The following is a 128,656-nucleotide window of genomic DNA, read 5'->3' as shown; positions in this document are numbered from 1 at the left end:
TAGGAGAGTTGAAGCTGAGATCTATGAGAAACACAAGTCACTGTGGCAGTTGGAAGGACAAGTATGGAGCATGGATTAAATGTCTGAGTTAAGAAATAGATTTACGAGGTGATGTGATGAAAATGGTATTTGAAGTCTTGAGCATGGAGGAGTCTCACAGGGAGTGACAATTAAGGAGGAGAAAGGAGCAGGACTGGACTCTGGACCCCTCAGTATGAGCAACCTGAGCAGACACCCCAGAGCCATCTGCACAGTCTGACCCCATGTGGAGAAGACATGGAGCCCAGGGAGCCCCACTTCAGTGAGCACAGGAGTCACCTGGACGCTCATGAAGACTCAGAAGGTCTAGAACAGAGCCTGAGAGTCTTACTTGGCCCCTCCCCTCACCTTTGGAATGGAGAATTTGGGGCTGATGCGCAGGAAGAGGCACTTTCATCCCTGGAAGCAGGAACAAATAACTCCATCTCTGGAGTTCAAGGTTTCATCTAAAGACACTGAGGGAACCTGTATATTTTAGGGACCCACCTAGCTCCCAGCTGTTATGATCTGGACAACTGGCTCTGCCCGGAGGCCTGAATCCATATTCACTCACTAGGGAGGAAATTTGAGGTGCCTAGCCTCTTATTGGACCTGGGCACCCCCTTGTGTGCAGATCTCTGTCCTGCCGCTGGGGGCTCAAGAAGCCTGGGGAGGGCCTGGCTGAGCAGGAGAAAGGGCAGCTCTGGGCTCCTGTGCTCAGCCCTGTGGCCACACGGGGGCGCTGCCGCGCTGCTCCGGATTCTGGTGGCGCCGCCAGGACGGGGCGGGGGCTGAGGTGGGCAGAGTTGGGGGTCCTGGAGGGCGGCGTCCTGGGGCTGAGATGCTCTGTGAGGAGTCAGAGCAGCAGGGCTCAGAGGAGAGGAGACTCCGGAGCCTGCCCTGGGTGTGAGGTTTCCAGCTTTTCTCCCCAGAATCCCTCTCTCCAGTCCCTTGACAACATGGGGAACCCTGGAAAGATCACTTTTCCTTCAACAACCCATTAGTTTGTTGTAGGCTGTTTTTAAAATAACAAAAATAAATACTGTTAGATTTATAGGAAAGTTGCAAAGGTAGTGCAGAGTTTCTGTATGTGGTTTCCATATTTTTAACATCTTACACAACTACAGTGCATTTGTCCAGCTATTATAATATCATGTAGCCTATTTTCACTGCCTTAAATGTCTTCTGTGCTCCAAGGAAACAAAAGCAAATTAAACCAACGGAAGCACATCAAACAAAAAAGCTTCTACAGGGGCGGAGCGGAGGGGCCGCCGGCCGGGGCTGCCCGGAGGCAACTTGTGGATGGGTTTTCCCGCCGGTCCCCGGGCCCCCGAGTCCTGGGGCCGCCCCGTCCCGCCCGGAGGCCCCAGACGGCGGCTTCCTCCCGCCCGCAGGGCGCGCCCGCCCAGTCCGCGTCCAAGAAGGAACCCGAATTGCCGGACCCGAAAGAGGAAAGTGAGGACGAGGAGGAGGAAGAAAAAGAAAAGAGTCTCATTGTGGAAGGCAAGAGGGAAAAGAAGAAAGTAGAAAGGCTGACAGTGCAAGTCTCTTCTTCACAAAGAGAGCCATTTACAGTTGCACAAGGAAAGGGGCAAAATCTTTGTGAAATGGAAAGGATACATTTCTTTCTCAGTAAAAAGAAAACAGATGAATTTAGAAATCTGCATAAACTGCTTTACAGCAGACCAGGCACAGTGTCCTCGTTAAAGAAGAATGTGGGTCGGGTCAGTGGCTTTCCATTTGAAAAAGGAAGTATCCAATGTAAAAAGAAGGAAGAGATGTTGAAAAAAATTAGAAATTCCGTGTTAAAGAGCATCTGCGAAGTCCTTGATTTGGAGCGATCAGGTGTAAACAGTGAATTGGTGAAGAGGATCTTGAATTTCTGAATGCGTCCAAAGCCTTCTGGCAAACCATTACCAACATCTGAAAAAACTTCTAGCAAAAGCAACAAAAAGGAACGGAAGAGTTCTGGAATGGCAAGGAAAAGTAAACGAACCAAATGTCCTGAAATTCTGTCGGATGAATCTAGCAGTGATGAAGATGAAAAGAAAACCAAGACAGAGTCTTCAGATGATGAAGATAAAGAAAGTGAAGAGGAGCCACCAAAAAAAGACATCTAAAAAGGAGAAACCTAAACAGAAAGCCACTCCGAAAAGTAAAAAATCTGTAAAAAGTGCTAATGTAAAGAAGGCGGATAGCAGCACCACCAAGAAGAATCAAAACTGTTCCAAAAAAGAAAGTGAATCTGAGGATAGTTCAGATGATGAACCTTTAATTAAAAAATTGAAGAAACCTCCTACAGATGAAGAGTTGAAAGAAACGGTAAAGAAATTACTGGCCAACACTAACTGGGAGGAAGTCACAATGAAGCAGGTTTGCGAAGAGGTTTATGAAAATTATCCCGCTTATGATTTAACTGAAAGAAAAGATTTCATAAAAACAACTGTTAAAGAGCTAATTTCTTGAGAGACAGGACAGATGACTTGTTCCATGGATTTAAGGATCTGATTTATCCCATTATACCAGCAGAGAATGTATTTCCTTTTTTTAAATCCTTGCAAGCATTGTATTGGTTGAGCTCACTGCGGACCTTTTTATCTTGAGTGTTATGTAATTTGGGTTTGCCTTCTAAAATTGCATTTCTATGCAGTTTTTAGTTTAAAATTTTGCATGGCAGTACTTGTTCCTTACTTTTTTTTTTTTTTTTTGATAGGAAAGAACTTTAATACAATTAGGATGCAATGGAGCAGAGGAGGGAAAGAATATACTTAAAATAGTTTCCAATTAAACACCCAATGTTACCCATCTCCCCCAGGGTAAGTGCCCAGACAAACAAGGTTGGCCCAAAACGGGGCCACTGAGGCCCAAAAGCTGCAACAAGTCTAAGGCACCTTCTGGTGGGGAACTGCAGGATGGGGGCAGAAGGGGTCAGGCAAGTCTGAGTACACATCTTAAGAACATGTTTCCCAAATTCTTCCAGGAAGGCGACTTTCACGAAAATGATTTTTGAAGACTGACAATTCCCAGTTCTGGTCTGAAGGTCGGCATGCTTGAAACCTAGGAAGAGTTGATGTTTCAGTTTGATTCAGAGACAGAGCAGGGAACAGAACAGGCAGACTGTCCGAAATACACTGCTGAGGGGAGCAGCGGGTGAGACAAAAGAGGTCTGCTGTGCCATGTGGGTAGCTCCCTGGCCGGCCGCCGAAGATCGAACTCATGCTGCAGAGACTGAGGATTGCTTCAAAGCGCGGTGCTTAACAAACCCTTTAGCCACCAGGGACAGGGAGGCCCCTAAAAAATGTATTTTTACTAGCTATTCCCACAGTCTTCATGTGACCTTTCTTCTTTTGCTTGAGTCTCCTCTTCACCCTCCCCTCAACTCAGTAGGTATCCTCTTCTCTGCCTTGAAGATGTTCCATATAAGAGTCTGCATCCTTACATGTCCTTTGTGTATATTCTCCAGGAAATTTTCCTTGGAATTGTAGGACAGGCTTCTAAAAAATCGAATAATTTTTTTTCCCCCCAAGATGTCTACAGCAGGATTTTTCCAATATGTGTCACCTTTGCATGTGGAGCTAAGGTCAGTGGAAATTCTATGGGCTTCAGGAGAAACTGGTGCCATAACCTGAGAGTGCCTCTGGCTGCAGCGGTGCTGCAGGCCGACACGTGGAGTCGGCCACGCTAAGCAGCTGCAGGTGGCGTGGGCCGAGCTCAGTGATGTCACCTTGAGAGGGCCCTGGCGGGGCGGCAGGTGCAACATGAGTGGGCGGGGCTCCAGCAGTGCTTGTGAGGTAGGAGCATGTGGTGGGGAATGGTGAGCGTGATGTGCATGGGTAGGACGTATTGGGCGTGGTGTGTGCACTGTGCGTGGTGTGCATGCGTGGGGTGTAGTGTACGTGGGTCGGGCGTGGTGGGTGTGGTGTGTAGTGTGCGTGAGTGGAGCGTGGCGTACATGGGTGGGGCATATTGGACTTGGTGTGCGTGGGTGTTACGTGCTGGGCGTGATGTGCGTGTGTGGGGTGTGGCGTGCGTGTGATGTGTGGTGTAGGTGAGTGGAGTGTGGCGTGCGTGGGTGGCAATTGTTCCTTTTATAGTCATATTTTGTACATTTCGGATTTCTTTATATAAGGTCGTAGATTATTGAACGGTTGTAGTTTTTAGTGCACTTAATATTAGGTAAAGACATACTTTTAATCAAGTAGTACACTAACTATTATAACTGGTATTTATACATGCAGAGATTATCACAGTGTTTAGTATATGAAATATTTTGAATACACATCTCTGTCAGTGTAAAACTCAATGGCAGGGTGTTCATCATGTTTGAAATAGCCAGGCTTCAGCTGCCCAGATGACTAAATCAGAACTTTTCTCCTGCATGTGTATATTTGTCAAATTGTCAGCATGTCAAAGGTGACAGATGTTATTTTTGTATTTTTAAAAACAAATTTATTGTATATAAAGTTTTTTAATTTCTTTTGTGCAGATCAATTTTTAAACTCACAGCTAGGATACCTTTACAGTTATAAACCATGACATATCAGTGTTCAGCCAGAAGGTGTAACAGAGCAGCGAAAGTCAGGATTCAGTGAAGGAAACACTGACAGAACAGTTCTCTGCTTGCTTCGAAAGTGTCAATCTATAGTTTTAATGATAACTCTGCAACAGTGTCTGTAGATATCATTTTATATTTAAGGTAGACCACAATCAACACATCAAAACGTATATGTTTTTGGAGTGGGGTTAAATACAAGCACATTTGGCTTATGAGAAGTGAATTGATTTTTATTAACTGCTTTTGCCCGTGTAAAATGCTGATGTTTATAGAAGACTTGGCCACCTTTGTAATTATAAAAGTAGCCAGTGTATTTGCAGAAGATATGTGGGCAATAATGGGTATCTCTGACAAAATACTTCTCAAAAATGATAATATACTTGTAACATTAAAGAAATTTAATGTGTTTCTGGAATTGGGGCTGTTAGGGTTTAAATTACGGCCAATCAGGACTCTAGGTGATCAACATATGGCCCACTCATTCTGTCTTTTACATTGTCTTAATCAGTTTATTAAATAATCTGAATTTTAAAATAAAACATGCAGTTTATGAGAAAATTAGGCCTTTCATTAACCAGTTGGGTGCTTAAAATAAAATATCTTTGCATCATAAAACAGATATACAAAAATGAGATATAAATGTTGACTGTTAGTAGATATTTTCACAGGCTTGACTTGTTTACATATTACAGATAAGTGGATTAAGCAACCAAGTAAGAACTAGGAATTGGCCTATGATTTTATTTTTTTTAATAATTTTTAAAAATTTATTTGTTTATACAAACACTGGGTATGGTCAGAAGCGTGGGAAGGTGAGAGAATTCACCAGAGCCAGAGCGGGGAACAGAACATGCAGACAGACGAAACACACTGCTGAGGGGAGCAGCGGGCGCAGCAGGAGAGGTCTGCGCGCCATGTGGGACCCTCACCAGCGGCCAGGGATCGAACCAGTGCTGCGGAGGCTGCGGGCAGCTTCGTAGCCCAGTGCTCAACTGCTGCGCCACCATGGGAGGCCCAGCCTATTATTTTATTATTTTTTAAAGATTTATTTATTTATTTGTTTGTTTGTTTGTTTATACAAGCACAGGGTACAGTCAGAAGCGCAGGAGGGCGAGAGAATTCACCAGAGCCAGAGTGGGGAGCAGAGCAGGCAGAAGGACCGAAGTACACTGCTGAGGGGAGCAGCGGGCCGCAGGAGAGGTCTGCGCGCCATGTGGGACCCTCCTCCAGTGGCCGGGGAGCAGCCGGGGATGGAACCGGTGCTGCAGAGGCTGTAGGCAGCTTCGCAACCCAGCGCTCAACCACTGCGCCACCGGGGAGGCCCGAGCCTATTATTTTAAATACATAATTTGTTCCTATAAACCTTGTCAATAAAAGTAATAAATCAATATAAAAAACAACTTCTACACAGTGAAGTATCAGTAAAAAAAAAAATCATTAAAATGAAAAGACATTCCATCAAGTGAGAGAAAGTATTTGCATTGCAACTGACAAGGCATTAACACTCAGGATCTACAAAGAACTCATACCACTGAACAATATGGGTAGAGGAGCTAAATAGTATCTTGTCCAAAGAAGACATACAGATGGCCAACAGGCACACGGAAAAATTCTCATCCTCAGACATCATCAGGGAAATGTAAATTAAAACCACAATGAGATGACACCTTACACTAGTGAGACTGGCTCATATCAAGAAGACAAGAAACACGTGTTGGCAAGTGTTGCCAAACACACTGTTGGTGGGAATGGTGACTTGTCTAGCCCCTTTGGAAACAGTAGAGAGGTTCCTCAAAATTTTTAAAATATATCTGCCAGATTACCCAGCATTCCACTCCATATTTATCCAAAGATTGCAAAAACTAACTGTAGGGTAAATGGTTTTCAGGTTTTTCTGCCCTCCCACCATTAGGATTGCCCTCCCTGATGGGGCACCTGCAGTCGTTACCTTGTGTTGTTTGCTTCTGTGGGCCATGGGAGGAGTACTGAGATCAGTCAACGGAGAGAAGCAGCAGCAGAAGAAGAGGCAGGAGAGAGAAGGGGAGAAAGAAGCCAGAGAAACCCAGAGTGAAGACTTGCTGGGGGACTTGGAGGCCTGCTGGTGTCGTCCCCGCCCCTCTTCGTGTACCTGGTTGCCACACTACATGTAAAACTCAATGAAAGCTTGAAAAAGCCACCGAGGGCTCCAGGACTCTCCTTTACCCAGTCTGCTTGGATCCTGAAGAACCTGTCCTGTGCCCATTCCTGCCACTACACTGATTCAAAGGATTGTGTGCACTCTGATGTTCATTGCAGCACTGTTTACAATCGCCAGCTGATGGAAACAACCTAAGTACTAACAACAGATGAGTAGATCAAGAAGATGTGGTATAAATACCACCCAGGGAATGCTATACCATTGTGGAAAAAAGATGAAATCTTGAATTTATAACATGAATGGAAATGCAGGAGATTAGGTCAAGCCCAGCAAATCAGAAAGAGAAAGACAACATCCTATTGATTTCATTCATATGTATGAAAACCAAACACTTGGGGTCTGACTGCAGAACTGAGGCTACCAGAGGGGACCAAGGGTCTGAGCAGAGGGGCAAGAGAGCCCAGGGACGGTGGTGTCAGATTATAAGCTCCTCAGCTGTGGATGTGGGGTAAACTAATACCTCTGAATCATGTATAGTGTGTAAGGCAATCTTACATATAAAAAATTATAAAAAAGAAACTATCATAAAGAAAAGAAAAACATTGTCTCCTCCATCCATCACTGTCCTCAGGACTTCACCTCCGCCTCCTCACTGTCATGCAGGCTGAGGGGCTGGTTTCCCACAAGGGCAGAGGCAGGAGGTGCAGGGACTCCTGGGGCTGCTCAGACACTGCTGAGTAGAGACACTGCAGAGAGGGCGGCTCTGAGGGGACCAGAGACAGAGGGTCCCCCAGTGTGTGTAACAGGAGAGACAGGGCACATAGACAGTGGGGGACAATTACACATCAAGGCCCCAGAATAAAAAAATTCAAATCTCATTAAAAAAAGTCAGTACAACACTTCGGTAAGAAACACTCCATGAAGAAGCAGTTTTTGAGCAGGACTTGAAGCTAAGGAATTGGAGAGAAGGAGGAGGTGTAGCATTATTCTCATGGTTGAACTGAGCTTAAGGAGCTGGCTAGGACCCCCTCCAAGCTCCAACATGCACTTCAAGCTCTTCTCCTTTGGGGTCACTGTAGAAAACCCACTGGCCTCAGAGTCAGGGAGCTCCAGCCTGGCAGCCCCTCTGTTTCCCAGGGGTCACTGCCTCCGTGGGCTGCAGCTTCTCTCTCTCTAGACCAGAGCTGGAGGGAGTCCCACAGGGGGAGGGAGGAGTGTGTGTCCTGCTGGCCTGGCCCAGGGGCAGGATTAGCCCAGGTCACCCCAGTTGCTGAGCTGAGCCTTTGCCCACAGTCCAGGAAGGGAGGGGGAGATGGAGCAGGGTCTGCCTCCATCTGGAGGCAGGGAAAATTCTAGAGTGGGTGAAATGATTGTTTTTTTGTTTCTGGGGTTCTCCCATCTCCCCAGGGTCACCCTCCATGTGCAGCAGGGAGAGGATCAGATAAACCCAGGCTGGTTCCCCCACCTCCCTCCCTCCCTTCCTCACTGCTGTGCTCAGGATGACTGTCCTGGTCCACTCTGGAAGAGGAGGAAGAAAAAGAGTGTTGTTACCACATCAGCCACCAGGATTGGAGGTGTTTTCTTTTTTACTGTAAAAGTTCTATAATTTTTGTTGTGATTATAATGGCTTGAAATAGAAAACTGTGGGAGAGGGAGAAATATTAACCCAAGCAAACCATAAAAGCAGGATAAAAAGGCAAAAATGAAACAAAATAAACATTTGCCTCAGGACCCCCCTGCTGTGACAGCTGCTGTGAGGAAGGGTCTGGGAGCTGAGGGGGCTGAGGCCTCAGTGTGGTCACACCCACTGGAAACATCCAGAGTGAGGGTTGGGTCCTCTTAGTGACGGGCACCCACTACCTGCCCAGGCAGCCATACATGATTAAGTTGAAGTTAAAAATTCTCCTGATGTTGCTCTTGTGATGGAGGGAGACAAGGGGAGAGAGGAGGTGATGACAGAGGCTGGGCCCTGAGACTGCTGCAGACATGACCAGGTTCTGACTTCTGTGATCAAACAGAATAAATATAAATCTTCACATAATAGACCTTGAAATATCTGAAATCTTTGTGTGTTAAGGAGGGTAAATGCCACCGGTAGACATTGTTTTCAGTATGTGTTTAATGGAAAAGTCCCAACCAGTCATTTCCAGAAACAAGAATCCTCCTGAGCTGCTTTTTGTGTGACTGTGTTAATTTCTTAACTCAAATGATCTGTATTTGGGGTGCCACCCGCAAGGCACTGGGGCACAGAGTGAGCAGTCCCAGCACTGTGTGTCTGTAACTCAGGGTCCAGCTGGAGACGGGCCCGGGGAGCACAGAGCGAGGGGTCCCTGACCTGGGAGCCGCTGGGCCTCCTCCCTGAGGAGGTGACAGGTGACCTGAGCCCCTGGGGGAGCAGGAGGTGATAGGGAGGTGAGTCACCCCGAGGAGACAGGGTGAGGGCCCTGGGTATTGGACGGGGGCAGGTCCAGGGCAGGGCACAGGCAGGAGCTGGAGCCACAGCAGTGGGTGCTGAGGGGTGTGGGCCTCGTCTCAGGCCCGGACTCCAGCCTGTACCCCCAGCACGCGGGTGGGACCCGCACAGAGACTCCCCTCCCCCAGAGCCTCAGTTTCCTCACCTGTGTGTGGTGAGGTTAGGGACATGGTGAGGGTGGGGAGCTGATGCCGGTGAGTCTCAGCACAGGGCCTGGCACATCGTGGCGCTCAGACCTGTCTGCTCTCCTGGCTGCAGGGAAAGGGGGTGGGGGAGAAACTGGAGGTGATGCCAGGCCCTGTGAGCCCTCCCTGCATGGTGTGGGGCACAGAGAAGACAGGTGAGGGTCCCTGTTGAGAAAGGCCTGGGGCGCTGTGGGGAGCAGAGACGAGAGGGTGAGAGTGTGCGGGGCAAGGAGGAGGCTCCTGTGGCCTGACCAGGGCAGGTGTAGTCACCTCCTCCCTGAGCGTCTCCTCTGCCCTCCCTTTGTTCCCCTTCCTCACCCACCTTGCGGGACAGTCATGACCTCGGGGCCACAACTGGACCCTCCTGGCAGAGGGGACCTGCAGCATCTGCCTGGAGATAGGGGCCGGGGGAGCATCTCCTGTGGCCACAGCTTCTGCCAGGCCTGTCACAGCCCAGTCACTCTCAGACCCACCAAGGGCCTTGTGCTGTCCACACTGCCAGGAGCCATCCAGGAGCCAACAGCAGCCCCTCTGGGTCCTGGTCAATTTGTGCTCTGGCCCCAGCCCAGAGCCCAGGGGAGAGAAATGGGGTTCTGTGAGCAGCACAGGAAAAGGGTAGTTTTGTATTTCCAGGAGAACCAGCAATTCCTGGGTGTGTTTTGCAAAGATCTCAAGCACAAACGTCCCCTTATGCTAAAGTTGAAGACTTAGACCTTATGAGTTAGGTGAACACTTCTGCAGTTTTGAAAATATAGGACAAAACTCAGATGACTTGCTCTATTATAGACTAATAAGCACTATGCTAGAAAGAGAAAGTAATCTCTTTAAAACTCAATACTGCATGCAACAATAGCATCTGTCAGTCTTGGATTATGTGAGTAAAAATGACTTGTGAATGCAGAGTTGCTGCAGGAGGCCTTGTAGCCCCAGCCAGATTAACTACTGGCAAGCAGCGAAGCTCAAAGGGCCTCACACCGTGGGGCCAAAGTGAAAGGGCCTCACACCGTGAGGCCGAAGATTCCTTGTGCCTTACACCGTGGGGCTGAAGATCTAACATCCCTTCACTTTTTGTTCTTGGTCATAAAAGGAGAAAAATTTCCCAAAAAGTACATTAGGCGCTACATTATATGCATCAATATACAGTAAATAAACGGCACAGAAAATTATCTCTTAAAAACTAATTATTAAACAATTTGGCCCACTTGACAATGGGAGACAAGTTATTGAACATGCCTGACAAGCATTACAATACAACTATTATTCTAAGTCCTTCTTTTGCCTTCCCTTGAAGTTTCTTGGGAAAGTTCTTAAATGAAGCTATTTAAGTTAAGGAGTTTCTAGGTAGAGGAAGTTCTGATAGCTGAGTAGCAGCCGGTCCCCTGGTGTGAAGGCCATGAGAATAAGAAAAGTCTTTTCTTTGCTTAGGCTTTGGCTGACAGGGATGTACTGGCAGCTATCAATTGTCTTAGGTTATTGTTTAGCTGAAACAATGAATTTTAGTGTAAGACTTAGTTTTTTATTAACCTTGAAGTTTGCCTTCTTGCTGAGAGCATGGAAAAGGAGATGCACTAATTGTTTCTGCTTTGTTTCTATGCACTTGATAATGTAATCTCAATGCTTGCAAAAATTGTATAAATAAAGAAACTGCTGAGCCTTTCGGCAGAAGATACTAACACCTCACCAAGTGTCGGTGTCTTCTCATTCCCTTCCCCTCAGTCCCTAAGTTTCAGATCATTCGTATTCGCTGAGGCCATCTCATCCTTTCAGGAACCCTGACACGACATTTTGCCGGAGGCTGGTCCCAGGCACAGAGTGACTTCCCTGCTGAAGCCCTCAGCATGAGAAGGCATCACAATTGCTCCACCTGCAGGACAGAGGAGCTTCAGTTTTGCTCTAAGACGTCACACACACCCCAAGATTCTCTTGAGATATCTGGGTATAAAGGAAGCATCATTGGACAGGTAAGGAAATGGACAAAATAGTGCTGAGGATACAGGGCTTTACATGAGGTGGGCTATGTGGGTAAATAAAAACACTGTCATTTCCAGAAAAAGCATATCTCGATATATTCATCAGGTATTCTGGGGCAAAATGATAAAATATAACTCAATATTGTCCAAATGGGGATTCATCTGCCTACTGAAGAAACTAAAGGCAAAGCCAGGGTGCAGACGCCCCTGCACAGAGCCCGAGCCCCCTGCTGCTCCTGCTGGAAACCAGGACCAGCCTGTCCAGTGAGGACTGTCCTGGGCCAGTGCAGCCCTGATGGGGGCTGGTTCTGGGTCAATATCAAGAAGCCACTTGGCTCTGCTCTCAGCCCTGCCCTCAGTGTCCAGCTGTCGGTTCTAGAAATGATCCCAAGTCTCCTGTCTCCCTCATCCTATTTCCTCAGCCTGTCAGGGAGGAGGTTCTCTTCATCAAAGGCTCCTCCCAGATGACAGGAGAAGGGTCCCTCAGGCTTGGGGACCCTCTGACTCTGGGAGGGGGTGCATAGAGGTCACCTATTACTGATCTTTCTTTCCCTCAGGTGGAAGAGGGTGCAGTTTCTAGTCCCATAGCTGTGTCCTCAATATGTTCTCATGACTTATTGCCCCTGATGGTACCTGTGATAAAACTGAGCCTGGAGAAATTATATGATTTATTCAAGGTTGCACAATTAGGAGTAGAGTCAGGATTCAAACCAGTTTTCCTCCTAAAAGGAGTTGAAGTTTTTATGATCCTTGTTCTTTGTTGCATCATACTCTATAGCTTTTTAAATCCTATCAGAACTCTTGCATTATTTATATTCTTATGGATTCAAATTCATATGATCCTTATTCAAAAAGATTAAAATATACATCCTTAACTTTTAAAAGTTCACTTCCAATTACTGATATTTTAGTTTTCACAAATATAGAAATGATGCGACCATTTGACATTTATGCCATGTCCATCTTTTGTGTTATTGGATATATCAATATACATCTATATATTCCACGAGGAATGCTTCAATTTCCATTTTAAACCATGGTGTGTCTACTAAGGAATGAGAAAAGCACCCAAAGAGAAGAAAGGAGATGGCATTTTGCATTTAGTGAAATATTTGCATTTCTGATATTCTTCCTCTTTTCTGAGATTCTGAGTTTCCAAGTTATATCATTTCCCTCAGCCTGAAGAATGTCCTTTACCATTTCTTGTAATATGGATGTTGGTGGTAAATCCTGTTTATTTCCTTTTATCTGAAAACCTACCTTGCCTCCATTCTTGAAGGACATTTTTGATAAATATAGAATAATGGGTGAACATTGAGTTTTTCAGGAGAGGTGTTATTCCATTTTCTTCTGGCCCCCTGTTTCCTGATGAGAAGGCATCAGACAGGAAAGGAGGAGCAGAAGATATCATTCATGATGGAGAAAATATCCTATCAACAACTACTATAAACCTCATGATCACGCCAATGAAAAGGCAAAGGGGGCCGAGCATTGGCAGTTGCAGTGTTAGGAAGAAGGCAGGGCAAGAAGAAAGGAAGAGGATCCCTTTGGTTCCAGGAAACCTCCTGAAAAAGAGGGAGGCTTGTAAGGACGTAGTGGTCCTCAAGGCCCCCAGGCAAAGCAAGTGCTTTTGTAAAAGAAGGAGCAGAGAAAAGGAGCAGAGCTCAGGCTTGTAAATTACAGTCAACAGTTGAAAGGGCATCCTCTCCGTGGTCTCAACTAAGGGACACAAGCTAAGAGGCAAGGCACAGCTGGACCCGCCTTGCTAAGAAGCTGTGTTGGCAACAATAAAAGTTTCCTAGCAAATCAGTAACTTCAAAGACAGACAGACTTCAAAGTTTGTGGCATTGCTGAACTCCCAGGTGCCAGCAGATAAGGCTCTAAATAGATATGGCTGATTTTAAGGCATATTAACTGGACACCTACCCAGACTTTCCCAGTAAATATCCTTGAAAATGTGAAATGTTTTCCTTGCAGACTGTATAAAATTCTCATTGTGAGGTTCAGAATTGAGACAGCTTCCCAGTGCTATCTGGAGCTGTACCAGGTTCGAGTCCTGGTCTTGATTCTTTACTAAATTCAATTTTCTTGCCTCCATTTATTTAAACCCACAGGTTTAAATGATGAAAAAGGTTCCTACATGGTTCCTGGAGGCAACAATGTGACTGAGTGTGTCTCAGACGACTGGACATGAGACGGCAACACTCGGGAGGGCCAGATAAGGACTCCTTGTTCTTGTTGGCATCCAAGGGTTCATGATGTTTACTGGTGCAGGTGACCAGGGCAAGACTTCACTGAATAAGTCATCCGTGGTGTCTTTGTCACAATATCCCTCAATCCCTAAAAATGCTTCCTCCATGGAAGCTCATGTGATCTGGGGATTTCCAAACCTGACGTCTGCCTGGGAATCATGTTGAAAAGTGGACAAGCAAGGTCAGGAACAAGCCCCTGCCCTGACAGGTAGCACCGTGACTGGGGAGCTCATGGGAGGTCTGGGGTCATTTTCTTGGAAGATCTCATTCCTGAATTTGTCTTCCTGGTCATGTTTATCCAGATGATCTCAGGGTTCTTGAATCGCTCAGGGCACCTCTTGCACTGCGGACTCCCAGAAGGAAATGGGCTGCAGGCTATCAAGGTGGCTGCTTCCATCAGCTCATCCAGCAGCTCAGCTAAACCCAGACTATCTGAGCACACTGAATTGAAAACATGTGTTTTGGGGTTTGGGGGGGAGCTATTTTCTTCTTATTTGGACAGGGATTATTTTTTGTTGCTATCTTCAGAAAATGGAGGGAACGTGTCAGAGGAAGGTGGTGGTGTCCATGCAGGCCCTTCCCTCACAGCCCGACCCAAGGAGAGTCCCCGAGTGTCTCCTCAGGGGCCTGCTGCCTCCTCTAGTGAGCAGAGGATTTACGTCAGGAGGAGGGAGACCTGCCCTGTCATGTCTTCCCTCCTGGGGATGAATGTGGGGAGTGAGCCCCGGAGCACGGGTGCAGACAGCACGGGACCCAGCACAGGGCATGCTTGACCCTGAGGGCTCCTAGGGCCTTTTCTGGGAAAGAACTTGAAATACTATTAGTGGGGCCTCCCTGGTGACGAAGGGGTTAAGCACAGCACTGTGAAGCTATCCACAGCCTCTGCAGCATGAGTTCTATTCCCTATCTCCAGCCCCACAGGTGGTGGACCATGCTACTCTTGTCTGACAAAGGTCCAGGGCATGGGGCAGATTCCTGAAAAGTCAGGAATCTCCTTGGCTGACTCCTGCTAGATTCTTCTCATTTGTTTATGGCTGGCTTCTACTGAATGTGGCAATTGTTAAAATATGCTTTTAGAAGTAAAACTGCAAATGCTTATGACCAATTACTAAATAACTAATTGGACAACAATGGCACTGCATGATAGGAACAGTACATTCTTAAACCATTAATAAACTTCTGCCTGAGGACAGTGATTCAGAATTTGGTTTCAATGTAACAAGTGATATGCCACACGTAAAATCTTCTGGGAACTAAAGGCTGAAAACATTTTCCACCAAGTCCTTGATACAGATTTGTGGTCTTTAAAGACAGAGACCATCTGGAGAGGAGTTTTGAAGGTAGAGGTAGCAGTTAAAGTTAGAAATGTTAGGGGGAAAAGGATGTCCCAAAGCAAATTCCATATAGGCTTTGTGGACTCCACCCCCACCCCAGGTCAAAGCCAAAGACACTGGGAACTCCAAATCCCATCACCACCAAAGGGAAGGTGGCTGGGACCTGAGGGTGGGGTTAAGCAGCCAGGTGGATACAAAAGGCAGACACGTGGGCTTTGGGGGGCTCGCTCTCCATTTTGGGCTCTCGGCCAGCTTGCAGCGTCCGGTCAGCTCTGAGAGTGACTTTGGGTTTCCAGGTCGTCGGATCGGGTAGGACGCATTAAAGACTTTATTTCCCTATTTTCTCCCTGAGTTGTACATTTTCCTTATTTCCTTTTCTCTTGTAAATAAACCTTTTATTAACCCTTTTGCGTGTGTCTGTAGTAGAGTATTCATAAGTCCCTTTAAAGCGCACGGGTGAGGACCCACAGCCAGGAACCCGTTTAATATCGGGGCTGCTCTATAACAATATGACTTGTAGACAGAACCACAGGCAAAGCCCAATCTATCTCTGCAGCTGCAGCTGTGGAGATTTCATACACCGCCCCCCCTCACACTCACACCAGAGATTATAACCCTCCCACCTTTCCCTTTCTGGGAGCTCCAAGGTTCCCGACCAAAACCAAATGAGACCCTCGAGGTCTCCCTGAGAGGTGATCAGCCTCTCCTTCCACCACCCTGGGTGGCCACATGGGAACCAGGATCCCGGGACCTTACCTGATCCGACATCAGCACCAAGTCCTGCCTCACTCAGCCCTTTGGAAGTCCGGCCATGAAGGTGTCGTGGGGGCTGGGCAGGAGCAACCAAGTCAGAGACCCTGAAAGTCCTCAGCTGAGTGGCTTCCCCTTCCTTGGCGCTCCTTCCTCTCCTGCATTCCTTGTCCTCCTAAGCCAATGGCTTAAAGGGTCAATGAGCTTGTTGTTCCCAGCCAATGCACCAAAATGTTGTAGAAATAAATTCTAGCCTTTACCCAGGCAGAGGAAGAATAAGCGGTGCTTCAGAAATGGTGAGGTAGTAGTGTCTGGTGTTAGAGACTGATTTCCAGACTCATTAGTTTTTGGCCTCATTTCAGGACTGTTTTCTGGATTATTTCCATCTTTTCCTCATCTTTTTTCTTAAAGATTTATTTATGCATACAAGAACTGGGGTGTAGGCCAGCAGTGCAGGGGAGTGAGAGGATTCACCAGAGAGAGCAGGGAGCGGAACAGGTAGATCTACTGAAATACTGAGGGGAGCAGCAGGCGAGGCAGGAGAGGTCTGCTGCACCATGTGGGTCACCTCCCTGGCCACCCAGGATCAAACTCGTGCTTGCAGTGGTTGGTGATAGCTTGATAATGCTGTCTTTAACCCCTGCTCCATTAGGGAGGCTCTCTTTTCCACATCTTTTTAAAAGACCAAATTCTGATTAGTGGAGGAGAGGATTCGATAATTTCTCATCTTAGACAAGCTTCTGTTGGATTTCTGTTTTTTTCTGTAGCTTCTCCCTCTAACCCTTCCTGTAAGTGTAGCAACCCCACTGCTGCTTTGATCCAAACCCAGGGGTTGATAAAGTAGCATCACAGAAACATTCACAGTTGGCTGAAAAATGGCACCCATAAACTTAGGACCCTCTTTTCTGAAGTGATAAATATGCTCATGTACTGGGGTGTGCAGGAGGTTTGGTGGGGAGGGAAAAGCACTTGGGAGAGCAGAGGGGGCACTGATGGCACTGTGAGTGGAGGTGTATGTGGCATGTGGCCTGAGGTCACATTAGTAAAGCTACTGTCTCTCGAACAGGGAGGTGCTACACTGATCACTCATGAACTGATAATTATTGTGTGTGACAGGCTATTTTCGCATGTAGAGATACTCAATGAACTAAAAACAGGCCCAACTTGCTGGCCTGTGGAGTGTGTGGGAAGGGAGACTGGAGACTGTGACAGTAAATAAGGGACATGTTTGGCTAGAAGTGGGTAAGAGTTGAAGGAAGGTGACAAAGAGTCAATATGTGGGGACAGGATGGCTTCCCAGCATGGTCAGTGTGGGCCTCACTAAGGTGACATTTGAGAAAAAGTCTGATGGACATGTTGCCCCACAAGGATGTGCAGGGAAGTTCAGTCCAGGCAGGACAAACTCCAGTGCAGATGCCCGAGGCAGGAATGTGTCTGTGTGACTGACATGAGCAAGGAGGCCAAGGGCTAGAGCAGAGCGCAACTGAGAGGAGTTCTGTGTGCACCCGGATCATTCAGGCCTTCAGGATGTTGGGAGGGTTTGACTCTCTGAGTAAGATGTGGGTTGACAAGACCTTTCTGAAGAGATCGACCTGTGGGACTTCTCTCTAGTAGCCTCAGTCTGGCTGCTCTGCAGAATCAAAGGATGAAAGATGGAAAGATAAATGCCAGAAACCAGTGCAGGTTCCAGGACAGAGGAGTTGGTGGCTTTGTTGGGAAAGGGGAAGGTGAGCAGGAAAACAATAGGAAGTGCTTGGATCTCTGTATATTTAGAGATGGACTTTGTATGTTTCCTACTGCTGGGTTGTGAGAAAGTGGTCAAGGATGACACTCAGTATTTCAGACTGTGCAGGCAGAGAGGTGGAGCCTGCAGTGACGTGGGGAAGACCCCAAAAGAGCCATATCTGAGGAAATGACATCCTATTCAATTTAGGAAAGTTGAAGCTGAGATTTACCAGAAATGCAGTGATGGTGACAATTGGACAAGCAAGTTTAGATCGCAGGTGAAATGTCTGAGCTGGAAATAGATCTGGGAGGTGATGTGATGTAAATAATATTTTAAGTCTTGATTATGGAGTGATCCCCTAGAGAGTGATGACTGAGGAGGAGAAAGGAGCAGGGATAAACTCCAGCCCCCCATGTTGGGCCATATGAGCAGACCACCCCAGAGCCAATTGTCTGATACCATGTGAAGGCATGGAGATCAGGGAGTCCCCACTTCAGTGAACATGGGAGTCACCTGGGCCCATAAAGAGTCAAAGTCAAGACTAGAACCTGAGATTCTATTATTTGGCCCCTCCCCTCACCCTAGGGATGGAGAATTTAGAGTTGATGCTCAGGAAGAGGCACTTTCATCCCTGGAGGCAGGAACAAGTAACAGCAACTCTGGAGTCCAATGTTCTATCCAAAGAGATTGGGGAAAACTGGGGACCCACCCAGAATCTGGGAGGCAGCTGTTATAACCTGGACACCTGGCTCTTCCATGAGGAAGAGTCACTCACTAGGGGGTCAATTTGAGCACCCCTAACGTGACAGTGGGCCCTGTCCTCCCGCTGCCAACCAGGGAGCCTTGGGAGGGCCTGGCTGAGCAGGCGAAAGGGCAGCTCTGGACTCCTGTGCTCAGCCCTGTGGCCACACGGGAGCGCTGCCGCGCTGTTCCGGACTCTGGTGGCGCCGCCAGGACGGGGCGGGGGCTGAGGTGGGCAGAGTTGGGGGTCCTGGAGGGCGGCGTCCTGAGAATGAGATGCTCTGTGAGGAGTCAGAGAAACAGGGCTCAGAGGAGAGGAGACTCTGCAGCCTGCCTGAAGCCTCAATCATTTTTTCTTTTTTGAGGGCTATTTTTTAGAAGTAACATTTTTATAAATACTGTTAGATTTATAGAAGAGTTGCAAAGGTAGTAGTAGAGTTTCTATATAGCCCACATGTAGGGTAAATGGTTTTCAGGCTTTTCCACGCTCCCACCCTTAGGATTGCCCTGCCTGATGGGGCACCTGCAGTTGTTGCATTATTGTAAACTGTCTTGTTCACTTCTGTGGGCCATGGGAGGAGTACTGAGATGGTCACCAAGAGAAGCGGAAGCAGGAGAGAGGCAGGAGAGAGAGAGAAGGGGAGAAAGAAGCCAGAGAAGCCCAGAATGAAGACTTGCTGGGGGCTTGGAGGCCTGCGGGACTACTGTGTTAATAGTGAACTCTATATAACCCTTTTACTTCTGTGTTATGGTAACTTCTCTTCCATTTCTAATTCTGTTAATATTTTTTCTCTTTTCTTTGTTATCCTAGCTAGAGAATTTTCTATTTTTTTAATCCTCAGGAGAAAAAACTCTTAGTTTTATTGATTTTTGTAGATTCCTTTTGATGTCCATTTATTTTATTTTTGTTCTTATTTTTATGATTTCCTTAACTTTGGGTCTCATTTATTCCTTTTTCAAGTTGCTTTAGAGTTTGTATTAAAGCTTGAATTTGGGATTTTTCTGCTTATTAATGTGATTTTTCAGCTTATTAATGTACTGCAATTATCTTCCCTGCTCAAGTGGATTTTGCTGCATCCTTTAGATTCTGATAGCTCATATCCTCATTTTCCTTAGCATCAAGTTATTTTTAAATTCTTATTTTAAGTTCCTTTTCATCCAATAGCTATTAAGCAACATATTATTTAGTCTCTTTTTGATAGTGATTTCTAGCTTTATGGCATTATGGTCAGAAAGAGTACTTGGTGTGATTTCCATCTTGTCTTCTATTTTGTTGACCATTTTGTGTCCCAATATATGGTCTGCTATTGAAAATGTCCCAGTGCATTTGGGGGGAAAAAAAAAAGAGTACACACCTGTGTTTGGGTGGAGTATTCTGTAGATGTCCTTTTTAGCCTATTTGGTTGAGCTCCTCATTTAGGGCTATTGTTTCCTTATGTCTCGATCTCTTCATAGTTCCTGACTTTTCTTGATTATCATTTGCTTGTAGGTTTGTATAGGGCTAGCACTGGAAGCTTGTCAGGTTTACGATGCTAGCAGACGGGAGAAGATGTGTGGAACTGCTACAGGGCAACCCCGATATGAAACAGGTTGCATGACTGGGTCCTCAACCATGTGCTTAAAAGGGACTTACTAATGTTCAACTGCAGGCACACACAAAAGGTTAATAAAAGGTTTCTTTGCAAAGGAAGGGGAATGAAGAAATGAATAACTCAGGAAGAAAAAGAGGGAGAAATTCGTGAATGCACCATACCCATTCCACTGACCTACAATCCCAATGGCATGCTGAGAACTGGCGAAAAGCCAAAATCATGAGGCCAAGAGAGTGACCCAAGCCCACGTGGGTGGTTTTATACAACACAGGACTGCTTAACTCCACCCTCAGGTTCCAGGAACCCTCCCTTTGGGGATCCTGGGATTCGTAGTTCCCAGTGTCTTGATGGCTTTGGTCTGGAATGGGGGTGGGGTTCACAAAACCTGTATGGAGTTTGCTCAGGACATCCTTTCCCGCTAACAGAACCTCTGGCAGCGCCAACAAGTCTTTATTGCAGCAGCAGCAGGGGACAAGATATACATGCAGCAGTATCATGGGCAGCAGCCAGGGCCCCAGGTGGGCAGGGGGTGTAGTACTCAGGGGCAGCATCACAGGTCCTGAGTGGTCAGGCGGCCCCCAGAAGGGCCCTCCCTGGGACACCTGTTACCTGTTATATGATTTATAAACAGCGTATGCTTCTGCATGTGTGTTAACTATGCATCAAGGTTGCATGTTATTTACTGCTCTCCACGCATGCACACAATATCCCAAGGCTTCGTGTTAGCTACTGGACCACCTGTGCTGGAAGGTCACCTTGAAAAACAGCCTGAGAAAACTCTGTAAGTTTTTTCACTTGCCCTACAACTTTTCCTGACTTTAAGTCTGTTCTTCATGTTTTATGTATGTGTGTGTGTATATATATATAACATATATAACCACATATGTAAAATATATATATTATATATTTATATACATACTTTGTTGCACTCTCTTGATTTTGTTTAAGATCCTACTGAGGTTATTTTATATATATATATATATATATATATATATATATATATATATATGGTAAATGGTTTTCTCAGGCTTTTCTACCCTCCCACCATTAGGATTGCCCCTGCCTGATGGGGCACCTGCAGTTGTTACATTGTTGCAAACTGTCTTGTTTACTTCTGTGGGCCATGGGAGGAGTGTTGAGATAGTCACCAGGAAGAGAAGAAGAAGGATAAGAGGCAGGAGAGAAAAGAGGAGAGAAGAAGCCAGAGAAGTCCAGAGTGAAGACTTGCTGGGGGTTTGGAGGCCTGCTGGCCTCCTGACCCCCTGGGATCTCTGCCTGCCATGTACCTGGTTGCTGTGATGCATGTAAATCTTAATAAAAGCCTGAGAAAGCCACTGAGGGTTCCAGGACTCCTCTTTTACCCATCTGCCAGATTATAGATAACCTGCTCAGTGCCTATCCTGCCCCTACTATATATATATATATATATATATATATATATATATATATATATATACATATATATATATATTTTACATCATTGCTCATTTTTAAACAATATTTGCTTCCCCCCCACCAGGTGTAGTCCCCATAGAATTTCCTTCACCAATGCACCTGTGCACCATCACCTCAGTCCCCTGTGCTCCTCCCTCTCTCCCTCTGATCCTTCTCCCTCCTCTTCCCTTCATGTTGTTGGTAAAATGAGTTTCCTGTAGGCAGCAGCAGGTTGTACTTTGTTGTAAAATCCATTCACCCCACCTGTACCTTTTAAATGAATTCCAGCCATTTACATCAAGGTGATTATTAAGTGCTTATTGCCAGTTTGTTGTTTTTGTTTGTGTTTTTAGTTTGTGCTGTCTTTTTTATTTGTTGACATCTTCCTTTAATATTTTGTTAACTTCGTCTATGGTGTTAATCTCTTGATTTTGTTTAAAGTCCTACTGAGGTAAGTTTATGATGGATATTTCTGTGGCCCATTGTTGTTTCTGGCCTCAGTGTGTTCTGAGAGTCCACACTGTCTCCGTCTCCTCCTGTTATATGCCTTAGGGACCTGGAACTTTTACATTCCTTGCCCTGTTTCTTTAAAATACCCCCTTTTGCACTTCTATCATGTGCAGTTGGTATTAATAAATTGAGCTTTTTCCTCCCAATGAAGTTCCCCACTTGTCTGTCTTGAAGGTTAATCTTGCAGGGTAGAGGATCTGGGTGGGACATCTTTATGTTTGAGTACTTCAAACATCTCCTGATACTCTTTTCTTGCTGTAATATTTCTGCTGAAGGCCTCTGACAGTCTGATTGGTTGCTCTGTTTTACTCTCAATGTTTGTACTAGCTTTCGTCACTGGCTTTCAACAGATTGGTCGTGTTTCTTGGTGTGTGTTGGGTCTTGTATTATTTTGTTTGATGAGCACATCTGTTTTCCAAATTGAGAATGTTCTCTGCAATTAATTTCTTTAAATAAATTTTCTATAACTTTTCTTTCTCTTTTTCTCCTGGGACCCACATAATAAGGATTTTATTTCTCTTTAGGGTCTCCCAAGGGCTTTTACACTATTTTCATTTTTGTTTTATTTTTGTATTCTCTGATACTTTGCTTTTGAACTCACTGATCCTCTCCATTACTTGTGTTTGTCTGTTACTGAAGGCCTGCATTGTATTTTAATTTGGTGGTAATATTTTGATTCACTGGTTCTAACAGTAATAGTCTCATATTCCTCAGTCTTTATTCTGTTCCTGTTTCACATCACCCATTTTATTATTTATTTATTTATTTATTTATTTATTTATTTATTTATTTATTTATTTAAGTTGAGTATCTTTGTGATAACTGTTCCCTTGAACTCCTCGGGGCAGGTGCCACGCCTCTGCTGGGCTGAGGCTTCTCTCAGGGTTGTTTGCTCCATTTGTAATTTGTTCTTCTGTAGTGTTTATAGCAGGAACAGGGTTAAAATACCCCTTTGTACCTGTTCGGGTGACTGGACACCTATTACTGACAAGGAGTAATGGGGGAAAGGACCTGAAAGTGGGGAGGCGGGCACTGAAGAATCAGCTCCAGTGAGTGTCAGGGACTCAAGCTTCCTCCTGTGCTGTAGGTACCAGAGTTGTAGGGAGGGGTCCAGTGACCTACTCCTCCAGGTCAACTCCTCACCTTAAATATCTTGAATAACTTTATGCTAACCTCAGCCTCTACGCTGTTTGAGAATGTTACTCAGTACTGGATATACACTGTAGTTGAGTCAGGGCTTTCCAGTGCACAGCGTTCTCCTGGGTTGCTTTCTCCTGGCGTTAAAATGCAGTTGATATTAAATACCAGTTAGCAGATGTATTTAGCTGTGTTTTGACCCTGTCTGGGAAAGGTGAGGGCAGTTATAGAAGACGGGGGTATGCGAGGGTGGGGAGTGGGTGGGTAGGGGGAGTAAGGAGATTGTGTGATGGCTGATGTTTAGAAGATCACAACCTCTCAGTACAATAACAGCCTCTTATAGGAGAGACAGGTGATCCCATCTGGCTCTTCCCCCCCCCCAGTTTGGGCTCCAGCTGTTCTATATTGGGAGCATCAGTGTCATCAGTCATCACTCTGCACCCTGCTACTGTGGTTCTCCAATAGTGCAGCCCCTGTCCTGGAGGCCAGCTCTGTGTATCCCCTCCAAAGTCCCCAGTGCTGGATCTCCAGAGTCCCTAGGGTGATAAAGCCCATGTGGAGGGTCTCTGTACAGCAGCCGCCCTGCCTCCATGAGTTGTATCCCCTGTATCACTGCACACACAGTTCAGTTAAAGATTTCCCCACCCCGTTCTGCTGGACTTTTGCTACTGTCGCATGCTGCAGATGTCGGTTTATCTTTCAGGGGATATGAATTTGTTCTGCTATAATTTAGAGCGAACATATGAAGGAGGTGAGCCCAGTATCTTCACTCTGCTGCCAACTTGCCAGGCTCTTCTTGTCAAATCCTTTACAACACATTCTGAGATAAGCTTGAGGTTTTCGTTTTTTATTATATTGGTTTGGTGTATTGCAGCAATTAAGTTGGATGTTAACACAAGCATGATTTACTGGAATAAATTCTACTTAGTTATTCTGCACAATTCTTTTTATATGCTGCTGGTTTGGATTTGCCATGTTTTGTATTTCTTGAGCTCATATCCAAAGAAATATTGGCCTGAGTTTTCTTTTACTGAGATAACTTGGTCTATTCTGGTATCTGAATAATATTGGCTTCACATAATGAATTGGGTAGTGTTACCTCCTCTACTTTTTGGAGGTGTTTGTAAAGAATTACTATTTCTTCTTCTTTTTTTTTGAGTTGTGTAGCCCTTTATTAGCAACTAAAATAGAAGGTATCTGTTGTATAACACGGGTAGTATTGACTATAACTGGAGATTTATTATATTCTAATACAGATCATTTATAAATGCAATTTCTTTATTAAAAAGCTTTCACCCTTTTTTTGTTTGTGTACAATTTGCAAAACTATTCTGAAAGCAGAATATATATGCACAAGTCTGCAAACCGTGCAGATTTAGGATATGGTAAATGCTTTACAAGTTACTTTCAAATATCTGTCTGCCACAACTGGCCCTTTACATTGTCATCTTTTTTGATCAAAATATTTTTATGCAACCTTTTTCTACTGCCCTAAACTATAAAGCATTTTTAATGAGTTGAAATTAAGGAAGGACTACACCTACTAGAAAAAAAGAGATAAAAGTCTTTCTTGATGTGCACTTTCCAGTGTGGATATATATAGAACACCTCTCTATGACCTTCGTATTCACCAAAAGATTGATGGAAAACTATGGAAAACAGGAATGTTTGAACACATGTCTCTGCAGACAGATGAAGATGAACACAATATTGAAATGCATTTGCCTTATACAGCTAAAGCCATGGAAAGCCATAAGGATGAGTTTACCATTCTTCCTGTACTGGTTGGAGCTCTGAGTGAGTCGAAAGAACAGGAATTCGGAGAACTCTTCAATAAATATCTAGCGGACCCTAGCAATCTCTTTGTGGTTTCTTCTGATTTCTGCCATTGGGATCAAAGGTTCTGTTACAGTTACTATGATGAATCCCAGGGGGAGATATATATAGATCAATTGAACATCTAGATAAAATGGGTGTGAGTATTCTAGAACAATTAGATCCTGTATCTTTTAGCAATTACTTGAAGAAATACCATAATACTATATGTGGAAGACATCCCATTGGGGTGTTATTAAATGCTATCACAGAGCTCCAGAAGAATGGGATGAATATGAGCTTTTCCTTTTTGAATTATTTATTCTGTAAACATTTGGTCCAGTTGGACATTTGGGCCAGCGCTTTATATATGGGTAGTTTTTATTTTATTTATTTTTTTAAAGATTCATTTATTCATGCATACAAGAGCCAGGGCACAGGCCAGAGACAAGGCGGGGGGTGTGGGGGTGGTGTGGGTGTGAGAGGACTCACCAGAGCCAGCGCAGGGAACAGAGCAAGCAGACCGACTGAAACACTGCCTAGGGGAGCAGCCGGCGAGACAGGAGAGGTCTGCCTTGCCATGTGGTCTCTCCCTGGCCGGCAGGGGACCAAATGCGCACTGCAGAGGCTGCAGACCACCCCACAGTGTGGTGCTCAACCCCCTGCACCACCAGGGAGGCCATGGGTACTTATTAATAACTGATTCAATATTTTAATTGATTATAGCTATGTTCAGATTGCCTGTTTCATCTTGACCTACTTTAGTAGTTGGTATATTTTCTAGGAATCTGCCTTTTATCTAAATTTTCCAATTCTTGGCATATCCTATTTCATAGAGTTCTTTTAATTCTCTTTATTGGTTCCTCTTTCACTACAGACACGAGAAATTTGATTCTTTTTTTAGTATGTCTGCTTGAAAATTCGTCAGTTTCATTGAACTTTCAAAGGAATGCATTTGACTTAGTTATTTTAACGTATTGTTTCTTGCTGGAGACCAGCCCCAGCTAGAAGTTGTGTCAGGGGTCTCGGAGAGGAGAGGACGGCGTCGGCCAAGTTTTCTCTCGGAGGACTGAGGGGAAGTGGAGCGAGGTAGTGGTGAGGTAGACACAGACACCTTATTTCGTGCAAGTATCTCCCTACTGAGGGTCTCAGCGGGTCTTTATTTATACCTTAAGGCGAGCGGTGAGATGACATCAGCGTAAGCATTGAAGCAGAGCAAAGACAATCAATACATATTTTCTCATGATCATGTGAACACCCCCTTTGCTTTACACCTGTAGGCCATTTCTTTGGTAACCTAAGTACAATTAGTTTCCTAGGTATAGCTCATTTACTGGCATGATCAATCATACAAGACAGCTGTAGAGGCAGGACAGGCCACAGTGCAGGTTTTCTGATCCCATGCAGACTAGGTAAAGGAGCAGTCAGAGTCCTCAGTGGTTTTGCAGGTTTTTATTGGGGTTCAGCAGGTACATGGCAGGCAGGGGTGCTGGGGGGCTGGGAGGCTGACAGTCCTCCCAGCCCCCAGCAAATCTTTACTCTAGCTGGGCTCTCTGGCGTTCTCTGCTTCTGCTTCGGGCTTCTTCTCTTTCGGCTTCTACTGCCGTCCCCGTGACACCACCCTTAAAAGCACAGTCTTAGCACAGGTGTACCCACTTCAGGTGCCCGCCATCAGGCATGCATTCAGGATCACAGGGTTCCCTCATCTATCCTGATGGTGGGAGGGCAGAAAAGCCTGATACCTTTTACCTTACCCTACAACAGCACAACATTTGGCAACATTTAAACTTTCCCGATTACCAACGTGGGTGTAAAATTCCTATTCTATATTTGTAGTGTTGGGTAAAAGGTATCAGGCTTTTCTGCCCTCCCGCCATCAGGATAGATGAGGGAACCCTGTGATCCTGGGTGCATGCCTGGTGGCAGGCGCCTGAAGTGGGTACACCTGTGCTAAGACTGTGCTTTTTAAGGGCGGCGTTACGGGGATGCCAGAAGCCGAGAAAGCAGCAGCAGAAGCCAAAGAGAAGCTGAGATCACCGGAGAGCCCAGATAGAGTGGGGATTTGCAGGGGTGCCGGCCCCCCAATACCCCTGCCTGCCATATGCCTGGTGAACCCCAATAAAAGACCTGCAAAAAAATCACTGAGGACTCTGACTCCTCCTTTACCTGGTCTGCTGGATCAGAAAACCTGCACTGTGGCCTGTTCCTGCCCTTACAATTGGCGTAAGTCGGCAAGATGATCCATGCAGACGGGTATTGGAGCCCTCCGAAGACTTGGAGGGACTAAGGAGTAACATTGTTTGCCTGTGATGACACTGGAGGCGCCATGGCAGCACAGGAGAGGGACAAGGTCCAGGAGCTACAGGACAAGACCTGGCATGAAGGAGACGCCCAAGAGAACCAGCCAATGACACCCGGAAGGACCAGCCAACGACACCTGAGGCAGCAGAATAGCTGGGGAGGAGAGGACCTCGATTCGGAGCTCGCCAGTGCCGATTCAGGGAGAGGCCAAAAGACTTAGACTGATGGACTGACAATTGAACTTGGACTGACAATCCCGCCAGAAGGCGGAGGCCCTTGCAGGTTGATATGTTTTGGGACCCTGGGGGTGGAACAGTTTTGTTTGTAAACCCCAGGAGATGGGAATCTAGGGGTGGCCAGTGGGCCTAGATGGCCAAAAGCAGCCTGTGTATGCCCAGCAGCCAGGTGGAGGAGAAAAGTCAACTGAGAAGGCAAAAGCTGGTGCTGATGCTAAATTGAGAAGCCCTGAGTGGCTGTTAAGCAGCCTGAGTATGCTGAAGACCTGTGAGTCTCGTAAAATCACCTGTGGGTGATGCCCTGTTCATTCTTGAGTGAGGGTGAGTGAAACTGAGGAACCCGTCCTTAGGGGGCAGGTGGGGAATGTGGCTTGGGGTGGAGCCCAAGCCAAATGCAGAGTTTTGATCCCCGACCCAGGTGCTTGTGCAGTGGGTTGGCTTGAGTGCAGGGGTCTGCGAGTCGCATGGGTGGCTATGAAATCCGAGTGTTGGAGCGACTGCAGACAGAAACCCTGAGGGTTGGCGATTACCCCCAACAGAATAGAATTGCCAATCCCAGAGCTAGTGCATCCTGGGGGTGGATGCTGTGTGTGCCTTGTAGCCGGGACTACAGCCAGAGAAGGCCAGGAAGCCTGACGGCCCCCGGTGTGTTACAGTAGATGCCGTGAGTGATTCCCCTCCCTCGTATGAGCAGTGCCTTCGGCAGCAGATTTGGTGGCTCATCTGCTGGTACCAATAATTGTCTTTTGCACTAGGTTGGTGCCCTGCCTGGACTTATTTGTGTTCCATTATATTTTGTTATATGTGATGTATTTGCTTTTGTGGGCCATGGCTGCATTGTTTGTTTGCTTAGAAAATTGTATATATATGTAGACTATATGGCAGAAAACCCTGAGGGGGTGGACTGTAGGGTGGGGTAAAAGGTATCAGGCTTTTCTGCCCTCCCGCCATCAGGATAGATGAGGGAACCCTGTGATCCTGGGTGCATGCCTGGTGGCGGGTGCCTGAAGTGGGTACACCTGGGCTAAGACTGTGCTTTTAAGGGCGGCGTCATGGGGATGCCAGAAGCCGAAGAGAAGCTGAGATCACCGGAGAGCCCAGATAGAGTGGGGATTTGCTGGGGATTTGCAGGGGTGCCGGCCCCCCAGCACCCCTGCCTGCCATATGCCTGGTGAACCCCAATAAAAGACCTGCAAAAAACCACTGAGGACTCTGACTCCTCCTTTACCTGGTCTGCTGGATCAGAAAACCTGCACTGTGGCCTGTTCGACCCTTACAATATTCAATTACTAAAATCAATATATATCCTAGAACTCAATTAACTTGGTTAATATATTAATTACTTCAAGGTGGTCTAAAACAGTTCATCAAATCTACATAAGTTCTACTGAAGTCTAACTCTTAACTAGAAATTCCTAACCTCCACACGGCTTGCGAACTATTGACCTCATACACCAGGAAATGTATTGTTGCAGCAAACAGGTACGCCCCAGGTTAGGCTATGTTTTCCAAGGACAGCTGGTTCAGGGCAGCTTGTTCTCCATAGTTCTCAGGGCGGAAACATTTCTTTCCTAACTATACCTTTAACAATTTTTACTTCTTTAGTGATAGTTCATGCGTAAGAACAATAAGCCAATTGTCACCTGGGTTGGAATTACGTTTTCACATGCCAATTAATAACTAACTTCAGCATTAACCAAGAACAAAGAGGAGAGCTTTAGCAGGCGTTGCCATGGAGACTCCCTAGTTCAGATCTTCTTTGGGAAGTGCAAGAACTCCCCTCCTCTGGGAAGTATAATTTTCCCTCTTCAGGGGAGCACAGGAACTCCCCTCTTCTCGGGAGTCTCTGCCAATGCCTGGACCTTGTCAAGAGACAGCATGGGAGGCGTGGCCCGCTGCAGTTTCTCTTTTCTTTATTTCATTAAATTGCAACCTATTCAATTTTTCCTTCCTTTACTTCCTTTACTTTTAGCTTGCTCCTCTTTTTCCTTTGATTTAAAGAGGATCTTCTGGTAATTGATTAGAGAATTTCCTTTATTAATGTACTCATTTATAGCTATAAACTTCCTTCTAAGCCCTATTTTAGTGACATCCAGTTTGACATGCTATTTCTTCATTTTCATTATTCTCAAAGTATTTTCTAATTTCCCTTTTGATATCTTTCTGATCTTTTGGTTATGAAGAAGTGCATTTTCTAAATATTTGTGAGTTTCCCACATTTCTTTTAGTTACTGAATTTCCTGTCCTGTGAATGAACATATTTTTGTCCTTTTAAATTTATTAGTTTTGGGAGAATGATGTCACCAACATGGTAATATAGAGAGGCTGGGATCAACCTCTCTCCTAAAAATAACTAAAAAAGGACTGATAATGGATCTTTAGCAAACCCAGATGCGTTGAACCAGCCATATGACACCAGCAATTCTCCAGGACACCCAAGAACAAAATGGGGGAAAATAATAGGCATCCATTCTCCACAGGCATAGGTCGAACAGGGAAGCCCAGCCCACCATGCCAGACATCATCTTAAAGCCCAAACTGGGTTCCAGCCTGGAATCCACAGTAACCTACCCTACTACAGCTGGAACCCTCAGATAGCCACAGGTGAGCAAGCCAGGTCTCAGGAACGGTTGCCAGATCCATAGGAGTGGTCAGAACTTAATTTTAACCATCTTTATTTTTCTTTTCCTTGAGACTCAACTAAGGAGTAGTGGCCTTCTGGGAGGTGCATCCCACTCAACCCTCTGGTACCATGTAGTATATGAGGCCAAAACACCAGCCACCAGCACCTGTTGAGCACTGAGCCGCAATCTTGAAAGACCAAGCATCAGCCACACCACTCAACCAGCCCACGCTTCCAAGTGGAACAGGCTAAACCCAGAACCTTGCAATTGCTTGGCCCTGCAGTTGTCCCTAGCTACACCAGGAAATGCATACACCAGCAGACAGGGCCCCAGCTGAGACTTGCAGTGCTGGGCCCTACATCAGGTGCCTTTGGATACCCCAAGGGTCTAGTCTCAGGAAGCCACAGGATCCTCCTGCCCAGGCTGCCACAGAGGCCCAGACAGATGCAGATCCACCCACACCAAGGTGAGAGCCCTGGGACATCCCACCCTCCAGCAGCAACAGTGTGGTCAACAGATACCATGGGAAACCCACACCGAACCCACCCAGCTGCAACAGCAGGCCAGGGAGCATGTAGACCCTCCCACTGTCCATCAGAAGAGGCCCAGTAGGTGGGAGCTGAAAGCAGAGCAGCAGGAGCATCAGCACCCACCTGCCACCCAGGGTGGCCCAAGTTCCAGGCAGGTCCATACTCGCCCTTGTAAAAGCAAAGGGAAGTCATGTCAGTGGGCACCAGAGGTCACATGGCCCTACCCCAAGAACAAGCATGAAAGAAAACAATGAGGAAAAAGAAATATACAAGTGATGAAGCAAGTCCTCTTGGGAACAATACACCACAGAAAGAAAATCAGCTTCCAGAACCCAACACACTGATATGGAAGAATTCCTCAAGTTCAATGAAACCAAGAGTTGGTTTTTTGGAAAAATTGACAAGCCTGTAGCTATTCTGATGAACGAGAGAAAACCCAAATCAATACATTCAGAAATGAAAAGGCACAACTACAGCATTTAGAGCAGAAATAAGAACCTATTACAAAAGTCTCTATGCAAATAAACTGGACAACCTAGGAGAAATAGACAAATTTTTAGACTCATACAACCTCTCAAGTAAAACTAGGATGAAATAGACAATTTAAACAGTTCATTCACAAGGGTTCTCCCTGGTGGTGTAGGGATTAAGTATCAGCACTATCAAGCTATCACCACTGCTGCCTGAGTTGGCTCCCTGGCCAGGAAACTAACCCACATGGCACAGCAGACCTCTCCTGTCTCACCTGCTGCTCCCCTCAGCAGTGTATTTCAGTGGATCTGCCTGTTCTGCAACCCACTCTGTCTCTGGTGAATCCTCTCATCCTTCCGCACCTCTAATCTACACTCCATTTCTTCTATGCATAAATAAATCTTTTTTAAAAAAATAAGCTCAATCACAAGAGTTAAAATTTAAAGAGCAATAAAAAGCTTCCCCAGTAACAAAAGCCTAAGACCAGATAGCTTCTCCAGTGAATTCTATCAAGCCTTCAAATATCTAATACCTATCTTACTCAAACTCTTTAAAAAAAAAAACTTGAAGAAGGAGGAAAACTCTGTGAAAGGATTGGCGTGGTAAAGAAAACGAAAGCCAGGCTAAGTTTCTCACAGGCAGAAAATTTATTGCACTCCCGGGCGAGGTTTGCTGACCCCCACGGGGGTCGAAGAAGTAGCACCTGTTGGGGATAAGGGTGAGCTTTTATGGGGCAGGGACTGGCCTTGGTGGGAGTTGGAGAATGGGAGTTGGAATTGCTTTTTTTCTCTCGGAACTGGTAGTTCTTTCATCGCAGCTTATCAGGCCTGTGCAAATGGGGCAGAGCCAGCTCCCAGGATGCAAGTAGCAACAGTTTCGAGTTTACCTTTTCTTTTCTTTTCTTTTCTTTTCTTTTCTTTTCTTTTCTTTTCTTTTCTTTTCTTTTCTTTTCTTTTCTTTTCTTTTCTTTTCTTTTCTTTTCTTTTCTTTTCTTTTTTCTTTTCTTTTCTTTTCTTTATTTTTACATCATTTTTCATTTTTGTACAATGCATGCATTTTCATCTTTGTTATAGTCCCCATACAATTCCCACCCCCCTTATTTTTACCCTAATCCCTCCTCCCCCCATATCCCCTATAGTGTGTCTCTGGTTTATAGTTGCTTCTTGATTTTGATTTTTACTTTATTATAATTAGCCTTTTCCCTGGTCCCTTATTTAGGTTTTCTAAATTCCTGCTATGAGTGAAACCATCCAGTATTTTTCTTTTTCTTTCTGGCTTATTTCGCTGAGCATGATCCCGTCCAGCTCCATCCATGTTACTGCAAATTGCATGAGTTTATCTTTTTGAATTGCTGAATAATATTCCATTGTGTATATATACCACATCTTCTTGATCCAGTCATCTATTTTTGGGCATTTGGGTTGTTTCCAAACTTTGCTATTGTAAATAGTGCTGCTATAAACATAGGGGTACAGGTGCCTTTTTGAATTAATGTTTCTGTGTCCTTTGGGTCCCTTTTCTACTCCTTCTCTGCCCCCGCCTTGACCTTACACTCTGCAATGCATTCTATGAGGCATTCTACATTACTCTACTACATTCTACATTACCCTGATCCCAAAACTGAACAAAAATAGTAAAAAAAATTACGGACCAATATCTCTGATAAATATAGATGCAAAAATCCTCAACAAAATCCTAGCATACTGAATACAGAACATATCATGGGAATCATCCATCACAATCAAGCAGACTTCATTCCAATGATGCAAGGCTTGTTCAACAAATGCAAATCAATCAATGTTATTCACCAGAGCAGCAAAAAGGAAAATAAACACAATATGAACATCTCAATAGATAACAAGCAGTTGAGAAGATCCGACATTCACTATTGATAAAAACATTTTAAAATGGGAATAAATGGAACGTATCTAAACATTATAAAAGCCATATATAACAAACCCACAGCCCATATCATACTCATTCTGAAAGCATTCCCTCTAGGTTTAAGAACAAGACAGGGATGTTCACTATCACCACTATGAGTCAACATAGTATTGGTAGTCTTAGTTGAAGCAATTAGGCAAGAAAAGGCCATAAAAGGGATGCAAAGTGGAAAAGAAGTGAAACTGTCACTATTTGCAGATGACACGCTAATATAATTAAAAAAAAACAAAAACCATCTAGAAATAAATGAATACAGTAAAGTGGCAGGATACAAAAGCAATACATAAAGATCAGTGGCATTTCTATATGCAAACAATATGTAATAAAAAAGGGAAATAGGACCTCCCCAGTGGTGCAGCGATTGAGCGCTGTGATGCAAAGCTGCCTGCAGCCTCTGCAGCTCCGATTCGATCCCCGGCTGCCGGCAAGGGTCCCACATGGCACAGCAGACCTCTCCTGCCACGCCCGCTGCTCCCCTCAGCAGTGTATTTCATCAGTCTATCTGTTCTGTTCCTCGCTCTGGCTCTGGTAAATTCTCTCACCCTCCCGTGCTTCTGACTATACCCAGGGCTTGTATAAATAAATAAATAAATCTTTAAAAAAAAAAAAAAAGAAGAAGAAAGGGAAATAAAGAATACAGTCCCACTTACAATCTGCCCAAAAGAATGAAATACTTGGAAGTAAACTTAAAAAAGGAGATGAAAGACCTATGTATTGAAATCTATAAAACTCTATTAAAGGAAATAAAATGATGGGCCTCCCCTGTTGGCACAGCAGTTGAACGCCATGCTGTAAAGCTGTCTGCAGCCTCTGCAGTGCCGGTTTGATCCCGTCTGGCTGGCAAGGGTCCCACATAGCGCGGCAGACCTCTCCTGCCTTGCCTGCTGCTCCCCTTAGCAGTGTATTTCATCAGTCTGCCTGTTCTGTTCCCCAGTCTGTCTCTGGTGAATCCGCTCACCCTCCTGTGCATCTGGCCTGTACCCTGGTTCATGTATAAATAAATAAATAAATTTTTAAAAAAATAAAGGAAATAAAAGGAGACAAATGAAATGGAAATATATCTCATGCTCATACATTGGAAGAATTAACATAATTAAAATGGCCAGTTTACTCAAAGCAATTTAGTGCTTTAGTGCAATATCTGTCAAAACACCAATGCCCTTTTTCAAGGAAATAGAAGAAACAATTATCAAATTTGTATGAAACCCAAAAATGCCCTGAATATTTAAAACAATTCTGGGATAAAAGAAAAATAATGGAGGGAGGGGTCTCCCTGGTGGTGCAAGGGTTTATGTCTCAGCACTATCAAGCTATTGACAGCCACTGTGGCATGAGTTTGATTTCCGGACAGGGAGCTGGCCCACATGGTACAGCAGACCTCTCCTGCCTTGCCTGCTGCTCCCCTCAGCAATGTGTTTAGTGTTCTCCTCCCCACTCTGTCTCTGATGAATCCTTTTAACCCCTTCACCTCTCGCCTACACCCCAATTCTTGTATGCATAAATAAATAAAAATAAATCTTTAAAAAAAAGAAGAATGGTGTTATCATACTTCTGTATTCAAGTTGTCTTAAAACTCAAATCATTGGAACAAAATTGAAAATCTAGAGATAAACCCATACAAATATAAGAATTGAAATAATAAAGTACTTGAAAGAAAATATAGGGGACACACAGAGGACATCTACCACAAAGATATATTTGGGGACTCAAAGGGAAGCAAAAGCAAAAATAAACAAGTGGGACTATATCAAACTTAAAAGCTTTTGTGCCTCAGAAGCAAACATAACAAAAACAAAAACAAACCCACAGAATGGGGAAAAAATAGTTGGATAGCACACATCTGACAAGGAGCTAATCTCCAAAATTTACACAGTTCTTACATAATCTGACAAGATACAAACAACCCAATCAAAAAAAAAAAATGAGCAAAAGACCTAACTAGCTGCTTTTTTAAAGAAGACATTCAGGGAGAGGGAATCCACTGCCTGGGCAGACCTGGCAAGCAGGGAGTGCATCCTGCATCGCCATTTTAGAACAGGGACATTTCTTCAGTAAAGACTGCTTGAAACCCGCAGAAGGCTCCCAGAGGAGCCAGAGGTGAGCTGGGAAGTTCACCCATGCCAGGCCCCTTCTGGCATGCAGTCCTAGCCCAGAGGGGGAGCGGGACACACTGCCGAAGCAGACCAGGCGCCCAGGGAGTGCGTCCTGCGTCCCACATCGCCATTTTAGAACAGGGACATTTCTTAAGTAAAGACTGCTTGAACCCCCCAGAAGGCTCCTGGAGGAGCCAGAGGTGAGCTGGAAAGTTTGCCCACGCCAGGCACCTCTGGCCTGCAGTCTGAGCCCAGAGGTAGAGAGGGAACCCACTGCCGAGGCAGACCAGGTGCTCAGGGGAGCATGTCCCTGCATTGGCATTTTAGAACAGGGAACTTTCTTTAGTAAACACTGCTTGAAATCGGCAGATGGCTCCCTGAGGAGCCAGAGGGGAGCTGGGAAGTTCACCCAAGATGCCAGCCAGTACCAGCAACACAGTGTCCCAATGCATACGGCAAATTAGAAAATAGACAGTAGGGAGTAGAAAAACCACACGCAACCCAGCAACTCCTCAGGAAAAAAGCACACCACAAAAAGAAAACCACCCCCCAGATTGCAATGACAGTAACTTGGAAGAACTTCTGAGCCTTCCAGAAAGAGAATTTAAAATTTCCATGATTAAAAACTGACAGAAGTCATAAAGGAAAACAATGATAAGGGAAAAATAATCAACGATCAGAAGAATGAAATTGAGTCTTGAAAGAAGGAAGTAAAAGAAATGCAAGGGATCAAAATTAATGGAGGCACTAAAGAACTCTGGAAAAAGCTATGAAAGCAGAATAGATGAAATGGAAGAACGACTAAGTACTCTTGAAGACACAGAAATAAAAAGAACCAAAACAGAAAAGGAAAAAGAAGTACGAAGGAAAAAGACCGAAGAAAGACTTCGGGAATTATCTGACTCCATGAGGAAAGGAAATATAGGAGTTATAGGAATCCCAGAAGGAGAGGAGAGAGATGTGGGAACAGAGAAAATATTCAAGGAGATAAATGAAGAGAACTTCCCAAACCTGAAGAAGGAGCTGAAAATTGATATACAAGAAGCAAGAAGAACACCAAACTGCCACGATGAAAGGAAAAATACAGCAAGACACATAATAGTAAAGTTCCCAAGAATCCAGGACAAGGAAAAAATAATGAAGCTGACAAGAGGGAAGAAACAGATAACATTCAAAGGAAAACCAATCAGGCTGACATCAGACTTCTCTGAAGAAACACTACAGGCAAGGAGAGAGTGGAGGGACATAGTCAACAGACTCCAAGAAAACAGATGCCAACCAAGAATACTCTATCCCGCAAAGCTCTCCTTCCTCTATGAAGAAAGAATAAGGACCTTCCCAGACAAACAGAAACTCTGGAATTTCATTACCACTAAACCCCAACTCCAAAAAATACTACAAGGGGTCCTAAAGCCAGAACCTCAGAGGGACGAATAACAATGAAAGAAGGCCAAAAAAAAAAAGTTATTAAAAGAATAAACTAAATAAATAAAATCAAAGGAAAGACAAACACAATGCCAAATACAGATCCTAACATATCAATATTAACTCAAAATGTAAATGGACTAAACTCTTCAATGAAAAGACACGGAGTCGCAGGCTGGATTAAGAAACAAAACCCAACCTTTTTCTGTCTCCAGGAAACACATTTAGCTATAAAAGATAAAAATAGACTCTCCTACTTCATGGAGATTGAAAACCACACTACTGGAAGACCACTGGACGAATGAGGAGATCAAAGAAGAAATTGAAAAATACTTTGAGTTGAACAACATGGAGGACACCAATTTCCTAAATGTATGGGATGCAGCAAAAACAGTAATAAGAGGAAAATATATAGCAAGAAAGAACACAAACAACCTAATCTCACACCTCAAAGAACTAGAAAAAGCACAACAACAAAACCCTAAAACCAGTAAAAGAAATAATAAAAATCAAAGCAGAAATAAATGAAATAGAAACTAAAAAGTACTCCAAAAGATCAAAGAAACCAAAAGTTGGTTCTTCGAAAAATAAATAAAATAGACAAACCCCTAGCCAGGCTTACAAAGGAAGTGCGGGATAAAACACAAATAAATAGGATCACAAATGAAAGAGGAGAAATCACAACAGACACAGCAGAAATCAAAAGAATAATCAGAAACTACTATGAACAGTTATATGCAAACAAGCTCAACAATCTAGAAGAGATGGACAAATTCCTACAACTCTAGAATCACCCTAAGCTAGATAAGGAAGAAATAGAACACCTAAACAGACCAATTACAAGCAGCAAAATTGAAATGGTAATCAAAACCCTCCCCAAAAACAAAAGTCCAGGACCAGCGGATTTACAAATGAATTCTACCAAACATCCAGAAACAAATTAGTGCCTATCCTTCACAAGCTCTTTCAAAAAATTGAGAAGGAAGGGATAATACCAAACACGTTCTATGAAGCCAGCATTACACTAATACCAAAACCAAACAAGGGCAACATAAAACAAGAAAAGTACAGGCCAATCTCTCTAATGAACACTGATGCAAAAATCCTCAATGAAATTTTAGCTATCAGAATCCAACAATGTATTCTATTCATAAAATAATTCACCACGACCAAGTAGGATTTATTCCAGGGACAGGGGATGGTTCAACATCCGAAAATTAATCAATGTAATCCAACACATCAACAAAAAGAAATATAAAAACCATATGATAATATCAATAGATGCTGAGAAAGCTTTTGACAAAGTACAGCACCCATTTATGATAAAGGCCCTTGAAATTCTTGGGATACAAGGAACATACCTCAACATCATAAAGGCCATAGATGACAAGCCAACAGCCAGTATCATTCTCAATGGCGAAAAGCTGAAAAAATTTCCATTAAGATCTAGAACAAGATAAGGATGTCCACTCTCACCACTGCTTTTCAATGTAATACTGGAAGTCCTAGCCAGAGCAATAAGACAAGAGAAAGATATACAAGGTATCCAAATAGGCAAGGAAGAAGTCAAACTATCACTATTCGCAGATGATATGATAATATACATAGAGAACCAAAAAAACTCCACAGAAAAGCCAATTAAACTAATCAATCAGTTTAGTAAAGTGGCAGGATACAAAATCAACACACAAAAATCACAAGCCTTCCTATGCACAAACAATAAATCTGATGAAGAAGAGATCAGGAAAACCATCCCTTGTATTATTGAAACAAACAAAAAAATCAAATACTTGGGAAAAAACCTAACAAAAGAGGTAAAGGACCTATAAAAGAAAAGTTCAAAACACTGTTAAAAGAAATAGAAGAAGACACAAAGAAATAGAACGACATCCCCTTCTCATGAATTGGAAGAATTAACATTATCAAAATGGCCATCCTACCAAAAGCAATATACAGATTCAATGCTATTCCAATAAAAATTTCAATGACATCCTTCAAAGAAATAGAACAAATATTGATGAAATTCATATGGAGCCACCAAAACCCCTAATAGCCAAAGCCCTCCTGAAAAAAAAGAAGGGAATGGAGGCATCACAGGCCCAGATTTCAAACTACACTACAAAGCCATAATAATCAAAACTGCATGGTACTGGAACGACAACAGACACCTGGACCAATGGAACCAAATAGAAAACCCAGAAATAAACCCACAGATTTATAGTCAACTAATCTTTGACAAGGAGCCAAAATTATGCACTGGAGCAAAGAAAGTTTGTTCAATAAATGGTGCTGGGAAAACTGGGTTGCTACATGCAAAAGAATGAAACTTGACTACTACCTCACACCATGCACAAAAACCAACTCAAAATGGATTAAAGAACTAGACATAAGACCTGAAGCCATAAAATATATAGAAGGAAGTATAGATTAAACACTACATGACATGTACCTCAAAACATCTTCACAGACACATCACCCAAAGCAGTGATAGTGAAGGCAAAGATCAACAGATGGGACTACATCAAATTAAAGAGCTTCTACACAGCAAAAGAGACAATAGCCAAAACAAAGAGAAACCCCTCCGACTGGGAGAACATTTTTGCACACAATGCTAATGATATAGGACTGATCCCAAAAATCTACAAAGAGCTGATGAGACTCAACAAAAACAAAGAAAATAATCCAGTCAAAAAATGGGCAGAAGAGCTAAACAGAAACTTCTCCAAAGAGGAAATGCAAATGGCCAACAGGCATATGAGAAAATATTCCACATCACTTGTAATCAGGGAAATGCAAATCAAAACTACAATGAGATACCATCTTACACCAGTGAGAATGGCACATATTAAAAAAACTAGCAACAACAGATGGTGGTGAGGATGTGGAGAAAAAGGAACTCTTCTGCACTGCTGGTGGGAGAGCAAACTGGAAAGCTGTATGGAGATTCCTCAACCTACTAAAGATAGAGCTTCCATATGATCCAGCAATTCCACTCCTAGGTATTTACCCAAAGGACACAGAAACATTAATTCCAAAGGGCACCTGCACCCCTATGTTTATAGCAGCTCTATTTACAATAGCTAAGCTATGGAAACAACCCAAATGCCCAAAAATAGATGACTGGATCAAGAAGATATGGTATATATACACAATGAAATATTACTCAGCAATCAAAAAAGATAAACTCATGGATGGCGCTGAAAGGGATCATGCTCAGCGAAATAAGCCAGAAAGAAAAATACCAAATGGTCTCACTCATAGCAGAATTTAGAAAACCTAAATAAGGGACCAGGAAAAAGACTAACTATAATAAAGAAAAATCAAAATCAACAAGCAACCATAAACCAGAGACATACTAAGGTGGGGGGGGAGGGGAGGAGAGAGTAAGGATTAGGGTCAAAATAAGGGGGGTGTAATTGTATGGAGAATATAACCAAAATGAAAATGCATACATTGTGTAAAAATGAAAAATGATGTAAGAATTATATAAAATATTAAAAAAAACAAAGAAAAAAATTTAGACCAATGGGTTTCACAGATATTAATAAGGCACTGCATTCCACCAAAGGATTGACTGCACATTCTTCTCAAGTGCACATGGGACATTTTCCAGGACTGATCACATATCGGGTCACAAGACAAGTAACAATAAATTCATGAAGACTGAAATAATACCAAGTATCTTCTCTGATCACAGTGGTATCAAATAAGAAGTCAACCACAAAGAGAAAGAACAAAAAAAAACTAATATGTGGAGACTGACAACACATTACTGAGTAACTGCTGGATTAGAAAATCAAAAGAAATTTAAAAATACCTTAAGACAAATGAAAATGAGACACAACTGACTGGACCCTGTGGAACACAGCAGAAGAGGCACTAAGAAGGAAGCATATAGCAAGACAGGCCCACCGCAAGAAACAAATGTGAGCTAAAAAAACAAAAACAAAAACAATATTATCTCCCACCTTCAGGAAGTACAAAAAGAACAAAAACAAAAATGCCTGTACAAGGAAGGGAATTACAGCAGAAATAAATAAAATTGAAATTAAAAACTAGTCTCAAAATTAACGAAATCAAAAACTAGTTCTTTGCAATAATAAACAAAATAGACAAACCTCGAGCTAGGCTCACCAAGAAAAGAAAAGAGAAAACTCATAGATAAAATCAGAAACCAAAGAGAAGTTAGAACAGACAGACATCTCAGAAATTTAGAGAGGAGACTACTATGAACAGTTGTGTGCTTGCAAATTGAATAACCTAGAAGAGATAGACAAATTCTTAGAAATATACACCCATCTGATAATCAGGAAGAAATAGGAAACCTATTGTTTTGCAACCACCGCTGGGCAAGTAGGTTCATCGTCAAAAAAGATAATTTTGGAGCCTTCGTTCAATTTTTACAGGCCTTTAATGCTGAATCAGTGGAGAGACAAGCTTTCTCTCTCAGTGTTTCTCTGGCTGTCTCATTCCCGGACCTTCTCTGTAGTCCCTCCTCACAGTGACGCTGCCCTTATAGGCCCTCCCCACACATGTCCCCATCTATAAGCGCATGCCGCATGTCCTCTGGGCCCAGGAGTCCGTAACTACAGGTGCACTCCTAAGACCGCAGGTGCCAGTCATAGATGCTAGATGCTATTGGTGGGAGGGCATAAAAAGCCTGATAACTTCATTTACCCTACGCTTATATAGCCCAATTAATTACAAAAAAATAATAATAATAAGCCCAAGGCTAAATGGTTTCACTGTTGAGTTCTACCAAATCTTCAAAGATGAACTGTTAAGGAAAATAGAGTGGCTCAGACTCTTTTTCGCCTCTATGACTACCACCTACGACTTTGTTGTGCTCCCAAGTTTGAATACCCACACATGACATATTGTGTTATTGTAACAAGCACCTGGGAGCCCAAGCATGGGGAATGCGCACCTATGATCACAGACACCCTGGCCGAGAAGCAAGAGACTGAGAGAGAAGAGAAGCAGAGAGAAAATATGGAGACGGCAAAGGCTGGAGGCTCAGTTGCTGCCTGCTTGTCTGCCCATATAGCTGTTCCCCTGCTTCAGCATTACAGGCCAGTCAAATCTACGGAGGGCTCCAAAATTCTTCCCTGTTTGCCCAAATCAACAATGAACCTGCCCTGCCTGGGATGGTTGCCCGTTCTCAAACTCTTTCAAAAAATTCAGAAACAGGGAATACTTTTAAACACATTTTATGAGGCCAACATCACCCTGAGACCAAAACTAGACAAAGACACAGCAAAAAAGAAAAATACAGATCAATGTCCCTCATGAACATGAAAGTGAGCAGAACATGAAAGTGAGGGGAGATATCATGGTTGCGGGTTCTCACCCAAGCCCTCATAGTCACAAACACCTCGCCCTCCCCTTCCGGACCCCTCAGAGGCCACCATGCACCCTGAGCCATGATGACTGGAAAGGAGGCTTCCTGAGAGCAACAAGGCAGAAACATAATTTAGGACAAATTCTGGGTGAGTTTTGCTTCCAGGGACACGAAAGCATCGTACTCTATTAGAAACCACATAGAATAACTTAGGCAAGAAAGGAAAGGTGAACGCTACGTGGGGAAAGTCCCTGAGAAGACGTGGGTTTCCGTGGAGTTACCCTGCGGAGAGGGACGGGGAGAAAATCAATTGAAAGGCTGGTCTCGGTCGCCCTCTGGCGGCAGGAGTGACGCATCACATACGCCCCCGAAAAGCAGACCCCGTGGCGCCTGGACACCGGAGACCAGGAGACCCTCTCGGTGCACCCACCCGCCAGAAGCTGTGCCTCCACGCTGAGCGGGGGGAGGGGGGGGTGGGATTCAAAAGCTCAAGAACAGCAGAGACAGGTGAGACCCGTGTCAACAGCTCTCCTCACCACCCAAGCCAGAACATACACGATGGAGCCTCCATGACAGAGTCACAAAAATTAAAACCTGCAATCAGAGCAGTAAGGAGGATAGAACTAGGTCCGAGAAGGGAAAGCCTTGACCCAGAAAGAGGAGTTTCATAAATTAATAATCTTTGCTGTTGTCTTGAGGACATGATGTAGCAACAGGGACAAGGACTGGATAGGTTTTTAGATTGTTTTTACTGGTGGATATTAGCAAACAAGGCAGGGACAGTGAAGTACAGTCATCCCCTATGGAGCACGTGTTTGACAACAGTCATGTGAGCTATAAAGATAGTAAATAAATAAGATGAAAAGCCTCGTTTACCATCCAGGAGACAGACAAAGGGCTCAGCAGAAATGTGTTTGAGATACATGGAGTCACAGAGGGAATGAGGGAAAAAACTTCCTAATGGAAAGACATTAACCTAGAAGGATGTGGAGGGTGACTTCCAAGTCCAGTGACACACAGGCGTGGAGAGATGGAGAGGCATGGGGTAATGAGAACAGGTGGCAAAGCAAGCAGGGACACATGAAACTATAGGGTGAGGGACAGATGTCTCATGAGGACTTTAGGCTTCATTTTGCAGTGAGTAGGAGCCATTATGCAGGTTGGGAATAAGGAAAGTAACATGAACAGTTTCAAGGGTTAGAAAGAATGCTCTGGTGGGAGAAGCTCTGCTTGGGCTAGAAGGACAAAAAACCAGAAACACAGATGACATGGGCCAGACCTGATGGGGCCAAAACTAAAATAGGACCGGGGGGTTACAGAGTTAGAGAGATGTGAGGAAGCAGGTATAGTTGATGTTTTCCATCAGTTGTATGTGGGAGAGGGAGAGGGCAAACGTAGAAGATGCATGGGAGAGCAAGGGTACTGATTCCAGTCACCAAAAAGAGTGGGCCAGATGGAGGGACAGCTTAAGGAGAAAGAGGACATTTTCCAATTTAGCTATTTTGCATTTGCTATGAGTCATTCAGATGAAATTTTGCCCTGTATGGTAGGCAGAAGAATGCCCCCACTATGAAACCCTGGGTCCTGTGAATCTGTTACCTTACCTGGAAAAGGGGACTTTGTGATTAATGGGGGTAAAGACATTATCCTGGAGTATCCATGTGGACCCAAAATAGCCACAAAGGTTTTTGTAAGTGAGAGAGAGAAGCAGGAGAGCCAAAGGTGTAATAATGGATGCAAAGGTGAGATGGAAGTTGTTGCTGGGAGTAGACCACATGCCAAGGTGTGCAGGTGGCCTCTGGAAGCCAGAAAGGCACAAATAGGTCTCCTGTAGAAGAAAAGCAGGCCTGCTGACACCTTGATGGCCATTTCAGGTTTACAATCTCCAGGAGTGAATAAACCTAGCAAAGGAAGATGAAAGACCTATACAACAAAAATTACGAAACACTGATGAAAGAAACAGAAGATGACACAAAGAAATGGAGAGACATTCCCTGATCATGGATTGGAAAAATTAACATTATAAAAATGGCCATCCTACCGAAAGCAATGCACAGATTCAATGCAATTCCAGTAAAAATCTCAATGGTATTCTTCAAAGAAAGAAAAATGTATTGCTAAAATTCATATGGAATCATAAAAAAAACCTCAAATGGCCAAAGCTCATCTAACTAAAAAAAAAAAAAAAAGAAAAGAAAAAAGAAAGATTGTTAAAACTGTAAAACAGCTTCTTTTCTGTCATTATTTTTCTGTGCTAGAAAATAGAGCTACTTTTCATAAGTATGTTACTTACTGCTTCTTACTGTTGAATTTTGAAAGTTCTTCATACAGATCCCGTTACTTGTTGTCAGTTATGTGATTTGCGAATATTTTCTCCCAGTCTGTAACTTGTCTTTTCATTCTCTTGAGAGGACCTTTTGCAGAAAACCAGTTTTTAATTTTGATGAAATCCAGCCTAAGAGTGTAATACCTCTCCTCTTGCTAGCTACATATTTCAGTGAGGTCACATTTTCTTTATGTATTTCAACCAGTACAGCTATTTTACAGATTGACTGTAGAACAACATACAACTAAGTTATCTTTATTAAAGAGATTTTTCTTTTCAGCCTTCTGGTGTCTATTGATCTATGTGTCTGTGTCACTACAAATACCAGAGTCTTTAAATCAGTCTTAAAATCAGGCAGATGGATTTCTCCTGTGTCATTTTTCTTTTTCAAAATTCTTTTTATTGGCTGCCTCTCTTGAGGCCAGGCCCGTTGCCGAGCAGAGCAGGAGCCGCTGGGGCGGGGGGGTCTGGGGGGGAGGATACACTCCCAGAAGTGGGATAACTGGATCAGAGGGTGGTCACCCTGTGTATAAGAGTGTGTGTCTCGCTGCACCTTCAATGGCATTGAATAGATTGTCAGTATTTAAACAGACCACATCAGGCATGAGTACAAGCTAGTGGTCTTGGTTCAGGAGGCACGGGGAAGTCTGCTCTAACAGTTCAATTTTTTCAGGGAATTTTTGTTGAAAAATATGACCCAACGATAGAAGATTCCTACGAAAACAAGTTGAAGTAGATTGCCAACAGTGTGTGCTTGAAATCTTGGATACCACAGAAATAGAGCAATTTACAGAGATGAGGGATTTGTATATGAAAAATAGCCAAGCGTTTGCACAGTATATTCTATCACAGCTCAGTCCACGTTTAATGACTTACAGGACCTGAGGGAACAGATTTCACAGGTTAAGGACACAGAAGATGTCCCAATGATTTTGGTGGGCAATAAATGTGATCTGGAAGATGAGCGAGTAGTTGGCAAAGAACAGGGTCAGAATTTAGCAAGACAGTGGTGTAACTGTGCCTTTTTAGAATCTTCTGCAAAGTCAAAGATCAACGTTAATGAGATATTTTATGACCTGGTCAGACAGATAAATAGAAAAACACCAGTGGAAAAGAAGAAGCCTAAAAAGAAATCGTGTCTGCCGCTCTAGACCCAAAGTAAGCAGCAGCTCTGAGCCAGATTAAAGGAATGAAGAACTGATGCCTAATTGGAAAATGCCAGCATTCCAGACTTCAAACATAAATCTGAAGAGGCTTCTCCTATTTTATATATTATGTGAAGAATTTAGATCTTATATTGGTTTGCACAAGTTTCCTGAAGAAGAAACTGTTTGGTCGGTGTATATCTCTTGGAAAATAAGACAATAGTATTTCTCCTTTGCAATAGCAGTTATAAAAGATGTGAAAATAAATATACTTGACTCTAATATGATTATACAAAAGAGCATGGATGCATTTCAAATGTTAGATATTGCTATCATAATCAAATGATTTCATATTGACCTTTTTATCATGATTCCTCCCTGTAAAGCACTAAAAGTTGAAACATTACACTTTATAACGATATAGATTATGAAATTTCCCCTCAAACTCACTGCAGCAGATAACTTTTTTGAGTCATTGAGTTCATTTTATATTTAAAAAATTATGAAATATCATTCTGTCATGATATTCTATTTAAATTGTTTGTGCATAATGCTTTGGAAAAAAATGGGTCTTTTATAGGAAAAAAACCTGGGGTAACTGATTTCTATGGTTTTCAAAGCTAAAATATATATATACTAAACCAACTCTAATATTGCTTCTTGTGTTTTACTGTCAAATTAAATTATAGCTTTTATGGATGATTAAATTTTAGTGCATTTTCAAAAAAATTCTTTTCACTGGTTCTATTTCCTTGCCTTTCCATATAAACCTAAAAATAATCTTATCTATAATTAAAAGAAATCTTGCTGGGATTTTTGTTAAGAATTGAGTTGAACCTGTTTATTAACTTAGGAGAACTGGCTTCTCTCCTAAACTGAGTTGTCTAATCCATGAACACTGTGTAACTTCATTTATTTAGATATTCTTTGATTCCTTTATTAGTGTTTTGCAGTTTTACAGCATAGAAATTTTGTGCATTTCATTAGAATTATACCTAAATATTTATTTTTTAAATCCACAATGTATTTATTGGTATGGTTTCCCACTTATCTTGATTTAGGGATTCTAGAGCTGCTTTAATCTGGAGGAGCACCTTCTATAAGACTTCTGAGGGCTGGCAGAGCACGGTGGAGCAGTCAACTACAGACCTTCATCTGTGCCTGACTAACAACCTGTGTCCTGAGCATTTTGCACCAATTGTCCAGAGCATGCGCAGTGTTGCGCAACACGTGCCATCAGTTAAGTTTCGCTTTGCTGTTTCACTTTCTGAGAAATCACAGGTTTTTCCTGTTAATCAAATGAGACTGGGCGGTACGATGGGAGGAGCTACCAGGATATAACAAGAGAACCACAAGAGAGTAAGGGGGGTTACTGCCAGAGGAGCAGAGAAAAGGCCAGGGAAGGTAGAAAGACAGGGAAAAGAAAGACATGGAAAAGTAAGAGAAGGCAAAGAAAAAATAAAGAAGCAACCGCTAGCGTCCAGTTGTCTCAAGCCCCTCATTTCAATCCTCAGCCCTTCTCTTTTCGTGCCTAGGAATCCCGCGGGTTGGGACATCAATGAAACAAGAACTGAGTCTCTGCAAGAGATACCTTTTGTGTTTCTTATCCTTTTCTGGAAAGGAATAATGATACCCTTTAGAAGAGACATGTTTTCATGGGGAGATCCAAAAAGGCTTGAGTGATTTTAAGTGATATTTTATTTTTCATTTTTGGTACCTGTGTGTTCATTTGCTTGTACATAGAAATACAATTGACTTTTGTATAATTATCTGGTATCCTGTAACCTTGTTGAACTCACCTTTTCTTTCTAGTTTAGAATTCCTACATATACAATCATGAATCTGAAAGTTTTATTTCTTCCTTTGTGATCTGTGCACTTTATTTTTGTTTCCTTTTCTACTTACTGTACTGGCTAGAACTCCCAACACTGTGACGAGTGAGAGTGTGAGAGGGGACATCCTTGCCTTGTTCCTGATCTTAGAGGGAATGTTCAGTAAACTAATGTTTATTGTAGATACACTTTATTAAATTGGGAAACTTCCCCTCTGTTATTATTTTTGAGCATTTTGTCATGAAAGGGTGTTGACTATATATTCATTAACTTGAATTACTCTCTTCTCGCAGCTGCCTTTACTACTGGTTGTCAAATGATCTACGTTCTTTCCACTTAATTCTACATAAAGTCTTTGAACATGGACTCTATGTCATAGAAAGGGAGGATCATGGGGGGACAAAAGAACTGTTTAATTAATCACTTTGTTGGTAGTAGCATAAGTTTCTTTATCCTCAAACTGTTTATATGTGTGTGTGTGTGTGTGTATATATATGTGTGTGTGTATATGTATATATATGTGTGTGTATATATATGTATGTAAATTTGGGTAAAGCAATAGGGATAATATTCAAATTATTGTTAACTCTATGTCCTTGAAAACTAGAATTCTTGTTGGAGGAAAGGAGATATAAATGTAATATAAAGGAAACTAAACTTTTTAAATGTATACATATAAATCTTGGTTTATACAAACGTAAAAATGTATGTCAATATAACTATTTATATTTCCACTGAAAATCCCTGGTAATTCTACCAATTCTACCAATTCCTAATTCTGGAATATGGTATTAAATGGCATTTCCCGAGGGGGCGGAGCAACATGGCGGCGAGGAGACGCTGCGAGTAAGATCTCCCGTTAAAAAAAAGTTAATAGGGAGGAAAAGCGGCAGGTCCCAGTGAGAACTGGGACACGGAAGATAAACGGGTGACGCCAGCAAACTGCCCGAAGAAGAAAGTTGCCATAAAAGAAGACTAGAAGGGAGGGAAGCGCAGAACCCTGCTCCCCTCCCCCGCCCACAGAGGCGGCACTCTCCGACCAGCAGAGAGGAGGAAAACAACAAACCAAAACGGCCAACAAGAACAAACTACGCAGCAAGCGGGACTGTGAGTGGAAAGGAACTATTGCAGCCACCACACCCCGTGAACAGGAGCTGTGGAGAACCCTGCAGGATTCGCCGCGGCGGTGAGCGAACGGCCCCAGGCGCCATTAGAGAAGAACAAAGACCCCGGGAGACGCGCACACAGCCCGGGCTGCCGGTAAGCTTGCGCGGAAAAGTGGCACGCTTGGCGCCCTTGAAAAGCAAATGCAGACCTGGATCGCGGCTGCCCAGGTCCCCGCGCCTGCAACCTAGGCTTGCGGGGTGACGCGCAGAGGACCTCACGGGGGGTGAAAATCCCTCACTGAGTGAGCAGGAACCAGGCGCCCAGGCACGGGAGCAGGTGCAAAAGGCGCCATTCCCGCGCCACTGAACTGGGCTACAGCCCGCGTCCTGGACCTGAGGGCTTTGAACTGAGACCCGGGGCACGAAATTCTGGGCGTGGGTTCTCCACGACGGTGGGGCACAAGGCAGACACAGCACCCCAAAGCCGTTGAGGTTTACCCTACCATTCTCGCTCTCTGTTCCCTGTCCCACGGGGGTGGGGGGGTTGAAAAACAGCCCCCCAAGGACAATAGGAGAGATCTCTGGCGCCACCTAGCGACCAGAAAAAAAGTCACTAACACCCCATAGAACAGGGAAATTTCTTTTTTTTTTTTTAAATATTATTCTTTTTTTTTTTTAAAGATTTATTTATTTATTTATTTATACAAGCACTGGGTACAGTCAGAAGCACGGGAGGGTGAGAGAATTCACCAGAGCCAGAGCGGGGAGCAGAGCAGGCAGAAGGACCGAAGTACACTGCTGAGGGGAGCAGCGGGCAGCAGGAGAGGTCTGCACGCCATGTGGGACCTTCCTCCGGTGGCCGGGGAGCAGCCGGGGATCGAACCGGCGCTGCCGAGGCTGCGGACAGGTTCGCAACCCAGCGCTCAACCGCTGCGCCACCGGGGAGGCCCCAGAACAGGGAAATTTCTTAAGACTTCTTGAAAAGGGCAGAAGGCTTCTGGAGGACCCAGTGGCCAGCTGGGAAGTTAGCCCACGCCAGGCCCCTTCCAACCAGCAGTCTGAGCCCACAGAGGGAGCAGGCACCCACGTCCGGGGCAGACCGGGCACGCAGAAGAGTGTGCCTGAGACCGGATGCTCAGGGACTGCATCCTGCTTCGCCAGTTTAGAACAGGGACATTTCTTCAGTAAAGACTGCCTAAAACCAGCAGAAAGCTCCCCCAGAGGCCAGAGATGGTTCCTGGAGGAGCCAGAGGGGAGCGGAGAAGTTCACCCAAGATGACGGCCAGTCCGAGCAACACAGTGTCCCAATGCATACGACAAATTAGAAAACAGACAGTAGGGAGTAGAAGAACCACACGCAACCTAACAACGCCCCAGGAAAGAAGCACACCACAAAAAGAAAACCACCCTCCAGATTGCAACGACAGTAACTTGGAAGAACTTCTGAGCCTTCCAGAAAGAGAATTTAAAATTGCCCTGATTAAAAAAGTGGCAGAAGTCATAAAGGAAAACAACGATCAGAAGAAGGAAATTGAGTCCCTAAAGAGGGAAAACAATGGTCAGAAGAATGAAATTGAGTCCCTAAAGAGGGAAAACAATGGTCAGAAGAATGAAATTGAGTCCCTAAAGAGGGAAGTAAAAGAAATGCAAGAGATCAAAGAATTAATGGAGGAACTAAAGAACTCTGGGAAAAGCAATGAAAGCAGAATAGATGAAATGGAAGAACGAATAAGTACTCTTGAAGACACAGAAATAAAAAGAACCAAAACAGAAAAGGAAAGAGATGTACGAAGGAAAAAGAACGAAGAAAGACTTCGGGAACTATCTGACTCCATGAGGAAAGGAAATATAAGAGTTATAGGAATTCCAGAAGGAGAGGAGAGAGCTGTAGGAACAGAGAAAATATTCCAGGAGATAATTGAAGAGAACTTCCCAAATGCGAAGAAGGAGCTGAAAATTGATATACAAGAAGCAAGAAGAACACCAAACTTCCACGACGAAAGGAAAAACACAGCAAGACACATAATAGTAAAGCTCCCAAGAATCCAGGACAAGGAAAAAATAATGAAGCTGACAAGAGGGAAGAAACAGATAACATTCAAAGGAAAACCAATCAGGCTGACATCAGACTTCTCTGAAGAAACACTACGGGCAAGGAGAGAGTGGAGGGACATAGTCAACAGACTCCAAGAAAACAGATGCCAACCAAGAATACTCTATCCCGCAAAGCTCTCCTTCCTCTATGAAGGAAGAATATGGACCTTCCCAGACAAAGAGAAACTCTGGAATTTCATTACGACTAAACCCCCACTCCAAAAAATACTACAAGGAATCCTAAAGCCAGAACCTCAGAGGGACGAATAACAACGAAAGAAGACCAAAAAAAAAAAAAAAAAAAGTTATTAAAAGAATAAAAAACTTAAAATCAAAGGAAAGACAAACACAATGGCAAATACAGATGCTAACATATCAATATTAACTCTAAGCGTAAATGGACTAAACTCTTCAATAAAAAGACACAGAGTTGCAGCCTGGATTAAGAAACAAAACCCAACCTTTTGCTGTCTCCAGGAAACACATTTAGCTACAAAAGATAAAAATAGGCTCAAAGTTAAAGGATGGAAAACAATCCCACAAGCAAATGGACCAAAAAAGAAAGCAGGAACAGCTATACTTATATCAGATAAAACAGACTTCAAACTCAAAAAAATAAAAAGAGACCCCAATGGTCACTACATTATGATCAAGGGGACAATACTTCAAGAAGAAATAACACTCATTAACATATACTCACCAAACGAAGGAGCACCAAAATATATCAGACAACTGTTGTCCTCTCTGAAAACAGACATCAGAGAAAACACATACGTAGTGGGAGACTTCAACACACCACTATCAACAATGGATAGATCAACAAGACAAAAAATAAGTAAAGAAACTAAAGCTCTAAATAAGGACCTAGAGCATTTGGGCTTAACAGACATCTATAGAACACTAAACCCAAAAAAAACGGAGTACACATTTTTCTCAAGCGCACATGGATCATTCTCCAGGATCGATCACATACTGGGGCACAAGACAAACATCAACAGATACACCAAGATTGAAATCATACCAACCATTTTTTCTGACCATGAAGGCATCAAACTAGAAATAAACCATAAAAAGAAGGCAAGGAACTATCCTACCTCATGGAGATTAAAAACCACACTACTGGAAGACCACTGGACTAACGAGGAGATCAAAGAAGAAATTAAAAATTTCTTTGAATTGAATGACAAGGAGGACACTAATATCCTAAATGTATGGGATGCAGCAAAAGCAGTAATAAGAGGAAAATATATAGCAATAGAAGCTCACATCAAGAAACAAGAAAGAACTCAAAGAAACAACCTAATCTCGAAGCTCAGAGATCTAGAAAAAGAACAACAAAAAAACCCCAAAACCAGTAGAAGAAAAGAAATAATAAAAACCAAAGCAGAAATAAATGAAATTGAAACTAAAAAAACAATCCAAAAGATCAATGAAACCAAGAGCTGGTTCTTTGAAAAAATCAATAAAATAGAAAAACCCCTAGCCAGGCTCACAAAGGAAAAAAGGGAGAAAGCACAAATAAACAGGATCATAAATGAAAGAGGAGAAATCACAACGGACACAGCAGAAATCAAAAGAATAATCAGTAACTACTGTGAACAGTTATATGGAAACAAGTTCAACAATCTAGAGGAGATGGACAAATTCCTACAACTCTACAATCACCCAAAGCTAGATAAAGAAGAAATAGAACACCTAAACAGACCAATTACAAGCAGCGAAATTGAAATGGTAATCAAAAACCTCCCCAAAAGCAAAAGCCCAGGACCTGATGGATTTACAAATGAATTCTACCAAAGATTCAGAGACGAATTAGTGCCTATCCTTCACAAACTCTTCCAAAAAATTGAGAAGGAAGGGACAATACCAAACACGTTCTATGAAGCCAACATTACACTAATACCAAAACCGAATAAGGACAACACAAAAAAGGAAAACTACAGGCCAATCTCCCTAATGAACACTGATGCAAAAATCCTCAATAAAATTTTAGCTATCAGAATCCAACAATGTATCCATAAGATAATTCACCACGACCAAGTAGGATTCATTCCAGGGACACAAGGATGGTTTAACATCAGAAAATCAATCAACGTTATCCAACACATCAACAAAAAGAAATATAAAAACCATATGATAATATCAATAGATGCTGAGAAAGCTTTTGACAAAGTGCAACACCCATTCATGATAAAAGCCCTTGAAATTCTTGGGATACAAGGAACATACCTCAACATCATAAAGGCCATCTATGACAAGCCAACAGCCAGTATCATTCTCAATGGTGAAAAGCTGAAAGCAATTCCATTAAGATCTGGAACAAGACAAGGATGTCCACTCTCACCACTGCTTTTCAATATAATACTGGAAGTCCTAGCCAGAGCAATAAGACAAGAGAAAGACATACAAGGAATCCAAATAGGAAAAGAAGAAGTCAAACTATCACTATTTGCAGATGATATGATAATATACATAGAGAACCCCAAAATCTCCACAGAAAAACTAATTCAACTCATCAATCAATTCAGTAAAGTGGCAGGATACAAAATCAACACGCAAAAGTCAGTAGCCTTCCTATACACAAACAATAAATCTGAAGAAGAAGAAATCAAAAAAACCATCCCTTTTATTATCGAAACAAAAAAAATCAAATATTTGGGAATAAATCTAACAAAAGAGGTAAAGGACCTATACAAAGAAAACTATAAAACACTGTTAAAAGAAATAGAAGAAGACACAAAGAAATGGAAAGACATCCCCTGCTCATGGATTGGAAGAATAAACATTATTAAAATGGCCATCCTACCAAAAGCAATATACAGATTCAATGCTATTCCAATCAAAATTTCAATGTCATTCTTCAAAGAAATAGAACAATTATTGATGAAATTCATATGGAATCACAAAAAAACCCAAATAGCCAAAGCTCTCCTGAAAAAGAAAGAAGGGAATGGAGGCATCACACTCCCAGACTTCAAACTATACTACAAAGCCATAATCATCAAAACTGCATGGTATTGGAACAAGAACAGACATACAGACCAATGGAATAGAATAGAAAATCCAGAAATAAACCCACAGATTTATGGTCAACTAATCTTTGACAAAGGAGCAAAGACTATGCATTGGAGCAAAGAAAGTTTGTTCAATAAATGGTGCTGGGAAAACTGGGTCGCTACATGCAAAAGAATGAAGCTTGACCACTACCTCACACCATACACAAAAATCAACTCAAAATGGATTAAAGAACTAGACATAAGACCTGAAACCATAAAATACATAGAAGGAAATATAGGCGAAACACTACGGGATTTGCACATCAAAGACATCTTTACAGACACATCACCCAAAGCAGTGATAGTGAAGGCAAAGATAAACAGCTGGGACTACATCAAATTAAAGAGCTTCTGCACAGCAAAAGAGACAATAACAAAAACAAAGAGAAACCCCACCAACTGGGAGAACATTTTTGCACCCAACACTAATGATAAAGGACTGATCACAAAAATCTGCAAAGAGCTGATGAGACTCAGCAACAACAAAGAAAATAATCCAGTCAAAAAATGGGCAGAAGAGCTTAAAAGAAACTTCTCTGAAGAGGAAATGCAAATGGCCAACAGACATATGAAAAAATGTTCAACATCACTTGCCATCAGGGAAATGCAAATCAAAACTACCATGAGATACCATCTCACACCAGTGAGAATGGCACATATTAAAAAAACTAGCAACAACAAATGTTGGGGAGGATGTGGAGAAAAAGGAACTCTTCTGCATTGTTGGTCGGAGTGCAAACTGGTCCAACCACTATGGAGAGCTGTGTGGAGATTTCTGGACCTACTAAACATAGAGCTTCCATATGATCCAGCAATTCCACTCCTAGGTATTTACCCAAAGGACACAGAAACATCAATTCCAAAGAGCACCTGCACCCCTATGTTTATAGCAGCACTATTTACAATAGCTAAGCTTTGGAAACAGCCCAAATGCCCAAAAATAGATGACTGGATCAAGAAGATGTGGTACATATACACCATGGAATATTACTCAGCATTCAAAAAAGATAAACACATGCAATTTGCAGCAACATGGATGGCGTTGGAAGGGATCATGCTCAGCGAAATAAGCCAAAAAGAAAAAGAAAAATACCGGATGGTCTCACTCATAGCAGGAATCTAGAAAACTTAAATAAGGGACCAGGAAAATGAATAACTATAAGAAAGTGAAAATCAAAGTCAACAAAAAACTATGAACCAGAGACACTTTTTTTGGGGGGGGGGCAGGAGGGGAGGGATTGGGGTCAGAATGGGGCGTTTGCAATTGTATGGGGGAATATAAAAATAAAATTTATTATTTAAAAAAAAAATAAAAAAAATAAATGGCATTTTCCATTAAAGTAAACCAGGGCTTTCTGAAAAAATGACTGAGTCCAGGTCTGGCAGGAAATATACAGAATGAACCTGGAACATTTTGTCAGAACAGATAACAAAGGAGTTCTCAAAAGGTTGTGTCAAAAGAATACTGGAGTCACTTGAGGAAGTTTCCGTTCACCAAAAATGAAACATTTGAACTTTAACATGGATAAAATCCATCAGTTACGTTTATTTTTTTAAGATTGATTGATTGATTGATTCAAGAACCAGAGTACAGGCCAGATGCGCAGGAGGGTGAGAGAATTCACCAGAGCCAGAGTGGGGAACAGCCAGGCACGCTGACGAAACACACTGCTGAGGGGAGCAGCGGGCGGCAGGAGAGGTCTGCGCGCCATGTGGGACCCTCACCTGCCGGCCAGGATTGAACCTGCACTGCAGAGGCTGTGGACAGCTTCACAGCGCATGCTCAACCGCCTGTACCACCAGGGGAGGCCCTCAACTATAGTTAACCCTTGAGTTTATAATAATATAAAAAGTAAAAAGTAAATCTAATTTCACACCTTTGGATAATAGGTAAAAAATTAATTTGGACACTAGTAAATAGAGGAAAAGAGAAAATATTCTTTCTCACCACCGTGCCATTGGTAACCCCCTAGTAAATGAAGGGAAATGTCTCTTTATAAAAGCAATAAGGCATATAAATAAACATGGAATGATAAAATTAGAATATCCCCATTTTTCAATCCCCCAAAATTAAAGGACCTAGAAGACAAGCATCAGTGGTTACTGGCATCAGAGAAACACTGACTGAACAGGGCTCATGGTTAAAAACCACACCAGCACCAGCTACAAAGGGACCAAATCTAAGTCTGATCCAGCCTCTGAATCCAGGGCACAACTCACAGGAAATGCAGAGAACACAGGGTCTTGTCAGACTGCACCAGATGTGTGTAATCTGCAAATTCCAGACCCTGGGAAACCCTGCAGGTCAAATAGTTCAGATTTTTCAAAGAAAAGGGTGGAGGAGAAACATGTAAAGTATAAGAGACATAAAAGACAACTAAGCAAGAGTGTCCATAATTCACACTTGAGTGAACAGACTAAAAATACCAAAAAAAGAAAGTGGTCGCTGTAACAATCAATCTATGATTCCATTTGGAAGAAGGGAGAGGATTTGATTGGCCTGAAGCACAAGGAGATTTCTGCAGTGGCTATACAGGCCTAATTCTTGACCTGAGGGTTAATTACTGAAGTTTTGGCCTTAAATAATTCATTTTGAAGCCATATGGCACAGCAGACCTCTCTTGTCTCGCCCACTGCTCCCCTCAGCAGTGTATTTCAGTCAGTCTGCCTGTTCTGTTCCCCGCTCTGTCTCTGGTGAATCCTCCCACCGCCCCCCTCCCCAGCCCGCACCTCTGGCCTACACCCCAGTTCTTATATGCATAAATAAATAGATCTTTTTCTTTTAAATAATAGTCTCCCCATTTCCAGTGATAGTACCACAGTGCCCCCCCCCCAAAGCAGCCATAGTCCACCACCATCTGCTATTGTGCTCCCAGCCACCTGGGGGGGACCCTACACTTCCAAAACACAAACAACAATGTAAAGCAACATTTGCTCAATAAAAAAAAAAAAATTTTCTCAAATTATGAAATTTTTTAAAAATTTAAAATTATGAAAAAAACTTACGGAATTTTTAAAAAATGATCTAGTGATCAGCTGGAGGACAATGGGTGCTGTGGTGGTTTGGAACATACACCTGAGCAGGTGTGATCCACACCTCTGAATCACATACGCTGCTAACAACCAATGCTACGTCAATAAAACAATAACACACACACAAAAAAAAAAAAAAATCCAGAGAGGTAATACATTGTGGATCTGTATTTATAGGTCCTATTTTTTTCCAAACAACCTAAGTTCTTTGAAAATGAGTTTCTTTATCTGGAAATGAAGGAAATAAATTAATGTTAATACAGTTTGAAAAAAATTTGTCCAAAAAATGATAATAATTCATTCAAGTATCCATTTGGTGTGGTTATCTCTATCCATTTTATTTTACAGTAAAAAGAAAGGTTTTGTTGTTTTTCTTTTAAGTAACTGAGCATTTGTCTTCGATCACTTAGAAGACCGCAGCTAACAGAGAGAAAGACAGGGTAACAGCCTGCAGAATTAGGGCTGGAAAAGTAAACAATTTGGAGCTGGAAGGAATTAAGTCTTAGGGGAATTTCTGGACTCTGGTCTTGGGAATGGGGCCTGATGACCTACCTAAGCAGGAGTGAGAAGGGAAGAGTGTAAGAAATGGATGACGTGAGGACACAGAACTCTAGAATCATTCAGGACTGTTCCCCACTCTCAGAGAAAGAAGCCCCTGGAACATCAACCTCATCAATGTCCTCTGCCTAGTCCAAGACCCAGACACCTGGTGCTGCTTCAGAATCCAGGAGCCAGGCTCCACTCAGGTCCTTCACATGCCTGTGGCAGGAGAACAGCTCTGTATACCTGCAGGGACAGTGACAAAGGTTTCTTGAGGGACCTCACTTCCCATTCCAGGGACCCTGCAGACAGAGCCACCCCTACATATTGTCCCCACATATCCCCTGCTGGACAAAATATTGGGAGATTAGCCTTCCACCCAAGGACAAGGAAGGAGGCATTACCTGATAACTAGACAGCTGAGTCTCCATGTATCCTGGAATAAAAGAAGAAAGAAAGACAATGTGCCAATTAGGCCCCAAAGCTGCGATTATCCTGAGGGGGCGGAGGGGGCCTACAATATCAGAACTCAGTTTCTACTTAGCTCCTGGATGCTTTTGGCTTCAGAAAAACTATGCCTGGTAGAATTAAGGCTACAGGATGGATAAGGGAGGGTGGAGAGCAAAGCAGGGAGGGGGCCCGAGATACTCTCGTGGAGGACTATGGGTGCCGTGGTGGTGGGTGTGAGGGTTGACATATCTGAAGTGGGGTGATCCTGTACCTGTGAATCACAATAAACCAACGTTACCGCAATAAAATAAAGACTATCATTGTGACCCTTAGAAGCTCTATCAGCCTTCCCTGCCTCCCCCTTTTGATGTTGGGAAAATTGGAAAGTGGGGGGAGCCACAGGGTAGGTGGAGAGGCCCCTCAGAGGCTCATTACCTTTCCATGCCCTGAGGTGGATGACGGTCCCCACCAGAAGAAGGACTAGCCCAAGTAGGAAGACTGCACCTCCAGTCAGCATCTTTCGCCAAGAGTATTCAGACTGAGCTCCTATCGGAAACAGGTCTTAAAATAGGAGAAAGCTTCCAATATTTGCTGCACTTCACTGAAATCCAGAGCCTGTGCTGGACACCATTCCAATGCTGTCTAAAAATAAAACATACATTTAGAAATGGTTATTTTCAAGCCAAGATTTGCACCCAATTTGCAACCACTTTCTATTACTGCTTCTTAATGGCCCCTAAGAATGTCCCCTAAATACCAAGACCAAGTATTAAAGGATGCTAGTTCCCAACACAGAAGTAAGTGATGAGGTGACAACCTCAATTTTGGGAAGATACAAGGATAAATACCGGACAAGTTTCCTCCCACCCAAACCCAAAAACTCTGAATTCTGACTCTCTCAGATCAGGAGAAGAAGAATAGCATTGTGAGTGAGAAGAACATGGAGGGAATGTGGGCCCAAGTTGAGTCACTATGACCCCAAGTCAGGCCCTGAGTACATGGAGCCATCCTCACTCCACTCCACAGATACAGGGCTCAGTAGGCTGGGATGCTCAACAAGGCAGGTGTAGACGTCCCCAAGCTCAGGAGTCATTTCCAATATCACTGTTGTCTGAAAGGTCCAGGACTGGACGTTCCTAATGAGGCTGGTGGGCGTGACCCCCTCACTCGCCTCTCCCCCGTTCCGGAACCACCTGACCTGGATGTGCCCTGGATAGAATCCCGTCACAGAGCAGAGCAGCAGGTTATGGTGCCGCAGGGTTGGGGTACACTTGGGGTACACTGTCACCTCTGGTTGCTCTAGAAAAATGAGACATTGTGAAGGAAAACTGTGGCGGTTCCTGCCTCCATGGCTGGCAATACCACTGTTGCCACCATTGATCGCCAGTAATTGGATGAAATAAAGAGTGGCTGTACTGTGGATGCTCACAAATAGAGTACGTAAGACCCCCTTCCCCTGTTCGCTGGACTGGACAGTCAATGACGGGTAAGATCGGGGGCAGACTGAAGAAGGCACTGGCTAGCCGCATGTCTGCGACTCCTGACGACCTAAGACAGGCGCAGTCCCCGAGGGGATTCAGCATAATAAACTTTGGCGTTCATGTTAAGCAGAAAAGACCCCCTCTGATGTTACAGGAAAGGATCGCTGTGCATCGGCGCCATAAGCAACCAACAAACACTGCCTGAAAACACTGAGACACACACCGTTAATCTTTAACTTACAATTCAATAGCCCTGTGCTGCACTGCCCAGCTGTGTGCTTTAAACTGGTTTAGCTGCTTTTTGAACATGCTTAAATATATAACCAAGAAAAAGTAATCACTGTGATATTTATAGTAAATACTAATAACAAATAATAGTATGTGGTAATTAAAAACTAATGTTATGATAAATATATGAAACATGATCATAATAAAAATCATGTAGGTTAAGGTTAGATTAACAAAGACCTCCTCTGAGTAAATTACAGTAAGTGCTTGATTCATCGATAATTGTACTTAAATGGAATTTAGGTGAAAAACAATATGTAATAATTCTTGCTATGTTTCACTGCATATCTGATGTATGATTTACCACAAACTGTGAAAAATAATCTTAGGTAATTGTCACAGAAATGTATAAAAAGAGAAGGTTGATTTTAATAAATTGCACTCAGATTTTCACTCTCCCTTGAGTGTGTCTGTGTGTCATTCTTGTCCCTCGCCCTAATTCCTTCGACCACCTTTTGCTCGTTCTCACTCAACCCTGAGACTGTCTCGATCTCCCGCCGCCGCTGGGCTGGTCCGCGGCAGAAAACCACCAAGCAGAGATAGGAGTTGCTTCAGAGATGGTCTCTGCCCCTAATCTCCTTCCCAGATCACCCAAGTGGAAATTGAAAATGTGGGGAAATCTCAGCCCCAAGACTCAGAAACAGGGTATCTCAATGCCCCAAGGAGTCAGCCTTCCCAGACACTCCTACAATGACACTTTCTAATTGAGGGCCCATGAGCCCTTACAATCCCTGTGGACCTTGAAGGCTGGAACCAAGACCACTGTGACCCGACCTGTGAGGTATTAGGTGAGTCATGTCGGGACAGAAACCAGCTCATAAACTTCCTGAAGCAGGAAACTGTCAGAAGGGGGAAAAGCCATGACCAGGTTGGCTTGGGGAGATTCCTGAACCCTCAGACCTCCCCTTCCACCTCACCTCTTTTCCCCACAGTGAAGGATGCCCCCAGCCAGTAGTTGCGTCTGCAGAGAGCATCCACAGAAGCCCTGCTCCTCTCCAGTATATCTGGCCGACTATTCCTCGGCTCAGCACTGGGTTTCCCCAGCTCTGTCAGTGCCACAAACACCACCACGTCACTGTCAAAGCGTGCATACTCTTCCAAATTGAAGATGAATCTGACCACAAACTGCACCTTTGCCGTCCCTTTGGTGAAGTAGAAGTAAGCCTTTGCCTGAATCACAAAATCTTCTGGAAAACCAAAAATGGACTGTAAATCAGTCCCACCATTAGTAAACCCATTCCTGGTAAATAATACCAGACGATGTGGAGTTGAGAGGCCTTGTGATAGGCCAAAATGGCCTCGTCTACCTGCTCCCCACTCTGGTTCCTCTTAGGTAAGACACAGCCATAATGACAAAGCCTGAGGCCCATGATCAGGCCGACAAAACGACAGACATGTAACCCAGAGAAGCAAGATAGTCTCAAGATACAGCCAACCTGTTCTTACGCATTTAATCACCAAGTATCTCTTGTCCATTTGTGTCTTGCCAGACACTACTAGTTTCTCTAAGCTGAGCTTTCAGAACCCAAGGTTTTGACTCCCTGTCTTATGAAGTCAAAAAGACTCAGACCCATATGAAATAACTGCAGTGCTTTGCCCTTAGCAGCTTAATTCTTTGTATTTCTTCTGGAGTGGAGAGGCGGTAGAGATGGTGTTACCGAGCAGCCCCGATATAAAATGGGTTGCCTGGCTGTGGGTCCTCACCCACATGCCTAAAAGGGACTTATGAATACTCCACTGCAGGCACACGCAAAAGGTTAATAAAAGGTTTATTTACAAGGGAAAGGGAAATGAGAAAATGTACAACTCAGGGAGAAAATAGGGAAATAAAGTCTTTAATGAGTCCTACCCGATCTGCCGACCTGGAAATCCAAAGTCACTCTCAGAGCTGGCCGGACGCTGCGAGCTGGCGGAGAGCCAGAAAAGGGAAACCCCCAATGCCCACGTGTCTGGTCTTATACCAAACCTGGCTGCTTAACCCCACCCTCAGGTCCCAGCAACCTTCCCTTTGGTGGTGATGGGATTTGTCTCTCCCAATGTCTTGGTGGCTTTGGTCTGGAGTGGGGGTGGAGTCCACAAAGCCTGTGTGGATTTAGCTCAGGACATCCTTTCCCCCTAACAATGGGACAGAGATGCAGAGTAGGTACATCTTATGTGTGAAATAAGCTCCCTTCACCTTCTACTTCTATGGGTTTTCTCCAGCAATTTCCCTTTGCACTTTGCCTTTGCACTCTGACCCAGAGTTCTCATCCCCTCTGTTGGCTCTAAAGAGGTAGTAACCTCTTTACCTTTGTTGGTACAAGAAAAATAATATTAATCCACAGCTTCAAAATTATTATCATCATCACTGGCAAAATGCCTACAATTTTAGTAGTTGCAGTACATGATGATGGGGAATATGATGTTAACTTGAACCTTCTATGGGGGCCTTTATATTAAATATTGCATTGAATAGGAAATTTTAAAAATCCAACTCCATTATTCATTATGGTTTTCTATGTTCAAAGCATGTTGCTGATATTAGCAGTGATTGTTTTGAGCTATGTTATTCTCATATGATGTACCTCATTCCTAATCTCATATTTTCATAGTTATTTAATTTTCCCATGTTATGTAACCAGTCCTCACAGGTATGATTCTTACTCATAGAGCACACAGCTCACTATGGTCTCAATGTTTGTGCCATACCCCCCAAATTCATATATTGAAGTCCTAACCCCCTAAAGTTGATGATATTAGCAGATGAGATCTTAGGAGCGGCTTATATCATGAGGATGGAGCCTCTTGAGGGCATCAGCACTCATAAAAGAGCCTCAGAAGACCCCAAACCCCAGCACCATGTGAGGCCAAGGAGAAGGGCCATGATGAACCAGGAAAAGAGCCTTCCCCACAAGACCACGGTGCTGACACCTTGAGCCTCAGCACTGTGTGAAATAGCTTTCTTTTGTTTATAAGTCATTCAAGTGGGTGAACAAAGCAGGTTGATCAGGAGAGATTTCCTATAGAAATAGCTCTTAAATTGGAGGGTAATTGTTACTGACCCTGAGTTGTCAATTTGCTTTCTTTTCAAAGTTCAGAGACTCCTGCAGGGGCCATTGAGGGGAGTGGAAAGATGGCTGCACCCTTCCTCTTTCCATCCTTCCCTTTCCCACTCACAGCAGCTGCAGATAAGGCTCTAACCTCCAGTTCTCTATTTCTTCTAATAATCTTAATCAGAGAAAATTATTATTTTTAGTCAGATCTGTGTCAGATTTAACATCTGGGCTAGACTGTTTTCATTTGTGTTGCTTAATGGGATTTATAAGCTCAGAAAAGTTTCTAATATCTAAGAATAGAGATCCTCTCCCACCCAGGTTTGTTCCTCTTTTGTCCTTAATGAGACTTCAACATTCAAAGTGGTTTCTGTTTTTAGCATATTATATCCCATTTTCTGCTGATAAATATGATTTCAGAGTATAATATTGTTTGGTGCTTGCATAGGTATTCTCCTCAGGTAGAAAAACAACATTAATAAATATATTTACAAGGTAACCTGGGAGCAGGGATAGTACATTCAACTTCTCTTATTTCTCGGAATTGGTTAGTACAGTTCTGATCATGTAATAGGGAAAAAAATAATGTGAAAAGAAACAACTTTCCTTTCTAATTTCTTTTGTCCACGTAGACCCCAACTGGATAAATATAGAAACAGTCACAATCATCAGAGCAAAGTCCTGGTTGAAGAAAGGCAGCTATTCCCAGACTGTCTCTGTTATTTGTAGTTCTCAACTGATATTGATGCAATAAGGATCCCAAGTATAATAAAAAGTGTTCTTTCTGCCGCCTTCTCCTTGTATCTGTGGCTTGAAACAGGAAGTCCCTTCACCCAGAGGTTTACTGTGTGTGGTGAAAAGGGGAGGGATGCTTTCTGCCAAAGGCAAGAGTACTCTCTTAGACGCCAGAAGTCACCTCCAGTCTGCTCTGTGGTCTACACCTACAGAAAAAGGCATCCCTCCCCCTCCCCAGCTCTTGCATATATACCTGAAAAAATTCCCTTTCTTACCTGGACAGTCGTGCTTGAGTCATAGAGGGATCTAGCCTCATTAAATTCACCAGCAAAGCCACCACACAGGGCACCCACACAGATTCCATTCTGCAGAAGAAGAAGAAGAAAAAAAAAAAGAGGAATTGAACAATCTCTTTAGAATAGGGCTTGCCCTTTTCAGGCAAAAATTATTCATGAAAAGTATAGGTACCTTTCTGGCCTCCCCAGGATTGGAAACTCCTCACATTGATAGCTAATCAAGATGGAAGAGTAACGCATCATCAGGTGCTGGGTAGAATACTTGCATAAAGTTGTGCAATACCACTCAAGAATTATTTACTTGCTGGATCACTGGCAGTAGCTAAGGTATGTGGAAAATGGGCTGGGAGAAAAAAGGGGAAAAAAAAAAACACTCTAATAGTCTGTGGCCCTAGAAGAACAAGGCAGATGGTTTATTATGAATCCCCTTAAGATCATTTAGCTCTGTCCCTGGCCTGTCCTGACCACTAGGTCTCCCTCTAGGGTAGCTGATGATGTCAGTATGGAGAGGTGTTGGGTTCAGAGAATGGGGTCCTTGGGTTACCTCTAAGAATAGTTTCACCAGAGCTCCCCTTTCAGTGGCACACAGCGAATTTCCCTAAGAGGAAGAGACATCTTGTTATATCCAAAAGGGCAGGATTATTATAAAAAAAAAAAAAAAAAGGATATGAAAGGACGCCTGCACAGAGACAAAGGGGCAGAAATAGCTTCCCCTGAACATGGGAGGTTTAGGAAAGAAATGCCTGCATGGTCACAGGACAGGAGAGCTGCATCTTACCTACACAGAAATTGCACTGATACTGTCTTCTCTTTGGAAGGGGTTCATTCCTTTATGGAATTGTTAATTGACACTAGATAATTTACTTACCTATGAAGCTGTCCACAGCCACTGCAGCAGGAGTTCAATCCCCAGTCAGGGAGGTACCCACATGGTGTAGCAAACTTCTCCTAACTCAACCGCTGCTCCCCTCAGCAGTGTATTTTGGTCAATCTGCCTGTTCTGCTCCCCATTCTGTCTCTGGTGAATCCTCTCACCCCCCCACACACACACCTCTGGCCTGTACCCCAGTACTTGTATGCATGAATAAATAAACCTTTAAAAAAAAAGAAAAAAAAAAGGAATGTACAGTGTAGGTGGAGTGACGGGAAATTCTTCCCTGGATGGCAGGAAGAATGAAATGTATTTTGTGATGTTTGGGCACACAAAAAGTAAATTCTAACAGTCTAAGAAGAGTTATTTCTTTTACTTTGGGTGATAAATTTATTGGTATGACAAAAAGTTGTCATAAAAAAATAAAATAAATGGACATACAAAGTATTTTTTTATCCACAATAAGTTATTTTCATTTATTCAATGTTTTTATGTTATTTTTAATTGTGTTATGTTTTACTGAGGTAGTATTGGTTGACAACACTTTATATTATTTAGAGATGTAAGTTCATGACTCTTCAGGAGTACTAAGTTACCACACCAGGCCCACCACAAAGCACCGTAATCCTCCACCATGGTCACTGGGCCCCTCCCTCCTTTGCTCTCCCCTCTACCTCCCCCTTTGGTGTTTTCAGTTCTACAGCTAGATTTCTAGGGTTTGACTTGGCTTAGTTTCATCAGTTGCTTTGTTTTGTGTCTATATAGTCTATATATGAAAAAAAAGTCCTATATTTGTCTTTCTCCTTCTGACTATTTCTTTTTTTTTAAGACTTATTTATTTATGCATGTAAGAACTGGGATACAGGCCAGAGGTTTGGGGGGTGAGAGGATTCACCAGAGACAGAGTGGGGAACAGAACAAGCAGATCCACTGAAATACACTGCTGAGGGGAGCAGCGGGTGAGTCAGGAAAGATCTGCTCCATGAACTCGTGCTGCAGTGGCAGCAGATAGCTTCATAGTGCTGTGTCTTAACCCCTTGCGCCACCAGGGAGGCCCCTTCTGACTTTTTCACTTGCAAAATCCTTCCAGTTCCATCCATGTTGTCACAAATCCACTCCTCTGTTGGGCACTTGTGTTGTTTCCATAACCTGGTTATTGTAAGTAGTGCCCCAATGAATGTGGGAACACATATATCCCTTTGAATTAGTGATATTGTGTTCTCTGGGTAAATATCTACAAGTGGAATTACTGGATCTTTTGGTACATCTGTTTTGAATATTTATTTTCTGCAGGGGCTGGACCAGTCTACATACCCTCCAACAATGTATGAGAGTTCTTTTTTCTCCACACCCTCAGCAACACTTGTTTCTGTTCTTTTTGATCTAGGCTATTCTCACAGGTATGAGATGGTATCTTATAGTTTTGATGCATTTTCATGATGGAGAAGAATCTAGTTTAGATCTGTGCATTTTTTCATTGGGTTATCTATTTTCTTGTTGAATTGAGTTCTTTGTAGATCTTAGATATTAGCCTCTTATCAGATATATGAATATGTTCCAGCGTATTTGACAAGGCATAACTCAGGTATTCCTGGGTCTTCTGGCCAAATACCATTGAAGCAGGGCTATATGGGTACTGTGGCTATCCAAGGACAGTATCCAATAGAGTACAGATCACTGTCTGAGTTCTTCATCTGCGCACACAATTGCGAGACCACTCAGGTTCAGGGAACAACAATAATGGGGTTTATTTAAGAAACAGGGGAAACAAAGAGTTACTAAGCCCTCAAATGGCCAGCAGTCTCACTACCAGCTGTAGACACCACAGGGTATCTACAGTGTTCCAAGATGGTGCCATCCACCCAATAAGGGCCTGAAACATATGGCAACCAGAAGCAACAGGCCAGGATCCAACAGGCAGGCTCAGTGAGATGACACCACAGCAGCCCTCAGTAACAGTTTGAAGATCAGAATGAACAGCATTTAACTCTGGAACAGACAACAGCAGCAACACGAGGAGGCCATGGCAGATGATCCATACAGCTCTTGGTGAACTGCGGGGGGGGGGGGGGGGGGGGGCGGAACCTTGCTGCCCCAGCCAGATAAGACACTGGCAAGCAGTTAAGAAAAGGGCCTCACACCATGGGGCCGAAGACTTTCAAAGGGCCTCATACTGTGGGGCCAAAGATTTCCAAAGAGCCTCACACCATGGAGCTGAAGATTCCTTGTGCCTCACACCATGGGGCTGAAGATTAATCTATAATCTATAGACATCCCTTTGTTTTTTTGTTCTTGGTTATATAAGAAAAAATTTCTTGGAAAGTACATTGGGCAATAAATTATACGTTTAAGAATACTGTAAGTAAATGGCACAAAGAGATACTTGCTTAAAAATTGGACACTGTAAATTTGGCCTGCCTGACAATGGGAAAGAGTTTGTTATACATGAACATGCCTGACAAGCAACCCAGGACAACAATTATAGTAAGTCCTTCTTTTGCTTTTTTTAAGAAGTTTCTTAGTAAAGTTTTTAAATGAAGCTAATTGTGTTAAGAAGTTTCTAGGTAGAAAACCCTGTTAGCTGATAACCAGAAAGCAGCTGGTCTCCAGCTGAAGGCCATACAAATGAGAAGAGTCTTTGGATGCTTAGGCTTTAGCTGATAGGGGTGTAATGACAGCTATCAGCTGTCTTAGGTAATTGTCTAAACTGAAATAATGAGTTTTAATGTAAGGTTTAGTGCTGCACCTCCCCCTGCAGTGACCTTTAGGGCTAACTGGCCCTAGGTCCGGCTGGGCAACCAGCGCGCAGGGGGAGAACAGCAAAACCCTACCTGCTGCACCTCCCCCCACAGTGATCTTTAGGAATGGCTTTCGCCACGGTCCCTAGATCCGGCTGGGCAACCAGTGTGCAGGGAGAGAACAGCCTGAAGCAGAGGAAGTGCAGCAGAAGTTCCCTGAAAAGGCAGAAGCTTATCAATAGATAACGACCACCAAGAACCACTACAAGAATGCTAAAAATCTTATCCAGTCTTTCTAGAACTACAAACTTTAATCCCTTATCTGTCTTTCTAAACTTCCTCCTTTCTTCTATAATGGTCATTGCTTGTTATGTAGATCACCTCCCTGATGGTGATAGACTGAGCCCATGAGCAAGCTAATTTCTTTGATATTCATTCCTGTGCTTTTGGAAAACATATATATACTGGTCACAAACTCAAAAGAAAATTACACTCAGATTTTCACTCTTGAAGTGTGTCTGTTTGTCATTTCTTTCACCGACGCCCTGACCACCCATCACGCTTCTCTCAACCCTGAGGTGGCCTCATCGACTACTGCTGTGCTGGTCCGCGGCAGTTTAGTTTTTTTTTATCTATTAACCTTGAAGGTTGCCTTCTTGCTGAGAGCACATAGGAGCCAAAAGTCTGTGGGAAAAGAATGCACTGATTGTTTCTGCTTTGCTTCTATGAATATGATAATGTAATCTCACTGCTTGCAAAAAAATGAATAAATAAAGACCTGTTGAGTGCCTCAGTAGGAGAGACTTGCACCAAAAAAGAGTGTCTGTGTCTGCCTCACCCCCTTCCCCTTGTTATAGGACAGGGAGAGGGGAAGCCCAAGCCCCGCAAACCTGCCTATTCTAAATGGGTTCTGCCATCTGCCGCATCAACACAAAACATATGAGACTTTAATGGGAAGGAACTTTAATGAAACTAGGAAACAATACAGGTAAGTCAAAGAGTCTAGTTTCTAAATGAAGCACCCAAAGTTACCCATCCCCTCGTGGGTAAAAGTCCATCCATATGGGATTGGCCCAGAACAAGGCCCCAAAGCCTGCTACAAGTCTAAAGCATCTTCCAGTGGGGACCCACAGAAAAGGGTCACAAACAACCGGACAAGCCCGGAAGGAAAAGAGCAAAATCAACATCAAGATAAAAGCTGCCATTGTCACCTCCCCATGGGTCTCACCCACGTCTGTGTCACCCAGTCCACAACCCAAAAGACAAGTGCAGTTTCTTCACGTGTCTCTAGGCTCCATGCACCTCCTCCAGGTCTCCTGGCTCCATCCTGCTTCCTTCCTTCCTCAGTCTCTTCTGCAGCTTCTCCTCTTCCTGCTCAGCTCCACCCTTCCTTGGGTGGGGCAGGGAACCTGGAACCTCCCCCTTTCCTGGGGACCACCCTGTTACACCCTCAGCCCCTAAGTTTCGCCAATGCTGTCTCATCCTTTCAGGGACTCCTGACAAGACATTTTGCCGAGGCTGGTCTTTGGCAGTGAACCCTTAGCCCACTCCAACAGCGGCTCAGCAGACACCAGGCCCGGTGCCCTTGGTGGTCTCTCCAGGCAACAACAGCAACAAGACCAGAGGTAGGCTCAGCCTCCTTGTATCTGCAAAACTCCTTGGCTTCTCTCTCTTCAGAAGTGCCACAAGTCTAGTCTAGGCCTCAGCGTCTATGGTCCTGGGGAAACTCTCCTGTGCTCCCTTAAATTCACTTCTAGGGTCTTCCCCTCCCCCTCCCATGATCCCTCTTGACTGGACAATTAACCTGACTGGTGCCTGAGGGAGGGGCTGCCCACAGGCAGCAGCTTTTGGCGAAGGCAGGTAAACCCACCACATTTTTCTAAAAGGCAATGAGAAAAACACCAGTTTAAAAGGTGTTTAAAAGGCAATGAGAAAAACATCAGTTTTACCCTGCAGTTTATACTGTACGACCCAGTAACACCCTCATAATCCCACCTATATATGCTTCAGAGCTTGTGCTGTTTTAGGGAAGGGAAGAATTAAAAATAATTCTATTGCATCCTCTTATTCAATGAAGTAGTGTGTGTGTGTGAAGAGACATGTTCATATATTGCTGATGGAACTATACATTAATACTGTAACAGGGTGGTCTCCCAGAAAGGGGGAGGTTCCAGGTTCCCTGCCCCACCCAAGGGAGGGTGGAGCTGAGCAGAGAGAGAAAAAGTGGCAGAGGAAGGAAGGAAAGAAGCAGGATGGAGCCAGAAGGAGACCTGGAGGGGGCACGTGGAGCCTAGAGACACATGAAGAAACTACCCTTGCCTTTTGGTCGTGGACTGGGTGACACAGATGTGGGTGAGAGACCCATGGGGAGGTGACAATGGTGGCTTTTATCTTGATTTTGATTTTGCTCTTTTCCTTCCAGAATTGCCTGGTTGTTTCTGATCCTTTTCTATGGGTCCCCACTGGAAGGTGCTTTAGACTAGGGGCAGGCTTTGGGGCCTTACTCTGAGCCAATCCTGCTTGGGTGGACTTTTACCCACGAAGGGACAGGTTACTTTGGGTGCTTGATTTAGAAGCTAGATTCTTTGCCTTTCCTGTATTGTTTCCAAATTGTATTAAAGTTCCTTCCCATAAAAGTCTCATATGTTTTGTGTTGATGCGGTGGATGGAAGAACCCATTTAGAGCAGGCAGGTTTGCGGGGTCTGGGGTGCCCCTCTCCCTGCCCTATAACAATACCACCTCTGTGAAGGTAATTTTGTAGTTTCTTTCCATATTAATAAAGTACATACACTTGGGACTCCAAAACTACTCCCTTAGGATTTTATCCTCCTGATGTTCTTGTTTATTGCAATGTCTATATAAGACACAAGTTATTTTTTTAAAGATTTATTTTTATTTATACAAGAACGGGGTTATATGCCAGATGTGCGGGAAGGTGAGTGGATTCACCAGAGACAGAGCAGGGAACAGAACAGGCAGAATGATGAAATACACTGCTGAGGGGAGCAGCAGGCGAGACAGGAGAGGTCTGCTCGCCATGTGGGTTTCTCCAAGGCCAGCACTGCTCTGGAAGCTGTGGACAGCTTCACAGCACTGTGCTCAACCGCCTGCACCACCAGGGAGGCCCCTAAGACACTAGTTATAATAACAAAATGCTCCCAATAACCTAAATATCCATCAATAGGCTAACTAAACGCCTGCCACACAGGATCAAGTATGTCTGGCACTCAGCACAGCAATAGCACATAATGAGCACTCGATGAATGATTACCACTCTCATTCAAATTATTATGATTCATAGCACTAAAAATTTCCAGCTGCAAGCCCAGTGTGTCCTAGGACCAGATGCCACCTACTCTCAACTGGGTGCTCCCACTCACTGGCCACAAAAACAGGGAAGAGTTTTACTTTCCTTATTCCCAAGTCCTTTTCCCAGAACTGAAAACTGCATTCCTCCTTTTGATTCACAACTTCCACGTGACTGCAAGCGGCTACCCCACCCAGCTGGGACAGATAGGACTTAAAATTCAAGACTGTTGGGCCTCCCCTGGTGGCTCAGGCAGTTGAGTGCCATGCTGTGAAGCTGCCCGCAGCCTCTGCAGCCTCTGCAGCGCTGGTTCGATTCCCATCGGCCGGCGAGGGTCCCACATGGCGCAGCAGACCTCTCTTGTCGTGCCTGCTGCTCCTCTCAGCAGTGTATTTCATCAGTCTGCCTGTTCTGTTCCCTGCTCTGTCTCTGGTGAATTCTCTCACCCTCCTGTTATAGGGCAGCCCCGATACAAAATGGGGTGCCTGACTGTGGATCCTCACCCGCGCGCTTAAACGGACTTATCAATGCTCTACTGCAGGCACACACAGAAGGTTAATAAAAGGTTTATTTACAAGGGAAGGGCAAATGAGGAAATGTGCAACTCAGGGAGAAAAGTGGGAGACAAAGTTTTAAATGCGTCCTACCCGATCCACCGAATGGAATCCCAAATGGCACTCTGAGAGCTGTCTGCGAGCCAGGAGCCATGAAGCCAGGAGGGGAGCGACAGAGCAAGAGACCCCAAGGCCCACGTGTTTGGTTTTTAGACCCAACCTGGCTGTTTAACTCCACCCTCAGGTTCCAGCCACCTTCCCTTTGGTGGTGACAGAATTTGTCTTTCCCAATGTCCTGATGGCTTTGGTCTGGAGTGGGGGTGGGGTCCACAAAGCCTGTATGGGATTAGCTCAGAACATCCTTTTCCCCTAACACTCCCACGCATCTGGACTGTACCCTGGTCCTTGTATAAATACATACATACATACATACATACATACATACATAAATCTTTAAAAAATGAATAAATAAAAAAATATTTTTAAAAAATTCAAGACTGTCTCCACACTGGGCAAAGTAAAGGGGGTGGAGATTGTTTTGGGTTCCAAAGAAATTGATGAAGGCACCTCTCAAGTTTCCCCCTGTCTATTACATTCCTTTGGAAAGGGTAAACTGGGACTTAGTGGGAAAGATACTGATGGTAAGTGACTAGAAGGGAAAATTAAGGGGCAGGGAAATGAAATGATATTGAGGGTTAGTAGGGGATAAATAAAAAGAACAAGAACTCTGAGACAAAACAAAATTATGAATATCTGTGGTAGCAGACAGACCACACTTGTAGGGATTTGTCTGTCTAGGCTGAATAGTCTTACTGTCAGGAAACATTTACCTGTGTCTTGCATAAGGTTTACCTGGGAATTTCCCCTGAAATAACAAATGTTGGTGACATTTAAGATCCTAATTTCTGTTGCATTTCCTACACTAAATATCAGGATATTTGAGTTTTCATCCCAGCATTATCTGTATGAGTTCAGGCCAGTTTCCCTATCTATAAAGTGAGATTTCACTGCTATATCACTTTAAAGATGCCGTCCAGATTTAAAGTATTATGATTCTGTGGGTGTAATGATACTGAAGCTATCAGAGGATTTTTAACAGATTCTAACAATTCATCTTCTTTCATGAGGGGTTGCAGTTTCATAAGGTTGGGGGAATATAAGAATTATCATTCCCATTTTAGAAATAGAGGAAGGACATTTGGTAGGGAGAAAGAGGGATCAGACCCACCTTCTGTCTCTCCCTAAATGCATATTTCACCCTCAGTGACAATGGAAAGATAAATAGCTGTGGGGCAAAAAGGCAGCAGCAGGGTGAGTCAAAGGTTTGTCTGCAAGAGAAATTCCCTACTCTGGCCCCACCCTACTCCCAACACCTGCCAAGCAAGAGAAATCCAAAACAGCAGACATTCTGGCTGGCTTATTGCCAGTGCTGGAAAGTAGCTGCTCTTCCTGGGAATGTGCAAATTTCACTTTCCTAGAATAGGAAACTTCAAAGGTAAGTTCCGCCAGACAGCAGTGATATGCACCGTTTTGTATTTTCAATATTGAATGCACAGGGAGAACAGTGGAGGAAGGAGATTAGTTTATTTATCCAACAGCCATTTATTTATTGTCTACTATGAACTTAGTCCTGCGCCAGGTGAAGGTATAAAGCTTAATAAGATATTTCGCCTTTCCAGGAGCTCAAGGAAAGGGCACTTTCTCTCACTGAGGATATAAGGGGAAGCTTCCTGGAAGACCAAAACCCTGAGTTAAGACGTGGAGAACTTGGGTACATCAGGGAGGTGGTGCAGGGAATGTCAGGGAAAGCTTGCCACCACAAGCAAAGAAAGTCTGTGGAGCTAACTGCAACAGGAAAGGGGGAGACAATCAGGTTGGAAAACCTGGAGTGCCCTCAGGGAGCCCTGGGCAGAAAGGGAGGATGCGCAATGGAAGGATTTTACAGAAGTGACACAGACCTCTGTGCCTTCTAGAAAGAGAAGCGACTTCATGAAGAGTGGCTAGAAATGGTGATCAACTCTGGCAATGAGAAAACCAAAAACTGTGAGTGAAAGTTAAAACAATGGCACAAGAGAGAACATAATGGATTCAGAGGTACTCAACACTAGAAATAAATGAATTTTATTTGATCTCAGTATGAATTAGAGATTAGGGACACAAGATGCAATGTAATTTATTGGTTGGGGTCATGAACTCTGGGGTCAGGCCTGGATTCAAATTCGAAATCCACCACTCTGTGACCTTGAGAGAGTTATTTAATCTTTTCCAAATTTGGTTTCCTCTCTATAAAATGGTTTTAGTTTTCAAGATAAGGATTAAATAAGATAATACAAACCTCCTAAGTTTGAGGATCAGAATGAAGTAAGACAATAGATGAAAAACACATCGTGCCTACTCATTAAGCTCTATAAATAGTAATTATTATCAGTGTTTTAACACTGTAAATTACAGAACTACGAGCAAGCTTCCTTCTACTTGAATTTCCCCAAAAATATCAGACACCAGTGGAAATGGGGGAGGATACAAAAAAGGCAACCTCATGAATATTTATGTCATTTTAGCTATTATGTATCTCAAACAATAGGCTACCCAGGCTACTCTTGTAGCCATGGTTATTAAGGTAAAAAAAATCACTTTCACTTTTCTTTTTTTTTTTTTTTTAAAGATTTATTTATACAAGAACTGGCGTATAGTCAGAGGCACCGGAGGGTGACAGAACTCACCAGAGATAGAGTGGGGAGCAGAACAGGCAGACGGACCAAAGACACTGCTGAGGGGAGCAGCGGGTGAGGCAGGAGAGGTCTGCTGCGCCATGTGAGTAGCTCCCTGGCCAGCCGGGAATCAAACTGCACTGCAGAAGCTGCAGACAGCTTCATAGCGTGGCGCTCAACCCAATGAGCCACAGGGGAGGCCCACATTTTCACTTTTCTACATTAATGTGTGCTATTTATATATTGTGGAAAAAATATTTAAACTATATTTACCATTCACCACTCAGGGCCAAGAAAAGCACGTGTCTCCATGAAACCAGATATTTGGACACAGACAGCACCGAGGCCCACCAGGAGAAAGCGCTTGCAGTCCAGACAGCCAACCCAGCTCCAGGAACAACGCCCAGGCACAGCCCAGGGAAACTCAAGGCAGGAGCTAACCGGGGTCATGAAGATGCCCCCGTAATGGGCCCAGAGTCCTGGGGCTCCTGCTGCTGCTGCTGCTGCTGCTGCACCAGTAGGGAATATAGGTCCTGCCCTTCCATGAGCTGGGCTTGCTTCTGCAGCTGCCCCTGCCTCAGCACCAGGATCTGGTCCGCACTCTGAAGTGTCTGCATCCGGTGGGCAATCACCAGCACCGTTAGGTCCCCTCGGTCTTTCCAGTCCTGCACCTGGGAGGGGGGGTGTCACCACGCTTAGGAAGAGAGGAACAGGCTGGACACCACAGCCCACTGGGCACCCTCTCTATGGCTTATGGTAAAGACCCCGTGAAACATGAGAAGGCAGGGAAAAGCAGAGGAAGCTCCACACTGCCCTCAGTGCTGTGCAGCCAGATGACGGGCAGGGCAGCCCTGGAGGGAACACCACCCGGGAAAGCCCACCAAGCACCTACTCTCCATCCCATCCCCCACCCTAAGAAGGCGCTGATACTCTGTCCACTGGTGGCCATTCATCCTCCCACTGCCCAGCTCCGCACAGGCTCGTCCTTCCAATGTGACCCCTCAGGCGCCTGTCCCCGGCCCTGGCATCCGGTACTCACGGCCTGCTCACACTGCACGTCCAGGGCACTGGTGGCTTCGTCCAGGATGAGGACGCGTGGCTCCCGCACGAGGGCCCGGGCGATGGCCAGTCGTTGTTTCTGCCCCGCAGCCAACAGTTTCCCTCTCTCCCCTACATCTGAGGAAACCAGGGAAATAGCCCTCCTCAGAAACAAGGGGCCACCACAAAGTCCTGCCCAAGGGCAGGCCGACTCCGAGCTGGTGTCCCCCACACCAGTGAGGAGGTCTGAGGACCTGGGGTAGGGAGGCGCAGGTGGCGCCGCTAGGGGGGCTGTGCTGCATCCGGGAACACAGACCTGGGCGCACCGGAGGCCCAGGTGGCCCAGGAGGCCGTGTGGTGGGGAAGGCCAGACAGCGGCAGCTGGGGAAGGGCAAGGGAACGGCCAGCATCGAGTGAAGGGAACTCAACCTCACCCCAAGGGTAAGCTCCAGTTTCTTTTTCGATGGGAGGTACCTGTATTTAGGCCGTGCTCCATTTCATCTATGAACTCATCCGCTCGGGCCGCCCGGGTGGCAGCCAGCACCTTCTCCTCGCTGCAGCTCTTCAGCCCGTAGGCGATGTTGTCACGCACAGACCCCGAGAACAGCACCGGCTCCTGCCCCACCACGGTCACCTGCACAGGGGCACAGAGACAGTGTGAAACCCCCACCTCACGCCCTCCTCGCCTCCTCCCCCAGACCTCCACCATCCCCGCGCTCTCTCGCAGTTTCTTCTCCGTCTCCGACTATAGTGGGAGCCATGCTACTCATGTCATCTGACAAAAGTCCGGGCATGGGGCAGATTTCTGAAAAATCAGGAATCTTGTTAGCTGACTCCAAGATTCTCCTCATTTGTCTATGGCTAGTTTCTACCATTGCTAAAATACGCATTTAAAAGTAAAACTGCAAATACTGAACAATCACTGAATAACCAATTTGATGACAAATGGCACTGCATGATACAAATATTACATTTTTTAATAAAATTAGCAGTCCTCTGCCAAAAAGGCAGCAATTCAACATTTGGCTTTACATTAACAAAGTGAAAAAACTTCTAGGAACAAAAGGCTGTAAACATCTATCAGCCAAGTCTTTGATATAGAGATGTGGTCTCCTGAGGCAAGAGGTAATTGGAGAAAGAAATTCCTTTACTTTAAAGTTAAAGATAACAGTTGGGTGGCAGAGGCGAGCCATGCTCCAAGTATAAGAAGATTCCTGATAAACCAGGAGGCGCCATAGTTGACTCCTGCTAAATTCTTCCTGTTTGTTTAGGGATAATTCCCTTGGATGTGAGAATTGGTATGGTAGCTGTTAGAGTATGCATTCAAGACTAAGTCAACAGCAATATTGTGACTGGTTGAGCTAGTAATCATGGCAGCACAAATAATGCACTCGGAAATGGTCAATGTTACAACTACTGATATGTCACATACTGACCATTTTTGAGAACCTAAGGCTATAACCATGCCCGGTCCTGGCCCTGATGAAATATTTGTAGTTCCTTAGAACAACAACCAGCAACCTTATGGAAGATGAAATTGCCCCTTGATCTTAAAGTTAAATACGGAAACTAGGCTGACTAGATAAAGTAGAAGAGTGATAGGTAGAAAACTCTTTGTTTAGATTAGGAAACTTCCTCCCTTAATTGAGAGCTGGGGGCTAGGGAAGAGTCAGTGTGGCTTGCCTGGCATGAACGCCCTCCAGGCCCTTGGTTTCTTAATATCAAATCAATATAAAAACAACATACTATAAGTAATGATTTATATATAAAAGCCTTCTGTTTTTTACTTTAATCAATTAGTTATATGTTAGTCTAAACTTTATAGGTTAGTTAGAAAATAATGTCTCCTTTCCCCCAGGTAACTTCCTGCCCTTCGTTTCCCTTAGCCCTTAGTTAATTGTTCACCATGGCAAACTTAGAAACGTTAGTTGCAGACATATAGGCTTTTTGCTAGTAATACAATAACTGTTGGATTGTTTAAAGTAAATAACCATTTTGAAAACACTTGTTTAGCAACTGTGCCTTCTTTAAGACAAAGAATAATAAATGTTACACCTCTGCCGGAAGGCAAACAGACCCTTGGCAGCTCCTGAAAAAGAACATGTGATGATTATTATCTTCCTACCTTATGCTTGTGCACTCACGATTTGCTTAGTATAAATAAAGGCTGCTGAGACCCTCAGCAGGACGATGCCTGCACCCTGATCAAGTGTCTGCGTCTCCTCATTTCCCCTTCCCCCTTTCCTCGTGTTTTCGCGGATGCCTTCCCATCCTTCAGGAACCCCTGACACCCAGACTGCTGCAGCTGGCTCGCAACATCTGACCCACCTGTCGGTGCAGGTAGCCGTGTTCGTACAGGGAGAGGGGCTCCCCATCCAGCAGCACCTGCCCCCCTGTGGGCTGGTACAGATTCTGCAGCAGGGCGGCCACGGTGCTCTTCCCAGACCCGTTGGGCCCCACCAGGGCCGTCACCTCACCAGGTCGCAGGGTGAACGTCAGCCCCTAGAAAAGCCGGGAAAGAGTCAGGAGCCTCCTTCCTCTCCCCTCTCTTTCTAGCAGCAGGAAGATCAGCTTCTCGGAGGTAAACGCTCCGCTGACCATGGTGCCTGAGCAGCAGGGGTGAGGGAAGAACCTTCACCTCCCAGCGCCCCCCCCCAGCCCCACCCCCGCAGGCACCTTGAGCACAGGCCGGTCAGGACTATTGGGGTACACGAAGGTCACTCCCTGGAACTCCATCAGCCCCCGCAAAGTGGAAGGGGCCAGTGTCCCCGGAGGAGGCAGATTGGGCTTTCGGTCCAGGTACCGGAAAACCTTCTCCGCGGCCCCCACGTTGCTCAGCATGTCCCCACATATGTACACCAGGGTCTGGAGAACAAGAGCAGAACAGGTCCGTCCATCAGCGCCACTGGAACCAGATCCCAACGCCCCACACACAGCCCGGCACACCTCACCCCGCGCACCTCCCCTCCTAAAACGATTTTCTGCTTTCCAATGTGTGGTTTGGCTGGAATTTAAAAGCAACATGAATACCCCAGTGTTCCAATTTACAATGTAAGGAGTGAAGACAACCACGCTCCCCCCACCTAGCTCTGCCCTGACTTCCAGTCACTGTTTTGTGAACTTATGCGGGGTTCTGCCTCCCCTTCAAAGCAGGCACTCTGCATACCTCATCTTTGTAGCCACCAGAAAGCCGAGCACAGCCCTGCACATATAAAAGATGTTATAAAAATATTTAAGAAAGGGCCTCCCTGGTGGCACAGGCAGTTGAGCACCACACTATGGGGCTGTCCTCAGCCTCTGCAGCGCAGGTTTGATCCAGGCCGGCCAGGGAGATACCCACATGGCGCGGCAGACCTCTCCTGTCTCCCCGCTGCTCCCCTCAGCAGTGTTTTCAGTCCATCTGCCTGTTCTGCTCCCTGCTCTGTCTCTAGTGAATCCTCTCACCCTCCTGCACATCTGGCCTGTACCCCAGTTCTTGTATAAATAAATAAATAAATATCTTTCAAAAAATAAAAATATCTAAGAAATGAATCAGAAGGAGAAAGACAAATACGGTGTTACTCACATGGAGAAACAAAACAAAGGAACTGATTAAACCAAAACAACCCTAGAAATATGACTGCAAAATTGAGGCTACTAGAGGGGAAGGGCGGAGGTGAGAACAAAGTGGGGGGGAAACGGTCTATGGTAAAAATCCATGGGTGCTTGGATAGTGGGGGTGCTGTGGTGACATACATCTGAGGAGGTGTGAGTCTATTCCCCTTGATCATATACAGTGCTGTAAACCAATGTTGCCTCAATTGACTTTTAAATGAAATATTTTACTATAAGGCTGCTTAAAATGAAGGTCTTCCAGAAGTCATCCACACAATTTTCCACTTAACCAGGAAATACTTCCCTCTAAATGCACAAAATCATGTTGGTGTATTCTGTAGGGGTTTACACTGATTAATAAATACATCTGAAGCTTGGGGGGGAAATCAAAATAAATAAATAAAAATAAATATATCAAAGAAAGTCACAAAATAAATCCAAGATGAAGCAAATACTTAATTTTGAAAACTGGTAAATACAAGGAAGGAAATAAATGTTCATTCTATCTTTCCTAATCAAATTGTACTACCAGGTAACCAAACAGCAGATGAGGGGAAGTCTCCCTTGAGAGGTACATTCCAGCTGATCAAGGAAGGAAAGGTGGGGGGGGGGTGACACTTTGCCCACTTTGATGATCTAACTGGCCTCGGCACCAAGTCTCAGTGCTGATGCTTCTCCCACATCTGTAGGCAGACACAGGTACACCGATATACAGGTACAGGAGAGAGAAGCGTAGTACATGTGTACTTGCATTACATGTGTGAATGAGACAAGAGGAAATTTGACCACTGATTATATTTGATTCATTTTAGAAATTATTGTTATGTTTTGGGCTTTATGTTGTTGTTTGTTAAGATTTATTTTTATTTATTTATGCATACAAGAACTGGGGTGTAGGCCAGAGGTGCGGGGAATGAGAGCATTCACCAGAGACAGAGTAGGCAGAAGAACAGATGGATCTGCTGAAATGCGCTGCTGAGGGGAGTAGCAGGAGAGACAGGAGAGGTCTGCCGCATGGGTTAGCTCCCTGGCAGGGGATAGAAGTGATGCTGCAGTGGCTGGTGATTGCTTGATAACACTGAGACTTTAACCCCTGCACTGCCAGGGAGGACCCTTTATGGTTTTTTTTAATGTTTATATTCTAGCGATCCATACTGAAATATTTGCATATAACGCTATGTCTCAAATCTGCTTCTAAAAAATATGTGTGAGGGAAGTAGGTGGAGATACAGATGAAACAAGGTTGGCCAAGAGCGACTAATTGTCAAAGCAGGTGATGCAGGTTTGTTATAGTTTATCTTTAGGAGGGGGAGCATGTATTTGAAATTCTTCATAACAAAATGAGTTGGGTTTTTTGCTTTGTTTTGTGTTCTTAAGGAGAAGAAAAAAAGCCCAAGTTTCAGAAGATCAGAAAGAAAGGGGGTGGGGGAGAGTCAGGGAGAGAGGAGCAGGCATTGCCCGCTGACTCACCTGAATATTCTGGCCCAAATTCTCTTGGTAGAGCAGAAAGGAGAGCAGCCCACCCCGGGAGAGGGACCCACCCAGGATCTGCTGCAGCCCACAGTTCAGCATAAGCACCTTCACACCCAATCGCAGGATCTGGAAGGGAGAAGATGGGTGAGTATGGGAAAAGGGTCTCCCCCTTTCTTCCCCTTCCTGTCCCTATGACACTGAGCAACAGGAGTAGCATCAGGTTGTCTGCCCCCTCCCCGAGCCTACCCACAAGCCACTCAGGCCCTCACCCTCCTAAAGAGCAGGTAGATGGCCCGTTCCAGGTCTCTGTGCCACCTCAGCTGCCGGCATCGTTCAAGGGCCTCCTTATAGCAACAGACCTCCTGCTCCTCGGCCCCAAAGCTGCGCACGGTTGGCAGCCCTCCGACGGCCTCACGCACCACCTGCCCTGCCTTGGCCACTGCATCCTGGATCTCCAGAAGCACCGCCTGGAAAAGCAGGACAGAGATGGAAGAGGTTGACTGGTCAGAGGCAGCAGAACCCCATGTCACATTCCAGTCGTTGGGGTGCTCCCCCAATTTCCCTAAACAATACCAAACTGTCCTCTTTCCCTCTTCCTTACATTACTTTCCAGAAGGACTAATGAGTGGGAAGGAGGTTGGGAACAAAATAAGGCAGAGCTCTCAGTGCTTTTGCTTAAACCTTCATTTAAGGTAATTCATACCACTCCCACTATCTGAATGAAAAAATAAATGTTTTCCAGAAGCAACAGCTAGTTAGAGAAGGTGGAGATAGTCTTCAACATGGATCAAAGATGTATACAAGAAAGCTAAAACCATCAAACCCTTAGAAGAAAACACACAGGGATGTTTCTGACACTAATTTGGTAATGATTTCTGAGCTTTCTGACTCCCATTTTGGTAACAATTTCTTAGATATGACACCAAAATGAAAAGCTACCAAAAACAAAATTGAATTTGCCAAAATTAAAAACCTTTGTGTTTCAAAGGTTTATCAACAGAATGAAAAATGAAACCCACAAAATGGGAGAAAATATTTGCAAACCATACATCTGATGAAGTATTAATATCAAGAATATATAAATAACTCCTACAACCCAACAATTAAACAGCAATTTAAAATTGAGCCAGGACTTGAATGTTTCTCCCCCCCAAAAAAATGAAAAAAGGCCAAAAAGCACACGAAAAGAAGCCCAGTCTCACACAGCATCAGGGAAATGTAAATCAAAACCATGATGATATATAACCTCACAACCATTATGTCTGGAATGTAAAACACACACAGAGAAAATGATAAGTTTTGAAGAAGGGTATGGAGAAAGTGAAGTGAGTGTGTATTGCTGGGTGGGAATGTAAAATGGTGGAGAAAGTGAAGTGAGTGTGTATTGCTGGGTGGGAATGTAAAATGGTGTAGCCACTGTGGAAAACAATATGGGGACTCAAAAAACTTAAAATTACCATATGAATTCTACTTCTGGGTATAGACCCAAAACTATGAAAGAAAAAAATCAAACAGATATCTGTGTACTCATGTTCATAGCAACAGTAGTCACAACAGTCAAGTGTTCATCCACAGATGAATGGTTAAATGAGGTCTATGTATCAATGGAATAGTATTCAGCCCTAAAAAAGAAACATCTGACCCATAGATGAATCTTGAAGACAGTATGCTAAGTGAAACAAGCCAGTCACAAAAAGGCAGACATTGTAAGAAAACCTGGAGGAGCCGAATTCATAGAGAAAGAAAGTACAGGGAGACTACAGGCCTGAGGGAGGGGGAAATGGAGACTCAGTATTTAACTAGCCGGGGGCTCAGTTTGGAAAGTTCTGGAGTGAACTGTGGTGGTGGCAGCACAACACCATGAACATTCTTACCACCAGTGAATGGCACTTAAACATGGTTATAAGGTAAGCTTTCTATAAATATAATTCTATAAATAAAATTTTAAAAAATTAAAAGAAGGTGGAGCTGACATTCTGACTCAGGATTCCTGTAAATTTATCTCCTCCCCTATACACCATTCATACTCCTTCTGTTGATGATAACGGGGATCAGTCTCTACCTAAAATCCTCTTAAGAGGGCTTTCCTAATCATTTATGGAGAAAGTATGTGTGGGCTCTTTACAGAAAAATGTGCTTGCATTCTCTCTCTTTCTCTCTCTCTCTCTCTCTCTCTCATACACACACACACACACACAGAGGCCTGGGGGGTGGGGATCTTAGACTTCTGTGGCCTGTCAGAACTGCTGCTCTAAGGATTGAAAAGAGAAGACTCTTAGGGGAGCTTGATCCTTCCAGGGACTCCCCAGCATCCACATATACCTGGCGGCGGAGGCTGTACACCTTTTCGGCTGCAATGGCAAGAGGCACGTCCAGCAGAGACAGGAGGGTGAGGCCGGGGGACAGGCTGAGCATGAAGCTGTACAGCCCCACCACTTTGACCAGGCTCCGCAAGAACACGTTGGCATTCAGGGGAAGCCAGCGGCTCATCAGGGTGGTGTCCGAGTTCATCCTGGAATTCAGCTCCCCTGGGGAGGACAGAACAGGTGAGGAAGCCCTGTGTAATGACAAAGCCCCAGAAACTCTCCCCTGACCTTCCCCTCTGACACAGCCCCCTCCTCCAAGTGCCTCCCTCTTCCAGGTGCCTCCCTCACCTGCGGAGAGAGCCAGGGGGTGCCTCACTGCCCTGCCCCTCAGAGAGAAAGGCCTAGCAAGCAGGCGCCAGGGGAGCAGAACAGGCAAGGAATGTCCAGGGAACCCCAGACTTGGACTCCACCCCACCTGTCTTCGTCTCCTGGAAGAACCCGAGGTCCTGGCGTAGAAGGGAGGAGAAAAGCTGCTCCCGGATCCGCAGGTTGATACTGGACATGGTGTAGAGGAAGGAGCCTCCACGGCACCCAGCACACAGCGCGCTGCGGGGCGGGGGGTACAACAGGTGAGAAGAGGAGAAACATGCAGTGACGGAGGGAATGGGGGAGCGCAGAGGAGAGAAGACATGGGATGAAATAAATGCACAGTTGGAGAACTATGAGGGGGTGGAAAGAACAAATAAATGGAGGGGACAAGAGGGGCAGGAATAAACCAAGGACCTGGTGAGCTAGTGTGGGGACAAGATCACAACATGCAAATCCAGGGGTGTTGGTGGGGTTCACTCTGTGGGAGGTCCAGGAGAGGACAGAGTGAGAAGGTGTGGCTTCCGACCTGACCCGCCTGCTTTCCCGCTAGGTCCCCCTCTGCCTCAGTCTCTTTCCTCCCTGTCCCCAAAGTGCCTCTTCCTGGCCCCAGATACTGCGTGGCAGGGACCGTAGCCATGACCCCCTGTCCTCACATTCTCCGGAGCCCCGGAGTTTCGCTGCCCTCCCTTCGCTCTCCTCCCTGGAGTTCGAAAATTCCTCTTACACCAGCCAGACTTATCATAAGACAAGGAAACATCAAGGGGGAAAGCAGGTATTTTACAAAATATGGATTCCTAACACAAATTTAATTACTGTGGTGAGGAGGCTGTTGGGACAGCTGGACGTGAAATGATGAGGGTTTGGACGTGAGCACAGTGAGGATGGAGACAAAGGAGCTGTAGCTGAAACTCTGAAAGTAGATGTGACAGGGCAAGAGCATGAGAGAGGCACCAGGGGTGCCGCCGCCTGGGGCCTGGGATATGATGGTTCATGAGTGCGAACAAGAAGAGAAGACATGGGCCTCCCCAGTGGCGCAACAGGTTGAGCACATCGCTGTGAAGCTGGCTGCAGCCTCTGCACCGCGGGTTCGATTCCCGGCCAGCCAGGGAGCTACCCACATGGCGCAGCAGACCTCTCCTGTCTTGCCCGCTGTGCCCCTCAGCAGTGTATTTCGGTCCGTCTGCCTGTTCTGCTCCCCACTCTGTCTCTGGTGAATTCTCTCATCCCCCTCACCTCTGTCCTTGTATAAATAAATAAATCTTTAAAAAAAAAAAAAAAGAAGAAGAAGAAGAAGAAGAGGAAGAGAAGACAGGGAGGAGCATGGGGTTTTGCAGCCCCAGGCATGTGGAGTGTGAGATGAGAGAGGTCGTCGATGGGCAGGTGAGGGGGCAAGAGGTGACAAGACTGCTGCTGGCACAGGGGTCACCTACAGCGAGGGGCTCAGTTAGCACAGGGTGGGATGTTCTTAAAATCTAAAGAACTGATTTGTGAGGAAAGTTATTATTTAAGGGTCCAGAGTAGGTAGAGAGGATTGAGAAGAAGAGAGACATAAAAGGTCACTGCACAAAGAGATCAATAATAGTTTATTCAAATGACAAACACTGCAGAAAAGCAAAGAGAACTGAGAACTGATTTTTTTTTAAGCCATGGACTCATCAATAAATGTACCTATGGGTGACTGATGGCAGCCAAGAACAGCAAGTACAGAATGAAGGTGTGAGGAAGAAGTGGTTTGGGGCATTCTAAATGGAGTCTGACCATAATAAAGGTGTGTTATGGGGAGGGGGTACCACGGGAAGGAGAGTGAGGTATGGGTATAATTATGCTTGGGAGCGAGCACCTCCTTAAATTTTGCACCCAATGTGCACCCTGTTCCATTCCTGGCAAATAAGAGAAAAAGAATGAATACGCTTGAAAAAAAAATGACAAGATGAGTTAGGAGGAAGGGTCAGGAGGAAGAAACAGGCCCAACCTGATTTTGGAAACAAAGCTGGGTGGGAGGTAAGAGACAGGAAAGAGAAATGGGGGTTCAAGAAGAGAGCGATGTTGAGAGACAGCAAAGAGACATTCCACGTGACACCCAAGCCCCCTCTCTTACATCTGCTCAGGCTTCCATCTACAGTAATAGAATGTAAACTCTGCAGATGTTGGATAAATATGGTGAAATGAGGAATGAATGAAGTGATGTGAAAATAGAATGAGTAACGAAATCCATGCATAATTAAGTCTAAGTATTGGGTGTTTTGTGCACAAAAGGGTCTGAAAACGGAGGTAGGAAAGTGAGGGTCCTTGGAAAGGGGGCTAGCAAAGGACCCAATGGCCGGTCACCTACCTCCCAAAGGAGAAGACACACATGAAAAAGATGGCACCGGCAAAAGCATCAGGGTCAAAGTCACCTCCCAGGATATCAATCACACCACCAGAATAATGTGGGATTGATATCTCACCTGAAAGAGGCGGGAGAATACAGTTGAAGGCACCGCCCAAGGGGTCTTTGCCCACCTTCTAGTCTCCATGCCTCTCTTGACTCACCCAACACCGCAAGAACAAGGAAGATGAAGGCAGCGATGAGGAAAGGCAGGTCTGGCCTGGAGAGCCGCAGCAACCTCCACATCAAGGCTTTGCTGTTCTCCAGGCCCTGGTCTCCCTTCTGGGCTGCAGGAAGGCTCAGCACAGCCCACACGGCCCAGCCTGGCCCCGCAGCCCCAAACCCCAGCAGCAGCCAGCTCCAAGAGGCGGAGGCCACTCTGGCGGGGGGAGCACTCAAGGCCCCGGGGACCAGCGCCCTCAGGGAGAGAAACAGAGGGGTCGCCAGGCACAGGGGAGGCAGCAGAGCCCCCCCCCCTCCCCCGGCATCCCAGCAGCCCTCCCAGCGTCAGCAGCCACCACAGCCCTCCGAGTCGCAGCGCCCCCTCCAGCCATAGGCCTGAAAGGCCCCGGGGCAGCAGAGACCCCAGAGACCCCTGGAGCAGCCAGAGTAAGGCCAGATCGGCCAGCAGCAGGGAGGCCCAGGGTGTCAGGTCCGGGAGCCGCATGGCGTTACCTGCTGGTGGAAAGTGAGGTATTGGAGAGGCGGAGCCCCAGTCCCTGTCCCCAACTTCGCCACCCTAACTCCACCCATCCCGTCCGTAGGTTCTCATTGTATCCCATCCTGCCCAGAAAGTTACCCTGGGGGCCCGCGCGCCCCAGCACCTCCCTCCTACAGCGGCAGGCATGCTGCGGCTGGGGCGCCGAGGAGCCCGGCCGCGGGTCCCCCGTCCTTTTTAACCCCTTGCTCCCGCTGCCGGCGAGCTCTCAGGGGCCCGGCGCCGCCTGCCCGGCTCCCTGGCCCCCCACGGCCCCTCGTGACCCGACGCGGGGGCACGGCGTGGGCAGGGGAGAGCCGCAGCCCGCTGGAAGGTGGGCAAAGACCCCCGGCCCGGCGGCTCCCGCTGCGTCCTCCCGCCTCGCCCAGGTGCGACATCAGCCACTCACCTGCCGGCCGCGGCTCCGGGGTCCTCCGGCTAAAGGCTGAGGACGGAGCGCTGGAAGCGCCCGCGCCGCCTCGGCTCCACTTCCCCTGCCCAGGCTTTCGCTTTCGCTTCCCGGCAACGCCTGATTCCAAGCGCGGCCAGAGCAGGAGCGCGACACCCGCAGACGCAGAAACCGATCCCAGCTCCTGGGGCCCGAGCCAGGCCCCCTGTGAGTCACGCGCCTTTGGCAACACTTACTCGGTAATAGGAAACTACTGCGGTTTAGAAAAATTGCTAAAGTTCTTTCATAAGCTGGGATGCGTTGTAATCGAACAAACAGTGATTTTTTTTTTTATTAAAAAGAAAGGTTTATTTATTTATGCAAGAACTGGGGTACAGGCCACAGGCTCGGGAGGGTGAGAGGATTCACCAGAGACAGAGTGGGGAACAGAACAGGCAGACGGGCTGAAAATACTGCTGAGGGGAGCAGTGGGCGCCACAGGAGAGGTCTGCTGCGCCAGGTGGGTATCTCCCTGGCCGGCCGGGAATCGAACTCTTGCTACAGAGGCTGCGGACAATGTCACAGCGCTGTGCCACCAGGGAGGCCAGCAGTGAATTTTCTTATCTCGGACTCTGAACCTGTTTTTAGAAAACTGTCTGCCCTCTTCCCCCATTTGCAAGGCCTTGGGGTGAAAACAGATCCCCATTCTGAGCAAAATACACAAAGCATTTCTCCTAAATAGAAATCGCTAGCACCTCTCACCTAAGTGGGTTTCCACGTGGAGATTGGCGCCTGAGAAGGCCCTGACCCTTCTCAACACCACACGCTGGGCAGAGCACACCTTCATATCCCTCAAAAGTTACGCTCCAATATATGTTGGGAGGCCTTCAACATAAGAGGGAAGTGGACTTTGTTTCTTGGTCTATTTTATCATTAATGAAAGCAGTAAGTAAGTTTCTATAGGTCCTACCCTACCAACAGCCTATCCCTGAAACTTGAACATTTGTTTATTCCAAAAATATTTCTGCAGGTTGAAACTATCCCCCAAACTCAAAACATCCCGGAAGGAAGGACCACTTGAATTCCAAACCATTCCTGAATGCTATTGGTGTGATTACCAATAAGTTATTTCAACTTTAAATATAGTTGAGGGTGGGATGTGGAGTTTGAAGTAGGGGATTCCTAAAGTTTCCCCAACCCTGTCCATCCTGGGATTTTGAAGATCTCTTCCTACTTTCAAACTTAACCTCTCCTTAACTGAACTTAACTCTCCTCTGGTGACCACCCATGCTCTTTCCTGCAGTCCCAACCCATTCAGAAAATCACACTATGTCTGTCTCACTTTCTAAGCTGGTTACTTTTTCTGCTCTCAACCCCCTTATGGGTTTTCCTTATCACCTGTCTCTTAGGTCATGACCCTGTCATCTTCCGCTGAGCATGCCACAGGGTAACACTGAACCTCTAATATCCATCTTTATATTCAATATCCAATCTGTCCTGAATGTTAAGGTAAATGGGCCTGTGTTTATAATTACCACACATATATGTGTTGGAAGCTTTTTCATCCAACTCTACAAACTGAAAAGCAACTGTTCTAGGTGCCCTACTTTCCAACACCCAAACCATTACCAATGAACCACGGGGCAGTTTCCAGCTCATATCCCCACAGGAAGGACCCCAATATTAAATTGCAATAATAAACAAACAACCATGGTCAGTCTTCTTGAGATCCTGGAGAGATGAGTGTGGCAAGAAAACCCAGAGAAATAGTCAGTAAGGCCCTGTTTCTTAGTGAGGATTTTGAATCTTCTCAAGAAAACCTTCTCTATTTCCTGCCCCCTCCCCAACAACCACAGCCCAAGTCCACTAAGCCACAACAGAGACATTTATAACTGTTTTTCCTTTATTATGCTTTGTGGAGCCCCCAGAAGGTGAAGGGAGGTCTTTCTGGAAATAGAGAACACAAAAAACGATAAGCTCCTCCCAGCATCTCTGGCAGCTGGCCCAGCATCTCTGGCAGCTAGTCCTCCATCTCTGGGCTCAAGCGAGGCCCCTCCTCCCCTGGGGCATAAGCTGGTCCAGGCCCCTGAGTTGACCAGCTTTCCCTTATTGGCAGCCACCACCGCTACTGAAGGGCCTCCTGGTACTGGTGCATAAGGTCACTGACATGTGTGCTTTCCACCTCCACCCAACCATCTTCCTTCATGTGGTACCCTGTAGGCAAAGGAGAAAGGACATGGAGTCACCATTGTCTTCACACTCTGAATGCCCCTCTTCTGATTCTGAAACATCCCTCACACACACTCTGCCTCCCCTGAGTCTCCCAACCACAAAACCATTGCCTACCCCCAGGAAGCGTTCATTCTTACTATTGACAATGCCTCCAGAATAGTTGGCTTGGTGGGTGGTGTGAACAATAGCCCTGCGGCCTCTTTGGTCCTGAGATCTGGCCAACAGCCACTGTCCATTGCTGCAGGGGGCTTTGTTGCCCCAGCCAGATAAGACACTGGCAAGCAGCTAAGAAAAAGGGCCTCACACCATGGGGCTGAAGATTCCTTGTGCCTCACACTGTGGGGCTAAAAATCTAACATCCCTTTGTTTTTTGTTCTTGGTCATAAAGAGAGAAAAATTTTCTCAAAAAGTACATTAGGCAATAAATTACATGTATCAGCATACTGCAAGTAAATGGCACGGAAAATTATCTGTTTAGAAAATTAGTTATTAAACAATTTGACCCACTTGACAATGGGAGACAATTTATTGTACATATCTGACAAGCAATCCAGCACAACTATTGTAGTAAGTCCTTCTTTTGCTTTTTTAGAAGTTTCTTAGGAAAGTTTTTAAATTAAATTAATTGTGTTAAGGAGTTTCTAGGTAGAAAAAGTTCTGATAGCTGAGAAGCAGCTGGTCTCCGGCTGAAAGCCATATGCGTAGGAGAGTCTTTTGATGCTTAGGCTTTAATCTGATAGGGGTGTACTGGCGGCTATCATCTGTCTTAGGTCATTGTCTAGCTGAAATAATAAGTTTTAGTGTAAGGTTTGGTTTTTTTAATCTATTAACCTTGAAGTCTACCATCTAGTGGGACCCGTAGGAGCCAGTAGTCCATGGGAATAAAATACACTAATTGTTTCTGCTTTGCACATGATGATGTAATTTCTCTGCTTGCTAAAAATGAATAAATAAAGACCTGCTGAGTCTCTCGGCAGAAGATACTTGCACCTCATCCAGTGTCAGTGTCTCCTCACTGCCTCATCCCCTTCCCCTCAGCCCCTTTTGCTTCACCTAGGCCGTCTCCTCCTTTCAGGGACTCCTGACACAACATTTTGCCGAAAGCTGGTCTCCAGCAGTCCATGACCCTGTAGGCAAAGGACCGGCCACTGCCTATGAAGAACATACTTCCTGAGAGCCGGGTCCCATTTTCATCTACATAGTAGAGTCCAGGGCCCTGTGGAGGAAAGAAGGTTCCAGGCTGGAACAGAGAGGGCGTCGTTAGTAACACACAAGCTTAAGTGTGAGGCATGAAAAGTGGACAAAAGAATAAGAATTACCAGGAACATCTGGACTAGGACAACACTGTGGTAGCACTATAGAACTTTAGGAATAAAAAGGAAAAACAAACTTGGAATCAGCCTTTTTAAAAGAGACAAGCTTGTGAAACACATGTAGTGGTCCACCTCTGAACCAAGAGCCAGCCTATGGATCTGCAGAACATTCCACAGCCCAGCATTCTCTATGCCATGATCTTGTAGGGGAGGAGGGGAGAGTGTATAATGGGGAAAGAGATCTCGTCCAGGGTTGGGGACATGGAGAGCACCCACCTTCTTGTCCCAGCTACAGGTCATACTGCCCATGCAGAGGCCCATGCCCTGGTAATGACACATCATGTTGGAGAGCAGTTTGGAGGCTGCTGACACTGAGATCCGTTCCCCATTCCACAGATAGTACAGCCTGGTGAGGATAGGGTTAGGGGAGAGAGAGCTCAGTGGTGGCAGGAAAAGGCTAGGCCTCTGATGGACCCACCTGATGGGCAGGAAATGATTGATGAGATACACACTCAAAAGGAATGGTTTTATCGAATCTAATAATCAGGAAGGGATTTGGGATTTAAATATCTAAACCACATATAGAAATCTTAGTAAATGATACTCTCCCACCAAGACTGATGGTGTCAGTGCTAGATAATTAAATTATCTGGCTTACTGACAGGTGCACAGAAAGATTTGAAAAACACTTTATTCATCATCAAAACATTGGCACTAAGGTGTCCCATGAGCCTGGGATGTGGCAGGAGTGTGTGTGACTTGAAGGATCCAGGATGGAGGATGGGACGGACCAGCAGATTTAGAAGGGAGATGAGAGTCCTGGCCTAACTACACTCCTTGGCCAACAGCCACTCCCAGTACTGACAGTCTGCCACAGAGCCAGACATGGTGCCAGCAGGTAAGGGTTAATCTCAATCACCTTATTCACCCTTAAGTTAGCTGGAAGAAGATGGAGTTTTGCGAGAGAAAGAATGACCACACAGCCCTCCCTGGGTGTCCTAAATCAATGTCCATATGCACTTTGCTGCACCAGATTCTACTATGGGACACACACTCACCAATGTACACTGCCCGGCCCTGGCCCAGGAATCTACGGCCACAATCACTCCATGCTGGCCAGAGTGGTGGTGCCATGAACCATCTCCATTCCTGGCCAGGGTCTGGAAGAATTCGGTGGGCTAATGAGAGAGAAGAGGCAGAAGAAAGGACAATGAAACCTTCTGCAGGAGGCTCCAGAACAGGGACTTAGAGAGTGTGGAGTGAGGAGATCACAGAAATTCTCCAGCCATCAACAATGTAAAGTTTATAACCAACCTCTACAAGGAAGTGACATGGGAGAAAGAAGAGAGAATCTGCAGAAAACTTTTCCATTTTCCAAGGCAATAGAAAGGAGAGGAAATAATTGCCTTAACTAACATTTTAAGGATTCATTCCCATTCATAGAATGGAATTAACCCTCAGAAAGCATGTTTCTTAGTAGTATCCCCATTTTGCAGAACAGAGAGTGAGACCTGCATGGAGTCACTTGTCTCAGGACACACAGCAGTGAGTGGCTGAGGCCAGGCTTACAGCCAATGTTCATAGGTTTTCCAGAACACTCCACTGTCCCTGTCTTATGAGGGCCTCATAAGGACTTGGTGAAATGTGTGTGATGAAAAAATGCAGCAAAGGCTCTTGTCTCCCGATGGGAGCCCTCCCCTCTCTTCTACCTTTTGGCCCTACTCTCATTTGCTAAGGTCGGGCTGTCAGCCCGGATTCCCCCCCCCCCCCGTGGCCGCCTCCCTGGTGGAGGCCACTAGCTCTCCTGCTACAGCAAAGTCCCTCCTGCGGCCCAGGGCTTCGGAGACCCTCAGGGTGGACATTCCGTTCCCCAGCGCCTTCTTCTGCACTTTCCCTTTCATCTCTGAACTGCATTCCCAGGGGAGGGTGAGCTCTGGAGATCGCATGGAGAAAGGGTAGTGTCCAGGGTCCGAGCGAAGCCCGCTTCCCGCGTCTGGGAATGCCCAGTCGTCCTGCTGCCCTCGCCCTCGGTGGGGGGGTGGGGGTTGCTGCACACCTCCAGCAGCGCCTTGATCCGCAAGCACCCGCAAATCTGTCTGTCTCCAAGGAGGAAGGAAAGCGAAAGCCTGCAGCCTTAAGGGGAGGGAACCAGAATTTTTTTTCCCACATCCCCCTGACCTTTGCAGGACGAGGCCAGGGGGATCTGGGGCCGGGAATATCACATTGGGGACCGGCTTCTCTGCTCCTCCTTTATGAAGATTGGGGAAACAGTGGGGCTAAATCGCCAGAAGAAGGGAAGAAAGAGAGAGAATGGGCTTCGAGAGCCTCTTGGCTGTGAGGTTACAACGGGAGACACCAGCTTGCCGGGGCATCCTCTGCGCGCGAGCAGATACCGAGGGTGGGGGTGGCCTCAACCAGAAAGCTGGAAGTCTGCAAGAAGCGGGGAGCAGTTTCGTGTCGGGGGGATGGCATGAGATTGGCATCGTTTCATAAAAGCCGGGGAGGAATAGGAGTTCGTGGGGTCATTGAGGCCAGAGCACCTGTCTTGGGGCAACTGGCCACAGGCCCGCGCGCGGCACGTGGGGGAAAGGGACTCGGAGGGGAGGGCGCGGCGCCTGGTAAAGTAGGGAGGTGCCCCTCACAGGCCCCGCCTTCACGCCCGTAGCCGCCCGCCGGAACTGTCCGTCGGCCCAGGTCCTCCCGAGGAAAGCTGGCTTCACCGGGCGTCGGGGTCCGCTAAACTCAGCCAGTCCTCGCAACCTGCGCTGGGATAATCTGCCCAGCAACTGTTAGCGTCACAGGATGGGGGTCCAACCAGCGCCCCGCCCCGCCCCGCCCCGCCCCGCCCCGCCCCTCCGGGACGCTGTACCGGGATGAGCTCATCCCGGGATGAGCCCGCGGGAGAGGACGCGGGTGATGGGGTGGTTAGTGTGAGCTCCTCGGCGGTGCGCTCGCACTTCCCCTGGCGACCTGCGCCCTCCAACTCCCACCTCAGATCAGGCCAAGGCTCAGAGCGGCAGCCGCTGGTGCCCCGAGGGCCCTGCAGCCCCTTCCAAACCATCTTTGGCGGGGAGTGGGGAAGCGAGGGGACAACTATAGGAAATAGAAAAATTAAGGAAGAAGACAGTGCCCTGAAGGCTCTGAAACACCGAAGATGCTGAAAGGCGCCCAAGCCCGCTCCTGAAAGGGTGCAGGGAAGTTGTGAGTCATTTGGGGACTTGGGGGGGTGGGGGACACGACCAAGCACACTACAAAACACCACTTTTATTATAAAAACCAAAAGCCCAAGAGCCCACGGGGTATCTAGGAGCCAGCATATTCCTTGGTCATATTGGAAAGTAGAGATCCCACTACTTTCCAAATATTTAAGTGTTTAAATATTTAGTGGTCTAAATATCTCTCATTTCAAGGGTGTTAGCCACACCAGCCGTGGTCTTCGCCCAGTTACAGTAAAGAGTTATAATCCCCCTTTTCTTTCAAGAAACCTGCATTATGAGGAGGCATATGGGTAGGGGAAGCAGCATTTCAGCCATAACGCAGGCGGCACACTTCAGAATTTCAGGCACAACTCCCCAACAAGCAGCCGCCTACTTTGCAAGGCTGCTAAGACCTTTGTTCCCAAACTCTCCACTCTAGAGAAGGTCTGAGAAGGCTTTCATTCCAGGGCACCTAACGCCCCAGGAGCCTGCACCGTAGTCCAGTAAGGTCCCTGATTCTCCATGAGCTGCTGGTGGGTTCCAGCCTCCCGAATGGTGCCTTCTTCCAGAAAGAGGATGTGGTCAGCCTGCTCCACGGAGCTGAGACGCTGGGTGATGAGAAGCACAGATCGGGAGCACGGCTCGGGGCTTTTGTACAGGAGCTGCTCCACCTGAGAAGAGACACAGACCCGCTCAGAGCTGGGGACGGCTCCCAGCCCAGGAGACATCCATGTTACCAGAGCCCGGATAGACCTCGCCAGGACCACTGCTGCCTCTGCCAGCCACTCCAAGGAGATGGACGATTTAGCTCTGAGTGCTTCTCTGTCAAATCTTTGATTTGTTAAGGACCATTTACATGAAGTGGCAACAGTGGAACAAAAGTCAGAGTCCTATGGTGTCACCCACAAGAAAAGAGTGGATATTGAATAGTCTTGCCCCTCTACCTGTGGACTGGGCATTTTAACACTATTTTTTTTAAAGATTGATTGATTGATTGATTTATATAAGCACTGGGCACAGTCAGAAGAGCGGGAGGGTGAGAGAATTCACCAGAGCCAGAAGGAAGAGCAGAGCAGGCAGACTGACGAAGTACACTGCTGGGGCGGCAAGAGAGGTCTGCGTGCCTTGTGGGACCCTCACCCGGCGGCCAGGGATTGAACCTGCGCTGCAGAGGCTGCGGGCAGCTTCGCAACCCAGCGCTCAACTGCTGTGCCACCAGGCAGGCCCTGGACTGGGCATTTTAATATTCTCTTTAAAAGGAGTAAAACTTAGTGATAAAGAACATGAGCATTCACATCAGGCAGACTTGAATTGGGGTCCAAGATCTGCTACTCGACAGCTGAAAGACACTGAGCAGGTTATTCAGCCTTTCTTAGCCTCCATTTTATCATCTATAAAAGGAGGATCATCATGTCCAGATCCTGAGCATACATGATGAATAACTCAGAGAGCCAGTATATGCAAATGGCCTGGCAGCCTTTCTGGCACATAGTAAAAGCTCAATTAATACTGATAGAATTCGGATGGTCTTTTCTTTATATTTAGCTGCAGAAATTCAGAATCTATAGACAGTCTCTTTTGACTGGTCATCTTGGGGAGAAGCTAATGGGAATGGAGAATTGCAAGGGCTGGTTTGGAAAATTATAATGTTAGTTTCACAGATAGAGGGTGCGTGGAGGAAGACTGGGTGGGATGTAGGCATCGTGACTGGCTGTCTGCATCCAGGGCACTGGTCGCATCATCCAGGATGAGCACGCATGGTTTCCGGATCAATGCTCAAGCCAAGGCTACTGCCTGCCGCTGACCCCCTGAGAGCTGACTCCCAGCCTCGCCTACCTCTGCAGACACAAGAGCCAAGGTGAGAGCTGTAAATGTGCTCACTTGCACACATGCACACACACACACATCAAGTCTGGTGGATGCAGCTGGACAGGAGAGAGGGAGCTCTGAGGATGTGAGGACGAAGGAGTCATAGGAACCAGATAGCACAACTGCAAACTGATGCCAGTGGGGCAGGAGGAAGTGATGAATGACAGCACAGCTAGTGGGGTTTTGTGAAGGTAAAGGTGTCTGGGTGTCATGTGAGTGGAGAGAGCACCTGTGTGCCCTGAGGGAGTTTAGAGATGAAACCATGGGCCCCCGACTCCTTTGCAGCAGCTGTGATTTCCTCCATCGTTGGCTTCTGGGTCGGGCCATAAGCAATATTTTCTTGAAAACTTCTAAATAGTTGTGGCTCTTGTCCCACTGCAGCCACCTAGGACAAAATATGATGAAGAGTTAGAGAACAGAGAACAGAGAGGCATAGGATCTAAAGACTGAAGACTCAAAATCTTCATGGAGGCTCTATCCCAAAATCACACACCCTCTCTCCTGACCACACCCTGATTGCCACCCAAGGTCACTTGTCGTTCCCTAGCCCTCCTTTCAGAGTGCTCAGTGAGGGTGCTCAGAATGGCCCCTTTTTAAATTAAATGTATTTACTTTCTTATGTCATTATTTATTTTTGCATAATATTTGATTTTTCCCCTCAGGTGTAGTCCCCTTAGTTCTCTCACCCCCACAGCACCAAGAATTCATCACCACAGTCCCTTCTGCTCTTCGTTCTCCTGTTTTGATCCCTCTCCCTCCTCCTCCCCTGCTGAATGCCTCAGATCTGCAGTCAGCTCGCAAGTTTCCTCTATTTCCTGATCCTTTGTTCGGTTTCTTTGTATTCCATCTATAGGTGAAACCATCTGATCTGTATATTTTTCCTTCTGACGTATTTCACTCAGCACAATCCCTTTCAGCTCGTCCATGGTGGATGGCATGGATCTTTTTTGATCCACTGTGTATATAGACCACATCTTCTTGATCTGCTCATCTGTTTGGGGACATTTGGGTTGTTTCCATATCTTAGCTATTGTAAATAGTGCTAGAAAATGCCCTTCTTACTTGATGCGTTCACCTCCCCGCCCCCCCCCCCACCTTTTTACTCACCTGTGTGTGCAGATAGTGGTGCTCATATAGGGGAAGGGGCTCCCTACCCAACAGCTCCCCACAGTGGGCTGGTACAGATTCTGCAGCAGGGCGGCCACTGTGCTCTTCCCAGACCCATTGGGCCCCACAAGGGCCTTCACCTCACCAGGACGCAGGGTGAATGACAGCCCCTGGAGGTCAGAGAATCACACAGTAAGTGGCCTTGTCTTGACCTTGACACCATCATTGTCTTGTTACATACCATGTTGTCTTACTCCAGAGAAGAAAGGAGAAATTGGAAAAATAGAGCCTCCACCCTCCACATGCACATCCGTGGGGATGATAACTCCCCCAATGAGTAGAGGTGGATGATGAGACACAGAAAGAGCAAAACTAAGCACCATTATGCCACACACGAAATACCAGATACTATAAGAGAAATGAAAAAAAATGGAAAGGGAAAGGAAAGATGAAAGACAGGAGGTACAGATTTTGCTTCAGCGATTCTTTAGGATGTGAGATACTGCTTCTCCCTAGAACCTCTTCTCTCATTCTCCTTGCAAATCCTAACTGGTTCTCAAGTTTAAAACAGTTTTATGGAATAGCTGATGCTCACTTTTGCCTTTGAAGGGTTAGGAAGGATCTGTACATGGTCTTAAGCAGGCAGAGGCCAGGAAGAAATTTAGCCTGGTAGAGTGGAGGGTGAGGCTGGTGGAGGGCCTGGTGGAGTGTACCTGCAGCACTGGAACATCTGGACGATTTGGGTAAGCAAAGGAGACATCCTGGAATTGGACAAGGCCCTCCAAGCTTGAGGTAGTCAACATGCCACTGGGTGGGCAGCGAGGGATCTGGTCCAGATATTCAAATATTTTCTCTGAGGAACCCACAGCCTTCTGTACACTAGGGTAAGTGGAGAGCAGCATCTGCGAGGGGAGGAGGTATGACTAGTGAGAGGGAGTGGAGAGACCAATCTGCTTGCCAGGGCTATGGGGTGTGAAAAGGGCAAATAGAAGGAAAGTGACAATGATGGTGCTGGGGTGGGGGCAGGAAAGCACTGGGAAGTGAAGCGGAGGGAGCTCACCCTAACAGCTGTAGCGAACTGGATCTGGTAGAAAACAAATGTGATGAGGTCCCCACTGCTTACAGCCCCAATGGTCACCAGCTTCCCACCAAGGTATAGGATTCCCACCTTCAGCAGCATCCCTGAGATCTGTGCAGAGACCACAGAGAAACAAGATTGTGGTAGACAACTCTAGAGGTGGCAATTAGGAATGATTAGTTTTAAGGGAATATAAAGTCCCTTTCCCCCAAGTAACAGCAACAGGCTCAGTGGGTAGAAAGGGAGACTAAACATTAGCGAGCCCATGGGGGCCTACCCAGTTCCTCCCGGTGGGGATCAAGTCATCACTGTCAGCAACACCATCATCACATTGCTTGGGGAGCACTTTGCACCAAAGACTTTCATGAATGTAATGTCATCTACTATTGATGTCAAAAGCCCTATGAACAAATTGATATCACTCTCATTTTTTCAAATGAGGAAACCATCTAGAGAAGGGAAGTCACTTGCCCATGGTCCCAGAGATAGTGAACAGCGGCATCAAGTCAGGAACTGCTGGTCTAATTCTCTTTCAGTGACATCACAGATGCCCCTCATCCTTGGCTCCTGCTATTCCCTGGGCTGTCACACCCACACGGTTCTAACATGAAGCAAGCCCAGGCGCAGGAATCCATGGCTCCCCACGCCCCCCGTAGGAGCCAAAGGAAGGCCCTAGACTGAAAGACGTGTCCTCTCCCTGGTTTGTGTACTCTCGGGGAAAGAAGCAGGCCACCGTGTGTAACAGAGGGAGCGGGTGAGGCACACTGAGCGGGCTAACCGAGCCTCAGGTTGATAAGACGAAGACACTGAACCAACCACGACCCAGAGGAGGAGTGGGGGAAGAGAATGGACTCAGACGTCTGCAGGTGCTCACACTGGTGAATGCATAGGCCAGGGCCTCCTTCTGGCTGAGTGTCTTCAATTCCTGCAGTTTTTGTCTAAACTTCTGGGCCTCTCCTACCTCATTGGCAAAACTCCGGACTGTAGGCATAGCAGACAGTGCCTCGATGGCCACCTGGCTGGACTGTGCCAGAGATTACTGCTTCTGTGTGGCCTGCAACTGTGGAGACACAGACAAGAGATGTCACACAGGGTTGGAAAACCATAAGGGACACTAGTGTCTAAGTTACCTGGCTGGAGATTAAAGATGAAAATGGAGAGAGGGACAGGAAAGAAGAGAAAGACAGACAGTCACACCCCAAGACTAAAGAGATACAAAGGAGAGGAAAAGGACTCAGAGGGGCTGTCAGGGGTCACATCCTTGAGATTGATCATTGTATCCTTAAAGACAGATGTGGTCTGAAGTTAAAAGCACGGAGAATGTGAAGGTCAGCTTTGAGCAATCTGAGACCCAGCAAGATGCACAATCAGGGAGTGTGCCAAGAAAGTTAGGAAGAAATCTTAGGGGAACTGAGCCCTCTGAGTCTGGGAGATGGGGGCCTGTGTACCTGGGCCAATGCCCTGGACGTACCTGGTGCCATTTTCTCAGCTTCTTCGGCAGAACGAAAAGCAGAGGCAGGGCAACCAGGGTGACCATGGTGAGGGACAGTGACCCCCAGAGCATGAGCACCAAGAGACACAGCCCCCGCACCAGGTACCACAGCAGTAGGTTCAGCCTTTTGCTCAGAGACTCACTCACAGTGGACGTGTCCTCTGTTACGCGAGAGGTGATGGCACCTGCCAGGAGTTGGAGAGAAGAGAGCAGAGTGAATGAGAGGTTCAGAGCAGATGGGAGACTAGCAGTGGCAAGAATGCCAGGGAGAGGTGTCAACATGGCGTTGTAAGGAGGCTGGGAAAATGGTGAGGTATAGAGGGAGGTTTGGGGATCTCAGTGCAGGAAGGATGAGTGCTAGAGCAGAAAAGCCTGGCGAAGGCCCTTCATTTTAACTATAAGGAAATCAATACCCATGTAAATTTCCATTTCTCTGACAGATTTCTGTGCCACGCCTATTCGATGCTATACACATAGGTGGGAAGAGCTTAATAAGCTGCTCATTTAATAGAGTAGGTGGGCACGTCGGGAATGCAGTTTAGGAAACTGTGCCATGCACCGGATTGGGAGTCAGAACACTGGGGGTCTCCCTCCACTTCCTTCTGTCACATGTGACAGGAAGTGTCAGCATTAGGGTACAGGCCTCAGTTTCTTCCACTATAAAATAAGGCAGTTAGACTCTGTGATCTCAAAATTTCCATATTTGAAATTCTGTAGTTTCTATCTTAATACACATATAGGAATAAATTTATGGGGAAAACCTTGGATGGAAAAATCAAGTCTTTCTGAAGGCATTTGACTCTTGAATAAGAAATAAGAATAAGAAATAGCAGTGTGTTCGTGTGTGTGTGTGTGTGTGTGTGTGTGTGTGTGTGAAAGAGAGAGAGAGAGAGAGAGAGAGAGAGAGAGAGAGAGAACAGACACAGCAAGGCTATGTGTAAAAGAGGTTGTATGGGGATATAGAGTATAGCCATGTGGAGTGAGCTTCATGTGAAACCTGTTTGGTTCTGTTGGAAAAACTCTGTTTCCTGGGCTTCCCTGGTGGCGCAGCTGTTGAGTGTGGGGTTGCGAAGCTGCCCGCAGCCTCTGCAGTGTCGGTTCGCTCCCCGGCTGCTCCCCGGCCACCAGAGGAGGGTCCCACATGGCGCGCAGACCTCTCCTGCCGCCCGCTGCTCCCCTCAGCAGTGTACTTCGGCTGTTCTGCATCCTGCTCTGACTCTGGTGAATTCTCTCACCCTCTCGCACTTCTGACTGTACCCAGTGCTTGTATGAATGAATAAATAAATAAATAAATCATAAAAAAAATTTAAAAAAAAAAAAAAAAAAAAAAAAAAAAAAACTCTGTTTCCTGGCGCAGGACAGCTTGGAACACCTCTCCCTGCAACTGGCTGTGCACGCGGCCCATGGTGCTCTTGTAGATCACGTTTTAAGGGAAAGGAAAGCGAAAGCGGCCGCCGGCCACGAGGTCCGCCCACTGGGGATCGCGCGCGCCGGGACCGCTGCGGGACAGGGCGCTGAGGTCAGACCTGACTTCAGATCATCCTCGGCGCCACCACGGGCACCAGCCCCCCGTTTCCTCTAAGTGGCCCCCTCGCTGCACCCGCTACTGACTGTCTCACTCCAGCCTCAGGCGGGGCTCTCGCGTCACCTGTCTCCGGGCAGGTCTGCCCCGCACAGGTTAGCGCGGCGCGGCGCGGCTCCCTCGGGGCCCCCGGCGCCCCCTGGCGGCAGGGCGTGGTGAGGGGCGGCCCGAGGCTGCGCGCGGCGCGCGGTCCCGGGTCGCGAACCGGTGCCCCGAGCAGCAAGAAGCGCGGCGCAGAGATGCCGCGGGCGGGAGCACCAACCGGGGACCTGCCCCAGGCCGGGAAGGCCACGCGGGGGTAATAAGTCTGGGTTTGAGGGTCAGCAGCGGGGAAGGGAAGGTGAATGGCAGGGGGACCCTGGAGTCTAACAGTGTGAGGCGGTGGCTTGTAGCACCAGTGCTGGCACCTCACAATGAATTTAAGGCATCTCTACTCTGAAGGGGATCTTCTGGGGGCCCGCGAAGGGACCAGGCATGCGAGGCGGTGGCGAAGGGGGTGGTTTGGCTGCTGGCGTCGAGGGGAAGCTGTTTTAATGCGCTTTCGCTTTCATTCTGAACTGGAGAGAGGGGCTTGTTAGTTCAAGTTGGAGAAGGTGGAAAACTGAGCATCTGGTGCCCTGGATGAAGTAGGACAGCATTTGGGAGACGGGAATGTGGATACTGATTGAAGAGAGACAGCTCATCTCACAGACCTTTGATAAACTGTCCCTCTGGGGCGGGGATATCATGGCCCCAGCACTGACAGGAGGGTCCGTGTGAGCTGGTGGGGCCTTCCCGAGCTTGGGGCCAGAGGACTCCTGCTTGGCCCAGGTGCCGCCCCGCTTCCTTTCCTTCCTCTTCCCATTCTCAGACCCTGCTGCGGACTTTGCCCAGCTTGCGCCTGGGGCCAGTGGCAGCCCAAGGCAGACCGGCTTCTACACCCAGCTTGCTGCCACCGCTCCTGCCTGGAGGGCAGCTTTGTCTTAAGGGAGTGGCCACCAGGTGGGGTTGCCCTTGTTCTCTGGCCGGATTCTGTTCCTGGTAAATCCGTGTGTCAGAAAGCACACTCAGGCAGTCATCCCTGGGGCCAGAGTAACTTATGGTGCCGGGTAAAGATAGCAGTAAAACCATGTATAAGTCAGAAAATCTTCCCTTGCTGCCAGACGAGCAGCGGAGAGTAGGCAGGAGAAGCCAAAACAAGCAACGGCAATGAGACCTGACTTTTAGTCCCAGACCTGCCACTAGTCTTCGTGAATTGCACAAAGCACTTGCCTTGTCTATGACTCAGATTCTTCGCCTGAACCATGGAGCCATCTTTAAGGCCCCACCCAACTCAACAGTAGACAAATATGTAACTTTATTCTTCCTTAATTTCTTTTCTTGACCTGAAAAAGTCAACTCAAACTCCCAATCAAAATCCTGGTACAGATCTCTTCCCCTGACTACTAAGACACCTACCTACTTCTTGATCAGAAACCCTTAAATGAAACTTTTATTTTAAACTGTCTTGTATTCTTGCTGCTTCCCTCCTTCTTTGACTCATGGCCCTGCTAACCAATGACCCCCTCAATGCTTTCTGTTGTCCAATAAACTAAAAGAGCTCACTTCTGATTAAATGGAAGTGGAGGCCACAGATTCTGGCCTCAAAGAGACCTGAGCTTTCTTCCCAAGGTCACAGTTGCTCTGTGTTGTCTATACAATATCTGTGCACGCAATAAGCACGTGGAGTGGTGGTAATTTACTTGTGGGGCTGCTTCACCAGTGATTGGAAGTTCGTCTCCCTGAGCCCTCCCCTGAAAGGGAACACTTGTGCCTCTAGGACCCTCATCCCACCTCTATAAGTGGAAAGGGTTCCACTTAAGAAGGCCGGGTCTTAGGGATGCAATCTTTCCAGTGTTGTCTCAAGCCTATAACACATTCACAAATCGATTGGAGCTTGGGAAAAATGGAGTTAACCTTCCAGAAAAGTCATTGGAAGATATTGTTTGCATGTTTTAGTCTCTGAATTCATGGAGAAGAGTAAATTCTTATATGGCTTGTCCCTGGGAGGAATGGGATCTGAGAAGAGGATCGGGATAGAGGTCTGAGGGACCCTTTTTCATCTATGTTTAGAAATAGAAACAATGGGGCCTCCCTGGTGGCGCAAGGTATTAAGCACTGCACTATGAAGCAATCCACAGCCTCTGCAGCACAAGATCAATCCCCGGCCAGCCAGGGAGAAACCCACATGGCAAGGCAGACCTCTCCTGTCTTGCCTGCTGCTCCCCTCAACAGTATATTTCAGTCAGTCTGCCTGTTCTGTTCCCCACTCTGTCTCTGGTGGATCCTCTCACCTCCTCCCCCCATATCTCTGGCCTGTACCCCAGCTTATGTATGCATAAATAAATAAATCTTTTAAATAAATAAATAATTAATTTAAAAAAGAAATAGAAACAATGGTCCTATAAGCAAATATTCCATCATCAAAAGTTGAACTGATTTTATCTCTTTCTCCCTCCTGGCCAAGTGTTTCACATACAAAATGAGTATATGGGATTAGATCTCTATTAGTCTACCTCAAGATGGTTAATAGCAAAGAAAAATCAGTAAAAAGAATATCATTCTCAACTTATATAATTTTTTCTTTTGTTACAAAAATCTAGGCATGAAAATATGTCCAATTTTGGTTATTGCTTGCTCTAGTTCATTTATTTGAGGTGTCTTTTGCTTCCTGCTTTATTCCAAGCATTAACTTTCATGCACTCTGTGGCTATTCTCTTGTCAATAAAGATGAGAAACACTGGATGATCAACCTCAACTATTCCTGCAGCTCTAACATTGGTGACTATTGACCCCTCCCGACAGCCAGGCAGTGATGAACCAAATGTTTGACAAGCTGTCCCCCCTGCACCAGCGCATCTACTGCGCCCTGTTGGGTTTAGCTGCTGATGCCCAGGCCGTGGCGGACATGGACGCCTACCAGCTGGAACTCCATGGGTGTGAAGCTCTGGGGACCTCACTCCACACCACTAGGGCCCCCAGAGTGTAACATTGAACTAGCACTTGAACCTCTTAAAGCTGGTTTCTGCATCTTGTAAACTTAAGATAACAGTCCCTACCAGACCTCATCATATGAGAATGAAATAATATGTGAAGGCAATTTGAAAACTATGAATCACTATCCTAATACAAATAACAAAAAAGAAAATAACAATGTGGCCACCAGAATACCTGGGGGTTAGCTATGAAAAGTCAAGGTCATTGATGAGGAAGTGAAAATATCTGCTTTTACCCACAGGGGAGGGCCCTTGCAGCAGAGAGTAAGCATCATTAGGGTGGGGGTGGGGTTAAGGGGTCAGGGTAATGGAGGAGAACAATTGAAATCTTACCAAGTGGTGCTGTGAGACATGGTTTACCCATGCATGTGGGAGGGGAGCTGGAGTTTGAACTGTTGCAGCTATAGTTTCAGGCGTCACTTGGAAGGGATGGTGAAAATGGCACAGGAGGATGGGACTTGAGGCAGTTGTATTGACCCTGTGCCTATCGTTTCCTTCAGAATGGAAATGGAAGAACCTCTACTTGTTTTGGCTGCTGCAAACGTGGTGAAGAACATTCCCTAAAAGGGCATCCCCTGGTGGCAGAACGGTTGAGCACTGGGCTGTACCCAGTGCTTGTATAAATAAATAAATCTTTAAAAAAATTTAAAAAAAAAAGAACATTCCCTAAAAGTATCAGGAGGACCTGTCTGCGCATCTCTTGGTAGCTGGCTGGGACCAACGGGAAGGGTGTCAGGTGAGTCTCTCCCCATACATGCCCTCCCTCCTTTGGAGTTCCCCCTCCCCTACAGAAGGGAGTGAAGGTCATATGTTGTTCTTGCAATGAGTTCCAAAGACTGTCTCTAAAAAGCATAGTGTATGGGATATGGGGTACTGGGCTTCACTGCAGAATGTGGAGACCACCTGCTTGTCTCGGTGGGAAGGAAAGATTTTATTTCTTCTTCGTTATTATAGTCTATGACTATTAAGTGGAATTTTCAATATATAGCTTTATATTTGCTCAAGACTCAGTAGTGGTGCTCCACTGTCTTTAATAGTAAACCAAAGCTTTACTCTTTCGTATTTTCTTGATCTACCAAATTTCTATAAACAATCTTTTTAACCCTATATCCTCTCACTTTCAACATGCAGCCTTTATTCTACTTAGCCAAAATATAATTATTTTCTCTTGAACGCGACATAGTCACTCACTAGCAGTACCTAATTTATATTCTTTCGTTTTACTTCTATGAATCACTTCCTCTGCCACTTTCTAAATATTATTTGCCCTTAAAGTGCTAAGTCTGTCTCATGTCTAATGTAAACACAAATCAGTTTCTCTGAACTCTTCTGACTGTCACTGTTTTTAGCACTTCATCATTTTCTACTTTTGTCACATGCTTTGTCTACTTGGCCTTCTGCAGGTCAAGGAGATTTTTTCTTTTAATATGAAAGACTTTTCCCCTCACCAAACCACCTGTGCCCTTACCTCATCTGCCTCCATCCCCAATCCTCCACGGTCTCCCCTATTCCCTCTGATAACAATTATCTTCTTTTCCTAAGTTCAAGTTTTACTTCTGTCATCTGCTGCTCTAAAGTCTGACCTGTGACGCCTCCCCAGGTGTACGGAACCCTGGACGGAATGCTGGCGTGACAGCCCTTTGCCATTGGTGGCTCTGGCAGCACCTACATCTACGGTTATGTGGACGTGGCGTATAAACCAGGCATGTCCCCTGAGGAATGCAGACGCTTCACCACAAATGGTAACAAAGCAGGTGGAATGGTACCTGGGAAGCAGAGTGTGAGGAGCAGGGAGACGAGTACATGGGTGACCATTTCCTTTAACGTCCAGACTGGGATGCTTTTGTGAGTGAAGGGAGCAGAACAATTGGATGGGACATCAAGACAAAAGGCATGAACCAGGACTGTTCTGAATACAGCAGTTAGGGCCATGGTTACCCTAACAATCAGTGGTATGCTGGGGCTGGATTGGGCCAGCTCAAGAGTTGATTGTCATTTATCCAAGAATTTGTGAGCTATTGTTAAGCTGTTTCTAACTTAAATAGATCCTGGGGGGTGGGGGTACTGAGGCCATGGACATCGGGAGATGCTACACATGAAGGCATTTTCTAAAAGCTGATTTTCCCACACACCACTCATTACCTCCAGGAGATGGGTTGCGGGGTCTGAGATGGAAATAGGTGTATGGGCCAGAAGGGAATGGAAAGATCGTTGAAGCTAAGCCACTCTCTCTCCCATCCTCCAACCTGAAACCCTTTGCAGCTACCACTCTGGCCATGAACCAGGATGGCTCGAGCAGGGGTGTCATCTACCTGGTCACCATTACAGCTCCTGGTGTGGATCATCAAGTAATCTTGGGCAATGAGCTGCCAAAATTCTATGATGAATGAATCTCCTCAGACTTCCCTTCCTTATTTTGTAATAAAGAATCTGAGAACACAACCTGGTCTGGTCAAAGGGAGACAAGTGCTCAGGGAGAGGAAGCCTGGGGAAAGAGCTTCTTGCCTCCCAGAGGTCAGCACACCCCTTTTATTCCTTTGCCCCAGACCTAAAACACCTTTCTCTGAGGAGGGAGTGGGCATACTAGAAAGAATCCTATACATACTGTGACATGTATTGAGTGATTCTGAAATATCCAAAATGATAAAGTTCTCATTCTGACCCCCCAAGGGTGAGGGTGCAAGGTGAGGAGCAGGGAGTCATTCCCTTAAAGCTGGACTGATAGGTGGGTAGACACATGAATGAGCTGAGGGCTCCAACAAATGCTCTAGTAAAAGAATTCCGTTCATCAAGCATTCATTCACACTGGAGATCAAAGCATGGCAAATGCTTAAATATTCTGGGAGCACTTGTGAATTTCAAAGAATAATAACAATAATCCAAAAAAAGCTACATTTATTGAAGCAGGCATTAACTAAAGGCTTATAAACTTTGTCTCTTAGAACCCAAACTTTATCTGTTAGTACTTACATCAGTACTATTACTACTTCTATACAGGAAAGAGTAAGTCACTAGACTAAATTTCAAGTTCAAAAATAGCTCTGGGGTTTAGCTTTACCATATGCTCCTTCTCTCCTATTATATAAACTTTCTTTGCGGTGTGCTACAACTAACACTAAAACACTAGGTTGTAAAATATTCAGGAATTTTGCAAGTCATTTGTTGACCATTTGTAGCTTAATATTGTCATGGAGGATTATGTATATTACAGAAACCAGCAATGCTATCAGTCAGGACTTTTGTGTTTTTTTCCCCCAAAAGAGTCAGTTTAACAGGACACGTATTTATCAACTGATTATAGTTAGGTAAATGTTGTGCCCCAAATGTTGTGCCCAAGATCAGCAGACTCTGCGAGTATAGCCTCCAAGAATCCAAAGGCAGCTGATGCAAATGCAAAAGGGAGTTTATTACGGGCTGGAGACCGGGCTCTCAACACGCACCGATGCAACGGCAGAGGTCGAGAGCCCCAAACAGAGGAAGCAGGGGTATCTTATAGGGTCACGAGTGGCGCGAATTTTGAAAGAAGCTGGCAATTACTCATTGGCTACTACAAAGGCATTTTGGCGCGCACGGTTACAGTTTCAAACTGATTGGACGGTTAGAGATGCTGTCCCATTTATGGACAGGACTGCCCTCATTGGCGGCTGGGGTGGTCTGCTTTTTCGTCACCAAGTGGAGTGAGGGTTGTGACTGCTGAAACTATCTCTGGAATGCGGCTAGACAAGGACTAGCATATCAAGGTGGAGGATATACAAAATGGCGAAACCTTGGCTGAGCTTGGTTCCACAGTAAAAAACAATTGGCTCTGAACTACAGGGTAGTGAAAGCAAAGGAAATGAAATTAGGTACATGGTTTCAAAAGATTCATGGTAAAAAAAATAAGCCTGTGTATGGATGTTTTCAAATCACACAGAACATTTGATGAAACAGAATGTAAATTATCCTACAAAGAAAAAGCCAGTGAATTCCAAAGTATCAGTATCTTTAAATAAAACTACATTCTGCAGCCTTACTGTGATAAAATTAGAAGTTGATAATGAAAGGATATTTAAAATTCTCATGGTTTGTGAACTAACAAAATATTGGTAAATAATATGGATTAAAAGGCAGTCATAAAGGAAATTAATTCATTTAGAACCAAGTGGTAGAAATGTTACATATCAAATTTCATGGGACACAGCTAAAATATTACATAGAAAGAATTTTATGTCCTCAAATTTTTTAGAACAAAGAAAGACTAAATAAATGACCTAAAATTTCTTCTCAAACATTTGAAAAAATGAGAGCATTTGAGCAAACTTAAAGAAATAAGAAGGAAGGAAATTATAAAGAACAGAAAGCAATTTAAGAACAAAAAATACGAAGAGAAGACTTATAAAACCAAAAACTGCATCTTAAAAAAGTTGTCAGCTATTCAGACTTAAAACAAAACTGACCACAAATAAAGGGGAGGAAAAATGATTAACAAATACAGAATGAAAGGGGGTAGAGTTATAGCTAGACAGACATGTGAAATATTATAAAGAGTATTGTGAAAAGTATATGCTAATAAGCTTGAAAACCTTGATGAGACAGGTAAATTCCTACAAAAATTTACCAAAATTAACACAAGGAAAAATATAAAATTTGACTCTACCAATAATATTGAAAAAATGGAAAAAGTTGTAAGTGACTTCTGATAAAAATAATAAAAATTAAAAGCCCAGATGGTTTCACAAGTGAATTCCTGCAAACATTCAAGGAACTTATCTTAGGTCCTTTTTTTCAGAAAATAGAAAATTTAAAGCTGCTCAGCTAATTTTATGAGTCTAGCATAATTTCATTCCAATTTGAGGTATAGAGAACTCAGAAGAAAAAATAGACTCATTTGACCTTGACCACACATGAAACTAATAAATAATTACGTATAAACTGAATTCAACAGTATTAAAATTAATATTAATACAACAAGGTCAAATGGGAAATCTTTAGAATGCAACAATGTTTCAGTGTAATAAAATATATTACAATAATTCACAATATTTGTCAACTAAAAAAAAATCTGTTTCTCTCAACCAACAGGTATTTTTTATAAAGTTAAATATTCATCTATAATTTTTGAAAAACAGCTAAGGAACTAGGAATCAAATAAAATTGTCTTATCTTGATACAGTTAAATTAAAAAATATGTATAACAAGCCGTATATATAATAGAAAAATCTTAGGTGCCCAAGATAGGAAGTCTTACTCTAATTATTAAGTAAACATAGCACTGGAGTTCAGGCTAATGCACAAAGGAGGAAAGAGAAGTGAAAGGACTGCATGAAAATATTGTTTATTTGTAGATCATATAATAATCTACTTGGAAAAAAAAGCAAACTTTTTAAATGAAATGTAATTGATCAATGTTTTCAACCTTAAGAACTATTAGAAAGATGAAGAGCATTTCCCTACACTAGAATATTCAATAAGAAATCCAATAAAAATTAGATACCATTTATAGTAGCCAATAATTCATAAGGTATCTTATGATTAAGTTAATTAAGAATTCATAAAAATGCAAAACTCTAAAAAAGAGTTATTGAATATGATTTGAGATAATGGAGAGTCATTTTGTGTTCTTGGAGGGGATCATAATCTTATAAAGATATCAATTGCTCCCTAAATTAATCTTTAAAATTGAAAGTAATCACAAATGAAATGTCACTTGACCTTTTTGAGGTATTTTATAAATTTATTCTAAAAGACATGTGATATTATGAAGGTCCTCAAGTAGCTAAGCAAACCTTTAAGAGAACAATATAAAATGGACATTTGCCTTAAGAAACACTTAGGCAGTGTATGGAACCATAATTATGAAAAAGACATACTATGAATCTAATAGTTACTTGAAAAAAAGATAAATTGACATGGGAACAGAATTCTAAAGTGAGAAATTAATATATAATAAAGATGTCACTATAAATTAACAGGGGAAATATGGATTATTTAACAGGTGCTATAGAAAAAAAATGGCTCACTATATTTTAAAAAATTGTGTTGGCTCCTGACTTCATGCCATATACAGTAGCAGGTGAGTTGAAGACACAAAAGACAAATGTGAAACTTCAAATTTAATAGAATAAAAAATAAAAATTATCTTTGTGACCAGGATGAGAAAGAAATTCTTTCTATAAAACCACCAAACCCATATTGGGAAATGTTTTATTATCCTGTTACATCAATTTTTTTTTTTTTCACATGAAGACAGTGAATTGTGTTCATATGCTCTTTAAACAACCAACCCAATGATCTATTGAATACATACTGTTAGCTAAGACAGTAATAATAACGATCATATATGATTTTGATGTCAGCAGATTATAAGCTTTTCCTAGCCTTGAGAGAGAGCGCTTCTCTCGCTCTCGCTCTCGCTCTCTCACTCTCTCGCTCTCTCACTCTCTCTCCTTCTCCCTCTTCCTCTCTCTCACACACACACACCAACCTTGTACCTTAATTTTTTATTTGTAATATATAAATGATCACAAATAGAAAATAAGCCCTCTTTTCATAGAAAAAAAAAATTTCTGCAGTTCTTGTATGCTACAAACCTAAACTGGTAAGATACATGCACGCAACATGGCAATAAAATATTGTATTTCAAGAAAAATTACAACAAAGAAATTAAAGCAATGGTCTTCATAACAGTTTTATAACAGAAAACAATTCAGTGTCTTGCATTTACCACAGTAGGACCATCTGGTTATTTTTTTTTAATCTGTTTACAATAGATAGTAATTGAAGCTATTATTTATTGATTTGTAACAACTTGTCTTTAACAAAACTTTGAGCATGGAAAAAAATTTCCACCTACAAATACAAGCATGAATAATTATATTCAGAATGTTGGCACCTTGGGGAAAAAAGACAAATGGGGACCATAGGCAATTTTTATAAACAAATAACAGAACAGGAGAGGATATTTGCACTGTCTAAAACCACCAGGGGTAAATGCTGATGATATACTGTGAACTGAAAATACGATTAATTCTACCATTCGTGTCTAAGCTTTGTTAAGTCAATGACAAAGAACATTGTAGCTTTGAAAGCAGTTTTTTCTGTATTTTCATGACAAAAATTAGACAATTTTCCATTTTTTCAGTCCAACTAAATAGGGAATATAGTTAATGTTTGAAGATCAAGATTTAGGAAGGAAGGGTAGAAATTAAGAATATGTTGATCCCTCCCTATATTTGCAGCATCTCTCTTTATTCTAGATATTTTCGATTTTTTTATTGATTTTTTTATGTTGCTGTTCATTTTTGTACAGTATTTGATTTCTGCCCTCAGGCGTAGACCCGGTAAATATCCCACTAACACCACCTGTGAACCATCACCACTGTCCCTTGTGCTCTTCCCACCCCAGTTTTGATCCGTTTTCCTCCCCATCCTCTTTTTTAAGCCTCAGATCTGTAGTGCCTATAAGTTTTGTCTTTTTTTAGACCCTTTGGTTTTTTGTTTGTTTGTTTAAGATTTATTTATTTATGCATACAAGAACTGGGGTACAGGCCAAAGATGCAGGGGGGTGAGAGGATTCTCCAGAGACAGAGTGGGGAGCAGAACAGGCAGACTGACTGAAATACACTGCTGAGGGGAGCAGTGGGTGAGATAGGAGAGGTCTGCTGAGCCATGTGGGTAACTCCCTGGCAGGGGATCCATCTCATGCTGCAATGTCTGCGGATAGCTTCATAGTGCTGAGACTTAACCCCTTGCACCACCAGGGAGGCCTTTTTTTTTGACTCTTTTGTTCAGTTTCCTATATTCCTCCTACAAGTGATATCATCCAATATTTTTCTTTTTCCTTCTCACTTATTTCACTGAGCATAATCCCTTCCAGCTCCATCCATGTTGCTGCAAAAGGCATGAGTTTATCTTTTTGATTGCTGATTAATATTCCATTGTTTATATATACCACATTTTTTGATCCAATCATCTGTTTTGGGGCATTTAGGTTGTTTCCATATCTTAGCTATTGTAAAAAGTACTGTAATAAACATGGGAGTACAAGTTTAAACATGTTGTATTTTATATAACAAACCAGAAATAGATGGATTATCTTTGGTTCTCCTTAAGAAATTCTTAACTCTGCTGGTTATGGGCATACATTATAAGAAGAAAAATATTTTAATTTCATTGGACTTATTCAGAAGCTTTGGACGTTGATTCAACAATATTCAACTTCACTAAACAACATTTATGACAGAGCTCTTTGTGTATATGTAATAATACTCTCCAAAACCCAGAGATGAAGTATGGAGATTCAATTTTTTTTTTTAAAGATTTATTTATTTATTTATACAAGCACTGGGTACAGTAGGAAGCGCGGGAGGGTGAGAGAATTCACCAGAGCCAGAGTGGGTAACAGAACAGGCAGACTGACTGAAATACACCGCTGAGGGGAGCAGCGGGCAGCAGGAGAGGTCTGTGCGCCATGTGGGACGCTCACCAGTGGCCAGGGATAGAACTGGTGCTGCAGAGGCTGCAGGCAGCTTCACAACCCAGCGCTCAACCGCTGCGCCACCAGGGGAGGCCCTGGAGATTCAATTTTTATCTAAACTGTGTTGACATAAAAGAGAGTGGATTTCTTTAGAAAACAGCTTACTCTAGAAAATGTATTAATCAGGGTTCTCTAGAGAAATAGGATGTAGAAAGGTTTTTGATTCTTTTTTTTTTAAGAAATTGATTCGTGTGATTATGGGGCTGGCAAGTCCAAAATCTGCCGGGCAGGCTGGAGACCCAGGGAAGAACTGAGTTGTAGCTGAGTTCAAGGATAGACTGGAGGCAGCATTCCCCCTGTCTCAGGGCACTCAGTCATTTTCTCTTAAGGTCTTCAACTGATTTGCAAGCCCACCCACATAATCTGCTTTTACTCCAGTTTACTGAGTCACGTGTTAATCTCATCTAAAATAGTCCTTCAAGGATCATGCTCAGTGAAATAAGCCAGAAAGAAAAAGAAAAACACTGTACGGTTTCACTTATAGGAGGAATGTAGAGGATCCAAATAAGGGATTGGGGGAAAAAATGTAATTATAATAAAGTAAAAATCAAAATCAACAGGCAACTATAAACCAAAGATATTCTGTGGCAGGGGAAGGGAGTAGGATCAAAACAGGGGTGGGAAGAGCACAAGGGACTATGGTGATGGTACACAGGTGAATGGGTGGTGGGAATTTCACAGGGGCTATTATCAAGATGAAAATGCATACATTGTACAAAAATGAAGAATGATGCAAAAAATATATAAAATAAAATTTTAAAAGATAAAATATTCCTTCACAGAAACATGTGGACAGGAATCTAAATATCTGGGTACTGTAGCCTAACAAGGTTGACACATAAAATTAACCATCAGGTGGCTCAAGTGAAACACCCAAGATAAATGTGGCAGGCGTGTTGAGGAAGGAAATGGAATTAGACAGTTAAATCAATGAAGCATCAGGTTGACCTTTCACCTAAGGTAACAGGCCACAGGTTTTACTTTAGGATAGTTACCAGACAAATGCTGGTGATTCAGTTAAGGGTTGTGCCACTAGGTCTGACTGCTTCAGACTATCCTAGAGTGCACACAAGAGAAAAAAAGAACAAATGAAATACTTTTCATCCAAACTCAAGACATGAATGCAAAATTTTTAAAAAGCCATCATAGCCATTTTAAAGGATAGCTTTTCTCCCCTAACCCAGCACAGATAAAGACAAGGACCAAGCCTAAGTTATGATGATAAAGGTCTTGAGGTTGTTGAGTTATTAATTATATGACCCTACAGGGTCTCTTATGCTAAGGTAAGGCCACTGGTTGGGGTGGATTGGGACCCTGAGATATGGAATGGGGGCACATGAGCAGGCACATAGAAGTCTGAGCTCCATGAGCCACCAAATCCCCCTGATCAGACCCGCTGCGTGTGTCACACCGCTTTTGTGTAACAAAAGACAATAAACAGCAGCTTAATAATGAGCATTTATTACCGGGCTTTGAAATTGATGTCTTGAAACCAGTGTCCATTGTAGAGGGGAGAGGGCCCCCACCCATACAGCAGGGAGTCCAAAATTCAACTCAGCTCAATTCTGACACTATCTACCTGGAAATAGGGTCAGATTCCACAGGTAAAAGGCACAGTCTCCTAAAGCCACCCTCCACTTCAGACACAAGTCAAGAGTTGAGGCTGCACCTGCTTCTGACCAACAGACTACATATTGAAGGTTCCATGACCCCCTTCTTGGACTTCAGTGCCAGTTGCAAGCCCAGCTTGTTATCTGCCTTCTGAGTATAAATCAAAGATTCCCATAGCACCCTTTTCTGGTTGAATTAATTTGCTGGAGCAGCTCACAGAACTCAGGAAACCTGTTTCCTCACTAGATCACTGGTTTATTACAAAGGGATGTAACTCAAGAACAGCTGGATGGAAGAGATGCATCAGGCAAGTTATGGGGAAAGGACAGTTTCCATGCCCTCTCCAGGTGCCCGATTCTCCCCAAATCTCCATGTGCTCACCACCCGGAAGCTCTCTGAGTTCCATCCTCCGGGGGTATTATGGAAGCTTCATTACTTAGAATTGGTTGATAAAGGCAGTTGAACACAGTCACCAAACATTCACTCCTTCTCCAAAGACCTGGGGTGAGACTGGACGTTCCAGCCCTCTCATCAATGCTATCGCTGGTTCTGCTGACAACAGGCCTGCATCCTCAGGTGCAACCAAAAGTCACCGTGGTGTTTATACCACAAAGACACTTCTATCACTCTCAACACTTAGCGAATTCCTAGACGTTTGAGAACTGTGAACAACTGTGGATAAAGACCAAATAATCTGAAAAATATATTTTGGCCATCTGAATGACCAAATGTGTATCATAGGCATTACGGAGGATAATAAAAGAAATTTGAATATGGTTTGTGAATTTAATAATATTGTATCAATTTTATGGTTTTGTGTCATAATGGTATGTGTTTATTATGTAGGAGAAATGCCCTGGTTCCAAAACTCACATGGTATAGCTCAAAAGGTTTAACAAAATAGTTTTCTAATAGTAAATGCATAAGTAACGTCATATATTCATACAATGGAGAACTGTATAAGAAATGCATATTAATGAGCTATTCATAATATAACATGGATAAATTTCACAGAAACAATATTGAGTGGGGCCTCCCTGGTGGTGCAAGGGGTTAAGTCTTAGCACTATGAAGCTGTCCACAGCCTCTGTAGTACATTAGATCCCTGGCCAGGGAGGTGACCCACATGGCACAACAGACCTCTCTTGCTTTGCCCACCTGCTGCTCGCCTCAGCAGTGTATTTCAGTCTGTCTGCCTGTTCTGCTCCCCATTCTGTCTCTGGTGAATCCTGTCATCCCCCTCCCATCCCCTCACTCTGTCCTACACCCCAGTTCTTTTATGATAGATAAATAAATCTTTTTTAAAAAAAATAAACAAAATATGTTTGTTACAAATCACCCCTAAGCTTAGCGACTTAAAATAAAACAATCATTTCAATACCTCTTGTGAGTCTGTGGGTTAATGGGCATTTAAGAACCTCTGCTCTCCTCAGCAATGTATTCCAGTCAAGCGACTGTTCTGCTCCCCACTCTGTCTTTGATGAGTCCTCTCACCCCCCACACCTCTGGCCTACACCCCAGTTCTTGCATGCATAAATAAATAAAATAAGTCTTTTTTAAAAATTAAAAAAAAAATCATTAATGTGACCAATGAGCAAAAGCACTTAGGGTAGTCACCCACACAGCATCCACTTTCCTGTATGGACACTGGTATGTTTTCTAGCAGTCAATAGGATCTAGGCATCTTTAGGATACTGTAAAATATGCCCTGTGCTACAAGCCCTGCATCCCTGCAATAAATTCAGAATACTTACTTCCTGTGCTCCATCTTCAAAGCAGGGCAAAATATGAAGTCCCCCCTACCTACTCAACCCCAGCCAATCAAATTCAGCCACCTGCAACTTCAAATCAAAACTAGTTGGAGGAGGGCCTCCCTAGTGGCACAGGCGGTTGACCTCAGCGCTGTGAAGCTATCCACAGCCTCTGCAGCGCGGGTTCGATGCTGGCTGGCCAGGGAGCTACCTACGTGGTGCAGTAGACCTCTCCTGTCTCACCCGCTGCTCCCCTCAGCGGTGTATTTCAGTCAATCTGTCTGGTCTGCTCCCCTCTCTGTCTCTGGTGAATCCTCTCACCCTCCCGCACATCTGGCCTGTACCCCGGTTCTTGTATAAATAAGTAAATCTTAAAAAAAAAAACAACTAGCTGGAGGAAATGGTGATCCATGCTGCATCCATTTTGCTGGCACAGGTGACAGTAGAAGCAACTGACTTTGGGCGAAGAAGTGATGCAAAAGGGGGAAGTTTCTGGGGGAGAAGTTGTTTGGGGTCTTCAGCAGTGGTTTCAGTAAAGTCCCAGTCCTAACTGCAAAGCAAACAGCCATATCTAGAAGCCGTTGGGCAGCAGCAGTGATGTGGTTTTTCAGACCTGTGGGGCCAGGGAGATTTAATCTATTTATAAGAAATCTCCCAGCTGTTGTTCCAACTGGTCCACTGAGAGAAAGGTGTTAGACTTCCAAAGTTTTATCATATTCATTTATGAGGGAACCAGGGAGAATACAAAGACTAGCTTCAAAGAGTATTTGCCAAACACAGATGTATATAGTTAATCAGGAAAAACTGTTGTTTTAGAGAATCAGAATGGTTAATGTACTACAAGGCAATAAAATTATAACTTTGGTGTTATCGTCTTTATCAGAGAAAAAGCAAAACCATCATACCTTATCAATTGTCCACAGATTACCCCAATAGTGCAGGCCTGGCTCCGTACTCTCAGATTTTGATTTGGCAGGATTGTGTGAAAACATTCAAGTGTGGTATTAAATCAGCAAGCACAATTTTGCCTTATTTAGAATTTTTGAACATTTTTTCTTTACAATCCCTGCACCTAAGGTACACTGTTGACCAAATAGAATTTTTCTATTTCAGAATCATTCATTTGATCATCTCTTTCATTAGACATTTTTTAGGATTAAGATGGAAGACCTCCTTGAGTAGTTAACAAATGTCTTATGATATTAAGACTAGCTAGTTCACATCTTGCTGGAAGGTTTTTAGTTCATAAAATTGTAGTTTTAATCACTTCTAATGTGTTCATAAATATCTTTATTGCCATTCATCAGGTCACTTATTGCAAGAACCCTCCCTCAACTCAGCCCCTCAGGGTTTCGCTTGCAGTGCCTGTGACTGGACATAGTCCCATTTTCTTTGTGGTGCCCAAAGTTCACCAGCAATCTTAGCTTACCACCTGCCAGGTTGGAGAAATAAACTATAAACCAGTGTGTCGGGAGGACATTGTAGGCCTCTTTCCACATCTGAACTGCAGTCCTTTCTTTTTAATGGAGACTGGTCATACCCAATTGAATGAAACTTTTCTTTAAATGTGACATTTGTGACATGATCATGGTTCTAGACTTAGAGAGAGAGAAGGGCGATTGAACCACACTGCACATCACTATACTGACATAAAAACACAATCATAAGAGCTCTTAGCAGTGCATTTGCAGAACAGAATTATACATAGAATCTTCTATAGAATAATCTATAGAGTAATGATATCTATAAAAATGATTATTGCCATTCATCAGATCACTTATTGCAAGAACCCTCCCTCAATTCAGTCCCTTGGGGTTTTTCTTGCAGCACCTGTAACTGGAGCACGCAATCCCATTTTCTCTGCGGTGCCCAAAGTTCATGTCATGTCATTATGAAAGCAAGATTTTGCTTAATTGCTTTAAAAAGGATACTGATATTTCTCTAAATTTAAAAAATTATGAAAGTATTGCTCAAAATTCCAATTCCATCTGTTGTTTTTTTTTTTTTTGGGGGGGGGGAGGTTTCTCACCAAAAACTATATTATAATGAAACAAAGAAATGAACCTACATTATTCAAGGGCCTGCTTTCCCTATACATCGTTTTGTTTGAAGTCACAGTTTCTAAGAACTTATCAATGATGTGAATGTGGACTCACTGTAAGAAGGTCACCATCTTCCTTAATGTCTCCTGTGAATTTATACTTTGTTACTTATGAATTAAGTAACAGCATATTAAGTAACTATGGTACAATTTCCCCTGATTCCCATTAAAATAATACACCCATTATTTTAAGGTCCCATTAAAATAATACACCATTAAAAGAATATTTGGTTTCAGTTCCCACAAGCTTAGGCCAAATTTGAGGATTACAGGTAGATAAATTAAGAAGAAAATAAAATGGTTTTTGCATATTCTCATCAGAAAACAACATTTAAAACAATAATGTGAAACAAATTCTCATAATTATATATCGGGTAACAGTTTCATTCAGTCTTATTTTTTAATCCATGGGTCTGGGACTAACAGATTCCTTTAATAAAATCTTCTGCTTCTGTGCTCAAACAGTACTATAAATTCCAATTTTTAAGTCCCCTGAGACAGTCTGACAGGTATCAGTAGGTGGCAACGTCAGCTTAAATGTCTACATTTGAGCTGATGATTTTATTATGTGGTGTCAAGAATCAAGATTAACTAATTCTTGATTCATTTTTACAGAGGCTCTAAGATTATTCTTTGTTTCTCTCAGAAGATCCAGTTTTGGGGTAGATGATAACCTATAGCAGCAGCCTTCAGCAGTATGAGAGAAAAGCAGGAAACATCTGTCCATAACAAGACAGGCTGGCTCTATTAACTAATCACAGCCAGCCCTCACTAGCTTGGTTTCTGCATCCTTGGATTCAACCAACCAAAGAGGGAAAATGCACACTATGTAGTCAGGTCCCCAGTGGTTGTGTCCATGCTGAACAGGTACAGACTTTTTTATTTCATTACTCCTTTTTTAAAAGTTCATTTATTTTTGTTAATTATAGTAATTAAAAACCAAAATTAACAGGCAACTATAAATCAGAGGCACTCTGCAGGAGAAGGGGAAGGAAAGGGATCAAAACAGGGAGGGAAGAGCACAAGGGACTATGGTGATGGTGCAGGGGTGAATTGGTGGTGAGAATTTTATTGGGACTACACCTAAAAGGAGTAAGCATGCATTATACAAAAAGGAAGAATGATGTAAAATATATAATTTTTTTTAATTTTATTTATTTTTGCATAGAAGAGCTGGGGTGTAGGCCAGAGGTGTGGGGGCGGGGAGGGAAGGGTGAGAGAATTCACCAGAGACAGAGTGGAGAATAGGACAGGTGAATTAACTGAAATACACTGCTGAGGGATACAGAGGGTGAGACAGGAAAGGTCTGCTGCACCATGTGGGTTAGTACCCTGGCCGGGGATCGAACTCAGGCAGTAGTGGTGATATTGCTGAGATTTTAACTCCTAGGCCACAGAGAGGTCCCTATTTCATTACTCCTTAAGCAATACAGAATAACAAATTTTACAAAGAATTTACGCTGTACACAGTATTAAAATAATCTAGAGATGATTTAAAGTACACAGGTTGATGGTGTAGGTTTATGCACATACTCTGCAGTTTTATATAAGGAATTTGAGCATCCTTGGATTTGAATATCTGCAGGATTTCTGGGACCAATCCCCCTCAGATATAGAGGGACAACTGTACAGTAAATATAAGTATCAGAATAAAAGAGTAGAATCTTCTGGAACCTGTATCACTAGTTCACAAAAAGTCATTACTCTGAAGGTAAGAACACACCCTAGACAGTAAGGAAACTGGCAAATTTTCCATGGTCTTATAATCCATCCAATAAAGCTTGTATTAGGCTTCCTAACAATTGAGAAGAGTACTTTAAACCCAGAAATAAAGTATTTTTTAATGAATATATTAATAGTCACTTTGCCAGCCTTGGAATAAGAACAAGAGTATGCTATATACTTCTTGAAGTATATGGAGTCATAAAAGATAGCTAGTTTTAAGTATTCTGAATTAAGAACCTAGATTTCATGAAGGCAACAACAAGTTAATTAAGTGAACAGGTACCTGGGGGTGAGCAATTGTTATAAATGTTGTTATCCCAATAGAGTAACAATAAAACATTTTCAAGTAAACATCAAAAAGGTGAAATAATAATCGTAAGAAAGTTTAGCTCTCTCGGAAACAGGGGATTTTGTTATTGTTTTGAAAATTGCTTAATAACATTTATAATATCAGCACTTATATTGAAGTTCCTCATAAAATGTGGGGCAGAGTAAGAGGCATTTTATCCTAGCCAGCCAGGGAGATATCAGTGGATGCCTGGTGAGGAATCAGAATTCCAGAATTCCCACCCAGCAGTAATAATATGAATTTTAAGTTGTCAACTTAAAAATGTATGGAAAGCAGTCCGAGCCCAGAGGGGGAGTGGGAACCCACTGCCAGGGCAGACCGGGCACACAGGGAGTGCGTCCTGCATCGCCATTTCAGAACAGGGACATTTCTTCAGTAAAGACTGCTTGAAAATGGCAGGTGGCTCCCGGAGGAGCCAGAGGGAGCCGGGAAGTTCACCCAACATGCTGGCCAGTAGCAGCAACGCAGTGTCCCAATGCATACGGCAAATTAGAAAACAGACAGTAGGAAGTAGAAAAATCACACGCAACCCAGCAACTCCTCAGGAAAAAAGCACACCACAAAAAGAAAACCACCAGCCCCAGATTGCAACGACAGTAACTTGGAGGAACTTCTGAGCCTTCCAGAAAGAGAATTTAAAATTGCCGTGATTAAAAAACTGATAGAAGTCATAAAGGAAAAGAATGATAAGGGGAAAATAATCAATGATCAGAAGAATGAAATTGAGTCCCTAAAGAGGGAAGTAAAAGAAATGCAGGAGATCAAAGAATTAATGGAGGCACTAAAGAACTCTGGGAAAAGCAATGAAAGCAGAATAGATGAAATGGAAAAACGAATAAGTACTCTTGAAGACACAGAAATAAAAAGAACCAAAACAGAAAAGGAAAGAGAAGTATGAAGGAAAAAGACCAAGGAAAGACTTCGGGAGCTATCTGACTCCATGAGGAAAGGAAATATAAGAGTTATAGGAATCCCAGAAGGAGAGGAGAGAGATGTGGGAACAGAGAAAATATTCAAGGAGATAATTGAAGAGACCTTCCCAAACGTGAACATGGAGCTGAAAATTTATATACAAGAAGCAAGAAGAACACCAAACTTCCACGATGAAAGGAAAAATACAGCAAGACACATAATAGTAAAGCTCCCAAGAATCCAGGATAACAAAAAAATAATGAAGCTGACAAGAGGGAAGAAACAGATAACATTCAAAGGAAAACCAATAAGACTGACATCAGACTTCTCCAAAGAAACACTACAGCCAAGAAGAGAGTGAAGGGACATAGTCAACAGATTCCAAGAAAACAGATGCCAACCAAGAATACTCTATCCCGCAAAGCTCTCCTTCCTCTATGAAGAAAGAATAAGGACCTTCAGTTTTCCTTCCTGCCCCTACAATTGGCATAAGTCAGCAAGATAGTTCGAAGCAGACGGGCATGGAGCCTCTGAAGACCTTAGGAGGGACTGAAGAGTAGCAGACTGTGTTTTCCTGTGACAACGCTTGACGTGCCATGGCAGCGCAGGAGATGACCGGGGTCCGGGAGCTGCAGTAAGAGCTAGGGATGCTGCAGGAGCACAGGAGGTGGACAAGGTCCTGGGCTGCGGGATGAGACCTCAAGTGGAGGAGGTGATGGCCCACAAGGACCAACCCAGGACCCCCGAGGCAGCAGAGTCATCAGGGAAGAAAGGGCCACGATTCAGAGCTTGCCCAGTGCTGATGCAGGAAAAGACTGATGGACTTGGACTTACAATCCCGCCAGAAGGTGGAGGAACTTTAGCAAGGTAATGTTATTTTTGGGGGGACCCTTGGAGGAGGATGGTATGGTTTGTATACCCCAAGAGATGGGAATCTGGGGGTGACCAGTGGGCCTTGATGGCCAAAAGCAACCTGTGTACTGCTCAGCACCTAGGCAGAGGAGAAAAGCCAACTTAGAAAGGCAAAAGCTGGTACTGAGACTGGGAAGCCCTGAGTAGCTGTTAAGCAGCCTAAGTAAACTGAAGAAGGCGAGCGAGTCTCTTAAAATCACCTGTGGGTGATGCCCTGCTCACTGTTGAGTGAGGGTGAGGAGCTGAGGAACCCGTCCTCGGGGGCTGGGTGGGGAACGTGGCCTGTGGTGGAGCCCACAGCCAAAGAGGGGACCCAAGAGAGGCTGCATGTAGAGTTCGGATACCTGACCCATGTGCTTGTGCAGTGGGTTGGCCTGAGTACAGGGGTCTGCAAGTCGCATTGGTGGCAATCAAAGCTGAGTGTTGGAGCGACCACAGACAGAAAACCTGGAGGATTAAGCGATTACCCCCAAAGCGTACAGAATTGCCAGTCTAAGAGTGAGTGCATCCTGGGGGTGGATGTGGTGTGTGGCTTGTGGCAGAGACCACAGCCAGAGAAGGCCAGGAAGCCTAATGGCTCCTGGTGTGTGACTTCAGATACCAGAGTGCCCCCCCCCCCATAAACAATGACTTCGGTGGCAGAAGTGGTGGATCATCTGCTGGTGCCAATAATTGTCTTTTGCCACTAGGTTGGTCCCTGCCTGGCATTATTTGTGTTCTGTTGTATTGTTTCATTGCTATTTTCTTTTGTGGGCCATGGCTGCATTGTTTATGTTTGCTAAGGGAAAATTGTAAATATGTGGACTGTGTGGCAGAAAACCCTGAGGGGGTGGATTGTAGGGTTAATGGTTTGATAAATGGTTTTCAGGCTTTTCTGCCCTCCTACCATTAGGATTGCCCTGCCTGATGGGGCCCCTGCAGTGTTACATTGTTGCAAACTGTCTTATTTACTTCTGCCCTGGGAGGAGTGTTGAGATAGTCACCAAAAGAAGAGATAGAGAAGTGGAAGAATCAGCAAAGAGAAGGAGAGAAGGAAGTCAGGGAACCCAGAGTGAAGATTTGCTGGGGCCTAGGAGACCTCCTGGCCTCCTAGCCCCCCAGCACCTTTGCCTGCCATGTACCTGGTTGCTGCTCTGTATGTCACAGCTCAATGAAAGCCTGAGAAAGCCACCAAGGGCTCCAAGACGCTTCTTTACCTGTCTGCCAGATCATGGAAACCTGCTCAGTGCCCTTCCTGCCCCTACAATCATCAATACACATCTCTCTTGATATTAGTAGAACAAAAATGCATGTGGCGTATCCCCCCAGACCTGGTATCATTAATCTCACATAAAAAAGATCACACGTAAATAAACCAGGTATAAGAACACTGTCAGAGATGCTGTTACAGATTCTGCCTTCATCCAAAGTCCCATCCCACAGATGAGCACTGAGGACAACTGTGTATAAGTTGCCCTAAATATACTTTAAGTGTTATTAATGGAAGTGACTGCCTTGTTCTGTGTACTAAAATTACCTTCTCAATTTGGGAGAACATATTCCTGTAGTCACAGTTAATTTGCCATCTGTAATTTCTTTGGAGAAGTATCTGTTAAGGTCTTCTGCTCATTTGAGTTACTCATAACAAAAATAACTCTTATTCAAAGTTATTCCAATAAAAATTTCAATAACATTCTTTAAAGAAATAGAAGAAATATTGAAATTCATATGGAACCACAAAAATCCTCAAATAGCCAAAGCTTTCCTTAAAAAAAGAAGAAAGGAGGTATCACACGCCCAGACTTCAAGCTATACTACAAAGCCATAATAATAAAAATTGTATGGTACTGAAACAAAAACAGACACGCAGACCAACGGAATCAAATAGAAAACCCAGAAATAAAGCCACAAATACGGACAACTAATCTTTGACAAATGAGCAAAGGGTACCCTGGCCAGGTGGCAGGGTTGTTAGGCATTAAAGTCCTTCTGGCCCTAGACTGATGCCCAGATTCCAATGATTCTGCCAGTTGGAAGACCTGGTTCAGCTGCCACCTATGGGGCCCTGGGAACTCCTCTGTGTCCCTTGACCCCCAGGTCATTATAAGACCAAAAAGCTGATTTGAGTCCAGGATCACCAGGCCATTAATTTCAGCATCAGGAAGGCAGAGAGCAAGGCCTGAGGGATCCAGATGGCAGTTCCCTGTCACTGTGGTCCAGGAAGGACATGAAGAGGCAGGGCATCAGGTTCTGGCTCTGTGGTATGAAGAGAGGGGAAGGGACCATCTTCCAGGCTCCAAAGGGTGGGTGGGCTGACCCAGGCAGGAGGTTCCACTCTGGGCATCTTTGGGTACAGAGTGTGGACACCTGGCCCTGGAGGATGGAGTGGGGGACACAATGTGTTCTGGGGAAAATTTGATCAGAAGTTGAAGCCCCATCTCCCGGCTGATAACCTTGTGGCCACCTAAGGCTCCAGGATCCTCTCAGCCCTGCCCTAGGTGCTCCAGGAACATGGAGTCTAGGTCTGGGCCACTCCTCCTGGTGCAGGGGCTCCTGGTGCCTAAGACCATGTCCAGGGGCCTGAGGGCTGTGAGCTGAGATGGACTCAGAATGGGCTGTGAGGTCCCAGCACAGGGAGGGGCTCTGGAATCTGGGGTCAGGGCCCAGGGCTGCTCCCCGCAAGCAGTACAGGTCTTGTGCTCCCCCTCTCTGGGCTCCTTGATTCTCCCTGTCACTCAGCATAAGGGGGTCTTGCTCTGCAAGGGGGGAATCCCTTCATCACCACTCCCCTCTTCCTTTCCCTTCTTCCTTGTGTATATGAGGGACATGCCAGCAGTATGGAGAATGCCTTAAATTAATGCAGTTTCCCAGCCAAGTATAGAGCTGACCCCTGTGTAATTATCACTCAGGTGAAACTAGAGACTCTCCCAGCCCCCAGCCAGAAGGCCCCTGGGCTCTCCCCACACAGACCACCCCTCCCACCCAGGTGCCCACTAAGCTGACCCTTCCCTGCTCCACCCTCTTTGGGTCCTCCCCCTCCACTCCTGTTGGCCTCCCTCCGCTAAAGCCTCTATTTCCTCCCTCTCCTCACTCCTCCAGGAGCCTCCCCTCTTCCTAGCCCATGGCCCTGGAGGTCTCTCCTCCTGGCCCTCTTCCAGCCCTTCCTAGGGATGGAGAGTTTAGAGTTGATTCCCTGGAGGAGGAGTCTTCATCCCTGAAGTCAGCAGCAGAAACAAGAGACCCTGGGTCTCACCCCAAAAGACTGAGAGTATACCTAGTATGTGTGTGGGGTTCACCTTGTCCTGAGAGCCAACTGCTATCTCCTGGGTACCTCTCTGAACCAAAGACTGTGGTTATTAATTAAGAGGGACCATCATGTCAGCGTATGTTAGGAAACAGTACAAAACCTGAACCTGATGGGGGCTTCCCTTGTGTGCACAGCCCTGTATTTCAAGGAGTTACAAGAGAACCTCAGACCTTAGGGTTCTCACCCTCTGTCCTCAGCCCCGTGGCCACACAGGGGCGCTGCGGCGCTGTCCTAGTCTGGCAGCCAGGGAAGAGGCTGGGTGTGTGTGACTCAGGCTGGGAGGGTGAGCTGGGGCTGAGCATCACTGGGGGAGGGGGTGACGGTGCCCCGTGAGCAGCCCTGGCACCAGGCTTGGGGGGGGAGCGGAGGAGAGTAGAGGAGGCTCTGGAGCTGCCCTGTGTCTGAGGCGCCATCTTCTCTCCTCACAGCCTCTCTCTGCAGCCCCTTGATGACCACACCCTGGAGACTGGAAAGCGGATGATTTTTTCTTCCACTCCCTGTTCCTTTTCAGAGGGCTATGTTTTGATATTTTTACTTTAGAATAGTTTGAAATTTATGTAAAAGTTTTAAAATTAGTACAGAGCTCCTGTATATCCCACATTCATTTTCTATGTTAGCATCTTATACCACTATCTTATTTGTACAGCTAATGAAGTGATGTTGACATGTTATTAAAAACTCCATGCTTTATTTGGGTGTCATTAGTATTTCTTTGGAAATCAATTCAAATGGATAAAAGATCTGAACATAAGAACTGAAGCCATAAAATATATAGAAGAAAATACAAGTAGAACACTACAAGACATACATCTCAGTAACATGTTTAAAGTCTCATCGCCTAAAACAAAGAAGGTTGAAGGAAAAGATAAACACCAGGGATTACATCAAACTGAAAAACTTCTGTACAGCAAAAGAGACTTTAACTGAAACAAAGAGACATCCCACTAATTGGGGGAAATCTTGGCACTCCATACAACTGATAAGGGACTGATCACAAAGATACTCAAAGAACTCACACGGCTCAACAAGAACAAAGTAAACAATCTAGACTAGAAATGGGCAGGAGAACTTAAAAGACACTTCTCCAAAGAGGAAACGCAAATGGCCAACAGGAATATGAAAACATGCTCAACATCACTTATAATCAGGGAAATGTAAATCAAAACCATAATGAGATTCCACCTTACACCAGTGAAAATGGCATATATTAAAAAAAACTAGCAGCGGGCCTCCCTTGTTGGTGCAGCGGTTGAGCGCTGGGCTGCGGAGCTGCCCGCAGCCTCTGCAGCACCAGTTTGATCCCCGGTCACCAGGCAAGGGTCCCACATGGCGCGCAGACCTCTCCTGTCGTGCCTGCTGCTCCCCTCAGCAATGTATTTCAATCCTTCTGCCTGCTCTGCTCCCCGCTCTGGCTCTGGTGAATTCTCTCACCCTCCCGCGCTTCTAACTGTACCCACTGCTTGTATGAATAAATAAATAAATCTTTTAAAAAAATAAAATAAAATAAATACAAGAAATATAACACTAGCTTTTAGTGTTCGGGATTGAGCGTTTGAGCCTTCAGTGTTTGGGATTTTAGTGGCTTTGGATTTTCCGTGACTTTGGGGTCAGTGATTTCTGCATGCACTGTGCTAATCTTCCAGAAGGCTGTTGTGGGTCTCTGAAGGACATGGAGAGGCTTCCAGCATCCAGCCTCAGAGAGGAAAAGTTCAGAGGCTTTGCAGGAAGGCGGGCAAATGAAGCTGCTCCTGGTTTTGCTGTTGTTACAGCCTGGCAGGGAAGGCGAAGACCTAGAGCTGGACGCCTTGCTGAGCTTGAAGAATTTGGGTTATTTGTCTGGTTGTTCAGCCGCTGCGGCTCCTGTTTTGAGTGTTGCTTGCCTGGTGCTGTGCTGGGGCATCTGGGTAGCCCTGGTGAGCATCTCCTATTGTGTCTTCTGCTGTCTTTATGAGTTGGAACCTGGCCTGTAGTCTGGCTGCCACGAGTTCCAGGTCTTCAGTGGCGGGAAGATGCCATCTTGGGAGTGTTTGTGTTTAGGACTTTACAACCCTGGACACTGCTTCAGGTGAGATAAATGGCCATTTTTGGCCTCACGAACTCTTTGTTTTCCCTGGTTTATCGAAGCAGGAAGTTTCCCAAGACTGCTGCTTAGATTCTGCTATTTTGCCAAGCCTGCTGCTTGGGGAGATTGCTGCTTTGATTCTGCTGCTCGCTGGAGTGGAGAAGTTGCTGGGTGTGTCTGGGTGGTAGCCATGGCTACCTTGACCCCCTTCCCGACCAAGAAAGAATGCTTATGCTATGGTGGATGGGATAGCAATTTATCTCATACAAACTATATAAAACCTTGCCATTTTTGCTCTTGGGGGCTCAGCCTTTTGAAAGCTATCCCACATAGCCCTCCAGTGTGACAATTAAATCTCTCTCTCTCCACCTCTCTGAGTGCCGTCTGAATTCTTTGGGAAATTGCTGTCGCATTTTTGGTTCCCTGACCAGGAAGCCAGCTACACTGGCCGCTTTGGCCACCGGTCTGGTGTTGGGGGCATGCCCGGAGATTCTCCCTTGAGTAAACGAAGTGGTGCCACCCACTTTTTGTCGGGTCCTCCTTCCTGAGGTGAGCAGAGCTGGGACACCTTCTTCATACCTTACCCGGACTCGCAGAGAGAGGTGGACAGACAGACCCTATCAGGACTTCTGGATAAGGTAAGGCACTGAGGCCCAGGTTCTAGCCCGTCCAACGGACTGAAGGAGATCCTGATCACCTCTAAATCCCCCTTGCGGTTGCGGGGTCAGGTAGAGTTTCCTGATGGGTGGAATGCATAGCTTCTGTTCGTGTGTGTGAGAGTATGTAACAGTCCCATGACTTCAGTACGGGATGTGAGTGGTCTTGGCCTGCAGTTCCGTGACGAGGTCATGAGGCCTATATGCTTTTTATATCTGCAGAGAAAGGAGGTGGAGGAGAAAGTGGAGGTCATGACAGGCCCTGTGAGCCCTCCCTGCCTGGTGTGGGGAGCAGAGAAGGCAGGTGAGGGGCCATGTTGAGAAAGGCCCGGGGCACTGTGGGGAGCAGAGACTGGAGAGGGTGAGAGTGTGCGGGGCAGGGAGGAGGCTCCTGCGGCCTGACCAGGGCAGGTGTGGTCACCTCCTCCCTGAGTGTCTCCTCTGCCCTCCGTTTGTTCCCCTTCCTCACCCACCTTGTGGGACAGTCATGACCTTGGGGCCATGACTGGATCCCCCTGGCAGAGGGGACCTGCAGCGTCTGCCTGGAGACAGGGTCCCTGGGAGCAACTCCTGTGGCCACAGCTTCTGCCAGGCCTATCACAGCTGACTTACTCTATAGCTTTTCAAATCCTATCAGAACTCTTTTGCATTGTTTATATTTTTATGGATTCGTACACATATGATCCTTATACAAAAGAGTTAAAATATACATCCTTAACTTTTAAATGTTTGCTTCCAATTACTAATATTTTGGTTTTCACAAATATAGAAATCTTGCAACCATTTGACATTTATGCCATATCCACATCCTGTGTCATTGGATATATCAATATACACATATATATTCCACAAAGAATGCCTCGATTTCCATTTTAAGCCATGGTATGTCTACTAAGTAATGAGGAAGGCACCCACAGAGAAGAAAGGAGATAGCATTTTGCATTTAGTGAAATACTTGCATTTCTGATATTCTTCCTCTTTTCTGAGATTCTGAATTTCCAGCTTGTATCATTTGCCTTCGTCTGAAGAATGTCCTTTACCATTTCTTACAGTGTGATGTTGATGGTAAATCCTGTTTATTTCCTCTTATGTGAAGACCTACCTTGCCTCCATTCTTGAAGGACATTTTTGATAAATATAGAGTAATGGGTGAACATCGCGTCTTTCAGGAGAGGTGTTACTCCATTTTCTTCTGGCCCCTGTTTTCTGATGAGAAGGCATCAGACAGGAAAGGAGGAGCAGAAATCATTCATGATGGAGAAAATATCTATCAACAACTACTATAAACCTCATGATCACGCTAATTAAAAGGCAGAGGGGGCCGAGCATTGGCAGCTGCAGTGTTAGGAAGAAGGCAGGGCAAGAGGGAAGGAAGAGGATCCCTTTGGTTCCAGGAAACCTCCTGAAATAGAGGGAGGCTTGTAGGATGTAGTGGTCCTCAAGGCCCCCAGGCAAAGAAAGTGCTTTTGTAAAAGAAGGAGAGAGAAAGGAGCACAGTTCAGGCTTGTAAATTACAGTCAACAATTGAAAGGGCATCCTCTCCGTGGCCTCAACTATGGGACACAAGCTAAGAGGTAAGCTACAGCTGGACCCGCCTTGCTAGAACCTGTGTTGGCAAAAATAAAAAGTCTCCTCGCAAATCAGTAACTTCAAAGAAAGACAGACTTCGAAGTTTGCGGCATTTCTGAACTCCCAGTTGCCAGAAGATAAGGCTCTAAATAGATATGGCTAATTTTAAGGTATATTAACTGGACACCTACCCAGACTTTCTCAGTAAATATCTTTGAAACTGTGAAATGTTTTCCTTGCAGACTATAAAATTTTCATTGTGAGGTTCAGAATTGAGACAGATTTACAGTGCTATCTGGAGCTGTACCAGGTTCGAGTCCTGGTCTTGATTCTTTACCAAACTCAATTTTCTTGCCTCCATTTATTTAAACGCACAGGTTTAAATGATGAAAAAGTTTCCTACATGGTTCCTGGAGGCAACAATGTGACTGAGTGTGTCTCAGAAGACTGGACATGAGACGGCAGCACTCGGGAGGGCCAGATATAGATTCCTTGTTCTTTTTGGCGTCCAAGGGTTCATGGTGTTTACGGGTGCAGGTGACCAGGGCAAGACTTCACTGAATAAGTCTTTGTCACGATATCCCTCAACCCCTAAAAATATTTCCTCCATGGAAGCTCATGTGACCTGGGGATTTCCCAACCTGGCATCTGTCTGGGAATCATGTTGAAAAGTGGATAGGCAAGGTCAGGAACAAGTCCCTGCCCTGACAGTAGCACTGTGACTGGGGAGCTCATGGGAAGTCTGGGGTCATTTTCTTGGAAGATCTCATTCCTGAATTTGTCTTCCTGGTCATGTTTATCCAGATGATCTCAGGGTTCTTGAATCGCTCTTGCACTGCGGACTCCCAGAAGGAAATGGGCTGCAAGCTATCTAGGTGGCTGTTTCCATCAGCTCATCCA

General features: G+C 44.7%; 5 protein-coding genes and 3 pseudogenes across 8 annotated transcripts; 4 read left to right on the top strand and 4 right to left on the bottom strand.

Moving 5' to 3' along the window:
- Window positions 1–1,196: 1,196 nt before the first annotated feature.
- On the top strand, window positions 1,197–2,484 carry LOC311188242 (protein DEK-like; the record flags this gene model as incomplete). The annotated part of the gene is given in 3 exon segments (XM_084259388.1): window positions 1,197–1,901; window positions 1,905–2,123; window positions 2,125–2,484. Coding segments are annotated over 3 exon segments (1,284 nt in total).
- Window positions 2,485–24,394: 21,910 nt separating this feature from the next.
- LOC311188241 (protein MEMO1-like) lies at window positions 24,395–40,758 on the top strand (the record flags this gene model as incomplete). Its single annotated transcript, XM_084259387.1, is given in 3 exon segments — window positions 24,395–24,751; window positions 24,754–25,274; window positions 40,743–40,758. Coding segments are annotated over 3 exon segments (894 nt in total), but the record flags the coding sequence as incomplete, so codon positions are not given.
- A 314-nt stretch (window positions 40,759–41,072) lies between these two features.
- LOC311188240 (ras-related protein Rap-1A-like) lies at window positions 41,073–45,071 on the top strand (annotated as a pseudogene). Its single transcript has 2 exons — window positions 41,073–41,106; window positions 44,512–45,071. The product of its transcript is annotated as a ras-related protein Rap-1A-like (transcript).
- Window positions 45,072–56,588: 11,517 nt separating this feature from the next.
- On the bottom strand, window positions 56,589–63,401 carry LOC311188239 (HLA class II histocompatibility antigen, DO beta chain-like; the record flags this gene model as incomplete). The annotated part of the gene is given in 7 exon segments (XM_084259386.1): window positions 56,589–56,606; window positions 57,131–57,162; window positions 57,612–57,722; window positions 58,191–58,475; window positions 59,863–60,132; window positions 62,988–63,001; window positions 63,003–63,401. Coding segments are annotated over 7 exon segments (804 nt in total). The 5' UTR covers window positions 63,077–63,401.
- Window positions 63,402–73,636: 10,235 nt separating this feature from the next.
- Window positions 73,637–85,005, bottom strand: LOC311188238 (antigen peptide transporter 2-like; the record flags this gene model as incomplete). The annotated part of the gene is given in 12 exon segments (XM_084259385.1): window positions 73,637–73,861; window positions 74,230–74,366; window positions 74,703–74,862; window positions 76,557–76,730; window positions 76,905–77,093; window positions 79,293–79,421; window positions 79,565–79,762; window positions 81,618–81,823; window positions 82,077–82,207; window positions 84,303–84,417; window positions 84,503–84,825; window positions 84,827–85,005. Coding segments are annotated over 12 exon segments (2,166 nt in total).
- A 2,543-nt stretch (window positions 85,006–87,548) lies between these two features.
- On the bottom strand, window positions 87,549–92,029 carry LOC311188237 (proteasome subunit beta type-8-like; the record flags this gene model as incomplete). The annotated part of the gene is given in 9 exon segments (XM_084259384.1): window positions 87,549–87,637; window positions 87,793–87,869; window positions 88,744–88,871; window positions 89,245–89,374; window positions 89,803–89,863; window positions 89,866–89,907; window positions 90,035–90,146; window positions 90,780–91,064; window positions 91,838–92,029. Coding segments are annotated over 9 exon segments (1,116 nt in total).
- Window positions 92,030–92,623: 594 nt separating this feature from the next.
- LOC311167845 (antigen peptide transporter 1-like) lies at window positions 92,624–99,273 on the bottom strand (annotated as a pseudogene). The gene is made up of 10 exons: window positions 99,060–99,273; window positions 98,709–98,739; window positions 97,691–97,896; window positions 97,094–97,279; window positions 96,202–96,330; window positions 95,855–96,043; window positions 95,142–95,311; window positions 94,264–94,419; window positions 93,867–94,001; window positions 92,624–92,836 (listed from the first exon to the last, which is right to left on the bottom strand). The product of its transcript is annotated as an antigen peptide transporter 1-like (transcript).
- Window positions 99,274–102,144: 2,871 nt separating this feature from the next.
- On the top strand, window positions 102,145–104,697 carry LOC311167870 (proteasome subunit beta type-9-like; annotated as a pseudogene). Its single transcript has 5 exons — window positions 102,145–102,248; window positions 102,808–102,873; window positions 102,981–103,043; window positions 103,908–104,049; window positions 104,570–104,697. The product of its transcript is annotated as a proteasome subunit beta type-9-like (transcript).
- The last annotated feature ends 23,959 nt before the right edge of the window (window positions 104,698–128,656 follow it).

Source organism: Talpa europaea (genome assembly GCF_964194135.1).
Source record: "Talpa europaea genome assembly, chromosome: 2".
NCBI lineage: Eukaryota > Metazoa > Chordata > Mammalia > Eulipotyphla > Talpidae > Talpa > Talpa europaea.
The sequence above is the reverse complement of the archived record's forward strand: the minus strand, read 5'-3'. Positions and strand labels throughout refer to the sequence as shown.